This window comes from Chrysoperla carnea, chromosome 4 (assembly GCF_905475395.1).
Source record: "Chrysoperla carnea chromosome 4, inChrCarn1.1, whole genome shotgun sequence".
Classification (NCBI taxonomy): Eukaryota; Metazoa; Arthropoda; class Insecta; order Neuroptera; family Chrysopidae; genus Chrysoperla; species Chrysoperla carnea.
Window position 1 is genome coordinate 19,376,809 of NC_058340.1, and position 144,179 is coordinate 19,520,987.

The window sequence follows — 144,179 nt, forward strand, 5'->3', positions numbered from 1 at the left end:
TATATATATATATATATATATATATATATATATATGTATATATTATAGCTCTTGTGGTATTCTGATGTATGAGCTATATTATTGTGCAGTTTCATCCAAATCAATCCGCTACTTTTTGCGTGAAATAGTAACAAACAAACAAAAAAACAAATATTCTTACTTTCACATTTATAGTATATAAAGATTTGTTCAAGTCACACTTGTATTATGATTTTCTCAGTTTTAACCCGCTACCTAGTGAAGTTGCGGATTTCATTTTACTATTATACTAAATTACTGAAATAATTGTCATAAAATAATGTCTCAAATTAAAGAAAATTAAATTAAAAGTACGCCAACCCGATCGCAATTCTGCACTCTTGTACCCGTTGCTAGTTGCTATAAAACCAGATTAATATATGTGATACAAAAATTAACCCTCTTTTGGTTTATATGCAGTTTAATAACAGGATAAGCAAATTACAAAAGAAACAAAATCAAATGCTATAGTATTATTTTTCTTGCCTGTTTTTTCCTAAACGGTAAACTTTTAGACCGCGAGTCTATTTTTAGCCAACATTCTTGATAAAGAAATAAGATAGATAAAGAAATAATGTATAAGATAAGTATATATCATACACAAAATGTTTCATTTAAGTTTTATCATTTCATATAAAAATTCTTTTTATTTTTAGTCAAGAATATTATATAGGGTTGTGCAATAAGATATTACCACTTGTATGGCGGTACATAATTTTAAATTTTCTATCGACTAATATAGGCCCCCGAATAACTTTGGAAAAGAAAACGAAGGTGTCAATGTTTTCTTTCAATGCTGTTATCTTTCATCTTCTATCCAAAATCAGTCGCACCATATTTAGCTCACAAGAGTAAAAAATTAATAATTGTTTACTACTATATTAGTCCAGTGCACTTACACAAATCGTAGAGGTGTGACCCAAAAGTTTTGACAGTAAATTTTTTTATTTATGCATTCGATAGGGGTTTGTTTAGAGACCTTAAATCTAATTTTGCGTATTCGGGAAATTAACTCTTTCGCCACTATCTTGGAAAACTTTTGACGTTTTGGCCTATATCTTGCATTCTATTCATTCAAATTTGATGATTTTGTGGTCGTTGGACTTGCCTGCGTTTTATCTTCAAACTCTTTTATTGAAAAGTACACGCCACGATTGATAGCGAAAAAGTTATTCGTGTTCAAAATCTAAATTTTTTCGTGAGTTTCTTCTTGTAATAGTTTGTGTTTTTAACCTAATTTGCGCCGCCACGGGTAAAAAGTGATGTTTACGAAAAAATGTTTGAAACAAAAGTTGTTTATTTTTTTGTAAGACACATTTTTCACATTTAAATTTTTGTTCTATCTCCTATCTCTAACCATTCAAAAGGTTCTACGGACTCACGACCCAATAGAGCTATGGTGCTCATTTACGAACTTGACCTCACTTCTTTCGCCCTAAGCACGCTGTAAAAATTTCAGCTTGATATCTCTTGCAAAAGAAGAGGCACTATTAAAAAACTATTTGCTAATACTGTTACAAAAAGAAACTCCCGAAAAAAGTTTTGACTTTGAACACGAATAACTTTTTTGTTATCAATCGTAGCGTGTACTTTGCAATAAAAGAGTTTGAAGATAAAACGCAAGCCAGCACAACGACATCAAAATCATCAAATTTGAATGAATAGAACGCAAAAAATAGGCCGAAACGTAAAAAAAGCCATTTTCCAAGATGGCGGCGAAAGTAATTTCCCGAATACTCAAAATCAGATTTAAGATCTTCAAACAACTCCCTATCGAATGAATAAATAAAAATATATAGTGTCAAAACTCTTGGGTCCATCCGTAAGTGCTGGAGTATATATGAAGTTTTCAGATTTTCGTTTGAAAATTATATATGATTGAAATTTTCGAAAATGAAATTGTTTAATTTTTTTTTTAATAGAATGGAGACCTCAAAGTAATAATTTACGGATCATAATCATAAATTAGTTTCCAAATATTATTACTCTGCATATCTAAAATCAAAACTTTTAGACCATATGTTTATATGAACTTTCTTGATTCTTTTGATGCAAGAACTCTATGATCAAAGTTTGTGTCAATGTATTATTGAATCGACCTGTATATTATGCATTTAAACATAGAACACGTAATGAAATTGAATATCAAGAGAACAAGAGAAAAATCTAAAAATAAAAAATATATGGTTGTATTTATATGTATGCTTTAAAGCAAACCTTTGTTTCTAAGGTGAAATTATAACATAAAAATGTGAAATGCTAGATCAGTTTGCAACAATTTTTCTATTTATGTTTTATAGTTGAATATCTGCAATTATAAAACACAAGAGTTACTCACTGAAAAATGAACACAATAGAGGCGAATAAAGAAAATAAAAAGTGATTGTAACTCTTTCCCATGGTGTGGAACAAGATAATCAAAACGTGGGTAGTGGGATGCATAATTCAAACTTGAGAATTTAACTTATTGTCTTTTTCGGTTCTTGTAACAAATAATAACCTGAAGTAAAATCTAATGTTTGTAGGCCTTGGCTTGGCATCAATGAGGCATCAACTGTTTTTCCCTTTTATTTAGGTTTCTTAATCGTACATGTTAATTAATTAGCTCGTAACATTTCTATTTTGGATAGTAGAATTAAGCGTTGATGTTAGAGCCATAAACGCTGAGCGCCGATGGCAGTTGGATTCATGAAATTTTGAAGTGAAAATATAATACTCTTGGAGCATTTATACAATACAATGAGCCACCGTTATACTTCAATTGCGTAAATTAGCCATAATAATAATTTTTACCAGACTGAGCAAAGGAGAATGTGTATATCAGTCTATGTATGTGTATTAATATATGGCACACTAGAGACCAAACGTGTCGGCCAATTTTGATACTTTGGACGTCCATCGATTTGTCTTAACCCGTTACTGAAGATATGGCTAAAGACCAAACGCGTCAGCTGACTTTGAAGATTCTTACGGAAATTGATTTCTCTTAACCTTGAAAGTGCTACTGAAGATGGCAATAATGAAAATTCAATAGGGCGACCACCATTCGTCATATTGTGAAAAAACAAAACATGCAGGTCGTCGAACTGTGTCAAGCGGGGTATCATTGAATAGCTATTAAATAGCTATTAAAATTGGTTCACGCGTTTGGTTTGAAACATAAATACAGAAGATGAAAATGAAATTCGACAATTTATGGTAAGTATGTGGTATCGTTGAATACGTATTTGAAATTCCTAACCAAAAAGGGAAAAATAAAAAATAAATATTTAAAAAATCATAAAATCTGACTGAGTCAAATATAAACTGAAAGAAAAAAACAAGTCCAGCAGTTTACATAGCGACTTTAACAGTCGGGACCCATTTAAATCTACACCGACTCATATTTTCCCAATAATTAAACAACTATGTAAATTGCTGGACTTGTTTTTTACCTTTCAGTTTATAATTGACTCAGTCGGATTTTATTATTCATTAATTTGATAAACCCATTTGGGTTAATCAACATAATAATTAACAATTAACAATTATTAACCAAAATACATAATATAATTACAGCAAAAAATATATTAGTCGGATTTTTCGATTTAAATAATTTTTTTTATTAGTGGGAATAGATTACAATAGAGTTTATAATCTGCATGTATTAGGTACATATATGTTTGCAATATTTTATTGAGAATATTATTTACGAATTCACAATTTTATAAAATCATAAAATATATTCTATATTATACAATTATAACAAATTTTAATAGAATAACTGATCCCCATTTGATAATACATTTCCGAGAAAAATTTTATATGATAAGGATTAATTATTGTACAATTTTTAGAATTCTTCAAACATTGTAGATATTTACATTGAGTAGGGGTTGTTTTTAACGTCATATCCATCGGGGTAGACTCCTTTATTATAATCCGGTGTTTTAAATAAGTATATCAAAAATTAATAAAATATTGTTTCAAATATAAAATATTTGAAAATAAAGTGTGTCCAGTTGAGGATACTAAGGTAAGGTCTTATATTTACTAAACGTAACTCTACTTTCCATCCAAAAAATCTACATTAATAAATAATTTTAAAATGCACTACGTTAACAAACAAAAATGCGATAATTTATTCGTTAAGAATACACACTTGTTGGAACTTTTAGAACTATCTTCCATATCGCACGATATTTGTTTGCTGGTTGGGAGCTAAAACAAAAAACACGGCAACAGACACCAAAAACCGACATAAAGATTACTTAGAAAACTAAAACTTTTTCAATCGATTCACCTTGCGCCATGAATGAATTTTGAGATAATGCAAAAATCTTTTTATAACTGTCAATTTGTATTTTTTGTCAAAACTTTATGTTTTATCACTTAAAAAAATAGAGTTGTGAAAGTTATCAGAAGTTAAAGAAAACAGAGATATTTTAAAGTAAGTTATTCTATAATAAATATCCCAATCAAATCAAACGTAATGTACTCAGATATTGGATGACTACTCAAGAAGTATGTATTTTTCACTCATACTACAAATATTTCATACAGTAAAAACTAAAAGTAGCTATGAAATTAAATTTTTAAGTACCTTAAATTTTCAGGAAAATATCTTGTAAATATAAAAGTAAGCGCTACATTTATAATGTACCAGGGGTACAAAAGAAATAAAGTTCCTATCGGGTGTGTCCCTCGACATCTATTGATCTAAATTTTACTTTTTGCAAAGCTCTCTGTTTATCCTCCAATTCTATGTATCTTTTAGAGCCGATTTGTTTTGTTAATATATGAGCCATTTTATAAGCGCAATTTACTTTGCCCTGAATGAACTAACTGTATGGATTCTATAATGAAATGGATAACAAATCATGATATCCAAAGTGGATATCATGTCAGTCTATCTTTTATCACAAATACGAGCTTCAGCATATAGCAAATTTTATTTAAAATATTTTTGTCTAACTTACTAACATTATAACACATTTGTCACTCATCATTATCAGATTATTAATAACTTACTGTAATCCAATCTTTTCATACCATGAATAGTTTGTAACGCTTAAAAATATTGATGCTACGCACAAAATTTTGGTATAGATGTTCATAAAATCACCTAATTAGTCCATTTCCGGCTGTCCGCCCGTCTGTGAGCACAATAACTCAAAAACGAAAAAAGATATCAAGCTGAAATTTTTATAGCGTACTCAGGACGTAAAAGATGAAATCGAGTTCGTAAATGAGCAACATAGGTCAATTGGATCTTGGGTCCGCCGGATCCGTCTTGTTAACCTTTGGAGATCAAACAAAAGTTTAAATGTAAAAACTGTTCCTTATCAAAAAATAAACAACTTTTGTTTGACTTATTTTTTCGTAAACATCATAGTTAACCCGTAAGGGCGCAAAATAGGCGTAAATTGTATAGTATGTATTATATAGGAATATCAGTTATGTATGTGTAATGTGATAGACTATTCAACACTGTCTATGCATGGTATTTCAACAATAAACTCAGTCAATTGTTTATTTTCACTTGTTCTCATTAAAATAACTTATATCTGTTACTATGGTAACGATTGTAATATTTTTATAAAAACAAAAAATAAATTTAATTACACACGTATTAAAACACTTCGTTTTTTTATTTTTCTGTTAAATAATTTTCAACAGATAATTTGTCATGGGAATATTTTTTTATGTTATAATCAAGTTATTTTCATCGATTTATCGTCAATAAAATATTAATTCATCATTTATTTCTAATATGAAATATTTTTATCAACATTTTTTATACCTTAATTATTATATTGACAATAATTGTCTTTTATCACACGGCTCATACACTTACTATTCGTATAAAAACAAATTTTTTCTTAATGCATTTTTTTCAAATTAATTAATTATTTATTAAAAAGTAAATGGATTATTGTTTACAACGAAATATTGTTTTTTCTAGTTAAACTTTTTATTAAAATATAGTTTCTAATTTTAGCTATCATCTGATTATATATAGGATGGGCCATTTAACTCAATTATGTAAAGTTAAAAAAAATTACAAAAATATGATTTAAATAAACATTGTGCGGTTAAGTTTGTTGTCGCGATATTTGAATAGCGTCAGAAAATTCTAAATTGTTGTGTACTTACTAAAGACATTATTATACAATTACCCTTAAAATTTGAATCTGATTGACCTTCTAGAATCCGAGATAAATTTAATTAAAAGTTCGATATTTACATGTATGGTATACACTCTTTATACTTTTGCATCAGTTATTAATTTATAAAAACAAACTAACTGTCAGATATTTTCCAAAAACTAACAGTCTATTAATTGATTTGTTTCGATTTAAAAAAAAAATAAAAATTTTTGACCGTCTAGTTATTTTTAAAAAATTGTTTAAATTTCAACAATCTATAAGCAAGTATACATAGAAGCGAGTCAGACAGAAATAAGTAGTAGCGAGTATACACAGTAGCGAGTCAGACAGGAGAATGTTAGGATTGGTGATGGATACGTACACATGAATATTGTATGTGTAACGTCTCCACGAGTACAGGCTTGCTTAAATATTATGGATCACTTAGCTACCAGCTCGTATACTTTTACAGCGCGCATATTCCATAAAATTTATATATATATATATATATATATTGTACTACGACAACTACCTTAAGTAAATAATTTATAATGTTCGATCCCTGCTGAATATATTTTATTTTCAAAAAATGGTTTCGAACAACAAGTTGACTTCGTATGAAGAATAACTTTTCAATTTAAAGTTTTCCTTTATTTCTTATCATCTATGGACAAGACTGGACCTTTTCAAAGATTTTGTAAGTCTTGATTACTTAATTAATATCAAGGTGTCAACTTTAAACATTTTTTTATACACAATTTTTATTATGTAGTATCCTTTTTTTTCGTGTTACAAAAATCGATGTTTCATATTTCAAGTTAAATGGGAGGCAACCTGTATATCGAAGTTTTGAAAAAGGAAAATTAAAACTAATTTTGTAGGGTATCGAATTAATAATAATATCGTTTATCTTCGTTTAATCCAGTGGACTTTTGCCGGTCACATGCAAATTATAAGCTCATGTGGACTTGGATGCTTAGTGCATTTACTTTGATAATCTCTTTTCTAAAAGCAGTTATTTGCTGAACAATTATTGCTAAGCAAGCATTCTCACCTGTAGGCTTATCACTCTACCACGACTGTTACAGAAGCTGGTGTGAGTTCCTCATTGATCCTACTATAAAAATAAAGACAAAGCGTTATCGACAATAACAGTTAAATATCGATTACATTGCGCATTCATCTACAGCATACGACTTCAAGATAAGAAGCTTTAGACGATGCTGCATCTTCTCTTCCAAACAGCCCTACTAAACATCTCCAATTAGTTCAATCAGTTTTTTAAGAGTGTATATGTCTGAAGTCACAAAATTAAAGATAATTATGCATAAATAAATTAATAATACAATTGTACATGTGTAGGTTTGATTAAGGAAAACAACTTTCTAATTGAAGATTTGCACATTCAATTTTTTTTTATCTACCTGGAAAAGGGTTGAAATGATCCTATTATAGATAGATCATGATCAACACTTATAGATAGACGACGAACCTGTTAAACATTTATATATATAAATGAAATAATATATTCTGTTTGGGTATTACGTGAATAAATATTTCACAGTTGTCTTATACTTCTGACAAATCTACCGACATTATTCGAAGATGAAAATATTTTCACGTTCTGCATTTAATACTGTTTATCTTTAAATACACGAAATTGAATATCTTTAATTTCACGTACGAGGTTATTTGTTCGTAAAATTATTTAACACTTTATTTCAAGAAAATTATCTAGAATATTGATTATTGTATAGAAAGTTCGAAATCATTGATCGGTTGTTTATTAAAGGAAATTATTTACTTTTTTTATCATTTTGTGAATATTTTGTTTAACGGCTGATATCAGATTCATAATTATTTAAACCAATCAAAGTTTAACCTAGGATTTTTTCATGTTTTGCGAAAGCTATTCAAAGGAGCTTTTAGAACCGTAAAAGGCATAAAAAATTCAAAACATCTCTAGAATCTCTATCATCCTCACTTTTAGAACTTTTCTAAAGTTCAAAGAAATTTTTTAAAATTTGAATTGATACTGGGATTGAAATCGGATTAGTTCTCGAGGAATAAACGCTAAGGGAAACGGTAGTTATTTTTCAAAAAAAAGGTATAGGTATGTGAAAATATGCTGAGTAGTTAAATATTTAGATGCTGGTGCAATTTTCGATATACACTGAATTTCTTGCATTAGTATACACCGGATACATATATAAATGGTCAGTAATTCAGGCGGATATATAGATATGTGACCTAAGTGTTCTGGATCTTTTCTTTGTCTATCTCATTCAAGTTATCTCTCAAAATATGATGCAGGAACGAAAAACGTTGATTACTTTTCAAATAAAAATGAATTTTTGCATTGGCTTTGCAACATACCCTTTTTCTTCAAGGGTTTACTTTTTTTGTGAGGTATACATCCTTATATCATACACTGGTAGGAATTAAAGAAAAGAAAAGTATTTCCACAATCCGTGCTAGTTTATGAAGTTTTAATTCATTATTAAAAAGTTAAAATAATATTAAGGTTTGAATTGAGCTTGTGTTTGTTTCAAAACAATGGTTAATTGCAACTACTTGTTTATGTTTCTTAAATAACACAGGCCTGCAAAACAAATTTTTAGCTTCATGGGATATATTTTTAAAATTCTTGGAAAACTCATTAAAAAAAATCCAAAAATCGGTAATTCATTAATTTAAAGGGTTAGTTAGGATGATACTAAGCCCCTCTAGTTGGATGATGTTTTACTTTAACCTGAGCTGTCACTTTACCTTAAATATCTTATGAAACAAGTTTACATTAGTCCTTCAGAGATTATCTACTTCTTCTGGAGATTATCTACTTATTCTATTTCGAGCAGGTTTTCGCTTTTCAACTTCTGCCTTTAATTTGTTGGGATATGTCTCTTTCTAGAGTCAAGCCCCCCCCCCCCCCCCATTATACTGAATTTTTTGATTTTTCTATTTATCAGAAGTATTATATATGTTACCCAATATCTGTGGGTAAAACTCTAAAAAAAGAATTAAAAATTTTGTGTACTTTTTAGTTACAGACCTATAGAATTTAGGGCCTTTGAATAAAAATTTTTGGTCATTAAACCGCGATGCTATGAGATTATTTTCGGATCATGCTACCGTTAATATGTTTCGATCGACACCCCACTATGAAACGTAAACATATGTCGATTTCGATTTCAAAAATCGGACCCATTACAATAACTTCCTACACTGCCAGATATTTGGTCTCTACTCCAATAGTATGTACGTATAAGACAATTTTAGAGCAATGGATATTCAATTTATATAAGAGAGAATGCACTTATTGAATAACCTCAAAACCGCAAATAGTTTAAGCATTTAGATACAGCAAATATCTATATGTAATTTATTTACAAGTTGTCGATAATGGGTTTGGTTTTACATAAACTATTATTATACACAAATAATATACGTATCATTAACAATGTACAAGTTCAAATTTTCATTAAATAGTTATATGTATTTATTCATTATTACATTTGAACAATTTATTCATGTATTTTTATTTTTTACGCAGCACATCTCTCAAAACATTTTAGAGCTACTTTACATGAATAAAAAAAACTTTTAACAAAAAAAACCTACTTAAAAAAAAAGAAGATTTTTGGGGATTCTGAAGTACACTAACTTATTTGTCACGTTAAAAGAATCATTGAAATCGGTTGGCGTGATATTGAGTTATTCGTCCATTTGTCGAACTTAATGCAAATTTAAGACTTATATGGTTTTCTCATGAATGGCATTGTCAAAACTGAGGTAGTAAACATAAAAAAATACAGTCGAATTGAGAACCTTCTCCTTTTTTGAAGTCGGTTAAAAGTAAATTATTTTAAAATTTGATGATTATAGCTTCTCTTACAGTCGTCTCTTATGTACAATCAGCAAATATACCGACTTGAATACACTTTTGACACCATATTAAAAAATGCAGACGATAGAGGTGAACAATTTTTCCGAAGTTTTTTTTTTCCCAAAAAAAAATTTTCAAGCTTTTCAAATACCTACCTTAAGAGAATTGCTTATTTCTACCAATATTATCTTTTTGATACATGTACAATTACACAAGATCGATTCACGGGAAAAATAGAAGGAAAATTGCTCACCAGCCACTCGTGTATCGGTTTAAAAATTTGTAAGTTTATTGAGTTGCTAAATTGAACGAAGAATTGAGTTTTTAAGAAAAAAAGTTTTACAATTTTCGGGTTACCCAAGAAACATAGATCAATAGAGTCTTGGTAGGACCCATCTTGTAAACCGCAAGGGATAGAACAAAAGTTTAAATAAGTAAGGTTGAAAAATTTTCTCGTAAATAGATAGATTGTTAAAATTTGTGCGACGTTTCAAATTAATTGTGAATTTATTGATTTTAATTTCATATGAAAGCCATCTTATAATGTTAAAGATATCAAAGGTATCTATTTTTCGGAGGAAATTATTTTTAACTTCCCACCATAGGAAGTTATTATAATGGGTCCGATTTTCTAAACCGGAATTTTCAACATTTCTTTACGATTCATTTTTAGGACAAGGTATTAACACAAATTTAGAGATTATGTACCTCGGTAGACTTTTTTTTGTTCCCGATATCGTGCGAAAAAAAATGATATCGACTTCGTTGAGGTGTTGATCGATGCGTATTAAAAGCAGTATGATCGGAAATAATTTCATATAATATTAGGTCGTTTTACCACTGTCAATACTAACAGTATCAATGTTATGTTTATACATTATATAAACATTTTATTTCAACAATATTTTCTTGCGTTGGGTCAAATTTCGAATATAACTTTTAAAACATAAACAAAAAGTGATAAAAACGAATATTATCTCTCGAATAAAATTGTAGGTGTTATTTTTCATCCCCAAAACATAATACTAACAAGAATATTTTTGATTTGTTGCTACATCTTTTTGATCTCTCATGTTTATTAAATACTTTTCTGTACGTACTCACAAAAAAAAAAACAATTTACTTTGTTGATGTTGTTTTAGTTTATTGTTCTTCTCTCTGCGTAAAATGTGTGGTGTAATATGAAATAATATTACAACAAAAAAACATCATTTTTATTATCATAAAAAATAAGGAAAAAAATCTTTACAAATTTCGTTTTTATTACATTTTATCTAGTACGTTACAGAAACTTTACGCATTATTTTACCGTTTTTTTTTTGTCAAAAATGTATAAAGTTTATGTTTACTGTTTTAATGAGAGACCTGCTAACAAATATGAACTTTCAGGGCAGTAAAAATATATTTGTTATTGGTTCAATTTTAACGAAAAGATATCGAATGTTCCTTGAGATAGTTCTTACGATGAACGTATTATTGAAAATTTTTTGTATGCCTTTACATGATAATATAAAACACAATGTAGAAATTATAATCGTATTCTAAACTGTTCATTTCAATTTTAAATGAAAGAGAAAAATGTTTTTTCACAAAATAAAGTTGTATATAAAGAAATTTTATTTAAAAAATACAATTAAATAAGTGAAAACAAACAATTGACTGAGTTAATTGTTGAAATACCATACATAGACAGTATTGATTACTCCATCTCATTAAACATACATAACGAACATTTTTTACATTTAAACTTTTGTTCTATCTCTAACGGTTTACAAGATGGGTCCTACGGACTCAAGACCCGATTGACCTATGTTGCTGATTTTCGAACTCGACCTCACTTTTTACGTCCTGAGTACGCTGTATTCCAGCTTGATATCTTTTTTCGTTTTTGAGTTATCGTATTCACTGACGAACGGACGGACGGACAACCGGAAATGGTATAATTGGGTGATTTTATGAACACCTACACCAAAATTTTGTGCGTAGCATCAATATTTTTAGGCGTTACAAACTTGGGATTAAATTTAGTATACCTTGCATATTACATATATGCATGGTATAAAAACGTACAACAGGAGTAATTTCGCTAAATACCGATATTTTGATTCTAATGCAATCATCGTCAGTAGCTAAATTTATTCATATAATACATTTTTTACAAAGCTGAAAGTAAATATGTAAAACATTACCAACAAACTACAGAAGATACCTGATTTTAAATCCAGAGAGGTCAATTTTGATTTGAGAGCGAGTATCTTGGTTCAAAAAGCTCCCACTAAAATTTTTTATTCTATAATTTCTAAAATTTTGCATCTAAACTTTGTATTAAATTTAAGGAAAACATTTCTCACTATTCCAATCCTCCTTTCAAAGCGGTAAAGAGTGATAAAAATTTTTGAGCAAAACTTTCACAAAAAAGAACAAGTTTTCAAATGAGCTAATTCAGATCCAAATTCGATGGTTTTTCGACAGCTGTTTGGCATTAACGTAAAATTTTTTAAATATTTGTTTGTGTATATATAAAGTGCGCCGCAATTCTACATTATCATCTTCATCCACTAACAATATAAAAAGAAATAAAAATAATTTTAACTTGTAGATGAAACAAAAATAATAATATTTCTACAAGTCCGTGACATCACGCCCCGTATTTTACAAGAAGAGTATACAGTTAGGATACAAAACTTATTTCACATTAGGTATATTTATATGACTTAAAAATACGTGTTGAATTATTTTTCAAAGAATCCTATTCTAGATAGATATGAAGGCATCTACAAGACAATACCCATTTTCTTTGAAAAAATAATAAAAATAAAAATTTGTATACTTATTTTAGTAGTGTTTTTTTAGAAAAATATGTGTGTAATCATCAGCGTTTATGTATCCGAAAACAAAAGGTAAGGGTATTTAAAATAGGAAAAAATGGATGCACAACAAGAAGAAAAATTAAATGCTGATTACTCAGGAGGTTTCTTCTCATGTAAGTATAATGCATCTATACACTTTTGATAACAATAAGTGAACATATAAAAACTCTTCAATATGTTAACCCATTAACGAGCAGACTTATTGCAGACTATTCAGACCGTTGGTTCTTCAAAGTACTTGTACACGTTGAATAAAATTTCCTACAGTTATAGTAATTTAAAGCAAGCAGTTTGTCTTTGATGGATCTTATTTGTTAATTGTCCTATGAGATTTCGTAACTTTTTTGTAATTTTTCAGAGCTTGCTTGCAATTTTCATGAACTGTAAAATGTTTTATGCATAGACGTTAAGCTATCGACCAAGGAAATAAGTCAGGCTAGGTTATATTGGCTGTCCACGAAGGACACACTTAGAGCACATAGTGATACCATATATGTGCTACCACCTTTTCCGCTGAAAATTTCATTTACCAGCTCCTCAACTTTTCTAGAGGCTGAGCGCTCCTACCTCATGCATGAACCATCCAATTTTCTTAAAACTTTAAAGGGGTACAAAAACTAAGAAACGGTTAAAAAAAAGTTATTTAGTAGAAAAATACCCAATGTGGATGAATAACAGTGTTATAAAATAGAGTTGTATGATGTTTTGACTATCAAAAATACAGAAAGATAAATTTTAATTCTAGGTACTACAACTTCGTCTAAAGTTTCCCACAGTGTATTTTTGGTTCATATAAGTATTTTTGCTTGCATCAAATTATTATTGATTGCATTTCCCTTGATTTCATGTGTACTTTTTGATGTTATAAATAGAATATGTTAGGTAATTCACTATAAAGAGATAACGAATGTTTAAACTGGAGTGCATAGAGAATTAAACAAGTGTACAAATGTCATGAAACTTATCTTTAAGTACACTGCTTATTTATGGCATAGAAAATTTTATGATTAAATACACTCGAGAATTTTGGAACTCTCCAAAGGTTCTTCTTCATTTGTTTGATGTCACATTTACGTTATTTGTACGGTATTGTATTTACAGTTGGATGAATACAGCTGAAAAGTTAATATTTAATGAGCACTTTTTCTTTTTTTTAATTTTTAAACCTGAATACGTTATAGTTTACCTTTTTTGATGTGGGTCAAATTTTTTATTTCGTCCTAATTATTATGTGTAAAAAGGGTGTCTATGAAATAATTCTTGTCATTCATAAAATAATTTAATAGTGGCATTTGGAATAATTTTGAATTCACACAAATAAGATTCAACTACTAGAGTTACTGCAAATTATAGTAGTAGGTATGGCCAAAAGTTCAAGACTTCAAGTTTGAGATTTAATTATCTATTTCAGTCTTGAAGCCATCCATTCTCTAAATCGATACGTTCATTTTTTTCCCCCAAATTATTTTCACAAGATGTTGGTTTTTAGTGTTTGATGCAGTCTTTTTGGTTTTAGCTCCCAACCAGCAAACAACAATCTAATATTTTTCTGAAAAATAGTTCCAATATTTTTGATGAATACATTTTAGTCCACGTTTTCCAAATAGAGTTGATTCATAAATTTTTTTATTTTCTGATTAGTTTTATTTTCTGATTTTGAACTTTTTACATATTTTAAGACAGTTGAATTTATAAATTATACCAGAATTATCAGTATATTTTTTTAATTTATTTATTAATATATTCCAAGAACCCATAGTCTTTAAAACGTTACAATATCATTTTGGCACATTTAACTTACAGATAAAACATGAAATGATTAATTTATCTTGAATACATAGGTAAATTTTTTTTAATAAATACTGCATACATTAATATATGTAAATAATTACAGCGCATTTTGCACTTGGAAAAAAATTATTTATAATAATTTACACATTATATGAAATAGGTTATTATTATGCAGAGAGTTTCTCAAATATTGAAAGTTCAGCAATTATATATGACCTCAAAGATGAACTTGGCGGAAGATAAAAGATTATAAGCCTTGCTAGACGTGATCATTTCTTCCAACATTCGACTAGTTTGCTATCGAAAAACTCGTTTAGAGCGATATACTTATACCTCGTTTAGAGCGATATACGGTATACTTAACCTGTTATTTTATTACAATAGCTTATTACTTAGCTTATACGAACTGATTTAAGTTTATACAAACTTTCCTGGCTCGCTATACTGGCTAATATTTGTTATGGTAAAATTTTGGAATAATTAAATTTTTGTCAAATTATTTTTGAAGTGAAAACTTCTTTCGGCACGTTGAGCACTTTTTAGGTGAGCAAAAATCACGGAACTCGTGTTATCGTCATCGTGTGTGTTTGTAATTGAACTCCCCCTAAACGGATGGCCCCATTTTGATGAAATTTTTTGTGTGTGATAAAGTGGATACGAGGATAGATTAGCTTTCACTATTCGGTCCTCTACAAAATGTTTTTGAGAGCTCCGCACCAATACATTAAAACAAAAAAAAAAAAAACAAAAAAATGGTGGAAACGCAGAGATGTAATATATTACTTACTATTAAAATATATTTATTTGCGCTCCCACCATATTTATCTAGAAATGTGAACAGCTATTTGAATAGTATTTAGGTATTATTTATTATTATTTGGGTTTTGTGAATAGATATTTACTAGAGCTGCATGCGGGAGCAGCGAGTACCACTGCCACATGCCAGGCCAAAGGTTAGTTATTCCAACGTTTTTAGTTTTCACTTCCGTCGAAATCCCCATGATTGACTATCTTTTTTTTTGTGTACCTAATAGTTTTGAAACTGGGATTAAATCATGATTTTGATTGTTTAATGGAAGAACTTCAACTTCAATACTATCCAAACTATTTGTACTAAGTATATAGAGGCATACCGCAGCAGCATTACAATACTTTCAATATTTTGTATATTTTATACCATTTTGTAATCATTAAAGCTTATATGCAGTTTTCGGAAGGAACTATTATTATCTTTATGGTTATAGTTTCATGTTCTCTTTTTTCTCTGCATTTATTTTATATATATTTTTTTGCATATCATTTCATAGTATAGTGTTATTTTTGTGTTCTAACCAATATTGTACTTGTAACCAAATACAAGCTTGTGGTTTTCCATGATATTATTAACTTTATATATTGAAAGAAAGTTAATAATTGCATGCTGAAAATCAAAATTGAAAATCTTATTGGTTTCGAATATAATGTGCGAATGGTTGCATGAAAATTGGGTATAGATTATACAAATTTCTATTGGGTATAGATGATTTGTATGAAACTGAAGACTAACAGCAGGAATTTCTGAGGTTCAGGTTAATATATAAGTAAAATATTACTATTAAATTGAAAAAAAAAGGAACGGTATATAGTACTTAGACGCATGTGTCCTTCGACTATTTTGTAGTTTCTTGTCATTGTTATACCATGTATATGAAATATACCACGGCATACTAAGTTTAGTCCCAAGTTTGTAACGATTAAAAATATTGATACTATGAACAAAATTTTGGTGATTTTATACCTAATTAGTCCTCCATTGTCGGTTGTTTTTGGAGGGATGGGTGGATAGATGCTTGTAACTCAATCACGCCAAAACAGCTTAACGGGTCTGGATATTTGGCATAAAGATAGATTATAGTCTGGAAGAGCACATAGGCTACTCCTATATACCGGTTAAATGTACGGTTCCCGCGGGATAGATTTGTTTTAATTTTTCATAGAGCAAAGAATCGACATGATTTTTTTATACGACATTGGCTATTATGACCTGTATGCTATGGTATAGCATACAGAAACCCTGTTTTTAAAGAGTTTTGTAAAAGTTCCTGATTTTTAGCGCATTTTTATAAAGAAGGCTTGTTTAACTTGCACAGTACCTAACGGTCAAAACTAGATTCAAATTTTTTGAACACCACTCCTTTTTCATCGCAGGTAACAGCGCGGGGCGTAGGTAGTATGTAATATGACTTACCAAAGTTTAGTTCCAAAATTTGAATATTATTTTGGTCCCTAAAAGTCATATCTACGACCTTTAATATCCTAGCTGTATTATCATAAACATTTAAATAAAAAATTCCTAAGTGTGTTCAGTAGTCTTGATCCTAATAGTGTTGAATTAAAATGAATATCGGTACAATATAAAAACATGTACGTACATTTATGGCTGAATATACGAATATAATGTAACAGTGTTTTTATTGAGATAAAAGGAACTTTTTAAACTAATGTTTATTTATTTTTATGCTCGTATGATAAAATTTTGATTTTTACCTGAATACACATAACTATAAAGGTAAAGTTAAGGTATTTTTAGCTCTTAGCCTTCAGGATCGAGTCAAAGATTGGAATACAAGTCTTTGCTTGATTTTTAAAAAAAATGATTTTTCTTTTTAATTGATATCAAAAATGGCCGGTGATTTGAAATAATAACCACATAGCAAATCATTTAGCGTGTCATTTTCTATAGATGCAAAAATAATTACGGTATAGTTTTCGTAGAAACTTCGTTCTTAGTTCACACTGCACTCAATTATCAAACAATATGTTTCAGAGTATAATGCCCTAGGTTTGTAACGTTCGTCTCTTGGACTATAAATATCATTCTCAACTATAAAGATAACTGAAATAGTTTGGGCATTTAAAGTAGTAACAAGGCTGTTATCAAGTTATTATTTAATGTGGGTAATAAATTATTTATTATTTTCCATTCGAATTTATTATGTCGAGTATAATGAAATGCTATCAATTAAATTGTATTTGAAACTTTGTTAGTTGAAACGATATTCTTCATTAATTTTAAAATAATTTATCAAATATTCATAAAAATGTTTCTACTAAATTATTACTGAAATTATCCTTATCCAAGTACTGATGAACACAAAAGTTTTGTTTCATATAGAGTGTTCTTCTAACTTGACGCAAACATTCACGGTGAATTTTTTGCCTATATATTTTAAAAATGAATTGAAAAATCAAAAAACACAGAAACGCGTATCGGGTAATTAAATTATGGTACGCAGTTTTCTATATGGGGACGTCTTGGTCTAATAAGATTCAATCTCGTTTTTTTAAATGGAACCACACATTTTTTTGCATAAGATTCTTTTTGTAAATTTTGATTGTTGGTATCAGATTTGACTTTTTTTAAGGTTAAAAACTGTAATTAAAGGGAAAGTTAATTGTTTTTAATAAAAATTTTGAATTTGTAATAGAAATTTTTAACCTGCAAATAATAATTTCTTAATTAAAATCCAAAAAATATGCCGTTACAAAAAATGAATGGTTTAATATTTTACGCGTTTTTTGATTTCGAAATATAGAGGTAAGAAGTGATGAAAGATATTGAAAAAAAAAATGTATATCCTGTATAAGTAAAATAAAATATAGTTTACATTAACCTTTCCTTTATAAGTAAAACTAGAAGAATTATAAACAGAGTGAATAATGATTTTAAATGTATTGTAAAATTCAAAGCAAAGGCCTCTCTTTTTATGCAATTTTTAAATTAACCAATTTAGCAAATAGCATGCAACCCACGCTTTAAATTTTACATTACCATTAAAACTAATATCCACTTTTTAGCCTGTGTTTTTTTAGTTTCATTAAATTATAATTTATTTTCTTATTTTTAAGTCTCGCTTATTGAATTTGTTTATTTTTACCATACTGACTAAATTTGTTTATTTTAAAGTCCTTATTTGTGGCAAGTGTGGTAATAGTAGAGTGAAATTACGCCTTGTGTATGGATTAAAAGTTCGAGCAACGAAACTTTGGGGTTTTTCTTTTCACATCAAAATAAGTATTTTTTGAAATTTTTTACTTTCCCGGAGTGGTGCAACATGTTTAAAAAACAAAATGGCGTCAAAAATGAAATTTTTTTCAGAAATTTTATCATTTTTATTTTATATTCGCAAAAGGAGACATCGGTGCATATCCAAATTTGGTAGGTTTGTAGTTCATGTTATGAACTACTCCTCATAATTTTTTGGTGGGATTTCGTCCCTTCCCCTCCCAGTTATATATATATGTATACATACATATGGTAAAACAGTTCATTTGACTATAACTTGAAAAATATTCGATTGATTTTAATGAAACTAATATCAATAGTAGGTTTTATTACTTACAACTTTCGGTTAAAATTTTAGCGAAATCCGTTAAATAGTTCGGCCAAAATTTACAATTTAGGAAATTGTTTAAAATGGCTGCCATTTTATGCCATTTTGTCCTACGAGGTTAAATTTTTTTTTAAATTGTAGCATTTTTTATTATCTTTCGATTTTATAATAAGTAGCTTACCCGTAAAATGACTCCTTGATCCATATTTTTGCGAAAAACGGAAAATTTGGCACTTTCTGGAAATAATTGTTTGGGGGGTGTATGGACTGGCTTTGGGGGGTGTTTTTTGCTTTGGCATGAAAAAACTATTTTTAAAAGAGGTCTATATGGTTTAAAGCAAAATTTTTAAGTTTTAACCCCCGCGCTGTAAGGGGGAAGGGGTGTATGAAATAAATGTGTCTTAAAAGATTTTAAAAAGAGGTCAAAATAGTTTAAAATGCTAAAGTAACCCAAAATTTTAGATGCTTTTATTAATATAGCACTTTTTACAACATCCACCCCTTCCCCTCCCGCTTTCATATTTTTTGCAAATTCAAAATTTTTATGACGTTTAAAGAGGTTTTGGGGGTCGCTGATCTCAAACTTTTGGCCCAAATAAGTACACCCCCTAAAAATATTACAATTATTTTTAATAATCTATTGCAAAATTCGAGATCAGCGACCCCAAAAACCCAAAACCTCTTTAAACGTCATAAAAATTTTGAATTTGCAAAAAATATGAAAGCGGGAGGGGAAGGGGTGGATGTTGTAAAAAGTGCTATATTAATAAAAGCATCTAAAATTTTGGGTTACTTTAGCATTTTAAACTATTTTGACCTCTTTTTAAAATCTTTTAAGACACATTTATTTCATACACCCCTTCCCCCTTACAGCGCGGGGGTTAAAACTTAAAAATTTTGCTTTAAACCATATAGACCTCTTTTAAAAATAGTTTTTTCATGCCAAAGCAAAAAACACCCCCCAAAGCCAGTCCATACACCCCCCAAACAATTATTTCCAGAAAGTGCCAAATTTTCCGTTTTTCGCAAAAATATGGATCAAGGAGTCATTTTACGGGTAAGCTACTTATTATAAAATCGAAAGATAATAAAAAATGCTACAATTTAAAAAAAAATTTAACCTCGTAGGACAAAATGGCATAAAATGGCAGCCATTTTAAACAATTTCCTAAATTGTAAATTTTGGCCGAACTATTTAACGGATTTCGCTAAAATTTTAACCGAAAGTTGTAAGTAATAAAACCTACTATTGATATTAGTTTCATTAAAATCAATCGAATATTTTTCAAGTTATAGTCAAATGAACTGTTTTACCATATGTATGTATACATATATATATAACTGGGAGGGGAAGGGACGAAATCCCACCAAAAAATTATGAGGAGTAGTTCATAACATGAACTACAAACCTACCAAATTTGGATATGCACCGATGTCTCCTTTTGCGAATATAAAATAAAAATGATAAAATTTCTGAAAAAAATTTCATTTTTGACGCCATTTTGTTTTTTAAACATGTTGCACCACTCCGGGAAAGTAAAAAATTTCAAAAAATACTTATTTTGATGTGAAAAGAAAAACCCCAAAGTTTCGTTGCTCGAACTTTTAATCCATATAACAGCCTTTTTTTGCTTAGATTTACTCCAGTATAACTGATCACCCCACTAAATTTGATTGGTGCCATCGACATTTTTAGATTAACAGTTATTAAATGAAAGAAGCATATAAATAGTTAAAAGAAAAGTTTAGTCCTTAGAGACTATGCAAGAAAACACAACCATCATCCAGTTTACATAATATACTCTCATATAGAAACACAAACTTCAAATATACCCATAGTACTACCTATGCATAGTATACAGTGTATGAGTAAAGAAAATAACGTAAAGAAAATGACTACTTTGTAAAAAACATATATACTAAACAAACATTTCATTTCAGAATATTTTACACTGTCATATAATGTAAACATACCAGTTGAAACTAGTTGAAAAAACTAGTTTTTACTAAAGAATTTTACATTTCACCCGACAAAATTTTCTTTTTGTTCAATTTAATTGAAAAACTTATAAGCTTTCGAAGGGCCGGTTTCAATACATGAATTTTATGAACTTATATGATTATAAATACCCTGACCGGGATTTTCAGGATTAACGATTTCCATATCTGAAAATATATACATTTATTTGCGCTCCCATCATATTTATACTGAATTTTTGATAATATTTTTGAATTTAAAGAAATTATTTTCTGCGTTTTAGTTCAGCTGGTTACAAAAGCGTGTTTTTTAGTTTTTTATTATTTATTTAAAACTTGTTTTAAAAAAACGGTTTATAATTTGCCAAATAATTTGTGACATGTTTGCAAACCAACAAAATTTTTAGGATATGAACTCTAACGGTGATGTTAAACATATAACAGTGATTAAAAGTACTACATTTTTTATTTGTCAGTTGAGTGTTAATATTTGTTTATATGAATAATCAAATTTTTTTATGTTTCGCTTGATATAAACCGATCTAATAAATTTTAAAAATTTTTTTAGATCTATTAAAAAAGAATTTGAAAGTATTTTTTAATAGTCATTATTGATTTTAGGGTAGTTGGATCTCCTTAAATTCAAAACAAAAAACAGGATTAATTGAAAGAACTGCCAAAAAGTTGACAAACACTAGATGTAGGTGTAGGTATAATAGAGGATCAATGCAAAGCATATTCTAAGATTGCCTTGGTTTCAATTTTATGATCAAACTTTTTTTAAGCCTCGACCAAAAAAACGACATGCTATAAGGTTGACGGCTATGTGTTTGTGTCTGTCGGTTTGTCTGTCTGTGACATCGTTGCGCCTAAACAAATGAACCGATTTTGGAATTTGTTTTTTTAGTTTGATAGGTTATTTAATGGAAAGTGTTCATAGCTATCTTTCAAGTGTGAGTATAAAGTAGAAAAAACAAAAAAATTGGAGATGATCTTCAAAATCCCTTAAGTTTGGAAAAGACTTAAGATAATTTAATGGAGTGTTCTTATGTTTCAAGTGCAAGTTTAGGTTTCTGTACCCGTAAAATTTCGGGTTTTTTTTTAAATTTCACTTGTTTTTTGTCATTTCAATTTATGGAAACTTCATACGATACTTGTAATTTAGCACTGTAATTTTCAAATTCGATCATAGCGGGACTCCTCCTAATTTTGTCAAAATATGCCGGAGAGCGTGTTTAATGAAAACTTAATATTGGCAACGGACATAAACATGAATCCAGTTATCTCCTTGTGCGTCACCGAGAACACAGCGGATGTTAGTGAGATTAAAATGTACATGCGATACACAACGATACAAACACGATGCTGACGCGACGACTAGAATAGTCAACAGTCAGTAGTAAAGTAAAGTCCTTAAGTGTAATGAAAAAGAAAAAAAAAACTGTGTACGTGTTACGTGCATGGAGTTTATTTTTTTATTTTTTTTATTTAAGCATAATATTTTGAATTACTAAAAAGTTTTATAGCAAAGAGTTTGTATATTTATACACTATGAGCATATTTTGTACTATATAAAATGTTTGTTTGCAATATTATACTGTGAACTATATATAAAGAAGTTGTGGTGGGAATAACTATGAAAGCTCAGCTCAATAACTTGATCAAATAAAATATTCTATTAGATGATGAAATATTGAATTTCACTTATCTTAAACATTCTCATTTCACTAATTACTGCAAAATACCAAATGTGTTATAGAATATTAAAATTGTAAGCCATAGCAAAACAAAACAAATTATCTTTAATACGAATCAAGAGAAAATAGCAAATTTTTTTGCGATATAGACTTAGGAAAAAAACAAGCCCGACGATAAATTTAACTAAAATAGTTTTGTTGATAATAAATATTAAACAAGATATTCCAAATATTCTACTTAATTAAAATCTATTTATCTGGAATCTATTATCCGAACAGTTTCTTGATTAAGTTTTCCCTTCCTTGTAATCAGTATTTGCAGTGGATTGCATAAATTTATTGATGCAAATCTTAATTTTGCAATTTTTCTGCATTTTTATTTTGCAATACTTTGGTTCATAATCAGGTTTTGAAAAAGATCGTCCCACTATCCGAAAGTACACAAAAAACATGCAATTTAAAAAAAAGTTAAAGTCCAATGATTTGCCTGAAATGTTGAAATTATTCGTTTATCTTAAAATTGAGTTAATGTATCAGGCTAAAATTTATCAACATTTTTTATGATCATAAGTTACATCTTTTTCCAGAATTTCAACTCAATTCCTCCATTTTTCAAAAAGTTATCACAGAAAGTGGCAAATATGAGATTGCAGCACTTTTCTTGAGATTATGAGGTTATTTTACTAAGTTCAGGGTTCGATAGCATGCAAGATCGCAAGGTCGAGAAATTCTTAATAACAAATTCTTTTTATTCGTCTAAATCCGATCAATAGAAGCTGATATATTGAAGAAAACATGATGAGATAAAACTGCGGTCAGAAGTTTTAGCGGATCGTCCCGGAACCGGTAAACTCCTTTTCTGTATTTTTTTGAACAAAATAAATCTATTAAAAAAAACTAGCCATTTGCAAAAATTTATCGAATTCTTTATCAAAATCGGGTATATTTTTTCAACTAAAATATTTTACAAAATAATATGACACCTAATTAAAGGTATTCAATTTCTCGTTCTGGTTGATGATAATTTTCGAGAAAGTCGTATTAAAATTATTGAAAAATTAAAAATAATTGATAAATTTTCATGACTCATACTAAATTATACCTATATTTTTTTACCTTAAATCACAATTGCAACCCTTTTCACCTCCATGGTACAAAAGAGGTGATTCTAAAAATTTGGAGCTAATTTTTGATACTTTCCCATCCTTTTAGGCAACACTGAAATCTATTTGAGTCCCCTTCAAATCATAAACGAAAAAATGATTCTAGACAATTTTTGCAAAAATTATGTTATGAAGTGATTTTCAGGATGATTACTCCAATTTTCTATCAGACAATAAACAATATTGTTTTAGTACAAAACATATTTTGTGATGTTTTGAAATAATATATTTACTACACCATACTATAAAGCATCGCGTAAAGTTACTTGAAACAAGTGAAGATAATTATTATAATTAGTCTGTAAGCACAAAGTATGTACTTTTAAATAGTATTAATAACGTAATGTAAGGTATGCAATATTATACTGATATTTATTCAGCATATATATGTAAATTATTTTTGAATTGAAATCATAAAGGTTTGTTTTTCAATCGACGAAAAAGCTTTATATATATTTTTTATTTTGAACACCATTCATAAGCGTGTCGCTATGTTCTTATGATTTTAAATCATATTAATATATTAAAAGCCTATTTAACATAAAGATATGGATTATAATTTATGATAATAATAGTAATTCCTGACAAAAAACGGTCATTTAAATTCAATCACTAATAGTATGACTTGTTTGGAATATAAAGGACATTTTTTTCATAGGAATTATTTCTCTCCATTCAAAACAAGTTGTTAAAAAAGTGGGAATATTCGAGTTCATTTTTAAGATTCAGTGCCACGATAGTAAAAAAATACACATTTCATTAGGTCACCAAGCTGATCGTTTTCATAGAATAAAAACATTATAGAACGATTATAGAATGTGTTGATATATTTATTTACTTTGTAGAAATTTTGTGTTTTTAAACCGTGCATATATGTAATATGCAAGGTATCCTAATTTTAGTCCCAAGTTTGTAACGCTTTAAAATTTTGATGCTACGAAAAAAATTTTGGTATATTTGTTCATAAAATCACCTAATTAGTCCATTTTTGATTGTCCGTCCTTCCGTCCGTCTGAGAGCATGATAATCAAAAACGAAATAAGATATCAAGCTGAAATTTACAGCGTACAATCAGGACGTAAAAAGTGAGGCCGAGTTCGTAAATAAGCAACATAGGTCAATCGGGTATTGGGTCCGTAGCATCCATCTTGTAAACCGTTAAAGATAGAAAAAAGTTTAAATGTAAAAACTGTTTACCCGTGAGGGTGCAAATTAGGCGTAAATTGTATAGTATGCATTATATGAAAATATCATTTATGTATGTGTGACATGTATGTATGTGTAGTGTGATAGAGTAATCAACATTGTCTCTGCATGGTATTTCAACAATAAACTCAGTCAATTGTTTGTTTTCACTTGTTAAAAATACTTTGGATATTAATGTTTTGTGTATTCGGATACTGTTTATACAAATTTTGTACTTTATTGTGTTGTGTTTTTCTTATATTGTCCTTGATCATGATGCGTGTTTCTTATAAATTTTCTACTTTTAGTTTCAATGTATTACTATATAATTGATAATCATAATTATGGCGAAGCCGTGCATCTGTATAATATTCTATGCCTATAGAGTGGCCTATAAAAAGGTTTCAATTATAATCGTTACACAGAGTCTTTCTTAGTAGTATTGTCCCATAATGACAAAAAAAAGAAAACACAACAAGGTCTTTATTTGGGCTTGATTTCTTTTTGAACAGACATCCTTTATCGCATGGAACCTAATACGTTCCAAACAGGTCTCCTACGATACCTAATAAACTGTTTTCTTTATTTAAATATGACCAACTACACTTGAATGGAACAAAAATGGCGATAGAAGTCACACATGATGGAAGTAGCACGCTGTACAATATATGATGCAAAATTACAAAATTTTTTAAATTTAATTAAAATGTTCATTTATGTATACAAATTTATTGCATTAAAATATATATTATATGCTCATGTTAATACCTTTATATATATATATATATATATATATATATATATATATATATATATATATATATATATATATATATATCTCTTAATATATATATTTCTTGTGAGCGTGTGTATGTAATTGAACTCCTCCTAGACGGCTGGACCGATTTTGATGAAATTTTTTGTGTGTGTTCGTGGAGATTCGAGAATGGTTTAGATTTACAATTTGGTCCAGTACAACTGTTTTTGAGAGCTCCGTACCAAAAAAATGAAATTTCATTAAATGGTGGGAGCGCATATAAATCATATCACATTATGTATACTATGTGTACTATGTATTTTTAATAGTATTCAGGTATTGTCAATAGGCATTTATTAGAGCCATATGCGAGCGCAGCGAGCTCTACTATCAAAGGTCAGGCCAAAGGTCGAAGGTCAGGCCACTCCAATAAATAGGAGTTAAATTGGGGTTTAGCGGGATGGGTTTAGCGGACAGGCTAAACGTAGTATAAGTATTCATGAATTGGAGTTATGTTTTTACGGGACAACGTCCGTCGGGGCCGCTAGTATATATATATAGATATATATATATATTTGTTATCAAAAAATTAGGTACCTATGTGTTTTTTATAATTATTTTATTACTTTCATTGTACTTTATAAATTAATACTGCCTTTATATACAAAGTTAAACATTAATATCAAAAAATAAAAATAAAATATTGTAACCAACAAAACAAAAATAATATTATTTTTTTTTCGAATTAAATTGCCTACCATTATATAAAATTACAATTATTATTGTGTTACATAGCTCAAGCCGAAACAATACTGATAGGTTATTTTATTTATTTATTTTATTTTTTTTATTTTTTTTTTCATAATATTATAGTATTGCGTGATTATATATTTGATAAATATAATCGAATTAATGTTAAAAGGATTATAATTTATTTATATGTAATGTATAATAAATAAATTGTTTGAACATTAAAATTATAGAAAATTGATAATAGATAAAAATATGGTTAAAGGTTGTGTTCGATTTTTATATGATAATAGGATGGAAAACGTGTTGAAAAATTGAAAAACACTTCTTCGAAAATATATTGTTTTAATCAAATAAAATTTTACAATAATCAATTAAAATAATAAAAAATAATTTTATTGAATTTTAATTTAATCTCTTGAGAATGAACGAAATATTTTTGAGATAAACTAATATAACTTGTCATACACCAATAAGAAAAATATTTTTTATTATTTTAATTATTTATTGTAATATAGTATGTACTACCAAAAACCTAATATAAATTCAATCAATAAAAATATTTTTATACAAATACCTGATAACTAATCAGTTTGTGGAAAACCGAAATATTTGCGACAGAAACAGTGTATCCAATTCAGTCGGCACCATAAGGAAAACTTTTTTATTATTTCTTTTATGAAAAAAAGTTATTTTTGATTTTAAGTTTTGAATGGCCTAGAACACAATATGAAATAATCATATACCATTGAATTCGTATACGAGGTTTGCAAAAAGTGTAAATTAACAGTCAGATATCTAATATTATTCATATACCAAGACAAGACCGATTTTGTTATTTTTACTAATTATTCTCTGTATTAGCATTAATATAATAGTTTATGTCTCCAGACTCAATTAAGAAAGCTGGGACAAGTCATCAATTTCTCTACTCGTCAAATTGTAGACATGCATTATCGATGGTATGCTACACAGGAGAGTTTTTAAAAATAACACAATCTGTTTTATCATGGTTGATGGGCAATATTAGATATCTGACCGTAGTTTTCAATGAAAATCAACTTTTCTCAATAAATCTTGTTTTTTTTTTTTTGTATAAATTAACTTTACTCTTGGTAAAAATTTACATTTTTCGACCCATCTCGTACACGAAAAAATTGACATTTGATTATTTCCTATTGTGTTCTAGGCCATGCAGGACTTTTGTTTTTTCAAGAATACACTTTGTTTTATAAAACAAATAATAAAAAATTTTTTTTATCGTACCGACTTAGGTTGACTTCCTATTTTTTTATCAAAGTGAATCCAGGTGAAAGTAGGATCAATTAAATTTATTATTAGAAACTACCTTCCCAAAAACAAGAGTTATTCTGTATAAAGGAAAAAGTATACAAGGTGTTACATAGAACACCAGTTACGAACGAAGTACCTTGCGATCCATATTTTGTATTAAATAAAAAGGCACAGTGAATTTAATTGTAATTTAATTGTATAGTATGTATGTTATGGCTATATATCAGTTATATATGTGTGACATGTATGTGCGTGTAATGTGACAGAGTAATCAACACTGTTTATACATGGTATTTCAACAATAAACTCAGTCAATTGTTTGTTTTCACTTGTTATTTATAAAATATTATTATTTATAAAATAACAAATACGGTATAAATCTAAAATTATTTTAGTGGGTACAGCTTTTTGCATTTTAATTAAGAAGGCAAAAAACATTGTAAGTTGGACATTCTTGAACATTTGGTATTCGAAATAAATATATTAATTCAAATTATATATTTATTATTGGCAAGTCAATTTAACCTCGTAATGAACAAGTCAATCAAATTGACTGTTTTTATCATTAAATTTATAAACAGATTATATTGATTTTTTATAATTATGTATATTAGAATTGGAATATTTATTAGAAGTAAGAAATATTTACGCATTCTGGTTAATTTTTATATTGAATATATGATATTTTTTAATTTTTTTAGGTTTTTAAAAATTGGCTCTAATAAAATAAATATTTTTATAATCGTTTAGTGAGAAATATTCATTATATAAGCTATTTTCAAATAAATATATAGAGTGTACCATGACTCGATGGGCATAGCTCAAGAACTTCCTAGGACAATGTTAACGCGACAATGTCTTTTTTACTTTTGGCCAAAACCTAATAGTTTTGGAGTTATGTGCACTGTTATATATCCAAAGATAAAAGTCAAGAGATTTAAACTTAATAGTAAATTTAAGAATTTAAAATTAATTTAATCGCCACTTTTACAAACAAAGAATATGCCGATAATTACTTTTTTACGGATATTGTGAAAGAAAAGCAAAGGTCTACGGGAATCTCAGTGGCGGTTCTAATTGAATAATTTCGAATAAACATTAAACTACTTTACTCAACAGTGTTTTCACTTTATTGGTTAAATTTGATAGTGTTCATAACTCCTTAACTATTGCGATTGGGAAAAAAATATCTAAGGCACTTTCGACCTAAAAGTGTTCAAAGAAAACGGTCGTAAGCTATGCGATAAGAGTCAATAACACCTTGTATATCCGAACTTTTCATACCTAGTTTGCAAGTAACATAAACACATACACGATTTTCATATAGTTTTACGAAATCTGTGAACAAATACTTATCCATAAAACATTATCCATCTCACCTTCTCACCTGCAGTAAAGTTTAATATACTGAAAATAAAGTCATAGAATAATAATAATAACAAAGTCAAGTAGTCAGAAAATTCTATACATACTTGAACAGTAGAAGTGCTCGAAAGAGTACTTTATTTCATGCTTGTTTTTTTATCATTTTAATTTTTGATTTTTCATCCATTGATTATCTACACAGAGTAATAGTCGACTTTTGATAACTTGAATTTTATGGATACTGTTAATTTTTCGACTGAGTTGAATACGAAGATATTTGGAAATATGTAAATTTTCACACCAAACTGAAGGAGTATTATGGAGTTTTTTGAATAATATAAAAGTTCTCATAATAGTGGCGTCAGAACAAACATTGATATACACATTTCTCTCGCTTTTAAAAATAGTCATCGACTTCTAATTGCAATAACATTTCGAGGCATAGAATATAATGGATGTTACCGCATGCTCAATTTTTCCCCTAAAATAAGTCTTAATAGAGCCCAAAACAAGTGAAAACAAACAATTGACTGAGTTAATTGTTGAAATAACATGCATAGGCACTGTTGATTACTCTATCCCATTATCCATACATACATGTCACACATACATAACTGATATTCCCATATAATACATACTATACATGGTAAACAATGATGCTTACGAAAAAATGTTTCAAACAAAAGTTGGTTATTTATTTGTAAGGAATATTTAAACTTTTGTTCTATCTCTTACTGTTTTCAAGATGACCCAATTAACCGATGTTGCTCATTTACGAATTCGACCTCACTTTTTCCGTCCTGAGTACGCTGCACAAATTTCATCTTGATATCTTTTTTCGTTTTTGAGTTATCGGAAATGAACTGATTAGGTGATTTTATGAACAGATATAGCAAATTTTGTTCGTAGTATCAATATTTTTAAGCGTTACAAACTTGGGACTAAACCTAGTATACCTTGCATATTACATAAATATGCATGGTATAAAAATCGAGGACAAAAAAGCTACATGCTAAGAAATATCGTGTTTTTTAACGATACAAAAAGTCTCGCGTTTCTTTTAGTGAAGATGCCAAAATGTGCTTCGCTCTTATTTTGTTCCTTACATTATTTTGTTAATTAGTTTGAAAATTCGAAATCAAAGCGGACGGAGAACGGCAGGTAAACACTGGTATTTCAATAACAACTATCGTAGATAATATTATAATTAATATAGTGATAATGGATGCTTCTCTTTATTTTTCATTATTTCAATGAAACAAAATATTATTTTTATTATCATTCCTTCTAGCTATAATTACAGCAAAACGATTAAAATAATCCAAAAATGGAAAATATAAAAAATTAAATAAATGTACTTTTCATGTAATTTATATTATTGAAATAATATTTTACAATTAGTGTAATTATTTTTCTGTTAAATAATTACTCATGTCTATTTAATAATAATGAAAATGAAGACGTAATGAATATGATCGTTAGAAATCAGGTCAAATATGTTGTCACTATGTTGCGTAATTTATCATTAAAATAAATTTTACATTATGACTTGTTTTGTAAATTTTCAATTGCAATAATTCTACTCGAAAAAAATTTTTTACTCACATAAAATTTCAAATTTCTCGAAAGTTGTTGATCTCCTATTTGACTGCAAGTAGCCTAGCAGGAGATGCGCACACATATTTGAATACCAACAATATTGTAAAGATCACTAATTCAGTCAATATGGCAGTCAAAAGCAGGTTTAAATCTTAGTTTTAAATAATAGTAGAATAACTAGTCCATTAAAAGAGTGGGCTACTTTTTATTTGACAATTAATGCGTACATTTGAATAGTATTGTTGTAAATTACTATGGTTTGTTAATATACATCTATTTATTAAGCTCCTGCTAACTTAACTAGAAATTTCATATTTAATATTTAACAAATAAGACAAGAAGGAGGAAAGTTTTTCTGCGATCAAGGATATAAATTTTGTGCTTGAACTTGTCGTGAATTTTATTATGCATAGACATTAGCCTTTGTCGTGAAACTATGCCTAGTTAAAAATAGTTTGGTATAATTTAATTTTTGTAATTTTATAAAAGGAAGTGCAAAATTATCCTTATATATTATAAATGTGAAAGTAGGGATGTTTCTTTTTTTGTTTATGTGTTTGTTTTGGATGAAACCAAAAATTCATTTGAAATTTAACTGCACCATCTAGGAGCACCATTTTGAACCATGAATTAAAGATTTCTGAAAAAATGTCAAAATATAAAAATTGTAAAATTACAATTAACGGCCATCTGAACTGATATACTCAATGAATTATGACTATTGTACATTTAAAAAAAAATTGAAAACTGTACATATATTTTACCTGTATGAAACAAGAACTATTTGGAGTCTTATGGAAGGGGGGCCCTCACAGCCCCCGAGTGATCTTTTTTTAGTTTGACAAATTTTTATTTTTAAACCCACCAAAGCGGATATCGAGCTAGTCAATTATTAATATTTATAATTTATATAAATTTTGTTTGAATATAAAGCAAGTAAAGTTTGACTTCGGTCCTGGGGCCCCTGACCCAGTTCTTTTTTTCAAAACGTGAGTACGTTATTTTTCGAGTGAAAACAATAATTTTTCGAGAAAACAATAACTTTCTATCATAATGTTAATAATGATATACAAATTCACTTACGTAAGTAAGCTTTAATACCAACACTAACTAATACTATCCTCGCCTCCTATATCTCTGAATATCATGATGGCATATGCTGAATAAGCAAGCTTATGGCGACATTTCAATATATATTTGCTGTTCTGCAAGAATATATTATGTGGTTGGTTAATGTGTTTAGTTTCCATATACTACTTATTACTATGTATGTCAAAAATTATTATTTAACAAGGATTCGCAAGAAAAAATAATAGGTTATATCGTTGATGTTTTATCATTTAAATAAAAGCTCATTCGTACAAGAATACAGCAGAGAAAAATTATTTATCGAATAATTTCAAAAACAACCAAGATAAAAACCATTACAGAGAGATCACTTTCAAAAATATATTATTTGATATTCTTTTTTTGAAAATTTTCATCGCACTATAGAACTGAAGCAGTCTCTATAATCTATACAGTAAAAAACTCGAGACAAGTACGTACACAATATCTATTTTAGAAAAACCATCAAATCGAATGAAAATCGGTTTCTCACCTCCACAACTGGGACAATTTCGGACTAATATCTACTATATGAGGGTGATGGGGTGGTACTTATTTTTTCAAGTTTAAAGGGAAACCCCCATTCTTGCATAGGTATTGAGAACATTTGTACCAAAGATGGTGAATTAGTTTTGTTTGAAATATTTGTTTTCCATTCGTATAAGAAAGAACAGCATCTAGTTTATTATTTTCTATTATCCCTACATATATTATAAATGTAAAAACGTAAGGATTTTTGTTTATTGTTTTGTTTGCGATGCTTTCACGCAAAAATTACTGAATGGATTTGAAGGAAACTTTACAATAATATAGCTCATACATCAGACTAACACATGAAAACTATAATTTATAAATAAATTTAAAAAAAATTATTTTAATTCCACTTTGTCATCTATGAGCATCATTTTGAACTATAAATTAATGAATTCTGTGAAAAAAAGTAAACGTTAAAATGCAAAAAATGGTAAAAATACAATTCATGGCCATCTGTTCCTGTGTAAAACAGTAGCTATCCCAATTTCGAGTGTTATGGAAGGGGGATAACTGAGAGCAAGGGAGATGAAAACTGTAACACGGTGGTTTTTAATAGACTTTATTTTTAAACTCAGCCAAGCAGGCGGGTATCAAGCTACCCTTGCGTAATTTCTCCAAACAAAAATCAGTATAGAGTAGAGCTTTTCATTTACAAAATGATTCATTTTTGTTTTCAATCAAGTAAAGACATATCGTATATATTCTATCCTTGTCAAAAACCGCTGCTTGAAAAAGATGAAATATATTTAACTTTCTTAGGTTGAATAGTTTTTTGACAACTGTCCGAAACAAAAATCGATGAAAAGGTCTGTTAACTTATCTGAATCGAATGTTAATTTTTTCAATTTTGTTCGGCTGCTTCACGGTCAACTTAATAACATGTATCCATCCTACGGTAGCAGAGCTACTAATCCCCGTAAATTTCATCCTCGCTCAATTTATCCGATGATTTTTATCTTTGTCAAAAGTCTTGCTCGCAGGTTTTTGATTCTTTCATTTACCCTATGATTGATAACGTGCAGCCATTTTGCTATTTGAGCCCGGGGAATGATCGTTAGGCTTAGTTTTAAGGTAAACGCCCGATACCACTTTATTATGTAGCACAATATAAAAGGATTCCGTACATTCCTTCACGAAAAATCACACGTGATGCGTTATGTCCCAATACTAAATTGATGAATTTCATTTTTCTATAAATACGTCAGCTTTATTTTAAATATATGCATTTTGACATATTCACAGATTGACATTTATATTGATCAAATAACGAATGACATGTTGATTTCAAATATTTATTTCGAAATGGATGTTAATTCATTTAACTAGTTTTATAATATTTAGTGTCGCATGACAATACAACAAAACATAAAAATATTTTAGCTAATAAATCATAAATGATAATGTACGGTGTAAGTAAGACAATCTGTTTACAAACACATTAGAACCGTAATCAAATTGGAATATTTTCTTTGCACGCATATCACATGATAAATAGATCATGGCACCATTTTTTATATTGTTATTTAATATTTTTAGTTAAATCACTTGGAGGTGGTGTTGACCTCCTGTTGTGGATAAATTGTTTACGTCTTATATTTTTCACTTTTTTCATTTACTTTAATAATTGATTTCCATAGGTTTTCTTGGAATTACTAGTTCTTTTATTGTAAAATTCGTAGTGAGAGAAAATTTATATCTCTATGACAATGTTGAGAAGTCTCATAGCTAAAAATTGGCAAAACTTTTGTCCACAAATAACCGTCCTTCTCTCTCAACAAATACTTTCGAAGGCGTTCTTGCAAATTGACATGAATGATCGTAGCATTGTTCAAATTAAAACTGATTTAATATTTCAAATTTAAACCTACATAGGGCGCTGTTTTCAGTACATATGTGCCTGACGAAATGATATTATATCAAATCGTATTGTACCACATATTTTCACAAATAAACCAAGCAATCAATATATTCACAATATTTATTTTAAATTTCTTTAGGAATTATGCTGGTCTGAAATTTTATAAAATATGCTTGTGATTTGTACAAAAACCGGCATTATTCCCTTGCTTTTTTAAAATTTTTAAGTACCGAAAAATTAAATTATTAAATTATAAATAGGTAATTAATAATTAGATCAAATAAGAATCAATTTTAATATTTGGTTTAACATTGAATTTATAAATATCATTAATATTGGACAAAAATTTAATAACATATAAATCCTCGCGAACGTCCGGTATAAGGCTTTAATCCGTCTTTAAATTTTAATAATGTTTTTTAATAAGAACATTAATTACACCATTAAGCAGTAAAAAATAATTATTATGATTTTCTTTTCAATTACTTTTTTAAGAAGAGCAAAAAAGCTTTAAAAATGAAAACTAATAAAGAAAATTGTACAACTTTTTATAATTTGTTTCACAAAAAAAAAAAGAAAAAGATTATGACTTGGAAAGTTTTTCAGATGGAAGGTGCGTAAGCTCAGCGAATTCTCTTTTAACAGGTTTAAAAAGAAAATCGTAAGTCACAAATCAAAATTATGCCCCATTTTAATGTATATACCCATTACATTGTAGCCATAAAATCATATATTTTAATTTTTGCTTATGGTAAATATTTATAATTTTTTTACCACCGGAAAAACGCCCATATCTCTTTATAATTAATTTTAGATTATCACGTAAGAATAATCATGTGCAAAATTTTTGTTAATAAAAGTTCTAATTTTATGAATATTTATTCGACAAATTCTAAAAATTTCTCCCTACTTTCCTTGACCCCTCTATGAGAGTTGTTTTAGAAACTACTTGAGATGGATAATACTTTTTTTCCGAAATTTTCATCGTCAGTACTGAAACAATAGTTTTTCTCTAAAAAGAAAATTTTTCAAAATCGTATACTAATACAATTATCTACTTATTTAATATTACGAACGGTACAAATAAATATTTACATTATATGGTGATATAATTTCTGTACGATTTATAAGAAAAAGTAAAAACTTTCATTTTATAGCTTACCAATGTCAATCCGGTATAATATTTAATGAAAGACTTTTGCCACAAGGAAAATGAAATATAATAATAATAAAGAAAAAAAAATTATTTAAGGTATATTCGATATTCCTTTATGTATTTATTCATCACCAACCTCGTTTGATGGTGTTAGATAAAAGATGAAATTATGTGCGTTTTGATTCATTCATACAGAAAATTCAAACAATTTTAACGGAGGAGCCAGTATTTGTCAAATATTTAAATGTAAAGTTTTGTAGACGAGAAATTAGGATGGATGAAGCAAAAAATCAATATTACATTTTATACGGTGACTATTTCAGCTTCTACGGTGACTATTTACGTTGAGAAGCTGATTGAACCTCTTTTTTTTTATGAAGCATGCACTACACCTGTCTATCACAAGTATTAAAAAAAAATCGTAGCTTAGAGATTGAAATATAACACATTTTTCTTTAAATGGAATATTGCAATTTTTCATTGCGAAAAGTAAGCGTCTAAAGAAAAAATCACGTTCTTTTTTGCCCAAAACTGATCAAAAAATATTTTTTATTTTGAAAAAATTAAAAATTTGGCACTTTGCACACATAAGCAATTCGCCCAATCTTGCAATTTGTCACATGCGCATTTCAACGTTAACAATTAAAATACGAGAATGTATGAACTTAAACTTCTCGTTCTTCTAAAAATCATGTCTCAAATTACCCACGAGGAAGGGATTTTATTGGGGTAGCATTAGCTACTATTTGAACTATTTGGCTGAAATATCAAGGTTAAATAAAATTTTTTTTGATATACCGAGTTCAGGACAGTTTTAAATTTATAAGAAGTATTCTTCCGTCAATATTAAAGAACAATAATTTCTATAAACATTCTATAAATACAGTTGGATTGAATTTATTTACTGTTTATAACAAATAAATCAAATATGCCTACGAAATTGACACCTATGGTGTAATATGAAATTTCTGTATGTATTTTCTTTCATAATAAAAACAGTGACCCCATTCTCTTACTCCATAAAACACATGAACATCATCATCATCATCGCGCGTCTCTTTGACTTGAAATTATCTGAAAATGACACTTTTTATATGAAAACTTTTTTTTGTGGTTCAACGCCATAATTGTAGAAGGAAGAGATGGAATGGTTTTTAGGGTATATATATTAATGTACACGGAGTATATATATTTATAGATCCACTTTTAACTCAACAACATTGCTGAGTGAAACATTTTTACGTAAATCGAATACATTGGTAGTAAATGAGACTGAAAAATCTTTACTGAATTTAATTTATAATTAGCTTTCAAATGGAAAATTAAAGGTAAGAGTTACTTGTGAGGATGAGCTTCGTTATCGTTGAAAACTTTTTGTCGAATTATAAGACAACTCATTTCCTTCGAATATATTCGATTTTCGAAAGAATATTTCTTAAAAAATCGGTTAATGATAATTTTCTAATAAATTCAGCTAAATATGTTTATTGTGGGCCATTTAAACAAAATGCATAATACAGTCCGCAAAATGCTTATCTTCAATTAAAAAATCAATAATTTCTGCTTGCGTCAGTTTTTCAAAACGCTTTTTTTCAGAATATTTGTTGATGTATCGTCTAAAATGGTTCACCTTGTACATATATATGAAAAAGTAAATTATTTTTGTGTGGCTTGGCTAAGGTTTTTGTTGTGCGAGTGAGTGGGGTTTTATGCTTGTATGTATAAAGTGAAATGAGTTAGTTAATATATTATGTATATAAATTTTTCCCTCTTTTTTTTATCATCATTTTAAAAAACGATTTTCTTCTTTAAACAAATTTGATAAAGCGATGTGAAAAAAGTGATAAGTAAATAAATGTGTGTGAAGTTACTTCATTATCATATTTCATTGCATAATATGTACGTTTATTACTTCCTTGTACAAAGTAAAGGAAGTATTGTAATCTTTAAAAATATAGCTATTAATTTCGCAACGCAATTATTCACTTAGAGCATACTCTGTACATAAATCAAAGGTCAACTGCTTGCGCGGGTCCAAAACTTGCACTTTTATCCAATCTTTTGTAAAGAGCAATATTAAAAATTTTCAATATCTCTTAAAAAAAACATTAGTGGCAACTTGTTGGAATGTTATAATTTAGATTGCACCTTCCTTTTGGATATTTTGACAGAGTTATTCTTTTTGACTTTTATTAATCCGCAAGGTCACAAAATCTATAAGCGTACAAGAAAGTCGTTTTTCTGATAAAAATTATTTGCTTGTGTGTCATATATTTATTTTTTAAATTAAATAATGTTCCTTTCAGAAAAAAGTTTAATTTAGTATCCTTGTTTAGTCTTGTTTGAATCATCCGTAATATTACTAAAAATTATTATTAAAAATTGCTTGGCAGGGATATGTAAACATGGAAACTAAAGGACCAAACTAGACCGAAGATATCTTTGTTGAATCAAGGAGATAAAATCATTAATAAATTAAATATTACAGACAACAAGATCCGAAAGCATATTATATTAAAATTAGTCCCTACAAATTTTTTTATGACACAAATTTCCATTAAAATAATGCTAATCGCGGAATTCCGTGTTTTTAATTTTAACCATGACTTTGATCATCTCAAGCGCTCAAAGTTTGTATCAGCCTTGAGATAGTTAGTAGATATGGAGAGAGCAGCTCTTTTTAAATTGTGGTTCCCGCAAATTTTCAATATGTTAACTTTATATTGATGAATATCTGTTTCTGTTTTATTTGAAGGAAATTGATTCTCAGACACAATAAACTTTGGTCAAAAATTCAAAGAAAAACATCGCGTCTTTAGTCTGGGTTATTTTAAATTTTAAAGTGTTGAACTATGGACCTAACGTTTGTTGAACACCGAACAAACTCGTGGTGTCGGAGATTCGATAATACTTCCTATAAGAATAAAAAGCAGAAATTCATAAATTTTAAGTTGGCGGGCTATTAAACATTTTCTGGGCCCATAACTTCGAAAAGACGGCACAGTCAATGTCACCTTTGCATAGTATCTACATAACGAGTTCGAACATACAAATTTTCGATTTGTTACAGATTAGTTCAAATAACCTAAACATAGTATGCTCAGTTCGCAATGCTTTATACTAAGGATGTATCTCTGAAAAAGTTTTTATTCTATTATTGAATTGACTCTTGATCACTGTTAAAACATCCTACGGTAATATGAATATTTTATATTGGAATAGATTTCTAAGAATCTATTATTATTCAATACAAAATCAAATCAATGAAAAATATATGAAAGAAATTTAATTTTATTCCAATGATGATATTAAAATCAGTATGAAGCTATTCTAATCTATTTATATCAGTAATATACAACGCGACGCGACGGTACACTAAAAATGCATTTACTTGATTTTTTTTTAAATGAAATTTGTATGATCATATTGCTTATAATAAATTTTGAGAGATTTTAATAATCACACTATGATCGTAGATTTACTAGGAAAAATAAACAATTGACTGAGTTAATTGTTGAAATACCCTGTACAGAAAATGTTTATATTATTTTTAAAAATTAGAAAATTTTAAAAGACCAACACGATTGTGGCGTCCTTACAACCGCCATTTTTATTTTCATTTTATTTTGAAACTATTTTCTAGAATGTTTTTTTGTTTATTGAGAATCTTCTATAAGAGCATTGAAGCTACCTTCAAACTCCCAATAATTTAAAGATTTGGAGAAAATGGGAAACAAAGTTTCTGTCCTAATTTGCACTTCGCGGGTAAACAATTTTGTTTTCCAAAAAATGTGTCGAACAAAAGTTGATTATTTTTTAAGGAACATTTTTTAACCCCAAACTAAAAAAAAAAAGGTAGTTTTAAGTTTGACCGCTAAGTGTATGTGTCAGTCTGTCTGTGGCATCGTAGCGCCTAGACGGAAAACCGATTTTAATTTTTTGGTTTCGTTTGAAAGGTAATTTAACGGAGAGTGTTCTTAGCTATGTTTCAAGTGCAAGTTTTTGTTTTGTACGTTTAGTCCCAAGTTTGTAACGCTTAAAAATATTGATGCTACGCACAAAATTTTGGTATCATAAAATCACCCAATTAGTCCATTTCCAGTTATCCGTTCGTCGATCTGTGAACACGATACCTCAAAAACGAAAAAAAATATCAAGCTGAAATTACAGCGATTTACAGCGTACTCAGGCCGTAAAAAGTGAGGTCGAGTTCGTAAATGATCAACAAAGGTAAATTGGGCCTTGGTCCGTAGGACCCATCTTGTAAACCGTTATTGATAGAACAAAAGTTTAAATGTAAAAAATGTTTCTTATACAAAAATAAACAACTTTTGTTTGAAACATTTTTTCGTAAAAATCACTGTTTACCCGTGAGGGCGCAAATTAGGCGTAAATTGTATAGTATGTATTATATGGGAATATCAGTTATGTATGTGTAATGTGATACAGTAATCAACACTGTCTATGCATGGTATTTCAATAATTAACTCAGTCAATTGTTTGTTTTCACTTGTCTAAGTTGTATTTCCTCCAAATATTTTAGATTTATATAAAGACAAAAAATGTCTTTTATGAAAACTGTCAGATTTTTATAACAAAAAATTTTTATTAATGTTAAAAACTGCTGGTGTCTGTAATTATGAAATCAGTCCTTAAAACAGTCATTTAGTGTAGCTAAATCATAGACTACTTTTTCCAATTTATACCCGGCAAAGATAAAATTACATAATACGCACTCCTATTTCAAATTCAAAAAATTGTTTGTTACTTTTTTTGTAGTTTGTTACTTTTGTATCATTATTATTTACAATTATATGCATTTTTTATAAATATACATACATGTATGTATATGCATATTTTTCTATTTACTATTATATCATAGATTCATAAGTGTATACAATATATAGATAAGAATGTTATACAATATCATATATCCTTGTTTAAATATTATGACGTTTTGTAAAATATATACAAATCATTTAATTCTTGTTGAAAATTTTCTATGCAAGTAGAGAGGTATTCATAATATGTTCGAGGAGCATATAATAATAATGCAAGTTATATACCTACTAGTGATGGGACGGCGAATAATAATGCGAATGAGAATGTTTATTTCCAATATTCGGGCATGCATATGCGAATGTTAAACTGTGCGTATGTGTGTATGTTAGTTTGGATTCTTTCGCCGCGATTACCTAGTTGAGCCGTTTTTGAATGGTAATAAAAAACTGGAAAAAACTAAATAAAACTTTATTTTGTAGGAAATTTGTTTTTGTTTTGTAGTCACAAGTACAGAGTAGACACAAGTACAGACGGGTCGACCTAGTACAAATTATTCTTCATTAGCGTAAAAGAGTCCGTCGTATCGTCCATTAAAAACAAACCCTATAAGTCTATTAAAAGCAAAATTCAGTTTTTTTTTAATTTGAGATTGGTTATAATTATTGTATTTGCCCAACATTCAACTTCAACAGTGATTAAAAAGTGTTCTAAAAATATAAGTAAAGTACATATTAGTGAAGTTTGGTGTTATTTTGCAACTTATGATACAAAATGATGATTATTTTGGTTAAAAACTTTCCCATCATTTTTTGCGAATGCCAATGTTAAAAAATACGCGAATATTCGCGAATGCTAATGCGAATATTCGTCCCATCACTAATATCTACCATCAGTTAATACATGTATACATTGAAACATATGGAATATAAAGGTATATTATTACTGTTATAGAATTGTAATAAAACTGCATATGATCATATAACGGGTGTTTTTTAACGGGTTTAACGCTAAATTAAATAAACCAAAGGAAATTATTATTAGTTTCAATTACACTGGCTTTATTGTAAAGAAAATTTTATGGCATTAATGCTTGACTATGATTTCGATCATGTGGTCGTCCTGAGAGGCGTATTCATGGCACAACCTGGATGTTCATTTCTCACACTTTTTTCCTAGAAATTGCGGTTCTATTTCCTTAATAACTCACTGAATGTTATAGTCTAAGTGTTCACCCGTCTCTGGTTTATCGACTTGGACTTTACATACCCCTAAATAAAATAATCTATTCGGGTTAAATCGGATGATCTGGGAGGTCCTTTACCTAAAATTGTAACAGTTATATCAAAAATTCAATTCAATTTATTTTGCAAACCAAACTAAGAACGAAGACGATGGAAGAAGCATGTCTCTTTTATTTTCTTGCTTTTTAAAATTTTTTATCGTCTCTTCACGCCTTGTTTCCACGTTGAAAGTTGAAACAGTTAATAACAGTCACAGTTAAAAATTTTCATGAAAAAAATGAGCTAAGTGTATGTCATACATCTAAACATTCATCTGTACTAGTTAATAAAAAACTTCAAGAATTCTTGTTTTTCGAAATTGTAAAAAAGAATTAGAGTTTAATTACGAAAGATGTAAGTTCTCAAAATATTTTATTTGGATAATTTAAATATTTGAAAAGTTTTAAGGGACATTGAACGAAACTTTGATAATTTCTTAGTTAAAATTGTTTAAATTTCGTAAACCTAAAGGTGTATAACTGTTGCTGAATATTTGGATAACTCAAAGAGTTTTCAATTATATCTTGCTATAAATTTCACTGCTGAATATTTTCTTAATTTCTCATGCATTGCTGTAAATAATATATTTATCGAAATATTTGGATAATTTTTTTTTGTAGGTCTTTTCGAACATTCAATATATGTATATGTACATGCACACACATATATTATATACTAAAATATATCTATGTGAACAACATATGACAGATAATATGACACAGTTCATTTAAAGTATGTTATGTCATTCAAAAACTATGTATATTTACATTCATTTTTCATAACTGCTACAGTTGAGGTGTAGAAGGACGTGTATGGTGCATGCAGAGGTTGGTTACTATCTGTTAGTATGTTCATTTTGTAACGATGTACTACACTAACAAAAAAAATAGATAGAAAAGGATTCTATCCTTTTTAATCTACAGTTAGTGCAGAATACCGTGACAAAAAGAACAAGCTTTCAGGGTATGTTCATAATGTACAATCTATATAGCTACATGTATCATTTAAATCAAATATATGTAAACTGTAGGGTATATATTATTATTATCATATTCATAAATATGTTACCTATACCTTACTGTCAATCAATTTATATACAATATATGGGACCAGCAATTGTATGACAAGAGACAACAGCGTGTTTTGCTACTATATTACATCCAAAATATTTATTGTTTATGTACAAAAGTTCAACATGAAATGATATAATAACACGTTTATTAATAGACCAAAGGCCCACGTCTGAAAAACTTACCGATTACAACATCATTGGAATCGGTAGACTATGCATACTTATTTGTTTTTAATGTCTAGGTTGTACTACTTCTTGCATAATAAAAAAACGTTTAAGAAGAAAAAACTTACTTCAAAAAAAACTATTCCAAAACAAATTAATCTGCCTTAAAAAGTAAAAAAAAAATAACGGTAAAGTAACGTAGTTACAGCTACTGTTATTTGTGAAGTCAGTGTCAGAACAGTTTGCTACATTAACTTGGCTGACACCGACTCCAAAAATAACAATACTTGTAACTAACTACATTATGTTATCGTTTTTTTTTTTATTTTTTAGTGCATATTAATTTGTTTTGGAATAGTTTTTTTGAAGTCGGTTATGTTGTTTATTAAAATTTTTATATTTTGTGATTTTTAGTGATTCTGTAGTACACTAAATAATTTGTCACTAAAAAAAGAACCATCGAAGTTTCTTGGCGTTATTAAACTCTGAAAACATGTTCTTGATATCATACTATTTAAAATAATAAAGATTTGTTAATTGTAAGAAATTCAAATTTTATCTCAGCGACTTACAGTTTCTCTAATGGAAAATATCTAAAAATAACCTTCTTTAATATTAATGCATCGATACTGAATAAAAACCGAAGAGATTGTGATTCTTTTAAGCGTCAGAATTATCAAAATTTACTAATTTATTAAGGCAATCCTGAAAACTGTAACAGAAAATAATGAGTGCGATACAAGAACAACATGGATGTTCTTCTTCAACCGATCATACAATGATGCCGGTAAAATACAGGAAGTATTTTGTGTACATCTTCAAACATAGTAATCTTAAACGACAAATTTTTAGAAAGGGTAACTAATGGAAGAAGACAATAGAAGTTTTCTAAATCACTCAGGAGTTCATAAATTAAACCAAATTTTGAAATTTAGAAATACTTAAAGAAAACAAATTGGAGAAGAGCTTATGAGTAATGATATTGCTTAAATCGCTTCAAAATTAAAATTTCTAATGAACTATTTGAATAAAAACTCATTAACTTTGAAAAACATTTTTTGGATTATTGATCAATTTCTGGATAACAGACTTAATTGTTTACATTTTGAAATTGGATACTTTATTAATACAGCTATACCATATTCACTGTCACAATCAATGATTTTATATTGAGAGCTTTGAATAGGTATTAGCAATGTTAGCTTTGCATTATTTACTCAAAATTAATATCGATTCAGCGGTTTTGTTATTAATTTATATATCTGCTGATACAAGTTGATATATAAAATTCATTATTGAAATAAGATCATCCTATTAAATTTTAAATTAATGACAAAATATCAATTTGATAATGATTTGGATCAATAAAGTGTGTATTTATTGTAATCACACAAATATCGGTGTTGAGATTTCAACGGAAATGTATCCATTTAGATCATGCCTGAATCTAGTGTGAAAAGTTTCGATGTGACGTCAGTGTTTATTTATGTAACGTCTTGTACGTAGGACTATTGTAATATAAATTTGTAAACTTTTCTTTTTGTAGTTCCTTTTACGAGTTCCTTGCATTGAATAGTTTATGATCCTGGAAGGATGTTATAAGATGTTCAAATCAGTTGATTGTTAATTTTTCATGGGCAAATAATGAAAGTGTGTAGTAATTTAAAAATCTTCGGACTTTAGGACACCAACATGCAACAACATTATTAACAACAAATATGTTTTTAAAATAACTTCTTTTTTTTTTTATATATTATAAAATTGATAGAATAATAAACGAAAATTTCAAGAACGTTTTCATCAATATTAATTTGCACTCATATAAGGAAATAGTTATACTACCTATCATAAAATCCTGTAGAATTTATTATTTTACTAATTTAAAGTTTTTCTCATATGTTTTTACAGTTCGAATGGTATGATCAAAAAGTATACTCTGTCTTCAGGTGCCATTGTATGTTCAAATAATATTTGGTTTTAATCTTGTTGAAAACTCAGATAAAATTATAAAAACTTTGAGGACATCAATCAATCAATTAAAAAGTTTTTATAAGATTATTTTGATATCTATATGATTTAATATATAAATTATTCAATATAATAAACAGAAAAATCATTCAATAAAGAAAAATAATAGCCAAATATAAGCATGGCCGTTAGAGACCGGACCAATTATTTGCTGGTTAAATTCATTGACAATTCACGACTGTGAAGAACTGAGCTGACCTCTACAGATTTCAATATGAAATGGAGATAATGATGTAAACATTATCTTTGATTAATTAAATGACAAAATAAGGGAGATTATACTTATTTTCCGATGAAGTAAATTGGCATATGACACAAAATATATTTTAAATTTTTTCTATGGTCTTTTGTTTCTTTATACCATGAATAAAGTTGTTTATATCCTCTGCAACCGCCATTAAAGTGTACCAATAGTTTCTTGGTGTCGTGAATTGTGTATTCTACAACTTTGCTTTTAAGAAAGATTTCATGTTTACCTACTTACAGTTGCAAACAGAATTTGGGGCTTCATTTAGGGTAGAAATAAGATAAGTTGTTGTGGCAGTCGTATCTACTAAATTATTTTTTTCTTCTGCAAAAATTATCTTGACCGTGGATTTCTCTTGTTTACTTTAGTTTTAAGAAAGCATCTCCAAACAGAACGATTTTCTTATATTTTTAATTTTGAGTTGTTATATTTTGCAGACAAATATTTTTGAAAATATTAAAAAACTAGAGTGATACCCACCCACTTCGCTGGGTTACAAAGTAAAGATTGCTCTCGGTTATCCCCTTTCTGTAACACTCGAAATAATGGTAAGTATGGTTTTACACAGGTAAAATATATGTATGGTTTTCTATTTTTTTAAATGTATAATAGTTGTGATTATTCATTGAGTATATCAAAAAAAGATGGCCGTGAAATATTTTATATTGACTATTTTTACAGAAATCTGTAATTTATGGTAATGTCAAATGACGACTTTTACAGGAGTCTGTAATTAATGGTTATATTGCTGTACAGTTTCAATTTTATTCGTTAGTTTTAGCGTGAAACCGTAACAAATAAACACACAAACAAACATGCTAACTTTCGATTTATAATATATAGAGATAGAGATAGTGACATAAATACAGTTAATTTTCCTAAACAATATTTACAAACAGTTTTCCCACATTATTTTTAAATATAGTCATTCATTCTATTTTTTTTTTTAGACAATGTATAAAAATTTAAACACAAAACATTATGTTATCATCGCCATGAAGCACGACACACATAATATTACACAACAAAATAAATAGTCCAAGCTCCCAAAACCGATTTTATTCAAGAAAAGTGATGCGAACATCTCAAGTTGATTGAGAAAAAATGGTAGAAAACTAGACATTATTTTTTAAGTTATTTTGAAAATCGTATTTTAAAAAATTTGAAATTCCTTAATTTGTTTAAATTATGATCTAGCAAGAATATTATACTAAACATTTTTAAATGTTTTAAATTACTACTACCTGACAAACCATTGTAGTTCAGTTGGTTCAGACATCCTAACTACCGTACGCGATATTCCTAAGTTAATGGATTAAATTCCCACATCCAAACAAAATTTTTTTAAAACTTAAATAGTTTTGATGGGCTTTTGTAGTGCCATATGAGCGTCTTTTCTTTTGGTATTTTATAATGTAACTGTTACTGCTATAGGACCTTGGGCTATTAGAAAATAACACCCAAAAAAAAAAAATCAATTCAAAATAACAAATTGTTCCAAAGATAAACAACATATTTTACACAATGTATCATATTTCAATTTCATTAAAATTCGTGACGTTCATCCATTTTTGTTGGTCGCTTAAATGTCAGAATCACCATACCGAGACTATATGTAAATATATTGTAAATTTAAACCAAAAATCCACTGAATTGTGAAACATGTTTTTTTTTTCATGTGGTGTTGTTTATGTCCATTATATTACAGAGATGATGGGTAAAATGTATAAAGGAATACACAGGAGACGAAAAAAATGAATCACTTAAAAATCATCAGGAAATTTTCACACAAATAAAAGTCATCATGAAATTTTCACAAATTTTCATTAGTCCTTCTCTATAAAAATACTAATAATAATAATGTGGTCATAGGCTTTATTTTAGATAATTAAATTACCTACCTTGTATAATAATTTTTTTTAAACTAACTGTTTATGACTTATACAACTATGACGATTTACTTTTTAACTATTTGACCGATATCTCTTCTAATATTTGTTTAAACAAGAAAATGATAACAACTTTACTTTTAAATCTACAAATTCCCTAAAACTTTTACTTTAAACTTTTTTTTCTTAAATTAATATTTATGAAGTTATAACGCGCCTAGTTGAAATTGGATCACTTTTCTTTAACAAGAATGTGAATATTACATCATAAATGTTATACAGACCGAATGAAATTTGTAATGGAGTTCCTGTTCCGCAGAACCAACGACGGTTAGTTATTATGATTTGATTGAAAATTAAAATTAAAAATATTTTTTTGTGGAATATGTAGATTAGTGAATGCGTTTTACTTGTCATAATATCAGATGTTTTGCTACATTTCACTTTCATTATTATCCCATATATTGATGGAATATTTTTAACTGACAAAGAAGAAAACATGTTCTCAATTCCATAACATAAATTTTTTAAACAATCATTAATATGTTTCGAAAATTTAATCGATTTATAAAATTTCATAACCCTATATCTAGAATTGATCGCTCTCCTAACTTTAAGTGAATTGAGAAATTGTCCTAATTTAACACTCGTTCACACTCTCACGGGGTATACCCGAGAAAGTAAGCGTGGGTAAGGCCTAACCACCACACTCTCGTCGTACTTCGCAAGTATCTAGTTGCTATGCCTAACATCGAAGTGACAAAATCTACTGTGGTAGTAATGCCTATAAATATTGTTATCTTTATGTTTATTACAATAAAAAAATAAAATAATCCAGTAAGCTTAGAATAATACAAATTTGTGACCTTACTGAACGAAACCCACTGACCGCTGAATGAAACTTTGTCAAAACTTAAAAAAAACAGTTCTACTAGACTTTATCAAAACAAGACTTTTAGGATTATAATTGCCAAAATATGAAAAAAGCCGAAATTTTGGTATTTTTGTAGATTTTTGACAATGTTGCGTTTCACGCTCGAGGTCAAAAACTTGGATTATTCATAAATAAGTCTGCTAAAAATCAGAACTATCTAATTTGACGTAAGCCCAGCATTCAATTTTTACATTCTAAATTTCTATCTAATCATTATTTAAAGTGTGTTTTGATCTATTTTCACTTATGAAGCCTGAAGTGAACCTGTTATTGAACTTGAAAGCCCATGTCAAACTTAATGTCTACCTTTGATGCAATCCTACGAGCTCAACGTTTTTGTTTAAAGCATCTCTTTAAAAAAATTTGTCTTCTTATTTTCAACAATTTTCCATTTAATAAAAAAATTATTTATGTCTTGATATTATTAAAAATGTTATGGATTTTTTGTGTACCATTTTATTAATAAGAGTTTCTCGATATTAAATGAAGTCAAAACAAACACTACAACATTATTGCTAAAATAAATCAAATAAACATTTAACTTATAAAATTGAAAAGCACACATACATAGTTAAATACTGAACATCCTCTGAACATTCCCAATCGATAATCTCGATAATATACATTGAAGCACATAAAAAACATCGATACGTGAGCCATTGCTGAAATACTTAAAATAGATAATTGTACGCACAAATAATCACCTTGCTCTCTACCCCTTTCATCCCTTTTCTGTTGGGAAATACTGTACTAATAAATTGATTGGACTGATGTAATTTGATAAAATATGTACAAAAAGTTGTGTTTATTTTGATTTCAAAACACATAAATACAGAGTGAGTCAAAATTGACGCATAAATTTTTATAGTTTATTAGTTAAGGATCGTGTCATTTACCTAAATGTCTGCATTACCTTAATGTACAAACTTTGAATATTTTCTCTTAAGAGGGGTTTCTTGATATTAAAACCTTGATGTAATTAAAAAGGGGTATATAAGGCACAGCCGATTATTATTTTTATTTTAATTTTTCAAAACCTTGCCAATGCTTGGAATTATTAACAACATTTATTATTTTGTGCCTACTTGTATATCGGCTTTTTTTTTATAGATTTCCTTTACAAAATTGTTTTATGAACGAGTGATTTAAAGCACATTCTAAAATTGATATAAGCACATTCTAGAATTGATTGTATATTTTCAAGAAAGATAAGCTATTAAAAATACTATGTGGCCCGTCAATTTACAACCTTCATTTAAAATGAATATCACGATAGTGAACTAGAAAATTTGTGGGGGCAGATGTCAGTTTTAAAACTTATTAGGAAATTAGTTTTCTCAACTCGTCACTTTGGAATATCAAACGGTCGTTTTATGAATTTTATTAAAAAAACAAGTGAAAACAAACAATTGACTGAGTTAATTGTTGAAATACCATGCATAGACATTTGCCAATTGCGTTTACATTTTACCCAGAATTGCTTTAATCTAAGATCCCACTTTCCCAAATGAAAGCTTACCCTGATAAAAAATAGAAAGAGTATTAAGTCTGTTTGAGTCTTGAATCACTTTTGTAAGATACTTGAACTATGTGAGGCGTGCCATTGAATTACACAAGAAAAATTTAATTAAGATAAAAATCAAAGTATCAAAATATTTGGAATAAATAAGAAAGATATCTAGGACATATCGACAAAGAAACTGAATTTGAAAGAAAACAAATAAAAAAAAAAAGAGTCTAGTAATCAGATTAAAGTAATTATCTTGTAATAAAATTAAAAAATTGTTTAACTGTTGAAAACAATACGTATTACACCGCCAGTATGCCTCTGCCCCGTAGAACAGTCATGCACAATGCCAACGGTGGTCGATCGACGTGCTATGAGTGAAAGTAAATAATTTTGGTTGGTGCCGGCTCAGCTCGACTCGGCTCCTATTTATAAATTCATGTTATTCATAATTACATATTTTGTTTCAAGTATTAAATAATGCCCTTAATTTATTACATGTACTGCAACTCTGCAAGTCATTTTATTTAATATCAAGTATTTTATAACTCAATTTTACTGTAATTACCTGTGAATGACATCGGTAAAGATCGATTTAACACGATCTTAAGAATTCAGTGCAAATTTTCTTGACAATCGAAGATACAAATAAGGTTTTTTATTTCGCATTTTATACTATTTTACGCATATAGGGACTGATTAATCTAGTTGGGAAAAATGTTCTGGGAACATGAATTCTGGATATACAGGGTAGAACATTTTAATCTATTATGGATAAAATAGTTCGTTCAGATTGAATCTAGTTTTTGGGGTTGCTTTATTAATCAATTTTAATCCTAAAATGTAAGAGATAGCATAACACATTAAATTAGGAAATTGGTTGAAAATATTCTTTCGAAAATTGTAAGATTTCGGAGGAAATACGACGAAATACGAAAAATATATCATTGTTGCATTAAATCGAAAGAAAAAAAAAAACGCAAGATACAGAAAAATGCTTAAGCAAAAGTTGTCCAAATGTCAAAATAATAAAATAATATTTGCAACTAATTTAACAGAACTTAGAATCGATATCATAAGCCAATATTTATTTTCTAGTGATCAATTAATAAATTATTAATTTATAAAGAAATAAAAAACACAAATTTTATTACAAATTTTATATTTTCCGGCATTGAAACTTTATGATACCTTCAAATATAATTTATATGAAACAAAATATTGAATCACGAAAACCATTGAATCTTGTTGAGTTGGATAAATGTTGTTTTGGATGACTTATTTACAAGAAACATAAAACAAATACTCACGTGTGCTGTTAAGTCTGTTGTTTGTTTAAATGTTTGTTGATATTATTTATATTCGATGGATATACTTGAAATTTTGGCAGATCGTTGCATTTTTAGCCAAGATTGTCATTTGTAACCCAAAATTCTCACTGTAAAAGAAAATCATTATAAAAGAAATTTGTATCCGTTTCCACACTACCATTGAGGTAGGATACATCAGCGCGTTTTTTTTACGTGGTATCCCCTATAGGCCTAATCCACGATCTTTTCCTTCTATTTAAGTGCATCCGGTTACATTTAAACAGAAGAAAAAGATAAATAATCATCCAATTTGTCGTGACCGGAACATGACAAATTGGATAACATTATCGCAATTAATAAAAAAAAAAAGTCACAATCCCCAAATACTATCAGCCTAAATTTGACATCACTTAAGATAATTACAGGACAGGTATTCCTAAAATATAAGAAAGAGATAAAAAAAACATAAACCTGGAAAAAAATTCAATTATTTTAAAAAGAAAAGGAATAAATAAAAATTGCTTAATTTACAATAACCTTTATGCATAAATATTTCTGAAGGTCCATTTGAATTAACCATATCAACCTAGTTATAAGTAGACTTACCCCAGAATGAAACCAATCCAAAATATCACAGGCTATAACACAGGCGAAAAATCCATGTAATCAAGATCATTTTTTCCGTACATTATCTGTCTAGATATACCTAACTCACTTTAAGCGATGACTGCGCTTTTTTGCATGTTCCGTCTCACCGTCATCATGAGTTGATACAATCCCCTATCGAGGCGCTTGGCTTATAGACAGACATAACGAGAAAAAATTGATTTTTGACTACACAATTTCTCATAGTATTATAACACATGCAACAAATCGAACGAGTTCTTCCTGAGAAACATCATACTAACCTTAGTTAGTCAACGTCGCTTCTCAGAATTTAGGGCAGACCGAATTTACAAATTTAAAATAATATATTTAAAAAAGAAAATAAAAAAAATTTAAAAAGAAAAATTAGGCAATTTTTCAACCCAGTTATAAGTAGACTTACCCCAGAATGAAACCAATCCAAAATATCACAGGCTATAACACAGGCGAAAAATCCATGTAATCAAGATCATTTTTCCGTACATTATCTGTCTAAATATACCTAACTCACTTTAAGCGATGACTGCGCTTTTTTGCATGTTCCGTCTCACCGTCATCATGAGTTGATACAATCCCCTATCGAGGCGCTTGGCTTATAGACAGACATAACGAGAAAAAATTGATTTTTGACTACACAATTTCTCATAGTGTTATAACACATGCAACAAATCGAACGAGTTTTTCCTGAGAAACATCATACTAACCTTAGTTAGTCAACGTCGCTTCTCAGAATTTAGGGCAGACCGAATTTACAAATTTAAAATAATATATTTAAAAAAGAAAATAAAAAAAATTTAAAAAGAAAAATTAGGCAATTTTTCAACCCAGTTATAAGTAGACTTACCCCAGAATGAAACCAATCCAAAATATCACAGGCTATAACACAGGCGAAAAATCCATGTAATCAAGATCATTTTTTCCGTACATTATCTGTCTAGATATACCTAACTCACTTTAAGCGATGACTGCGCTTTTTTGCATGTTCCGTCTCACCGTCATCATGAGTTGATACAATCCCCTATCGAGGCGCTTGGCTTATAGACAGACATAACGAGAAAAAATTGATTTTTGACAACACAATTTCTCATAGTGTTATAACACATGCAACAAATCGAACGAGTTTTTCCTGAGAAACATCATACTAACCTTAGTTAGTCAACGTCGCTTCTCAGGATATAGGGCAGACCGATTTTACAAATTTAAATTAATGAACTGATATTTAGAGTAAAATAAATTGAAAAAAACCAAAAATATCTCTGGGCATAAAAGTTAAAAATTGCTTAATTTGCAATAATATTTATGCATAAACAATTAAAGAAGGTTCTAGGATAGGATATGATAAAAAAAGATAATTCTAGGATAGGATATGAATTTTACAAGTCACAAACACAGAATTATACAAATGACAATGTCGGAGATGAAAAAGCATAAATATCTCTGGAAAAAAATTCAATTATTTTAAAAAGAAAAGGAATAAATAAAAATTGCTTAATTTACAATAACCTTTATGCATAAATATTTCTGAAGGTCCATTTGAATTAACCATATCAACCTAGTTATAAGTAGACTTACCCCAGAATGAAACGACTCCAAAATATCACAGGCTATAACACAGGCGAAAAATCCATGTAATCAAGATCATTTTTCCGTACATTATCTGTCTAAATATACCTAACTCACTTTAAGCGATGACTGCGCTTTTTTGCATGTTCCGTCTCACCGTCATCATGAGTTGATACAATCCCCTATCGAGGCGCTTGGCTTATAGACAGACATAACGAGAAAAAATTGATTTTTGACTACACAATTTCTCATAGTGTTATAACACATGCAACAAATCGAACGAGTTTTTCCTGAGAAACATCATACTAACCTTAGTTAGTCAACGTCGCTTCTCAGAATTTAGGGCAGACCGAATTTACAAATTTAAAATAATATATTTAAAAAAGAAAATAAAAAAAATTTAAAAAGAAAAATTAGGCAATTTTTCAACCCAGTTATAAGTAGACTTACCCCAGAATGAAACCAATCCAAAATATCACAGGCTATAACACAGGCGAAAAATCCATGTAATCAAGATCATTTTTTCCGTACATTATCTGTCTAGATATACCTAACTCACTTTAAGCGATGACTGCGCTTTTTTGCATGTTCCGTCTCACCGTCATCATGAGTTGATACAATCCCCTATCGAGGCGCTTGGCTTATAGACAGACATAACGAGAAAAAATTGATTTTTGACTACACAATTTCTCATAGTGTTATAACACATGCAACAAATCGAACGAGTTTTTCCTGAGAAACATCATACTAACCTTAGTTAGTCAACGTCGCTTCTCAGGATATAGGCCAGACCGATTTTACAAATTTAAATTAATGAACTGATATTTAGAGTAAAATAAATTGAAAAAAACCAAAAATATCTCTGGGCATAAAAGTTAAAAATTGCTTAATTTGCAATAATATTTATGCATAAACAATTAAAGAAAGTTCTAGGATAGGATATGATAAAAAAGGATAATTCTAGGATAGGATATGAATTTTACAAGTCACAAACACAGAATTATACAAATGACAATGTCGGAGATGAAAAAGCATAAATATCTCTGGAAAAAAATTCAATTATTTTAAAAAGAAAAGGAATAAATAAAAATTGCTTAATTTACAATAACCTTTATGCATAAATATTTCTGAAGGTCCATTTGAATTAACCATATCAACCTAGTTATAAGTAGACTTACCCCAGAATGAAACCAATCCAAAATATCACAGGCTATAACACAGGCGAAAAATCCATGTAATCAAGATCATTTTTCCGTACATTATCTGTCTAAATATACCTAACTCACTTTAAGCGATGACTGCGCTTTTTTGCATGTTCCGTCTCACCGTCATCATGAGTTGATACAATCCCCTATCGAGGCGCTTGGCTTATAGACAGACATAACGAGAAAAAATTGATTTTTGACTACACAATTTCTCATAGTGTTATAACACATGGAACAAATCGAACGAGTTTTTCCTGAGAAACATCATACTAACCTTAGTTAGTCAACGTCGCTTCTCAGAATTTAGGGCAGACCGAATTTACAAATTTAAAATAATATATTTAAAAAAGAAAATAAAAAAAATTTAAAAAGAAAAATTAGGCAATTTTTCAACCCAGTTATAAGTAGACTTACCCCAGAATGAAACCAATCCAAAATATCACAGGCTATAACACAGGCGAAAAATCCATGTAATCAAGATCATTTTTTCCGTACATTATCTGTCTAGATATACCTAACTCACTTTAAGCGATGACTGCGCTTTTTTGCATGTTCCGTCTCACCGTCATCATGAGTTGATACAATCCCCTATCGAGGCGCTTGGCTTATAGACAGACATAACGAGAAAAAATTGATTTTTGACTACACAATTTCTCATAGTGTTATAACACATGCAACAAATCGAACGAGTTTTTCCTGAGAAACATCATACTAACCTTAGTTAGTCAACGTCGCTTCTCAGGATATAGGGCAGACCGATTTTACAAATTTAAATTATTGAACTGATATTTAGAGTAAAATAAATTGAAAAAAAACAAAAATATCTCTGGGCATAAAAGTTAAAAATTGCTTAATTTGCAATAATATTTATGCATAAACAATTAAAGATGGCTCATTTAATCTTAATTTACCTTTATTAACATAAACTTACTTAGAAACAAATCCGAAAATGAAATTTAAGATTTGGAATTCAAATGAAGGGAATAGATAAATGTCAAATAAATAAGCTATTCATAGTGAATAGTAAAACACACACTCAAATTAATTATATTACTAAGAATAAATTATCACATGAGATTTAGAAAATAAAAATAAAAATTTTACTTACCTGGATTTTGAACTCCATACCTGTGTAAGAGGAGTAGGACTCGCTATAATCTCTGCCACACGACTTGATGCTTGTTACAATTTAAACGGCCATAATCGGTGGTAAAACTGGACCAACCTAATGAATAAATATATTTTAGTGATAAATAATTAAAATAATTAAAAATAATTTTATTATTAGTGTATGTACAAATATCAGCCAATTGATTCTCTGTAGGTATATGTTCAATTTTTAAATTATCTTTTTTTAATTCTGATCGAATGAAATGGTATTTAATGCCAATATGTTTACTTCTTTTACTTTCCCAATTCTTAACTTATTGAATACTTGATTGATTATCCTCAAAAATTACTGGTTTAACGATAATATTAAAACATTCATTTTACAAACCGCAGCTAGCTAATGCAACAATATTCTGTTTTTTAGATTTTCAAAATATATTATTTCCAAATAATTGACGCGTACATGCGTCAACGATAATAGTAGAGAAATAAAAAACAATATGGTAATGCGATAGTTTAAATGATTTTCTATGATTCAAGACAAGAAAAAAAACCTGTTATCGAATTATTTTCATTGAATTTTAAGTTTAAAAAATTGACTAAAAGTAAGATTTAATATGGGACTAAATGGAAAATATAAATACGATATTTTTCTAAAATTATATCGATACCAATACTTTTTTTTACAAGCTTTTACCAGGTAATAAGTATTTAAACTTTTAATAGAATTTCAAAAGAATTTCTATTAATTTAAAATTCTTTAAAATTTACATACAGGTTTCCTATGAACGCACGTAGCAAAACAGGTTCACGCATGTACGTGAACTTAAATTACATTTCATTCGATCAGAATTTAAAAAAAAATTGATTATATACCTACAAAAAATGAACTGGCTGATATTTGTACCAAAGGTTTATCAATTCACAAATTTGCTAAGTCCATAGGAATCTGTTTTGTTTGAATTGAGCGGAGTGTTGAAATCAATTGAATACAAATTTAGTTTTATTTATTATTTTGATAGAATTTTTTTCGATATTTAGTAACGTAGTTGTTGATTAAAACAATAATATTAAAACATTTCATTAATATTATGAATGTTCAAGTGATTGTAGAAATATTTAGTTATTCATTTAAGGGAGTACATTCATGAGACTTGTAAGTAGACAAATAAAAATAATTATGATGATAAAAAAGTTTAAATGATTTAAGAAAGAAAAAATATACAATTATATAAATTAATCGAAACGTAATTAATGTTAAATTTTAAATTCAAAAAGTGGCAAAAATTAATCTTTAACATAGGTTTAAATGGAAAATATAAATCGATATTTCTCAAAAATTATATCGATAACTATACTTGAAACTTTTATCAGTTAGTAATTATTAAAAATTTTAATAAAATTTCAAAAAAAAATTCAAAATTATTTCAAATTTAAATACTGTTTCCATATAAACGCACATAGCAAAACAGGTTGATGAATGAACGTCTTTAAATAAAAATTATAATTATTAATATTAAAACTGGGTGTTTATTAGTAGACTCTACATCTAAAATAACACTAACGTCAAAAAATTTTATCGAACCATAGTACATATTCATTTTGTTATATTTATTATAAATAAATTTTGTATAAATGAGATTGAATCTCTTGGGAATAAACGCAAGCTCACAAATTTTGAAATCAAATAAAAATACTTGTAGTCAATCACTAATAATAAAACAACTAATTCTAGAATGTGATTTCAATTGGAAAAAATAAACAAATGATTCAAACATAATTTTTTTAAATTAATATTAAAAGTTTTGTGTAAAAAAGTATTTGGACAAAATGTGAAACAAATTAAATATAATATAGAATTTTACAATGTACAAAAAAAGAATTAGAAAAATGTAAATTAAAACAAAAACTTACTCAGAAACAAATTCGAAAATGAAATTTGACGTTTGGAAGTCAAATGAAGGTGAAACACAAAGCACAAATGTAACCAACTAACCACTATGAACGATGAAACACTACTGACCTAATGAATAATTTTGATTAACCACACCCGAAAAAAGCGCGGAAATTTAACACGCATTTAAATTAATGAAATTAATTTGAATAAATCAGAACATGAAATGTAGAGAAAAAATTTAAAATTTTTATTTGCCCGAGCTTTGAACCATAGACCTTCGATCTACGAGTCGCATGCGCTTAACACTGAGCTGCGACACCTCTTATATGATGAAACAATATCAAGAGACATTATCGGTGATAAAGCTGTACAAACCTAATGAAAAACTTTGAGTGACTAAAACACCTGTGGGATTGTTACACAAACTTAAATTAATAACGTAGGAAAAAAAAAAAACTTTTTACCTCAGTGGGATTCGAACCCACGATCTCAGTACTACGAGTCGGACTCGCTCATCACTTCGCCATATGACCCGATATATATACATACAATTTACACAAGCAATATCAGTGAGAAAATTATATTAACCTAATGAATAAATAAATTTAACTTATTCCAAAATAAATGCGTATTCAAATTAATTTAATTGATTTGCAAAAAATACATGAAATACCATGTATAGACAGTGTAAATAACAAAAGATATTCACTTTTAAATACACAACACACACACAACTGATATTACTATATTAATACATACTATAAAATTTGCACCTATTTAACGCCCTCGTGGGTAAACAGTGATGTTTACAAAAAAATGTTTCAAACAAAAGTTTTTTATTTATCTATAAGGGACATTTTTTACATTTAAACTTTTGTTCTATCTCTAACGGTTTACAAGATGGGTCCTACGGACCCAAGACCCAATTGACCTATGATGCTCATTTACGAACTTGACCTCACTTTTTACGTCCTGAGTACGCTGTAATTTCAGCTCGATATCTTTTTTCGTTTTTGAGTTATCGTGTCCACAGACGGACGGTCGGACGGACGGACGGACGGACAACCGGAAATGGATTAATTAGGTGATTCTATGAACACCTATACCAAAATTTTTTTCGTAGCATCAATATTTTTAAGCGTTACAAACTTGGGACGAAACTTAATATACTATGTATATTTCATATATACATGGTATAATTACTGTTGATATCATCACCAGAAAATAGACTTCGATAGTTAAGCTCTATAAATCAAATAATTATCTTCGTTTCTTAAACTGTCTCTAACACATTCTGTATTTATTTAATTTTGTTGTGTTTATCTTATTAGGTTTTTTAATAAAATAGTAGAACAATGTATACTTGAACGTAGAGGCTACTGGCTAATCATAATTATGATACTTATTTAACATGTCGATTCTTTGTTTGTTATTTTGTTTTTTTTTTTTCTTTGTTCTTTAATATTTTTTTGTTCTTTTCTATTTTTATCCTTTCCAATTTCTAACAAAATTATTTTATTCTAACAATTATTTTGTTTAAGACTTTTGCAGGATGATGAACTTAAATTCCAATTTACCGAAATAAAATATAATTAAGTATACGGTAAATTAAGAATAAGATAATTATTTCCTTTAACTTTTTTTAAATAAAAAATTAATAAAAATATTAAAAAAATAACCAAACATACATACGAACTATTGATTCAAAATGGTTTTGAGAAATAAAATTTAATATATTCAAAACAATAATATAATAAATTTGCGATCAGTAAATAAAATTAATATTTTAATATTCAGTTCACAATCTGCTTTATCTAAATGAACGTTAATATTAGTCAATAACCATCGTATTAGCTTATTAACTTGTTTTATCAAATTTATGAATATGAATCAAAACAATTTCAATTATTTGAGATAAAATTAAATTTTAAAAAACTATCAATATTATACCAATATCTCAAATAAGCGGAATCAACTCTGAAATCGCGAAACGTTGATAATACTGAAAATAGCCCGATGTCTACTATATGGGTACTATATTGGTATTTCAAATAAAAACAAAAAAACACATCTTTATTTCTTATTTCGTTTTTTCTTTCAAAAACTCTTTCTTTTTTATTTACATCTATAATCAAAGAGTTTTCGAGATATGTTATTAGAAATTTTTTAGATAAAAATTGAAATAATTATTAATTGCTTTATTTTCAATTTTTAAGTGAATATCAGACATTCCATTTTGAAGATTTATTACGATACCAAAAATGTACTAAAAAAAATTTATAACCGGTAGAAAAAACCTCACATAATTATTTAAATAGGTTCTTCTTAATAAAATAATAATAACCATAAAAAAATTCGAACAATAAAACTGTCATTTCGTTTCAATTTAGTAAATTGGTTCGAGTCGAAAAAAATAGCCTAATAAATAAGCTTTCTTCCAAACTATCTTTTTATATTTAAATATAAAATTTTCTTTTTTAAGTGAAAATATTTAACAGACATATATATTTTTTTCCATTAATAACATTGAATACAATATTTTATTTTTCTACGAAAACCTTTTTTTCCGCACATTCATTTTATGGTTTTCCACTGAATGTGTAGGTAAATTCAAAATAAATTATGAGTAGTCCAAACTTAAAATAAAACTCTTACTCATAAATGGCGTTTATTCTCTTTCAAGAAGCCTGAAAATGCGCCACATGTTTAATTTATTGACGATATTTTAGTATTCGTTTAAGCAAATTTTTAAATGCAAGATTATACTTTTCTTACGTAGGTGACTATCATTACTTACTTTGACATGCGAGTGTTATCCTAAATAATTTTTAACTTATCTTGGCATCATAAGCTGAGTTTGATCTTTGCTCTTTTTTTTATGTGTATACCCTTTTTAACCGGCTTCAAACAAAAAAGGAGGAAGTTATCAATTCGACTGTATTTTTTTTATGTGTGTTACCTCAGAACTTTCAACTGGGTGAACCGATTTTGATGATTCTTTATCTATTTAAAATCTGGTGCTTTCCGTGTGGTCCTATATCATTTTGCTCCAGTTCTGACAACGGCATCCATGAGAAAACCATAAAAGTCTTAAATTTGCATTAAGTATGCACGACAAGAGGGCGAATAACTCAATATCACGCCAACCGATTTCCATTATTCTTTTTTTAGTGATAAATTAGTTAGTGTACTTCAGATTCACTAAAAATCACAAAAAAAAAACTTTTCCAGAACAAATTAATAGGCATTAAAAAGAAAAAAAAATGAGGATATAATTAAGTTAAAATTAATGTTATTTTGGAAGTCGGTTTCATCCAAGCTGATGTAGCAAACTGTTCTGTCAGAGTTATTTTCTTGACTGATACCGACTCCAAAAATAACAATAATTGTAACTACAATATATTGTCGTCATTTTTTTACTTTTTTGTAAATATTAATTTTTTTTTATAAGTTTTTCTTTTGAAGTCGGTTTTCTTTTTGTTAAAAGTTTTTGCGGTATATTAAGCATCCGTTACATATTTCTGCTATACTAAAAAACGAAAATGTAGGAAGGTGATTAGTTTTGAAGAGAGATCGTCAAAGCTAATAGAAGAGATATATAAGTAGAGTCTTTCCTGAACTCGACCAATATCAGAGATATGGAGAAAAATAGAAATCTTTGAGTATTTTACCACCTCACCAACCCTGCTGTACGATATCTTTTACAATGGATGCATACCTTTTGCAATGCTTAAACGATTTTGGCAAAATTATATGAAAGTATTCATTTTCACCTTGTGCTGTAGTGCTATAATGAGACGAAAAGATAAGAATATGTTATCACACACCTGATAACTAAGTGTCGTGAAATATCTAACATTAGTGAAATCATTTACATTATCTACATGGATGATACTGTATTTATATAATATACCAAAAGAAAGTAAAAATTAAGTAAACGTCATTACAAGCTGTGTACATTATAATATTGTTTATATAAATCTTTTAGTTAAAACAATTTTGTTAAATCGTTATTAGTTTAGAGATAAAATGTAATTAATCATCATCAAAAGTAATCATCAGCTGTTTCACAACTGACATTAAAACTAATTATTGAGCTTTTCATTTATTTCGTTTACTTTTATAAATTAAAAAAGAATATGCAAATTATTTTAAGTCTATTTTATTTTAAAAATTGTTTACTTATGCTTACAAAAAAAACTATGTGGAAAATAAAACGTTTTTACATATGTTGTTATAGTTTTTATATCATTTCTCCTATTTTTTGCTAATTGTTGACCTATTATTAATACACGCTTTGTTTTTTAAGAATATAAATAATAAAAAGCTCAATCAATCAAGCATCTCTCTTACCACCTAGTTACAAGATTAACGAATCAATTCATTTGCGTTGTCTGCTCACCTGTACCAAAGGATAAAATATTTGTCATATCATGTACCCAAAACAAATGATCACTGACACAGTAGATGGATTCAAGATACATGATAGAAAATTTACTGAATATTCTATAAAACTTTTTTTAATGTTACTTTTGAAACAAAAATTTTTGTGAAAAATTGTTCAAAATTTGTTAACTGTCTCAAAAACATAAAAATCTAAGCAAGGAAAAATTTTTACCAAAGACTTTGCCATAAACAATATTAATTTCCATAAAAAAAGTAAGTTGGCTTACATATGGTTCTGTAAGTGACCTTCATGCTCAAATATTACGTGAATGAAATGAACGACTCTTTCCACACTTTCCGAAAACTCTGCGCAAAACAATCCCTTTAAGTGTTATGGAAGGGGTTAAGTGAGATCAAGAGAGGTGGAGGCTATAAAGCGGTGGTTTTTACTTTTAAGCCCAGTGAAGCAGGCGGGTATTAAACTAGTATATGTATATTTACAAGTATCAAAAACTTTAAAATTCAAGTGACATATAAAATTCTGTGAAGCATTATTTCGTTAAATAAGTTTTAATGTGTATAACGTAAGTTGCTCATAAATTTACACTTATTACAGTCATATATGTAACATACAGCTCGTTTAAAACAATTCATTCACTCTTTGTTTTACTTCTTTAAATTCACTTATTTGGATGGATAACTGTTAACATTACGTACCTTTAAAAGTTATATATTTAAACTTTGTTAAACCATCATTACCTTCACAAAATATCTTTAAAATTTAGTGGAGATATTATGTGAACGTATTTGTTGTGTGATCATATCCACACACACATAGTCGTTTATTGTATAAAGACAGCAAGAAAAAGCACGTTCAAATTCATGGAGATGGGTAGTTTGAACGGTTTAATTTCTCATTCCTTGGCTGGCTACCCAGATCCTCTGATCCAGAAAAATTTTAAAAACACGTTCTACAAAATCTGCACTAAGAATTTTATCGAGTTTTTCGTTAAGGAATGAAAGTTTGCAGCAAGTTTTGAAGCAAATAAAATTGCACGTATGACAAACCGTGTCAGAATTACTATGGTTAATAAAATTAAAAAGATAAATAAGAGCAAATTTTATTATACCAAAAACAAAACATTTTGATCTCTCACCAATTTAGTGTACGTTTGAAGACTCGATGGGATAGATTGATGGAAAATTTAATCCATAGCCAATATCTATACTTAACCGGCATTCATTACACACATTTTTTCTAATAATGCATGGATTTTATATTTCTTACACGAGGATTCAATTAGTCTTTTTAAAGTTTCCACACTATTTAGACAAATATATTTCGAGAAATAAATGGTAGATTTATTACGAATATGAAATCTTGTATTTGTTTTAGGCGGGGAACAGAAGATAGTTAATTATAACACTGCCATACATTTTTAAAAACGGTTTTTTAATCAACATAAATAGGTTTGGTTTGCTTTGATACACCTTGTAAAACTGTATCGTTTTGACTTTAATCATATTTTATAATCGCAATACAAACCTATTTTTCCGGGTGTTAAATTGAATTCAAGCATTATTTTCTTAGATTTATAAAAGAAGTAAATCAGTTTGTTTCATATGATAGATATACACGTATGGTTTTCAATACTGATTTTTGATAACATCCACAGACCATCAATGAAATTAAATTGATTTTTTTCTGAAGATTTTACTGGCTGAAAGAATTCTGTATTATCTTCTAAGGATAGACCATATATAATAATAAATGGAGAGATACATTATAACATTTTGATTGATTTTTTTTAGTTTAGTTATAATGCATCTGTGTGTGTGAAATTGACTATGTAAGCTGCGTCCCTTGGGAATAAACACATAAGTTGCGTTTCAGATACTTATATAAATTTATAGCTGGTATAATTTTGTAAACATTTCAAGAGTATTTTATTTTATAACTAAACATTCGATTTTTCAGCTGAAAATTATAAAATAAAGTAAATAGAACACTAGAGTAATTTTGCTATTAACTGCTTTTACTAATACTACAATGTGTTACCTTTATTTTTCAAATATTTTGGTCTATTACAAGGTGACCAAAATATCGAAATTTTGTTATCTGACCTAGAGTTGATGTCTTAGACATGCCATCTGCGGGAGTTATAGAGCCGTGTGTGGGACGTAAAACAATTCTCTTGATGGTTTAAAATTTTAGAGGAAAAGCGACAGTGTAAAAAGAGTTAAATGTTTGAGACATCGAATTCGATTTATTGGATACTTTTAGAACTGATATATTTTTATAATTCTAAAAAATGACCAATTCTTATTAATATGACTAATAGAAAGAAAACTTGATTTTACATCGTTAGTTGAACGTGCTAGTATTCATTGTTGAAGAGAGTTCCTTGTCGTACAATCGGTGTGGGGAATCGTTGGTATATTAAGATGTGATTCATGGTAAACCATGATTTTGGACTACCACAAATTGTTGAGATATAAGACATATAATTTTTATTGTTGGTATATAATAGCTTCTCTCTATGATACCAAAATTCGATTGTCATCAGAGTTGCAGTAAAAGGACGGAACTTTCATTCCACCATGTATTGTATACATGACAGACAAACATATTATATGTGGTGAAGTAAATAAAAGAAATACACATAGATGAAAATCTTATGTATTGTTTTCAGCGAAGCTTTCTTTATATACCATCACGATGACTGACAGTAATACATAAAGCCAAATAGTTTTTATAAATGGATTTTTATCAAACAATACTTTACACGTACATATATATAAATTATGTTGTATTCAATGAAATTTTACTTTCCATTAGTGGAAAATCTCGACAGCTTAAACAAAAAAAATAAAAAAAAACAATACATCTATTAATAAAAAACGAAAAATATTAAACAAAAAGTCTAGTGGTCAATGCTTATTAAGTAATTCTATTTATAAAATTTTCACTTTAACATTCAGGCTTAGTTTGAAGTACACATTTGAAGTGGGTACACATACACAGTTAATTTCCTAATCGAACTTCACGGCTTTGCATTGAGACTAAATTAAGAAAAATTACACACTAGCATAAAATGAAATTGATAATGCTAATGTGGCCAGATATGCTTTGCCTATCAACTTTCCTGTTTACGACGTTCTCTTTCCCGAAAATTTTTGTTATTTTAATAGAAAGGTAATTGTTATAAAATATGTAAAAATCATCATTTAATCAAACAATCCATAAATGGAGTTCCCCGTTGTTTGACCCTTTCAAAATATAATTTTCAAAATTTCGCCCAATTGACACCTTGCTATATTCTGTATATATAAAATTCATATCAAAATAAATATAAAACACATATATAATTTTAGTACCATGTTTGCAACGCTTAGAAATATTGATAATACAAACAAAATTATCGTATGTGTGTTCAAAAAATTTCCTTTTGTCCGTCCAGCTACGCGTCTGTGGATAAAATTAATCAAACACGAAAAAAAATTTCAAGAAATTTTTAAAACTTACCGAGGACGGAAAAGGTTAGTTTGAGTTCATAAATGAGCAATGTATAGGTCAACTGGGTTTTGTGTTTAGAGATGCAACAAAATTTTAATATAAGAAAATGTTTCTTATAAGAAAACTTCTGTTTAAAACACTTTTTCGTAAACATCACTGTTTACCTGTGAGGATAAAACTTTTGTGTCCATTTTCTCTAAAACTGTAAAAGATAGGTAGTTGAAAATTTGCAGGTAGCTTCAACTAGTGCGCTTGTGAAAGATTCTAAAAAAGCACGAAAAAAATTAAATAATTAATTTTGAAATATAATGTTGAACTTCCAACTTTCAGCATTATTTCAGAATTTAAAAAAAAAATTTATATCCAGCGCCACGCTTTTCACGCGATGGACGAAGGTTTAAACAAGTTATTTTTATCGTAGGTTATCTCTTTAAACTAGAATAGCATATCCCCGTAATCTGTTAGCTATGTAATGCATTGTTGTTATTGTATAGGATAATTGCTTAACAATATTGCTTAGGTTTCCTATTCGATACACCCAAACGTATACATAAAGTAAAGTGTAGCACCACGGATCATTTGTTCTTTGGATCATTTTTAGTTTCTTGAAAATTATTTCAATATATGAAACCGAGATTATATAGGCCAAAGTAATTAATACAATTCAAGATGCCGGTGGAATGATTGTCCATGTATAATTTGTTTTTAAGAAAAATAGAAACAAAATTTGCGTTTTAAAGTAAATAATTATTAAAAAAGAACTAGAGGTGTCGTGGCACACTTGGTAGGAATTATATTCCTTTCATACATTGGTAGATAGTAAATGAAGCGCTTACTTTTTTTATTCACTTTTTTGAAGTTATTTTTCTGAAAATTTAAGGTTTTAGTTTTAGAAATCAAATATTTGTTTGATTCTTTAAAGAATTTAATTTTATAGCTACTTTTACTTTTTACTGTATTAATAATTTGTTTAATAAAAACATATTTCTGATTTAGTAGTCAACTCATTATGTGCGTACATTACGTTTGGTTCGATCAGGATATTTATTATGTTTAAACATAAAAATGTCATTGTATTTACTTTAAATTATCTCTGTTATTTTTAACTTCTGATAACTTTCACAACGCAATTTTTTTAAATTATTAAATATAATAAAGTTTTAGTTTCCTAGGTAGCCTAGATTCATTTTAAGTGTGCAAGAGTAACATTGCTTTCTGGGGAGACTATTTTCATTGTTCTCCGGTACTGCACTTTACCGTATACTAGTTTTGAATCACATTTTCTATATAAAATTCATCTACCATAATGGTTATTTGAACATATTATACAGTATCCATCCCAACCATCCCAGAGGTACCTTGTGGATATAAAGTATAGCCACAAGGTTAAATTTGACCTATGAATTTCAATACAACGCTTGATTAAATATTAATACCATCATAATCTATACATATAACATGCAAAATTTATTATTATGTATAATAATAATAATAATAACTGTATTTATTTGTTATTACTAAAAAACTATGAAATTATTTTTAATAAAATATAAAAGTACTTTAAACAGAGGAAATTTTCAAATAGAAAAAACACGTGAAAATAAAGAATTGATTAAGTTAGTTGTTGAAATACTCAATACATACAATCTTGAATATCAGTGCTTGTAATTTTTTTATAAATTAGTTTTGAAAGATTAACAGACTGATATAGGAGAAAATAAGCGCCAATTTTTGTTCAAAAGTTTCAACAATTTTCCTTGGATTTTTTTTTTGTTTTTTGATACTTTACGAATTTAAAAAAAAATTTCCCAACGAAAATTAACACCTTGATATTATGATAACTAGAATCAATAAGCACTATTTGAAGTTACCTATAAATTTTAATCTGTCTATTTTAAGTTGGACGGGTGGAAAAAAATACTAACGAAAAAAGTTCCAGGCAAATGCTGTTTTCATAAAACTTGAAATCTCGATGTCTCTATTCATTTTTGAGTTATCATCCTGATCGACTGTTAGAATAATTAGGTAGTTTTATGGAAACCTACACAATTTTGCTCGTATCATCGTTACCAACTTGAGAGTAAAATAAAAAACCTTGAAATGTATTTCATATATACTGTCAACCGTTAAACATGAGAGATTTTTAATAACCTGCCTAATTTAAAACAATTGTTAGCGCAGAAGCAGCGTTAGGAGATTGTAAAAATCACACATTTTTCATAAAATCAAATATTGCATTTATAATTTTTCAATAATTTTTAGTTTTAAGTACTTTTTTGCTTATAACTGATCAAAAAATACAAAAAAAAAATAAATATTTTGTATGTTTATACATCCGTAAAAAAATAATAATAAGTGTTCTTCGTGGTAAAAATAATAATATAATAGAAATTTCTAGCTTTTAAAATAAATATTACAAATATATTTGCATTCAAATAATTTTCTTTTTTTTAAATTATAAAAAACATAATTTTTTACAGTTTTTAACAATTTGTATACCATGCATATATGAAATTTTTATAAAGTGCTTAAGACGTAAAAAGTGAGGTCGAGTTCGTAAATGAGCAACATGGGTCAATTGGGTCTTGGGTCCCGTAGGGCCCATCTTATAAAAAATAAACAACTTTTGCTTGAAACATGTTTTCGCAAACACCACTGTTTACCCGCGAGGGTGCAAATTAGGCGCAAATTGTATAGTATGTATTATATGGTTATATCAGTTATGTATGTGTCGCATGTAGTTATATGTAATTTAACAGTGTAATCAACACTGTCTATACATGATACTTCAACAATTAACTCAGTCAACTGTTTGTTTTAACTTTTTTTTTTCATACTATGATATTTTTGCATATTAACTTTTCCTCATTTTCCTCTTTTTTTCAAAGGATTTTTCAAAAAAACATTATTTTCATGTTAGAACAGCCATGAAAAGAGGTATATGTACTTTTATATGTGTATTATTTTCTAACCAAAATACCTGAATTTTTTATATTATATAGCTGAAAATTTATCGACTGAATTGAACTAATTTAAAAGAAAATTTCAAGAAAAAAAAATGATAGCACAAATAAGCAGAACTAAGATTTAAACAAAAAAGGTAAATTTATGGTTTTTTGACAAAACCGAATTCAAGATATATGTTTTTCTTGCTCTAAAACTGAAAAGTTTTTAGAAACAGTAAACGGAAAAAAGGGGCATTTGGTCACGAAACAATACTTTCAACTTCTTTAACACAAGATTTAACACAAGGCCTTTAACACAATTTTCATCACATAAACATAAGAAACTATACAAAATAGGCTTTGGCCCAAGTAGTTTTAAGACCTTCTATAGCCAAAGTAACAGTTATAGTTAGGGAGATGCTATAAAAAAAAAAGAGATGTATATAATGTCAAAAGCCCTAAAACGACGGAGTGAAATTCTAGTAGAGCTCATTTTTGTTACAATATGTCTCTAGCTGTTATTATGATATTGCCACTTAAACTAAATGTTAAATAATTTATTAAACAAACTGATTTATTTTTAAATCAATTTTCAGAGAAATAACACAGGAAAAATTATAAAAAGTTTCGTAGAAACGTTATTTCATTTTCTCTTCTCAACAATTATATATAATACATCTAATAAAACATGATCGTTTCATGTTCCGTGCTTATATGTTTAGTTCCAATAAAAAGCTATTATAAAATTGTAGAACTTAAATCAATATAAACTTTGATAAAATATATTTGTTAATAGTTTACTTTGTAAAACATTAATTAATAGCAACAAAATCTTTTTTTATTTTAAACTTTGTTTTTAAAAAGCTTTTTTCCTGTTCGATAATATAGAAAAACTTCTTTAGTTATCAATATGTGAGCTTTATTTATTTGCATTTTTAATAATCAATAAGAATATAACGTCTTCCAATGTGTCCAAGTGATACTTTTTGAAATTGGAACCAAAAGAAAATCAATGTATCAAATAAAATAAATTGTACTATATTTTGTGTTTTAGATATTGAAGTAAGGTTACGGACAAAATATAAATGCCCACCGAGCGTTTTTGCAGGCCAAAAATTAAGCGTTAAGATAAAAGTTTCATTTATAATGGGTATAAAAACACTTTTATTGAGACAATTTTATAATGCAATAAAACAAATATTTATTAAATTTTAATAACTTAACAAAATTAATAATTTATTACATTTCTTTTGGGAGTTCGTTTGAACGTTATAAAATTTACTTTACTCTTAAAAAAAGGAATATAAATCTAGTTTAAATTATACATAATATTTACTATATAATATTGTTAGTTTAAATATGTTTACTCAGAATAATGGGTGTGTCAGTGCAGAAAGCATTCTACAAAAAAATTTATTAAATCAATTCAACTAAGAACTTGCCTTTTAAGAAAAACTAAACCTAGACTTTAAAAGAAATTAAATTTTAATGAACTACAAAGCAGAAACTAATTTTTTTCCCTCAAAACACCTGCCTGTTTTAAGAAATAAAAATATGACAATTGTTTTGCATTCTATAATTTAAACTTATTAAATTGCTTATCTTTAACGCAAAGTATCCTTTAAGAGAAACGTTTATTGCAATCAAAGGCTAGGTGAGATAAAGGTTAGGATTGGATGGAGCAGCACGATCTTTTTCGTCGAAGTTGTGGTTTATTTTGCTACTATAACAATCAAAAAACGCATAACCTGTGTTCTAATCTTTTTGCTTGGAGCAAGTTTAGCGCTGTACAAACAAAATTCAGTATAGTTGTCCTGCTTTTTTTCAGATCCTTCAAAAACTACATCACAAGAAGATGGCGAGTTTTCCAACGCACGCGTTTATGTTCCCTTTAACTTCAATGTGTCCGAGAACTTTAAGAGTGTCTTCGTCTACTCTGGTCTATGACAACGTATCCCTAGTACTTATCATCCCCTATAATCTAGTCATTTTGGATGTTACAGCTTTAAATGGCCCGTATCATTTTTGTACACCCTGCGTGTCATATATACCAAACACTTTTGCCAACTTGGTGGTTATGGTATACTTATTTAATACATATATTGTTAATAAATAGAACTATAATTAAATTATAAACTAGATCCTTTAATTTAACTTATAATATGAGCTACTTCTGTTTGCTTTTGTGACAAATTCATTCAAAGTAAAACACATCTTAGCCACAAATGTTTCATTTATACAAGAGAAAACTCATGAATTATTATTATTGTTCATTTTATTTGTTAAAGTAATATCTAAATTGTTGCAAACAAATATTGGAAGCAATGTTGTTAAAATTACCAAAGTCATAACATGCAATTTATTATATTAATTGAGATTAAATTATTGACTAGTTTCTATATTCTAAAATTTGAAACGTTTGATGGACACTTTTAAATATTATATACAGGCTTATTTTTAAAAAAAATTTCAAGCCTAATAGTTCGAAAACATTTTTAAAGCGAATAAAACCACAGTTTTCATTTATTTTTACGCAGAAACGTTTATGAAGTCAACTTGTTTTTTTTTTTTTTTTTTTTTAAATAAAAAATAAAAATCAGAAAACAAGCTTTGTTTGGATAAATTTTTCTCAGGCCTCCATTTTCGGGTCTTAATTAGAGGATTTTAAAGTTTAAAATCTGTTATAAAAGTACAAGAAGCAAAATTTCATTCAGGTCGGATTTAATTTGAGTATATTTTGAACAAATAATGATTTTTTTGAACTTTATGACGTCATCAAGGTCCAAAAAATTTAAGTTTGCTCTATCACATTCAAATTATATTCAATTTTACTAAAGCAAGTATGGAATTATATTAGTTTTTGGTCATTCTTTTCAAATTTGTGGTCATATTTAACCTTTCTATAAAATTTTTGAAGACAGTAGGGCACTGGTATTGATATTTTGCTCAAAAGTGAATGCTAGCTAAACAAGCCGTGGGTAATGTCTGGTTCTACTTAAAACTCGACTGACTCGAATTGTATCGAGCTAATGTCGTGTGATTATTTTCGGATCATAATGCTATTAATACGCTTCGATCGACAATCCAACGAAGTCGATAAATTTTTTGTTTGCGATATCGACAACGAAAGACTGACTACGTAAGTACATACGTACACACACACACACACACACACACACACACACACACACACACACACACATTCTTCTTCTCCAAATTGGTGTAAATGGCTTGTCCTAACCATGAAACGTAAAGGTAAGTTTAAAATTTCGATTTCGAAAATCTAACCCATTGCAAAAACTTCCTTTACTGGGAAGTTAAGCATAATTAAATCATAGATTGATTAAATAATTAAATTAAATATTGTCAATAGTAACAATTTTTAAACATAATTAATTGTAGATAAACACTTCTAAAATTGTTTTCATTAAGATAAATGTAGGTTTGTTATTTTATTTAAGTATTGAATAATTAATAAACATTAAAGGGGTATTATCTATAGAATAAAGTATTATTTCAACAATCCATGCATGTAAACAGTTTTTCATTTAAAATGCTATAACTTTTAACTGAAATTAAACTTGTGTATGATCAAATAAATGTTAAATATTATGATATACCACTTGGAAACCATCACGTTAGTCATTTAAAATACATGAAGTAAAAAGAGTTTCGTGGGCGTTCTTATGTATAAACCAAAGAAGGAATGTGCACTGTATGTGACGTGAGCTGTATTGTATATTTACATTTTCAAGTGATATACTAGTGATGAGAAACATCTACAACTACAGATTAAATGATATGATTACACACGCATCAAACACAGTACACATTCCCTCTTTGTGTTATACATAAGAACGTCCATAAAACGTCTTCATACTTCGTATATTATAAATGGATAACGAGATGGATTCCAAGTATTGCGTTATTCCTGAACATTGCGTTATACCTAATTTATTATTTATGTTTTGTTAACTAGCCTGAATACAATTTATAATGTCAAAACCTTTCGGCTATACAATTGATGATTATTTATGCTACAGTGGCGAATACTATAAAGACAAATTATTTGCCGAGTAATCTTAATTAAAATGAATTGAAACACAATATTTACTTATAGAAGTTAGTTGAGTTTGCTTATAGAGCTCATTGCAAAAAATTTATATTTTTTAATTAGAATGAATGGATAGTTTAAACTTCCGTTGGTATTTTTTAATATTGACAAAACCTACCGGTATCATATACCACACAAATAAAATTTCCATCTGATATCTACGCAACTTGTTTATTTAAATTTGTACTGTTTTAAATGGAACCCCCTAATATCGTAAATGCTTTATAAAATATCATATAACCCCCCATCAACCTGATGAAGGAGGTAGATAGTGGGTTGACTAGTTTTTGAGATCAAAAAGCATTAAAATAGTCATTTGAGAAGGAACTACATCAGCGGTTATGTAATACCTGACTATGTATAGTAATGTTCAAATGGACATGGTTATGTGATGTGCTTGACCATGTAAAATCATCGAACCATGGAAAAACAACTACCTAGTAAAGTATATGGGTTTGTACCTTTACTATATTATGTATATAGGTACAATACTCTTACACGTTTAAAGTTGAGATCGAGTTGAAACAAAATATTAGGGAAAGTTGTCTAGACAGTCTAGGCCATTATACTGCCTTTTTTTTCGTTTCCGTTTTAGCTATTATGTTTATTTTTCTTAAGGGTAACGAAACCTTTTACTTGTTATTACAACTTTTGAAGTTTCAGCTTTGCAATTCAATGTTTATAGCTCCAAAACTTTCCAAACTGACTGGTAAGTTTCAATTTTGATTCGCCAAAAGTCTGTTAACTCCTTAATGAGATCTTTCTCATAAGGTAGGTCAGGTATAGAAAGACGTCTCCAGCAAAACTTGTTCATATGATTTAGGGAGTATCTCTTAAGCACTTTCGATTGGACATTGACCTTCAAGGTCAGTTAACGGTAAATTCGTTTTCATTACTAATAAGAATAAGAAGCCTGCTTTAAATAGAAAAGATGCTCATTAATCAAATAATATTTTTGTATGAAACATTTTTGTGAAATATGAATAAATTTTGATGATTTTTTGTGTGTGTGAATTTTTTGTCAAGGATGATTTAAATTCACAATTCGGTCCACTACAAAATGTTTTTAAAAGTTCGCACCAAAATATTAAAACCCATGAAATAATTCGTGGAAACGTCCTCAAGATCCTTAACCCTTTTATCCTATACTTTCTTCTTTTTTTTTTTTTTTAAATCATTCAAAATCCTTAACGCTTTTATATTATTTTTTCATAATATTTTTAATTTCTTTATTTCTTTATTTTTTTAAGTATCATGAACGTGCGCCCTTAAAGAAAATTTATGGACATAAGTGAATAATTTGGCCTAGCTCGACGGTCTTCCCATACATATAAACGGATATACAGCTTCCAGATTTATAAGTTATAGTTGCTTCCAGTCGTTTTAGTGGGTTTTAGTAAAACTTTGAATTGTTATTGCTTACATACAAAACTTATCGAAATAAATTGTTTTATGTAACAACCACTTATATTTGTATACATAATGTGTAAATATATGACAGGCAATATGCGGTTATTTGTTTTATTTGAATAAGTTTGTTTTAAACATATTTTTTTATGACACATGTGTGTTTTGGTAATGTTTTTCAAACTTCGCTACCAATTTAAGGTAAACACAATTTTTGAAATTTTTTTTAAAGTTACCATATGAAGTAAAAATATCGGAAAATACAACAATGGGTAATTTTGATGCAAAAAACGCAATAATCTATCATTATACGATAAAATTAATATTAATTCTTTACGAAAGCGATCTCCCGGAATCCACCACTCGTCATGTTGTTCTATGGATAGGATTATTGTATTTTAAAGGAACTGGTCCAATACCAATATCCAAAGTTTATTCAATATTCAATATAAAAATTAATTTGAAAAATATGAATCAAATTAGATGTGTTTTCAGAAAGTTATAGTTGCCATTTTCAAAATTTTTAGAAAACTTAACCTCAAAGTTTATTTTTACTGGCAAACATAAATTGTGAACCAATTTTGATTTTCTTGTTTGAAAGGTACTGTGAGCTAAATGGAGAGTTTTTTTAGCTTTATTTCAGGAAAATTGGTTTAGTTTGGACTGAGCTACAAGGAAAAATCGTATTTTTCGGTAGTTTTTTTAGATTTGGTTAAATTTTGCTTGGTTTTTGAAACGATTTGCTAACACATGTCTATCCAATTGTATTTTTAGAAATGACACACATTCAAAAAGTTATCGTAAAATTTTGCAGTAAAAAACAACCAACTCTATTTTATAACTATGTATATAGAGGTCATGATATTTTTCCCGACGTTGAATAAGCAAATTAAAACAGTTTATAATTTTATCTAATTTATCATTTTTTATTTAGCTATTTATAAAATAAATATTGTTTTTAATGTTTTAATTAATCAATAAATAACCTAATAATAATAACAATACAATATTATAAATTTTACCTACGGCTAAATTATTATCATTATAAATTATTAGTATAATATTTTTCACTAATTATAATTAATTAATTATAATTAATAATTAATTAATTACATAATGTAAATCAAAATATTTTTATCTAAATCATTAATCAGGTTTATATACCATTTTATATTCGAATAATTAAGTCCGTATAATTTTTTTCTCGATATTTTCCTGCTATAACATGTCATTTTTTATTTGTTCAATCAATTTAATTTATTAACAGCATTCATATTGGTTCTAAAGATTGCATCAAAGTTAAATAAATTTAAAATCAATACAAGGTCTTTCAGGAAAATCGTTAAACATTTTCTTTCACATTCGAAATCTAATTATCGAAATCTTTTTACAGTTCTCGACAAAAAATTTTATTGTCTCCTAAACTTAAATGTTCAGTTGCATTTTATGAGAAGAAGGCAAAGAAGACTGGAGGAAAAATACATTTTCTCTAACAAACCCATAATCTTTGAATCGCCGTTAGTTGCTTATTATTGGAAATAATGCTCCCAATACTTCTCTTTCTTCACAAATTAAAAATAATTTAATTTTATAAAAATATTTTTGCCAATTTTACAGGCCATTACGAAAATTACCCAATTGTCTTACATTTTTTTTATAAACCATAAAATGGTAAAGCAATTTTATAAGAACATTAAACCATGCACATACATAAATAATTGAAATTAAAAAGGAATACAATCCAGCTATTCAAATAGAATAAAAAAAAGAAAATATTCGATTAAGATTTTACGTGAGACAGAAAAGAAACTTGTAGGCAGAGATGTGATATAACCTTTTTTCTCTGTTATGGGTAACCACAATAAAGCACTTTAATAGTAATGGGCTTTAATATAAATTTATCTTATGACAAAAAAGTAAGTTATATTAAAAAACTTTTATATAAAACCATTTAAAAACTTTCGAGTCGATTTTTTTTACTAAAGCTCAATTTGTTAGTGATATATTAATTAGAAAATACAACTACTTGCAAACAAACATCTTTATTTCTTTATGAATTATAATATATTGGAAATAAGCTTAAAAAGAGCTTAGAACCACTTTTATGAGGTTCAATTGTATATTTGTAGTATTTTACAAACGCAATTCATTCTATAGTAGTACACGAAACATAAAAAACAGGAAATGCTTCTAAACAAAGGCTAAGGGGATTTTTGTTTTCACTTGGAAAACACAATCCGTTTCAGGTTTGCAAGTAACTATTATATTTCTTCCTTCAAACTTCGAACTTTTTTGGGGCCTCATTATTACCATTTTTACCTGCCAAAATTTTTTCTTCTTGAAGATAGTTAGGTTAGAGTCTATTCTAAAGCTTATTGAACAAATGTAAAAAATTTTCAGAACCATTTTCTTTGCTTTCATTATTAATTATTTTCTCATTTACCAAACTAGTTAAATTACTTTTATCGTCTGTGCTAAATTGTTCTAACGATTTCCATACATGTTCAAACAATTTGCACAATGATATATTTTTTGCAACCAGTTAACGGAGCTCATTTAATGGTTTATTGGAATAAATTGTTCTAAATAGTTTGAATAAATAATAGCTGTATTGAAAATTTTGGCGTGATTTGGGAAAAACTTTTTTAACACAATCGGGGATTGTGAAACATGTTCAAACTAATAGTCATTAGAAAATGCAATATATTAAATTTTGTTGCACAACACAGACTTGGCAAAGTCGTCTATAGTATTCTTAATGCAACAGAAACTTCAATCATTTATAAAATTTTTCAAATATTTATACTTCATAAAATTTATGATGATTGTGAATAAAACAAAATGAAAAATAGTGTTTGTTTCATCTTTTGTTGTATAATTTAAATTTAATATAGAATACACGTAAACAAAAAAGGATAAATAAATAAAAACATATGTGAAAAATTTATTTTTCAAAAATAATGTTTCTGTATACTGTTACTATGTCTTGTCATAAAAATGTTTTATGAGGAAAACTTGCTGACATACCAAGAAAAAACACCGAACCGAATAAATATACTAAGAATGAAACGCGATGAGAACAGCCAAATATACACGGCGAAGTGTTGTACCATGAGAATAAATGATGTACATTCAAGATAAAAAAATTACTGGATGTGTTGACTTTACTGTTGATGTGATGATTCCAACAATCTCATTGTCCAATTTTAGAAAAATGTGTTTTGATCGAAGTTTATTTCCAATTGAGACAATAGAGGATCGGACTAAATTTTTTAATCACTTCAGATGAATAATTTTCACTTCACGAATAGAAAAGTGAAGTTGGAGCTAGTATACAAGATATGAACATTTATAAAATAAAGTTCTTAAGAAAACTAAAACTAAAACCCCGACTAAAACATTACTGAATCGCGCTCTTAAAAGTATGAAAACAAGAAAATATTTTTATCTGAAATTTTGTGGTTTTAATTTCGTGATTAAGTATAAAAATATATGTATTTTTGAAAAGTGCTAATTACGCCTTAATTTGATGACAAACACGCTATAATTAAATCGAAAGTTGTTTTTCGATCATAACTTTATTTTCTCTAGAGGGCGGCATTTTCAATTTAATGTGACGCCACTAATAGCCTTTAATCAGCGAGCGATCAAGACGCTTTAAACGATACCTCACTGGGCAAATTATGATAAGTAGTTTAGAAACTAGGTCCGAACAGATGAACATTCATACATATATATCAAACGCACATCCCTCGCCATTGTTAGTCGGGGTAGAAATATCTAGTTAAACAAACAAGATACCCATGAGTGACGTAATACGTGGGTATCGCCATAGACATTCCATATAAAACTTTGTTTTGCTAAAAGGAGATGGATAAAAGGAGATAATTTCACTTTCAAATTTTGTCCTAGTATCAAGTCTAGTTTTACATTTTCATGGGTAACATGGCCAATTTGATATCAAGATTATTCCCTATTGTAACTAAGTAAAAAAAGTGTGAACCAAGTAATTTCATTTACTTGGTTCAAGTACTTTCATATTAATTCCACGACATTAACATTTCCAAATCATCGATACACACAACCAGTAAAGAACTTCCTCCAATATCACTTCGAAACAACCAAGGAATTATTTATTCCGCCGGAGAAATAATTTTTTTTTTTTATTCAATAAAATAACGATTCATATTCGATAATTTTTTAAATACAGTTATACGATAAATTGTGGACGAACTAATGTCAACGAAATAACGTACACACAGATATAAATGTAAAAGTGGTGATAATACAATGTCTTGACTATCAAATATAAAGGTATGTTGTAAATTTTCTATTTTTATTTTCGGACCACTTAAAATATCTCCCCTATATTAGGAAGAAACAATAATTTGATATTTTAGGTACGACACTGTCTCTTTATGTCGTTTTCAGCAAATTTCTTATTCATTATTATTATAAATATTTTATTACATTTTGTTCCAAAAATATATACGAACTGGGTAACTATATCATACATTATATTATATTATACTAACAATTTGTATTTATGTATATATAAGCTGTTGTTATATTTACTTCAGAGTCAATATTTTATATTCAAAAATGACCCAGTCATATGACTGTATATGTCATAAGTAATATTAGTAGAAATGAGAGATATGATCTTGTCACAACACAAAATTCGTTAAAGTTCGGGAAGTTTTATTACATAAATTATGGAAACGTCCTTTACAGGCACAAATTTCTTCCTTTGTATGAATTCAAAAATTGTCATAATGCATTTATAAAATGAAATAGTCAGATAATTAAAAACTGAAACGATGTGATGGAAAATTCAACTTTCTTTTGTAACGCTTCAGCATTTATTAAATTTACATTATATAGAATATATAAAGCATTATGGACCTATCCCTAGGTGAATGTGTGCCATCCATATTAACTTTAATAATATTAACCGTTAAATATCGCCTATCGAAAAAATGGATTCAAACTAGAATCTTCATTTTGCCAAGAATTACGAATCTATCAGAATCAAAAAATATATCATGTAACGTATTTGAAAACCGAAATAGTAATCCGTTATATTCTGTATTCTCTAAAATAATTTATTTAACGATTGATATATTCAATTGATATAAAAATTGTATGAAGTTAACTCGTAGAAAACTGAAAACATTAGTGAGACATATGTTTGCACTTAAACGTATCTCTCTCAATGACAATTTTTTTAAAGATTTTTTTTTTTACATTTCAATATATACGATTGCATAGTGCTTTCTAATACACGTACAAATAATATCTAATATAAATTTTCCGCATCCCAAAAGAGATTATATTTTCCACATATCGTTGTTCTTGTTTATATCTGCTGTTAAGAAAACTATTTGTACATTTTACATACTTATACTGGGGAAAACGTATCCGGGGAATATAATATATGCTTTTAAGATAAGATAATGCAACTCAGTTATTCATGATAAAGAAACCGTCAAACAAACAACTTATTATGCGGGTTGATTTTCCTCCGAAAAGTTTGTTTCTACTTGAAATCCTGTTGAATTGCTTTATTTTTGTAAAATATATATAAAACATAAATAAAATTTTTATATATTTTCAATCTGTCAGTATAATACCTCAAATAATACAAATTTAATGATTTTTATATTGTCTATTTGATATTGTAGTTTATGAATCTTTTATATAACTAGCCTGATACTCGCTCACTGTTCTTAAAAGGAAAAAACACCGCCTTCACCTATCCTGATGTGCACAGGATATAGCCTTCACCTCTCCTGATATGCACAGTTTCCAATTTTTGTTATATGTAAAATAGTCATAATTCATTGAGTATATCAGAAAAGTTGGCTATGAATGGTTTGACATTTACTATTTTAAATTTTTACAGAATACTTTAATTTATAGTTCCAAATGATGATAATATATCTGGTCCATCTATCATCATCATTTTGAACCATAAATTACAGATTTATGTAAAATTTAAAATAATAAATGTCAGATTAAATTTTATTTTTTAATTTTTTATTATTATAAATTATAGCTCATGTGTTGTTTTGAAGTATGAGCTATATTTCTGTACAGTTTCATTAAAAACCATTCGCTAGTTTTAGCGTGAAAGCGTAACAAACAAACAAACAAACATCCTTACTTTCACATTTATAATATATGGAGATAGAGATTTCTCTGGCCTGTTTTCCCTATCCTCGCGAAATCTTCCTTATTACTTGATTAAATTCCATGATTTACCCTTCACTTAAAAAATTATCGTGTTGGCTAGTGACGAAAAATAAACTCGCGGTCTAGATATATACCACTTAGGAAAAACAGGCTAGGGAAAGAATATTGAGATTTAATTCTGTTCATTTAGTAATTTGTTTATCATATCTGTAATAAAATTTCTTATAAATAAAAAGACAGTAAATTACTATTGATATTATATTATAATAATACTAAAAAAAGAGGTTTAACCTCCGTTTCTCTGACATAAATTATAAAGACCATAACAGAGGCCATCCACAACATTATTTGCTTTATTTGTTAAATAACATTCATATATACAATTACATTTATGATGTGAATGGAATTGATTAATTCGCTATTGTCCAAGCGACGACAATGTAATCAATTTTTATGCCTGGATTCGAAACCGCAACCTAAGTCTTAGTAGACAAACGGTTAAAGTTTATCCTAAAACAAAAGGATCTTTTTTATGTGAGAAAAACATCATTATTACCCATGACTAATGATATGTTTATTGCGAAATAAAAGTAAAAAAATAGAATAACCGTTCTCGAATAAAAGTATTGTGCAAAATTATTAACATGCTTCTCAAATATTTAATTCTGTCTAACGAACATCTATCTATTTCGGCATCACTATCTAATATAATAAAGAAAGGCACAGTTGAAAATTTGTTGAAACAATTAAGTTTATAACGGAAGTAAACGCATAACTTTAAAACAACTTTTTTTATTTTGATCGAGTTAATGTTAAAGAAAAGGTGCAACAATTTTCTTAAAAACGAAGAAATTATAACAATATGTAAGTAACATTTCTATTAAAACAAAGATATAAAATTCTATTTCTACAAATTATTCAAAGAATAAAGTTTATATTTGTGAAAAGTTTCAACAAAATTTAAAGTCACGTATTACATTTATTTGGTACAAACAAATGAATGAATATATACGTGTATGATCTTTCACAAGACGTGTAACGAGTTATGACAATAAAAAATGATCATCAAACATCAAATTTCAAATATGGGAATGATAAAAATTTATTATATTTGTATTCTTTGAGATATTACTGACAGATTGAAAATCGATAAAACAAAATTTTTAGTTTTTCTAAAAGAAAGAAAGAAATTCAGTAGAATTTTCTTGCTATGAACAAGAAAAGCAATAAAATGGTATTTTTGAAACTCTCAGATATTATTTATTAGTCCTAGATTATCTTTCAACAAAATAATAAATTATTTGTGTCATTAAAAAGAAGGGGTGTTATAAATTTGACCGCTTTGTTTGTGTGTCTGCCTGTCGCATCGTGGTGCCTAAGCGAATGAACCGATAATTTAATTTTTTTGATATAATAATTCAAAAGCACCAAATTAGCTCAATTATTTCAATTTAAATTAAAATATTTCCAAAAATTTATCTCAAAAATGCATATCTCTCTAAGTGTTCTTTTCATCTCATCTGCTGTCCTTGACCATCACCTTGATATTGATTTAAGAAGGAGTGTCATAAGTTTAAAGTGTTTATCTGTGCGTCTGCGTGTTTTTCAGAGGAATCGTAGCCCCTAAACGGTCGAACCAACTGGATTAAGAACATTTTATAGTTAAGTTTCCAAAAATCGGTTAGAAGGAATAAATCGCAGTTATCAGGGCTCTTTTAAATTTTGAAAATTTCACTTGTTTATTTTGTGCAGATAGTTGTACTTATTTATCAATGGATTACGTAAAAAATAGCAAATAATTTAAATGCAGAATTCAAATTAAATATTCATCAATAACATAATTTATATTTGTTTAAATGCAGAAACTTCTTTAGAGTTTTATTATTATTCTAATTATAAATATAATAGTATCAGAATATACATTTTATTGAAATAAACTTCTATAACTAATTTAATATACGTATATCTATGTTTGTTAATAAAGACTATTTCTTTTTGCAATTTTCCAAGATATATTCTTTAACAAAATGTACATATTACACAATTATACATAAAATAAATAATATTTTATAAAATTATATGATTTATGTATAAATAATATTCCGTGGGTATGCAAAAGTAAAGGATGTACCATCGGGCACTCTTAAATACATTTTAAAGTTTCTCCAGGAGAATTAACAAGTAAGCATTACAACAAAGTAGAACTGAACGAAATTGTATAGAAGAAAGGTTAGTTTTAGATGTAAACATTTTCATGAAGCCTAAATTTTTAATTGGTAACATTTCGATAAATATTTCATTTGGCGCATGTAAAAACTCTGGAGATTAAAACCATAAAAAGATAAATCGATAAGTACTTGGTGATTTTTCAATCCAATGTACTAGTAACCAGAAAGGGTTACGTTAATTATGGATTTTATCATTTAGTGTTTTCTATTGTTTTTAGGAAAATTAAATTTTTTGTAATAAACAGAGTTGTACAAAATAAATTTTCTCAAATGTATAATCTGATCGTTTATAATTTAGTAAATATTTCAGATTATATTAAATTGTTTTACAAGTAAAATTTACAAAATTTAAAAAACCCCCGTAAAATGCGATTTATTCCTTGTAAAACGATTTTTGGAAACTTAGCCATAAAATGTTCTCAATCAAGTTGGTTCGACCATTTCGGGGCTACGATGCCACTGAGAAACACACAAGATCACAGATAAACACTTTAAACTTATAACGGAAAAGGATATTTAGAGAGCTATCCAAGGATATTTAGGGTTAAAAATATGTGTTCTACACCTCTGCTTATTAAAAATGTTTTCTAATATACATAACAATAATAAACAGGACGCTAAAAATTTATAAATTTATTGAACAGATATTTGTAAAAAAAGTACTTTGAGTATTTATAACTTAATGCAACCGGAGGCATACCTGACAGGACATCCTTTCTTTATATTTATATTCGTTTTCTAGTTATTATTGAGAGAGTTAGATATTATCATTAATTTTACTTTGAACTAGTTTCATAACAAATAACTAAATAAAATCTTGTTATTAACATTTTATTTTAAGTATCATCATGTAGTATCTTTTACCCACAGTTTATGTTGGTATAAGTTCAGTATTGTATTTTTTTATTTTCCCTAAAATTTTTATATTCTTTGTGTGCGTAGTCATGGTAGGGACAATAAAATCAATGCCAGCGCTACCAGCGAAAAAATTTTGTTTTAAAGGAGGCTGTTATGACTAATTTGCAATTCTTTACATCTTAATGTTATAGAAAATGTAAAATTATTGACATTACCATAAATTACAGATTTCTGTAAAAGTAGTCATTTTACATTACCATAAATTACAGATTTCTGTAAAAGTAGTCATTTTACATTACCATAAATTACAGATTTCTGTAAAAATAATAAATATAAAATATTTCACGGCCATCTTCTCTGATATACTCAATGAATAATTACTATCGTTAATTTAAAAAAATAGAAACATACATATATTTTACCTGTGTAAAACAATCCTTACCATTATTTTGAGTGTCATAGAAAGGGGATAAGCGAGAGCAATCTTTATCAATCTTTACTTTTAAACACAGCGAAGCATATTTAATCACTCTAGTATTTAATAAATTTTACAACGTAAAAGAGTATATTGGATATAGGAAGTAGGTATATTGGATTTTGCTTTATAGTATTTTTTTGTAGTCAATGAATAATGAATATAATTCTGTCCCTTATTTCCTAGTAAAATACGTCATTTTCAATGAATTTATCAACTCTGCAGGATGACAAATATTTGGTGATTTTTTTTTCTACTATATTTTGGAGAATTTGTTTGCTAGTCTAATATTTATGATGTATGTTACGTAGATACGAAGTTATTTATTGTATGAATAGATATTGTGTAACATTCAAACATATAGTGAGTTAATAATAGATATTTCACCGTATCCTTATTTCCTAGAAGATCATCTACTTCTAGCTATTCTTAGGACTATTCGAATCTCTAGTCCTAATCTATTATTTGTTTTATCTTTGCAAACATAATATTTACATTTATTATACAACATTCAAATTATGTTACACATCTTAACAAATATATACGTAAGTTTAACATATAATAAGGCAAAATTTATTAATAGCAAATTATCAAAAAAGCAGTGAATGCCATTTATAACGTTCATTTAAATATAAGAAATTACAAACAAGAGTGGAGTTAGCTTATTATTCGAGTGTGCAATGGACAACAATCCTTTGATCGATCTTTTTAACCGACTTCTAATAAAAAAGAGAAGGTTATCAATTCGACTGTATTTTTTTTTAATGTTACCTCAGAACTTGTTTTCTTTTAAAAATTGAACTTTTTCAAATTTTTCGACAATTTTTAAGTCAGGTTTGCTATACCTGAACAGAGTTTTTGATTTTCTAACTTTTTCGGATACGACTTTAGTAGGTATATAAAATTTTGTTCTATCGGACTCCTACTGTATAAATTAACTATACCAGGATTAAAATTCAAATCTTATTAGTGTATGGTGTTACCTGTTATCCTTATGGTTGTATAATATGAAGTGTGATAGCTTATCAATATTTGTTTTCTAGAAAATAGTATTAAATAATATCAGAGATATGATATATAATTTCCAATTTTGTTCTTGATCTACCAGTGAGATTACTTTCTGAAGAACATAAATTTTTTGATAAATTTGATAACGAATTTGATATTGTGATATTTATCGTAAATCGTAGTACTGCTTATTTTCAAATATATTTCTTTATGTACAATTAACGTATTTTTTATGAAGAAAACATTTAACTATGTCGAAAATTTTATATAAAAAACAAAAATAAACGGTTTTACAATTAATTTACATGGAGTTACTATGTATTTGCTTAAACTGATAATATTGATTTTTTTGTTGCCTTTATTACAGTACAATCAGAATATTATTGAGTTTTGGGAGAATGCTACAGGAAATATTTATTCTCGCCAGTTGACTGAATTCAATGATTTTAAGATAGTTTTTCAGTTTTCAAATAAGGAGCAATGAACGCTCTTTAGTGACGTTATTTTCTGATTTGACATCAATCCAGTGACTAAATACTTTATCTTTATTTAACGATATATAATTGATCTATAACCTTGATCTATAACGCGAAGTTTAGGTGCAGAAAACGCTTGAAAATTTTAGTTCACTATATCGTTTCACTGTTGAAACTTTTCTGTTCTTGAGCACTTTCCATTACTGTAAAAGCGGCTTCTTTTAAACATGAATCATGGAAAGACAGCTTAAGTGTGTCTCTTCCGAACATCCACTGCAATGTGGATATTCGTATGGAGTGTCCTAACCTAAATCCCTAATGCCCTGAAAACATTATTGAGTTTAAATTACTTATAATTTATGATTTTAATTAAATTGAAACTTTATTTCTTAATTATCACATATTGACCAAAAACTTATTATGAAATGGATCCAAACGATAACTAAACAAATTATCAGGTTACAATGAATATTGTTGGAGCATTGCTATTAATAACAATTTACTCACGGGACTTATCCAAATGTAATAAAATTTGCATTTTATTGTCGATATGAAGAACAAGTATCAAATTGGTATACATTTGTCATATCAATTCGATCAGATATAATCATAACATATCCTTTGCTACTAGAATTTGGGTATATAAAAGGAAGTTGGTTCGTGTACACAACCGTTTAAAAAAATTGCACTAATTCAAAAATCAATATCAATCTATTCGGATCAAATCGTATGATTCATTATGCGCTTAAGTCAAAATTGATATCAGTCAAATGAAACTAGGTATAGTCTAACTAGACTTTTCTTTTGAAATTTCAAAGCTGAAAATTTTCGTTCTGACTTCGCACAATGAAGTGCAAGAAGAGAAGAGTTACAGCTAAATATAATGATTTTGCGCCGGTTTTGCCATATTTGACTAGAGTTACTCCTTAAGAAGTTCGTCAACAATGAGAAAGAGCATTATTGAGAAACTCCCGCGTGTTATGATCAAAGCTGGACAATTTTTTTTTGTTTCATAAGTCTAAAATTGATAATATCTGTTGTTTTTTGGTATTACTAAATTAACAAGTGAAGTTTACAAAATTTAAAAATCCCCGGACAAATTTTTCGGATACGAAACCCTAAACTCGCACTTGAAACATATATAACCTAAAAGTTTAATTCCGTTAAATTCCTAACAATAACATTAAATAAATAAACTCTCCATTAAATAACCTTTTTCCTTTAAACATTTTGAAGATTGTCAAAAACTTTTTTGTATTTTTTGGGTACGGAACTCTTAACTCGTACCTAAAACAAAGCTAAGAACTCTTTCCGTTAAATTACCTTTAAATTAGCTTAATCAAGAAATTAAAATCGGTTCATCCGTTTAGGCGCTACGATGCCACAGATAGACACACACACCCACACACACACACACACATAGCGGTCAAACTTATAGCACCCATTTTTTTTAGTTAAATAGAAGTGCGCTCGATTTAGGAGCGATCACGAAAACTATGATGACATTAGTCCAACACTTGCTTTATCAAGATACTAATCTCAGAACCATAGCGCCTGACGAAATATTGACTAGTTTCCTGCTCATAATAGATGGAATATAAATTTGGGATTGAGTCCATTTTTTATGAAAAACAATCTTCAATCATACAGTGTACCAAACTCACAGTATTAATAATATTCTTCACATATCACACGAATGCACGCCTGTTTTCCTATTCTGTCTATACATCGATGTATTGTAAAACATATATACATATATACATATTATATACCAAGTAGTAGAATGTGCCTTAGGGATATAGAAAGGTTTATCCTGTAACAGTTTGCAAGTACTTTCTATATATGATGTTGTTATACACATACGGCAGAGTATCGTTCCCTGGAATCTTAATTTACATTTATATGAATTTATATAATAATGAAAACAGTCTCTCCTTATGACATCGTTAATACAATGAATCATCTTTTTATAAAAACTTTATATTTTATTATTTTTTGATCCATGATAAAAGGTCATAATGTACAGTGGCTCATACTCTCTTGGGCATATAAAATTTCTGAGCCATTCCAGAGAACAATGTCATGGAACGTTTGCGATTAAAATCCCGGAGACGATGCGATCCGTTGTTGTTCGTATGCTACGTTCACCACTACGAGCATTCTACATTGCTAGACTGCTAGGGAAACCAGATCAATCAAAAGCGTACTCCTGTACAACTCTAAGGGAAGCGAGCAACTACTTCCTGTTGAATGGGCGGTACACTCGATTTTGTGATTACTGCTTTATCCACGTACAAGACCTGCTCGTGGATCGCGACTACCCCCGGGTGCTGTCTTAAGCATCAATAGGCAAGTATGCAGTGTAAAGAGTACTCTTCGCTTTGACCTTGTGGTCCTGGATGAGACTAGTAAGTAAGTTAAAATCATAAACATCTGCATTCTATTTGAGGGTGCCCTAGATGCCTTAGATGTAGCTCGAGAGCAAAAGCTTGGCATATAAAATCAACTTGCTGCTGTGTTATCCTCAAAAGGCTATATGCAATGGATTCAGTTTGGAAAATACTTTAAGGAAAAAGGACTTTAGTTGGAGAATGTTCTTGGGTTTTGTAAATTTCTTGTTAATTAGACATGGAATACCATTGCTTTCTTTTCCTCCATGTAGCAGCTTCCTCATGGCTTGCTATGTACCTAGGTATATTGTCTCTTAGGTACAAAAACTTACCCTTTACGTATTTGTATATGATGCATAGATCTAATGAGTGAAGTACACCCTTGTGAGGTTTCTATAATACAATTGTAATAGTGTAAGAAGAGGTATGTGCTTCAATGCTACAGCTATAAGGATGATGCTGATACGATAATGCTGATGATAGTTAAGGTATCTTATATGTAACAACACTTTAAAGTACCTACCAACGAACAAGTATATGCTGCTGCTTTATGTATGCTTATTATAGATGGATTGACTAAGCTTATTTAAACAAACGTTTTGTTGCTCAAATTCTGCCTTATATTCGAATATACTATCAATATCCGGTGTCACAAAATTAAGAAAAAAATTCAATATCTTACTAAATCTTTGGTAGTTGAAATAACAAATAAATATTACGATACTGGAAATAGAAATATATATTAAAAAATTTCTCACTTCGTTATACATCGTGAATACCGAAATTTATTTATTAGGAAACTAAAACTTTTTCAATCGATTCTGGTTCCCATGAATTTTGAGAAAACGTAAAAATATTTTTATAAAAAAGTAAATAATTTACGCTGTATGTATAATATTAAAAATCATCAATTATAATCGAGAGGCTATGATGTAAATAAATATCGCATACATGATTAAAGGAAACAAAAAGAAAAAGTAATAAATACAATGCAATTTGTATGTTATATAATAATAAAAGTTTTAATCAAACCAAACGTAATGTACTCACATATTGGGTTGACTACTAAATCAGAAGTATGTCTATTTTAACTTAATAGTACAATACTAAAGAATCAAACAAGTATTTGACTTCTAAAATAAATACCTAATTTTTAGAAAAATATCTTTTAAGTAAAAAAATTAGCGCTACATTTCTAATGTACCAAGGTACGAAAGGAATAAAATTTTCCTACAATTTCATGACTGTTTTGGCATTAAAAAAAAAAGAATTTCAACCTTTTATTATTGTTTTTCTATTTTTTTATTTTTAGAACGATTCATTAAATATCCACATATCATTTAAATGAATTAGTTACAAATTTAATTTACCTAAAATAATACCGTAGATATGCTATTGTTGTACAGAGCGGCGGAGTGGTATCTGCTCAGATAGATAAGCTGCTTCGAAAGCTATTTGTAAAACCTTCTCCCATGTCCTCACTAGGAGTAAGAGAATCGGCTGATGAACTGCTTTTGAAGGAACTGCACTACAGTGGCACAGTGCGGAGTCATGTTTGGAAATTTCCAGGCGGACTTCATCTGTCTTAAATAATGTGGTCACTGAATCTATTTATAAAAGAGAAATACACAGCAAGCTGATGGTAAATTAGAAAAATCAGTAATGCCACACCACCTGGCTGATTTCCAATAAACAAGAAAGTTATCAATTTCTCTTGCTTCAAAAGGCATCCATCCCGTGATTGTGATTAGGAGGATGAAGTACTCTCTCATCTTTTGGTGACCTTGTAAAAGAAGATTAAGATATTTAGCTTTCGGTTTTACTTAAATGGTCGGGCTCGAGGGTAAAAATGGATATTTTTTCCTGCTTTTAGTAAAAAAAGACTGGTATTAGTCTCTCTTAGAGAGACTAGAGGAAACGAAACAAGCTTGGTAAAGAGTGGAAATGATTGAGGTGCTAGGTTAGTTTGGTGTCCTAAAAAGCCTAAAGGAACTTATAACCAGGTTGAAGTTTACATTTCACTCCTAATAGCACGGATTGACTCTTCTTCGCAGAAATGTTTGTTAAATTTTGCGAATGCCGATATTGTGCTTATAATGTAATACACAAAATACTTATATACCACTTTCACCTTAATATTTTATGGATACTGAATAATTTTCGTATTTACTTCAATAAAATTATGGTTTATATTCAAAATATGTTTTGTCGTATAATTCTACATCAAATGGAAATACATTCAAATAGTTAAAAGAGCACAGAAAAAACTTTTTACTTATTTTTGCCCTTCAACTCAACATGTTACTAAAAAAACAGTAGCCGATAAAAATCATTAAAACTTTTGGTGACTATTTCTAGATAAACAAACCGCCAAAACACAGTGGTACAGCGCCTGGCTCATTTCTTAACACTTGAATTTCTTATACAAAGCTTGAAACGACTATAAGATGATTTAATGAATAGAGAAAAAACGGTATATGCTTTTTAGAAATAAGATGAAAACATGTAATTGAACGTATCATCAAAATAAGAAATAGTATTCTTTAAAAAAATAATTGATCCATTTACACAACCATATCATCAACCGCACAACTATACCGTTTAAACAAAAATGAGCATTCAGAAATTGTTTACTTAAGAACACAGAAATTTTCGCTTTTGAAATGAAAAAATCCACATGCCTGTCTATGGTAAATTCAAATGTTTGGTGTGGTTTGTCGTATGGAATTGTATTTAGGATTTTGTGTTTGAAAATGAAAATAATCCCTTCTGTCACCTCAGGGACACAATTTTTAAATAATAGACATCAGGATCTTTGTTTACCGACAAACAATTCCCCGATCGTAAAATCATATTCTTTCCACAGTTGATAAATCGCATATTGAATTTGTATTTTCAAATTAACCAGATAATATTTTTTTATTTGAAAAGGCTAGACATTATGTAAATTAAAAATGATAGTTTTATCAACTGCAATTCTCATAAAGTTGTATGGGTTTTCTTGTTTGCATATCGATTATTGAACTTAAATGTATTTCATACGCTAAGAATAGAAAAAAGAAAAAGCTTCAAAATGATTTGAATCTATGTAGTAAAATTATTCATGACATAGTTAAAAAAAAAAAAAATAAACCGTTACATAATATTTATTTTTAAGTGGGATGTATTTCATTGAGTTATTTTAGCTAACTTTATTTTCTAAGAAGATGTAAAGCATCGAGTCTGTCTGCCTATAGTGGGTAGGAGTAAAGATACATAAAGGAGAATAAACACATGATTTGAATAGATAATAATGCAACAAATTTGTATATAATTTACATTTTATGTATAGCATTGACATAAAACAAACAACGGTACTTGGTCTTTTGACTAAACATATTCGTTTATGAACAAAACGCTGCATTGAGGCACATTCGTTGTATTGCAGAGAAAAACTCCTTAACCAAAGAAACAAGTCCTGAAAAATGGGCTTAATGATAAAAATTATTAATTCAATGATAGAATATGTTGTTTATACAAAATGCGCGATTGCTGGCAACATTTTCCAGAACTTATTTTAAAACGACTGCTTTTATATATCATCGCTACCTAGATAAACTAAGGTAAGGATGAAGTAGCTATTAATGCAACTGAAGTTCGGTCAGAAGAATTTGATTCACATTATTTCATTATAAAAGTAAATCATAATAAAATATTATTTTTTTCACTAAAATTTTTGAGATGAATGTGGAGTTTTAGAATTGATTAAACTTTTTTTCAGACTATACTTTGAATTAGAAGTATAGACTGGACCTGTGCCTTTTTATGGTTTATAATACAGGGAAGAGTTAATTTCTCATCATCAATGTATGTATGTATAAAGGAAGCCTTTTTGAGAGTTACTGGATCCCAAATAAAATCTTGAAGTCTTTGAAAGTCAATTGTATTGAATTTATGTGGAAATTAAACATATACGAGAACTGATTGCAATGAAAATTGAGGTTAATTTAAAAAGACGCTCGTAGTTTCAAGTTTTTCATCATCACTTGTCTAAATAAATCTCCCTTTTAACAAGTAAGATTTACTTAGTTAAAAAAATATCCGAAAAATGAGGTTTTTTCATGTAGCTATCTCCAAACTGCACCGATTTACTTGAAATATAGCTAGGTACACTTTCGATAAAACTTATAACATCCCTTTCTTGAGTCGGAGGTTAAAAATTAGTTGAAACTGTGATTGAGTGATTTGAAGCACCCTATATTTATATAAAATTTGCAATTTTGTATCTGATTCAATAACCGATTTTGGATATCATCCAAATAGTTGAAATTATTGAAAATTAAAGTTTGATACAATCTATATTTATTGTGTAAATAAAATTTTTATAAACACCCACTTATATTACATTATAAGTAGAAGGATAATAAAATTCAAGGCTCGTAAACGTCTAGAAAAGTCTTTCCAACTTGTATAAATATAGATGATATTCATTGTTATCTATTATTACGGAAAATATAAAATAATCTTATAAAATTACATGGGGTCACGTATTATTCAGGTATAGAGATATTTTTATACGATCATAATGATTAACTAATAATCTTAATTGATATAATAAAAATTATTTTTATTATCGTTAATATTGTCAATTTACTAAATTATAAAAAAATTCATCAAAAATTGATTTTTAACACCTTTTTATTAGCTTCGTAGGTATGTTAGTATATTAATATGTAATGGAAAAGTTGAACACGATTTTAACCCTCCTTAAAAACCTTGGATTAACTCGAAATTTGACATACATCAAGGAACGAAAACAACAAACAATAATTTATTGAGTTTTTTATTAAGTTTATTCAGGATTAACGATTTCCATAACTGCAAATACATTTACTGAATTTTTGATAAATAAATAAATGCCTAAAAAAAACACAAAGTGAATAGAAGCTTAAAAAAACTAAAAATTACTCTTTTGTAAAGAGCTAAGCAGAGAATAGTTGACAGTAATAAATGACAGAAAATAATTTCTTTAAATTCAAAAAATTTATTTTATCATAAAAAGCGTGGGGTACTTAAAGATATTCTATAATGACTTTACTTTTACCAGAATCTATCTATAAAATATTTACAATAATTGAAATTTGGCACTCCTCGTTTTTTTACGATAAAATGATTTTTTTGAATTTAGAGAAATCATTTTCTACCTTTTAGTTCATCTCTTAATTGATGATGAGAAAATTAGTAATAATACAAGGCGCAGCATTCGTATGGTCTACGGACAATGGGGCAGATAACTGATATAGAATTTGGCACAAAACCCATAAAAATGTTAAATTAGATTTGATATTATAACAATATTGGAAAGTTAAATAAAATTGATTAAAAACCGAAGAAGCTATAAGCATTCGAAGATTGTTATGCCAATATCATTCAATAAAGTTACTAGTCTATATCTTACTATTTCTTTAATCAGGAGTTTTAAACGTGCATTTTTTGCGTACTTCTAAAGATTTTTTAAACCCAACTTCACTTTTTATCCGTGCAGTGAGAATTCTTCACCTGAAGTCCCTTATCCATGTCCTAGAGTCCCTTATGCTTAGATTTTTAAAACTGCGCAACGGATTTTGATGCAATGGATTTTGGTTTAAGAGGAAGGTTTTGATGTATAATACATGTATAATATAGTAGAAAACCTCTGATAATTTTAGAGGTTAGAAAAATTGCGATAAAAAGGAGGGTAAGTGACGGTATATGAAGTGTAGGTTAACACACAATCATCTTTGTTTTGAAAATTGAAGTTGCCCAGCGAAGCGAGTAGTTCACTGCTATTTTATAATATTAGTAACATGAATCCGAAGAAATAAATTTTTTGAGAATGTACCCTCATAGTGTTTTTGAGAAAATCGTTACTTCAGTTAAAAATTTGAGAAATATAACACACATATTCATAAACTTGCTGAAATAAAATGCTTAGCTTTGACTGTAGGCTAAAATAACAGAAACAGAAACAAAAATACTGGTTAAAAAAGGCCGAAAAAAGATGATACAATAAATCCTATTGAGAAACTAACAAAATGCAAACCTTAAATAAAACGTCCTACATAATGATGAAAATAATTCGTTTCTGTGCCGACTTTTACAATCTGACATTAATATATTTATAGTTATTATATTTTATATACAACAAACCGAATGAAATGTAATAAGTAAGCTTAATATAATTCCACAGAAGTAATACGAATTTCCTTTTACTTGTAATATTATAACAAGGTATATTAAAATATTTCAACTATTTATAAGTTGTTTCCATGTTGTTTCCATACTTAGTATATCATCATCCTAGAGGGTGTTCAAAACGAAATGAATTCGAATGAGAAAGTGTATAGATGAACGACGAACGAGATAGTATAGACGTACAGGCTCGTTTCGTTTTGAACGACCTGTATCTCTTATATACAAAAAAAAGTTATTATCTGCTAATATTTCATTATCTCTGTATATCCACATAAATGTATTATTTCAGTCATAAAGAAAAAACAATTATATTAGATACTAAAGTAGTTAAATTATTTCAGTTATTCATTTTAAAGTTTTTTGTATAACCTAGAAAATTAATACTTTAATGTAATTTTCCATATCCAGATCAACTTACAGAAGAAAAGGAATCTCATAATTCATGCCATTTATTTCACATGAAAACTCCACCATTTTGTGCCGTAATATCTCGGAAATCACATGTTTAATTTTATTAAAATACTAGATTGATACCTGCTTCACTGGGCTTAAAAGTAAAAACCACCGCTTTATAGCCTCCACCCTCTTGATATACACAGTTCTCAATTTTGTTAAATGTAAAATAGTCATATACTAAGATTTCTGTAGAAACTTAAAACTCGTAAATGTCAAATTAAATTAAATTTTTTTATTTTTTTAAATATATCTTTATAAATTATAGTTCATGTGTTATAAATTATAACTGATATATCAGCTATATTGCTGTACAGTTTCATTAAAAACTATTCGCAAGTTTTATCGTGAAAGCGTAACAAACAAACAAACAAACATGCTTACTTTCACATTTATAATATATAGGGATTTGACTGATAAATTACAATTACATTTTCGGAGATATAACCCAATAATGTTCCTTTTGTATCAGTGATAGCCCTACTTTTCCCCAATATTATCCCCAAACTTATATATCTTGAGATAAGAAATAAGTAATAAAATAAGCATCATTTGTAAAAGCAAACTATGTACTAATCGACTGGAATATAGCAACAAATTTATACTGTACAAACATTTACATTATTTTGACAAGCAATAAAATTTTATACCAAGTATATTTTTATTGTTACATAAATGTTATTTTGTAAATTATATATAATATGGCGTAGATACCCACAACCAAACGAATGAACGGAATGGAAAAAAAACATTTAGTAAGTAATATTTGTAGTATGTTTGTATATGTATGATATTTTGTAATATTATTATAGCCATTTACTACTTGCTACAGTTAGTAAGTAACTTGTAAGTTTGTAGTAACGAATTAACTCAAATATACAGTATGTTTCCTTGTAAATAGGACTAGTACTTGAGCAATATTTGTACCTGTCTTTTAATTCGGAGTGTCAAAATTTGGTCTACAGAGTCCATTCTCGCCACATATTGTAGCAAATTTAGCCTACTTTAAAAACTTTTGGAAAAGGTTTAATCAAAAAACTAGTCCTTTAGAGTTATAAGCGCCAAAATTCAAAAATTTCACGGATTTTTCGATTTTTGACAAAGTTGCGTTCAGCGCTCGAGGTCACAAACTTGAATTATTTATTAGACAGACATCATAAACAAGTCTGTAAAAAATCGGAACTACCGGATTTGATGCAGACTACTTTCAAACGACAAAGTTAGTCTTTTAATATGAACAAATAATGACAAATAATTCTGTTTAAAAAAAAAAAAAAACCAAATGATCTAATTTTAATGTAGATATACAGAGCATTCCACGGTTTTAATATTGAATTTTTTATCACAATAAAAATAATTTTGTATTTTCAGTTCACAGCATTATTTTGAAGTCCCGAACTGAAAAAAAAAACGGGTCTTACAAGTTTGACTGCTATTGTGCTATTTGATAGGTACTTTAATTCCGTACCCGAAAAATTGGCGATGATCTTCAAAATCGGTTCAGTTTGGAAAAGGCTTTAAAGACAAAGGTAATTAATTTCTTGGAGAGTGTTCTTAGATCTGTTTCAAGTGCTAGTCTAGACCTCCGTAGTTGAAGAATTTGTCGGGAGCTAAATAAATAAAAATGCATGTACCTACACACATTTTTATTAATTACCTTTAAAAACAGAAAGTAAATACAGTATAAACACTATATATAAATATTTTATCGTTTAAATGTTAATAATAACGAAGTACACGTTATGAAAATTAGATAACATTACTCTCTTTTTGATTCTAGTCTTTGAATTTTCTTGTTGAAACAAACATATATAAAACATTTAAAAGTATGATATATGAGCTTTGCGTGAACACAGCATGCAATGATGAACTAGATACTTAACGTACTATGTATGTGTTAGTTATATCAAGTATAATTTTAAGAGTATAATGAGATTTATTTTACCGTATTAATATGATATACATGTTCATCACATACAAATCTATTTGATCCATTTAAAGATATTATTTATTTTGTTTTTGTGTTGTCGAAGATATATTTTTTATGTGATAAATGTCACTATTCAGTAAAATGTTACACATAGAGAATTTATGTTACTTCTTAGAATTATCTTTTATACCATCAATTTTTGAACCAATGACTTTAACGTTTCAATGATCTTCATTTACTACTTTTCCAGGATCGGAATAGCAATAAAATTTTTCTGTTTAAAGGCACTCGTACATCACATATAAAATAAATATTTAATTTATTTTCAAAGAATGCAGCCACATTTTTTATAGAAGGTAGATAGTGTTGTACATTCGAGACAATGTACCTAAAATCAACTTTTGTGGGACACCCGGTAGAAAATATATTCCTTTCGTACCTTGGTACATTATATATGTTGCGATTTCTTTTTTATTTACAAGATATTTTTTTCAAAATTTAAGGTATTAATTTCAGAAGCCAAATACTTGTTTGATTCTTTGAAGAATTTAACATTAAAGCTACTTTTAGTTTTTACTGTATGAAATAATTGTAATATTAGTTTAAAAAAGACAAAATTCTGATTTAGTAGTCAATTCAATATATGCATACATTACTTTTAGTTTGATCAGGATAATTATCATGACAAAACCTAAAAAGCATTGTTCAAACAAACAACATGCGATAAGGTTTTGTATCTTCATTTATCACAACTCATGCTTGAATATTTAGTAATTGTTTAAAACATAATCTGAAATGGCGATGACTAAGGTTTAAAAAGACACTACCGTCATGTTCCTTGGATGAAAAACACATACTGTCTTTGCTATATTCTTGCATGCATAGGGTACGTTGTGCAAGTGGGAAAGTAGGAGTACTTACCACTATGATTCATCAAAAAAGCAGTTGAAGCTGTTACTGGACATTCGGGAAAGAAAATGTCCATAAGAGAAAATTATATTATTTTCAATGTTTAAATCACATAATTTCATGATACACAAAAAGCATATGTGTTAATAATTACTAATGTTATTAATTCCGTTAAGGTTTAACAAATAAACACAATCAATTTGGGGGGATGTTACTTCCACCCTTTTTAATTTTGAGAAAATCAGATACGAAGAAATAAACACATATAAAAAAAGGATTTTGGGTAAAAAAAAGAATTTTGGTAAACATATAATTTTCATTTTCTGTTGTTGGTGTCTTAAAAATTCTAAACGAGTATGTACATAGAATAACAATGATACTAAACATATAACATTATATATCCTTTATTAACAGTTCAATGATGAAATATAATACCAATCTGTATTATGAAAAATTATTTACTCAGCAGAAAAAAATAAATGCGATTACAATACACAGGTTGAATATTAATATTGTTTTGGGATTAAGAAAAGTTAGCACGAAATGCATGTATCTCAATGTCACAAACTTTGTGAAACTGAGTATATTTTGTACACAGAGATATTTTATTTTTAAAGCTAAAAGTACAAAATATCGAGAGATGTCGTGGTACACCCGGTATTTTGCATAACGGATGACTTCTCTCAAAAAGTACATGCACCTAGCAGCTAGAGTAAGACTTGTCTGCCTGTTTGCACGCTATCTCTATTAAAGCACAAATACGTTGAAGCTAAATTTGGATTATGTTGACTCCTCAAAAGCTTTGTTTACATGCCACGTCTTATAGGAGGTAGTTAATACATTACCAACTTTATTAACTTCAAATTAATTCTACTTTGCCGAGTATGGATCAAATTTATTTATGTATTTGTTATTCAATTATTTTCTTTCTTGAATGCCACCCTCAATTACTAATTTCGAGGACCCTGAGAAGTTCCCGGTTATGAAAATTTTCGTTGAAAAAAGAATGGTTACATCTTGATATCAGTCTTTAAAGAACCGTTTCGTTTTCGAAAAAGAAATATTGAAATATTGTATCGTATGTGATGAGACAGAATAAATTAAGGAAACAGAAATATTATGCTAATCTTTAAACATATAATATAGATAAGAAAGTTGATTTATGACGTATTTAAACCTCACTTACACGTAATTGATATGTAATTCTTATCACAAATATCCAAACATACCAATATTATTATTGTTAAACCTTTTCAATCAATAAACACGATATAAGAAGATAGAATAGGATGAACAACTATATGGAAACGTACAAAGTGTTTGGAAAAAAAGTTTTAACTTAACAGATAACAAAGCTTAAAATAAATTGAAGGTACCCACAGGAAGATATTTGAAACCGAACTAGAAAATAGGATATTTCTTCATAATACTGTTTATCTGGACTTGTTATATCTTTGATCGCTATGTGTTTGCGCTATGTATCATCATAGCGCCTAAACTAATAACCGATTTTGATTTTTTTCGTTTCGTTTGAAAGGTAATTTAATGGAAACTGTTCGCTATGTTTTAAGTGCGAGTTTAGCGTTTCGCACCCGGATCAAGTAAAAAATATGCAAAGATCTTCAAAATCGGTTCAGTTCTGAGAAAGGTCTGAGGAAAAAGGTAATTTAATGGATGGTGTTCTTATATATGTTTCAAGTGCGAGTTAAGGGTTCCATACCCAAAAAATTTGTCAGGGGTTTTTTAAATTTTATAAATTTTCTTGTACGAACCCATTTTATCTATATGTAATAGATCTTTACAGTTTATTATCGAATAAATAAATATAGACTACAAAACTTTCGAATAATTTTTCTATTAAAACATTTTTAATTAATTTGAATTTATTTTGAAATTGATCTGATGTGATTAATAATTTTTCCAAAAAGTATCGAACTGGATATTGATTTTTAATTATAGGTAAACGTGGAATCCCATTGGATTAATTTTAGAGTTTTGTACAATTTTGTAAGGATTAAATAAGTTTATTGGCAGATCTATTACGATAGAAAATTGAATTGAAAATATTTAAATTATTTAAGATTTTCGATTTCAATTGATCAATTTTTTAGCTCGCTTTTACCAAACATTCTGTAAGTTTGTTATCTCATTAAAAGATACTTTGTATGCTCAATTGAAATAATCTTGCTAAATCCACTTTCCATCCAAATATTTTATATAATATTTCGAATCGATATTGAATTGCTGGTTATAGAACAATCATACAACGAATTATTTTCTAATTGAAAACATGTACGTGATATAAATATTATTTTACGCATTTGTTTGATAATAGTTTGTTAGTGTTCAAAATTTTTATATATTTTTTCTCATAATTTAATTCTTCCCACAACAAAAAAGTTTGTATTTTGTTTCTGATTTCGATAAGTAATTCTAAGAACTAAATAAATAATTTTGATAAAATTGTACTAAACCCAGCCTACGTAGTTTTATTTTTTATTTTCATACAATTTATTAAAAACAATACCTGAGTATTTTTTATACTTGAATTTTAACAATATTTTTTTTTTCAGAATGTATCCTTTAGGAGAAAAAGTATCCCATTTTATACCATGTATATGAAATCACATTTCATAAACATTATTTTTTAAATGTAAATTATCATAATTATTTATTTAAATTTGTGAGACAATAATATTAAATTTTCAATGTAAGTCATAAATGCAATCTATACAATTATATATGCATCCATACAAGTCTATAATTAAAGTAGTGTATCGTTACCATGGAAACGCCTCCAATAAAACTCACACATGGTGCGAATAGATGAAGTATTTAAATGGACACTAGTATGTACTTGCAATTTGGTCAAATAGCAAAACATGAAACATTTGAGTACAAAATTTTATAGATAAAACACCATTTAGAAGATACTCAATGAATTAATTCATTCAAATTTTCCATTTTTTTTAGATTTGTTATCATATTAGACATTATAATTTCTGTTGTAGTAATATTAAATGAATTTATCGATGAAAGTTTTGAGCTAAATTATACTAATAATAATAATATTAAAATATAACATTTATAATAGTTTCAAATTATCATGCAAATAGTTTTCACGAATAGGTTATAATAATATTCATAATAATTACAAATCAAAATTATGGTAGCCTATTTTATTTTATCAATAGTATTGGTAAAATTCAACGAATACACAGAATTTTCAAATTATTGAGAGTTCTCTTTATTAATTTTGAAAATTGTTTGTACTTTTCGTAAAACTGCCTATCATTTGTTTTTTTTTTTTTTTTTTTTGAAAGCATTTCATAATTCACTATTCTTTATTTTATTTATTTCTTTCGGATGGTTTTATGAATTTATATACTTTATATGAGCGAATTCATGAATAAATAGTTTTCTTTCTTGTTTCTTGATTCTTGTGCTTTTATAATAATAATTTATCATTATCTGAAAAATGATTTTGTACTTTTTTGTTTATATTTTAATAAAAACATGTTTTTTGTAACTCTATACATTTAAAATTTATGAGTTCCATGGCTGACGTCTATATCTCCACCTCCATTTTCTAGTTTCTAGTTTCTATACAGTGTGCCGCATTTAAGATGAAGGCACCCTCATATTTTCATTATTAATAGGAATATTGATTTGAAATTTTGCAGAGTCTTACATTAGGTCACATTTAATAAAATAATTTTAAACTCTGTCTATTAAAAATTGTCAAATTGGGCCGATTCTAAATATTTTGCCTAGCGTCAGAGATGGTTAGAGATATCGGAAAAAACTATAAAATTATCGGTGGGAGGGAACACATACATTTGGTAAGGTTTCAATTTTGCCTATCATTGCTATATCTTTATAGAAACCGAATAATATAATTATGTATACTTCTTATTAATTTATCTTAAAACAATGTTTTCGTTTAAATATTAAATAATATTACTTAATAATTTATATATCATATTCGTTATAGACAGATTGATTTTGTATAAATTTTTCACTCTTATATTTCGGAAATAAAATCGAAATTAAAAAACTCAAAATGTATCGGCTCATTTTTAAGGGGAATGAAATTTAATTTTTTAAGCAGATTCTTGTTCTATGTCGCAAAAAACAACAGTTTTTTTATTTTGTATATCTTCCCCTAGATTTAAATTTTTGGTAGTTTCCCTACTTGATTCTGATATTTTAGGCTAAATCAAGAAATTTTTAATCAACAAATTCTCAAAGTTCTCAATAATTTTTCTTTACAGATTCTTATTTTACATTAAAAAATATAACTTTTGTATACAAAATATTTTATTCTGGCACCATTCTTACAGTTTTTAGCCTTAAAAAAACATAAAATCAAGTACCCAAAATTGAGGCAAAGAAAAAAAATGTTCAAAAAGAAGATTTTTTTCGGCAAAAAACCAACAATTGTTTAAAAAATATGTATAGTTTAATTTAAAAAACATTATTGCTCCCACTTGGCTATTAACTACCTCATACAAAAACTAATTACTATGTTTTCGTTTCCCCCCAGTTAAAATCCATATGTATTTTCGCATTTTTTGATTTCGTTTTCAAAATACAAAAGTGAAACATTAAACAAAGATCACTCTGTATATTCATCATATTATAAATGAATCATATCTATAACAAGTAATATAAGCTATTTTAATATACTTATTAAAATAGAAATATTATTATCAATATTAATAAATTTATTATTATTATTATTTCATGTATGTACCTACAGTAATTATTTTGTATTTATATTAAATGAAATTTATTAATATCAAAATACATGAAATATGTTTTATACAATTACTAGCGGTTACACGTGCACTTTGCACCTCGATATTTCGCCTTTTTTTAAACATAATTTTCAGAAGAAATGAAAATAATTATTGAATTTACAAAACTATACAATTTTCTTCTTCGGTCCTCAATATTCTTATTCACACAAGATACAGTATTGTTCTTCCCCTCTTGGGGCCTTTGTCTCCAAAGCACGCTATTATTTCTACCGAGCATATGTTAAAGAAAAACTTTGTCGCTCCTTTATACCCATTCTATCTCTTGAGTGGTTGATTTTCGCCAAAGAAATGTGACATTTGATCCCCATACCAAATATCAATCAAAATCGTTTTGGTTGTTAAACAGTGAAAGGCAATCGAATAGCCAAACAGACCACCAGAGTTACTATCGCATTTATATATTAGTTAGGATCATTATATTTAGAGATTTTATTACTAAAAATTTATTTTATGTATTATTTAATAGAGAAAATTGTTTCTTTTTGATAGTTATGTAATAATGGTTGTTTTAACAATTTTATGTTTTAGAAGATAATTTAAGGACCATTTTAATTCAATATTTAATAGTTTTTGTTTAATAGTTATCTGATGTGAGAGTTGTTATAGTTGCTTATGAGTAAAAATTTTTACACTGGCTATTAACTATTTTGTTCAGTTTCTGTCTCGAAAGTCATTAAATTATTATCAATAAATGCAACTGACTGCTAAAAATATTTCGAATTCGAAAGGGAACTTTGCCTTTGTAAAAGCTTTGATTTTCCCTCTTTTTCTGCGGGAAAAATTACATGCGTAGACATGGCTATGCCTGCTAATTATTCCAATAATAATAAAATGACAGCCAGCTTATACTCTGGACTCATTTCGTAAATAACAATCATATTTCGATAGGATGGTCAAAAGAAGTTATAGTATTTTGTTGTTTCAATTTTTTCTACAAATTGTGAAGGGGCAGAGAAATTGCATGATAAAATTATAAAATTAACTGGCAAACACATAATTGCATGACATTCATGTATTGAGGTAGAGTATGCGGTGGGCATAAGTGAATAGATCGCAGCGATCCCTGATCAAAATACTGTTAAATCATTCGTTCGTTCACTTTCACATATAAATTAGCCAAATTTTTATCCAATTATAATGTAGAAAGTTCCATGGTTTCTCAAGTATCAATTTACAATATCAGAATAAAGAAAACAAAACACATTGTATTTGATAAAAGTTCATCTTTATTTCTGTAATTATCTTGAAATAACATTACAGTTGCTTGTTCATGAACGATAAATAAAAATCTACATTATTACATTCATTTAAAACAGATTATTTGAACAACTTCCATTTTTTTCAAACAAGGCGTACTTTTGATGACATCTAGACTTTGAGAAGAATTCAGTTTAAAAAGTGATACAACTCACTCTACCGCGCGCCAAACATAAAGTTGTGTCGTTTCTGCGCAGGAAATTTGACTACAAATATCTTCAAAACCACTTTCAAAAATTCTCTATAAAAATTCCCTTAAATATTCGTATTTTTCGTAGGACCTAAGTAAAAGACTTAGACGGTTTACTTAAAGTTTTCAAATATTGTTCATGGTTTTTATAAAAAAGTTCATATCTTTATCACAAAAAATCGCAAGGGAATGAAATATAAATCAAATTCAGTAGGTAAAAACTAGGCTTTCTTATGTAAAATTCAATATTGTATACTTCTTAGTCTAGAAAAATTTACTATTTAGGGTTCCGAATTGAATTTTACGTATAATATATCATGTAGAAAGAAATATTTGAAATAACTAAAAAATAATTGCATTCGACAAAATAAACTTAACTATTTAAATTATAGGCTGAAAAATTTTAATTCTGCTGAAAAATATAGGCTGAAAAATATTTGTTTATAGCAAATAGTTTTGAATTTTTATGCCACTAAAAATATAGATAATAATTGGAACTATGGTTCCTTATCGCACGAGATTTATTTGCTGATTAGTAGTTAAAACCAAAAACCAAAAAAAACTGCAACAGACATCAAAAACCGACCTAGAAAAATAAAACTTTTTCAATCGATTCAGGTTGCCATTAATTTTGAGAAAATGCAAAAATCTTTTTGTAACAGGCAATTTGTTATTTTTTGTCAAAATTTTCTTTTATCATTTGAAAAAATTGTATTGTGAAAGTTATCAGAAGTTAAAGAAAACAGAGATAATTTAAAGTAAGTACAATGCAATGTTTTGGCATCATAAATATCCTAATCAAACCAAACGTAATATTGGGTTGACTACTAAATCAGAAGTATGCCTTTTTTAAACTAATACTACAATTATTTGATACAGTAAAAACTAAAAGTAGCTATAAAATTTAATGCTTTGAGGAATCAAACGAGAATTTGACTTCTTAAATTAATAATATCTTAAAAGCCCAGTTTATAATATACATACCAAGGTACAAAAGAAATATAGTTGTTACCGGGTATTCCACGACATCCCTCGATCTTTTTATTTATATTATTGTGACTAATAATTTACCCTTATTGCAAAAAGTTAGAGGAAACACCTAAGATGATTGAACTAACTGTTTATGTAACACCTTAAGTAATTTAAAAACAAAATATATAAATAAGTTCTTTTATTTGTTGATGATTGAAATTGAACGCAACAAGTTAATCAAGAAAATCTTTTGTAATTATTTTGATTCTTTAACAATAACAACACACAGATTTTATATAACAAATAAAAGTAAATTAAATACTTTTCTGACTTTATGTTACACATTATAAATATTGTATTTTTAGAATCAATGAAATTCGTATTATTTTTCAATGTATGTTTATGATCTTATACAGAATGACAATCTTTCCCAGGGATATTTTATATAAGTAGTGGTAGCGGAGACAACTGAATTGATCAGAGATCTGCCTTATAAAATTTATCGTTTTATAGAAAATTTGATTATTTGAAGAAACAAAAACGCAAGAAGCGGGAAATTTTTACTAATGTATTTTGAAAATCATGCGTCTAATAAAGTTTCTAATTGGGTTTTTGCGACTGTAGGGTTTAAAAGACCTTAAAAATGGTTTTCATCACAATCGAAGAGAAAGAAATTTTCTCGATTTCTCACAAATTTAAAAAAAAAATCCAGAAAACGAAAAAATTTTTTCGTATTGATTTTTGAAGAAAATCATTAGATCATGACCTTAAAAATACCAAAAGATATTTCAAACGGAATTCTGACGTATAGTTTTTAACATACTTGCTTAAGAAGTGGAATTTTTTGTTTTGAAAACCAAACATTTGATTCAATTATTTGGTTTTTCGATTTTTTTAAGTTAGGAAAATAATTATCATCACAGCCAAAAATAAAAAAATTTGCTTGGTTTTTTTGACACTTGATAGATCAATCATGAGTGGATAGATGAAACTACCAGAATGCACTTGAAATAATCATCTGGCATACATTTTTTGAATTACGGACAGTTACAAATAAAAAGAAAAAACTTTCATGATTTTAGAAAAAACTCATCTTAAGGGTAAATGTGAAATAAAAAAATACGAAAGCTTCTGGAATATGATCTTTTCGTATTCAAAAGCATGGTAAGGGCTAGAGTTTCAAGTAGCTAACGTATTTGGATTTAATGACTCCTACCAGATTATAAAACATTCAAGAATCATTTGACACATTGTATGGTATCTATGAAAGATTTCATATACAAAGAGCTTTTGCATTTAACAATGGAATTATTAAACAAAGCATTCTTCGAATAAACGAAGTAACGACATTCTTTGAAATATTTTCACTAGTATCTTAATATAAAAAAAAATCATGAGCAACAAAGCTCCATCACCAAAGTCGTATTTTCCTTCTATTTATTTATTATCTTACTTTTTACCCCAACTATACTATGGCGAGTGTAATCTGTATGTTCATCTGTCCCCTTCTAGCTTCTAAACTACTTATCATAATTTAACAAATGAGGTATAGCTAAAAGCGTCTTTACTGTTCGGTGGGTATAGGCTTTTTGATGTCTTATTAAATTTAATTTGGCACCAGCTAGAGGATATAAAGTTATGGTCGAAAAACAAATATCGATTTAATGATAGCGTATTTGGTATCAAATTAAAGGGCGTAATAAGCACTTTATATATTGTTATACTTAATCACGAAGTTATAACCGCAAAATACTTATATACTTTCGTCTGTTTCCCCCTAGCTTCTAAACTACTTATAATTTGATAAACGAGATATCGTTAAAAGCGTCTTGATCGTCCGCTGGTATAGTAATATATGATAAGGTACGTAGCGTCACATTAAATTGAATATGGCACCTTCTACAGGACATAAACCTATAATCGGAAAATTTATTTCGATTTAATGACAGCATTATTATAGATAGATAATATATATAGAGATGCTAAAATTGGGGAGAGGAAGGAGGTACCAGACATATTCTTGTGTTCAAATTCCTGTGTTGATCTATGATACTGTACAAAAGTCTTAATTTTCGGGAGAAATACGACATAAAAGAAACTTAAAATCATTTGATAATAAACCGTTCGTTTATTTTTGTTCATATTTGAAATTTTTTCTTTCGTGTATAAGATCAATTTATTCCAAGTCAAAGACTTATAAATACTATTAGTTTATAAAAAAGAACTATTCATTTAAAATAAGCTTTTGGAGTTACTTTATCAGATTTTCTTTTCAATATAAGAATAAAAATGATGTGAATATGACCGATACAGCAAAATGTTGCTTTCGATTAATAATGATAAATATGGCATACATTTCTCGTCTTTTTCCGATTTCGTTAATTGATCTAATGGCCTTTAAAACTGCATGTGCAATGGCATATTTCTCTTGTATCACAGCGAAACGTGCCATTTTCAAAATACTAAAAACAATTATCATCAATTTTGCCAAATCTTGTTTCAATCGACTTAATCTATATAAAAGGAATTCGACAATTATTTTTATTTATCTAATTTTTTTTAATTTAACTTTTTTTTAAATACAAATTTTAGTTTTTTTGTTAACTATGGGTCCATATATGAATAAAATATAATCGGTTTCGAAAATTATTCAACATTGTGGTCTGAGCGACGGCATAAGGTCGATCTTCACCCATCTGATAACCAAATGAGACATATTTTTTATAAAATTTTATTGGTTTTTAAAGATGTCTATCCTATTTTTTCTATCGAAAAGCGTTAATGGCTATTTTAAATTTAATTATTTTTAATTAAATTTTTCCTTCAACGGTTTTCTTCTGGCAAGCCTATACTACTAATTTCGCAAATTATCTTTCTTCTCATACCAATTTCGATTAGCTAAAAGATTGGTGAAGTAACCTCATCAAGTATGAACAAATAAGTCAATATAAGTAACTACACCGATCTCTTAACCAATCGAAATTGGTATCAAAAGAAAGATAATTTGATAAGGAAAATAATGGTATAGACTTACCTGAAAAAACCGTTTATGGAAAAAATTAATTAAAATTAATGAAATTAAAAATAGTCATGAACACTTTTCGACAGAAAAAAATATGATAGGTATGTTTAAAAAAATAAAAAAATTTCATAAAAAATATGTCTCAACTGGTTATCAAATGGGTGAAGATCGACCTTATCCCGTTTCTTGTACTATTAGGTAATTTAATACGTTGGTGGTTTAACAGTTCGTACGGAGGCTTCATATACAATAAAACTTTGCATATCAAAATGAATATTTAAAATGAAATAAAAGTAAATATGGGTAAAATATGTTTGCCTTTACGCTGTGTATGTTAAATATGCAAAGAAGAAAGATCAAATATTATGATAATGCCAAGAAAATATAATTATAAAATAAAAAAATTATATAAATAAATTTTATTAACAAGATTGTTACGTCATTATTGAATAACGTGTGTTGTTTTTAAGTTTAGGAATTATGGATACAAATTTTTTTCGGATTTTGATATCAAAAATAAGTTTAAAATCGAAATCAAAACAGTTGAAACAATACGAAATCAAAACAGATTAAACGGCTGAAACAGAACGAAAATAACTGATAAAATGATTTTTAAGAATTAATAATATTACTGAAACGACTCAGGGCGTAGACACAATACTTTCAAACTAACAGAAATTGTCACATATGTAAAATTAATAACAGTTTTCAACTTGGAGTTTTCATCGATGGAGTTTTTTATCGCAGTTGTGAATAATTGAGTTATGTAAACAAGTCTTTTCAAAATAATGACTAAAAAATTAATTTTTTTAAACGGTAATAGCTTGTATCGAAAACGATCTTATTTGGATGATTTCTGTGGGGTTATTTTGAGCGTAAACTCATGATGCCGATAAATACCAGCAGCCTTAATTTTTCATGCCAAATAATATAAGTAAACAAATTTTGTAGATTTCAAAAAGACTCATAAAATTTTAATTTACCATATTCGCTATTGAGAAAAAATTAAAAAAACTAGAATTAATTTTCGATTTATTTTTAAATCAGATAATAATTGAATCATACGCTCACACTCACCATACGAAAATTATAGAGAACACAAATCAATTACTAGAAAATTTATTGTTGTCATATCGTATTTAGATAAAACATCATTAAGGTAAAATTACAAATTTGAAACACACTCATCAAATATCTAACGCGATTCAATAAAAAAAAAATCAAGTATGAATCAAAGCAATTACTATATGGAAATAACGTAGATGAAATTTTGAAAACAAATTTCAAACATTACGCTTTTTGACCATGATAAATGAGTAGTATTAAGACTGTTTTGTTTCTGTATTTTTGTTCATTTATTTTATAGCAAATTGTATTTTTTTTAACGAAGAGTTTAGTGAAAGGACTAATTTAACGGTTCAAAACCTTTGAACTCGTTTTCTACAATATAATATTGTATTGTATTTTAATCAAAATATATTCATCTCTCGCGAGATATACCGGTATATTGTTTAAATGGCAAACTTATAAGGTAAATACGGTATTTGTTATATAAACATTTCTGAGAGAAGTCAACAATATTGTTTGTAAAAGTTTTTCAGTATAGTACTCTAATTATAGATGGCTCTGTCTACCTACAAAACTATATATAATGTAACCATTTCCTTGTTAACATTAAAAATATACAGTGTGCTAATGAAAAGTATTATGGAAAAATAATCTTTTTACAAAATACGAAGATTATCTTTCGTAATATTATGAAATTGAAGAGATTACGTTAAAATCTAAAATCTTGATAACTTTCGTCGTCGTATAAGTTTTTATAAAAGTAAATTGTTATACAGTTACAATCGTTTCATTTGATCAAGCTTGCAACATCTTTTCGTTTTTGATAACCATACAAATGAGCAGATACCTACCCAGATAAATGAACAAAAATAATTTTTATATTTCTAGCCCTTGCAAAGGTGTGCGTTTTTAACTCCGGTATTACTTACATTGGTAACATTTAATTCAACTGTTCCCAATCTCTACGCAATCATCGTATTCAAAATAAGAATGATCAGACGGTTCAATCCTCTTTTACAAGTCTGCATTTAAATAAAGAAATTTCTTACATACCCCAGCTTTTTTGTCTGAGCTTTATTGATATTGATATTGCACTTATTATTCAGACCTTCAATTTTTTCTGCACATCATTAAAAAAAAGTTTGAGGGCCTCACAAAAGACCGCCGATATCACATTCTTTTTGAATTTTAAAACAATATTTTAATCCCGCACATTTTACTCTTTACAAGAAGACAAATCTCGAAATGAATGCATTTCTGTCCCCGGAAAAAATTCGACCATTCAATTTTTCAACATTTTCCTTTAAAATTTAATGTTTTTAAAATGTATAAAATATGTTTCAAGTAAAACAAAGTACCCTGTACACACTTCATTAAAAAGTATAAGGAGGGAAATGGCTTACATTTTAAAGGTGAGTACTTGTTTAAAAGTTAGATGTAAAACTTTTATCTCTTATACTTATATAAATTTTAACTTACTCTTTCTATGGGACTGTTAGTTTTCAAACACTGTTTCAAGGTTCAATGCTTTACTTAAAACCGCAACACCCAATGGAGCTTAGCTGTCACTTTTCTTAACTTGATCTTGTTTTACATTTTACTTGAAAAAATATATAATTATATTGAAATGATATTTTAAGTAATTTTATACATTATTTAATTGTTTATAATTTATACCTCTTAAACTATTCCTTTGAATCTAGCTCACAAATATTTGCTTTTACTTTATTAAATTTTTTTCCCAAGGAAACAACTGACAGAAGAGTTTGCTAAATTAGCTTGACTGACATCGACTCCAAAAATAGCAATAATTGTACTAACTACATTATATTATCGTAATTTGACCTGATTGCGTATTATCGTAAAAATTTGATATGCAATTATTTTTTTACTGTAATGAGCAGATAGATTAATTTGTTTTGAAATGGTTTTATTTTTTTGAAGTCGGTTTTTTTTTTTGTTAAAAGTTTTTTAAATAATATTTAGTTATTAAGAAATAAGTTTATAAACCAATTTCAGGTGTTGCTACCTGATAGTCTATAAATGTACAGGATTATATAACATGAATACACAATCATCTTTAATATTTTGTATGTCTATTTATATGATTAAAATCAAATGTAGGTAAATTAAGATAAAGTATCCCAATAATCCCAAATTCAGTTATTTCTCTTCATTGTACCATATAGTGATATCTAAATATTGTTAGACTTAAAGACACTGGCATAAAATTTCCGGGAAAGTTACGTGCTATAACCACAGTGCTCATCAGGGCGTTATCGTTTTTTTAACAATCATTTTCGAAGAGATATTATTCACGAAAATCATCAGACGATACTTTTCATGGAATTTATCAAAATAACCATCATACCATGCTTAAGCCGACATTTTTAGCTGTCACAAAGAAATATTACGGCTGTTTGAAACCATTGTAAAAGTATGGTGTGATGTTTAATTTTCGTGAATCAAGGAAAGAAAATGATAACAAAAATTGATCTTTAATATATAAAATTATATACCTGTAACATATTCTTTTAACCCTCCTGCGATAACTCTCCGGCGACCAGTAATGTTACCAACATTATACTATTGTAGTAATTCGTGCTCTCAAGGGCTCGAATACTATATGATACCATATGATACTGTTATGAAAAAGGACGAGAGGTGTCGCGGGACACCTGACAGGAACTATGTTTCTTTCATACAAATAACTGTATTAGTAATTAATTATAAATATTAGACTTTTGGTACGTTACTTTGCCTTTTTTGTTTGTAATTCTGAAAATTTAAAGTTTTAATTAAGTCAAATAGGTACATTGTTTAAAGAATTGAATATTGTAGCTACTTAAAGTCTACACTTTATGAATTAATTGTAATATTGGTTTAAAAAAGACATACCTCTGATTTAGTAGTCAATATGTGGGTATATTACCCACAATTTAATTGATCAGGATATGTAATATGACATAACATAAAATTTCCTTCTACTTAGTTTAAATTATCTCTATGATGTTTTACTTCTGATAACTCACAACTCATTTTTATACCATGTATATATGAAATATACATAGTATATTAAGTTTTTATACCATGTATATATGAAATATACATAGTATATTAAGTTTCGTCCCAAGTTTGTAACGCTTAAAAATATTGATGCTACGAACAAAATTTTGGTATGGGTGTTCATAGAATCACCTAATTAATCCATTTCCGGTTGTCCGTCCGTCCGTCCGTCCGTCTGTGGACACGATAACTCAAAAACGAAAAAAGATATCGATCTGAAATTTTTACAGCGTACTCAGGACGTAAAAAGTCAGGTCAAGTTCGTAAATGAGCATCATAGGTCAATTGGGTCTTGGGTCCGTAGGACCCATCTTGTAAACCGTTAGAGATAGAACAAAAGTTTAAATGTAAAAAATGTTGCTTATAAAAAAATAAAAAACTTTTGTTTGAAACATTTTTTTGTAAACATCACTGTTTACCCACGAGGGCGTTAATTAGGTGCAAATTTTATAGTATGTATTAATATAGGAATATCAAAGTGAATATCTTTTGTTATTAACGTGACGTCAAAAAAACCAACGATTGCGCATCAACACTTGCGCATTATATGAGAATATCAGTTCAATGTCAGATATGTACGTATGTGAAATGTTATCAACACTGTCTATACATGGTATTTCAACAATTAACTCAGTCAATTGTTTGTTTTCACTTGTTTTTAATTAAAAAACATTAATTTTGGACAAAAAATACAAATTGACAGATTGTAAAATACTTTTGCATAATCTCAAAATAAATGGTAAGCTGAATGGATTAAAAAAGTTTTAGTTTCCTGTCTTTCCTATTTTGGTGTCTGTGTACTTATTGTGGTTTTACCTCCCAACCATAACATGCGATAAGGAACAAATCATAACGTGCAATAAGGAAGATAGTTCCAATAACTCGGAAATTTCGTAACAGGATCTCCAAGTCTAAGTGCATAATATATTCATTGCACAGCAGTCAGTTGAATGTAATAAACTGTACACTAATTAAGTAATTAAATTAAATGGATGTTGTTTATTATAATAATAAACACAGATTTAATATAGAAAGTGGGTGAACATTTTTTATTTTTTTATTTAAATCATATAAGAGATGCTACTGAAAAAAATAAAAATAATTACATCAATTACAGTGATTAATTAATAAATTAAATGTGGCAATTAATTATTGGTCATGTACAATTAATTAATTGTTGAAAAATTGACTTGTTATAGACCGTATATACAGACTTTTGGATGCAGAATTTTATAAACAATCAGATACTTAAATTATTTGCAAGCACTAATTCCCAGAATCGTTATCGGTATCACCCTCTTTCTTTAAGGTCACTAATAAGATTACGATTAAATAACACATTAAGTTGATTTTTCTTGAACTAGATTTTTGAATTTTGTATTCATCACTACAAGTTTTTCGAAGTTCGGACCATTTACAAGCAACAATTTAATTAAAATTCGTAAGTTTTCTTGAGAAGTTAATATTAGTAAACAGCAAATGGCTAGTGAATATATACCCTGTGAATATTAGATGTTGCGCTTATATTGAAAATCAACACAATTTGAATGTAATTTTCTATAATTTTTGTTAAGCACTACCCATTTGACAAAATTCAATATTCAATTCAATATAATGAAACAAGCGAACAAAGGTACATCAAAAAAATAAAAGTCGTAGCGAAAAGGGTGCGAATTCTCTCAGTGATTTAAAAAATAGCACATTTTTCTTAAAATCGAATATTGCAACTTTTCAAGAATATTTAATTTGAAAATTAAGCGCCTAGATAAAGAAATCATAGGAGTACCTTTTTGCTTAAAACTGATCATCAAATACGAAAATATTTTTTATTTGGAAAAAGTTCAAAATTTGTACTTTGCGCAAACCCAACCCCATGTTTAACTGTCGTTGTTTATTTTCCTCAAGAACGAACTGGACCTTTAAATACCAAATCAGACTTAAATTGCTCATTAATATCTACTGATTACCATTGGCTACCGGTTATCGAATGATAGTCAGTGAATGAACAAATGTATCAATTTTTGTTACACCCGTCTCTCTCATCTCTCAAATTAGGCCTCAGATCCAAATTTATATATATATGTATATATATATATATATATATATATATATATATATATATATATATATATATACATTCATAAATTTCAACGACGGTCATTTTTGACATCTATAAGGTAAGATCGATGAAAATTCGAAGAAATTTTTTCAAAATTCCATCTACAGTGCAAAAGTAATAGTTCTATTTCCTTCGGAAATTCGCTAATAAATGGAATTGAATCTGTGATAAAAAATCAATACTAAATGGATAACAACAAAAGATACAATTAAAACACATTAAGTATTAATTATTTGGAGAAATAAAAGGAAAATAAAGTAAATAATGAGTAAAATGTAAATTAGGAAATAATAAACAAATAAAATTGTGAAAAACTCCATCTTGTATGTTGTAAATAATTTTCTCTTATATTATTTCGTTACTTATACCGTTCGTTATAAGTAGGTACACATGAAAATACTTGTAGTGTAATAATGTTCGGTAATTTATTCGAAGATAAATTGTTTGGTTGTTTATTTAAAACCATAGAGATTTTATTTAGCTCTTCTGTGTTATACTCTTGAAAATAATTTAGAAGACATTTATTACAAATAATTGACTAACAAATGAGAGTACATTTATAAACTCTCTAGTAGATAGGTAGGTATTATTATTATCATAAAAATTAAATATTATGTTTTGGTACAAAAAATTATTTTGTCGTTGGAACAAAAAATATTAAAATATTACATTAATATTACAAGAGAATTTATTTCCTAATTCCATACACAGCCTGGGGCATACAATCAAGTGTTTGTTTGATCGGGAATTTTCTGTAATTGAAAAACAGAGGGGAGTGTGATTTGTTGTTCTTCATTTCTTGACTGAAGTCATTTATTTTTCAATTTCGGGCATGGAGGTGCCATTCGTGATGGCATTAGAATATCGCTTAATCGAGTCTTTTTGTTAGGGAATGGCGACTCGATGACTTTGGTACAGCGGGAATTTCAATTTTAATCATGATAGCAATGTATCTGCCCGAGCCACAATCTTACGTCAGACAATTCCTCTTCAAACAGGATGCTCAATAATTAAAAAAAAGGATATTTTCATTAATGTTATAAAGAATATTAACCCAAGAAAAGATTGTGTCTCAAATGGGAACATTTGATTCGATTGATATTGAATCTCTGACCTAGCTCAATCTTTTACTATTGTACCTTCTCTTCGTCTCTTCGTTTTTTGTCACCCTGTCGTAAAACTAAATCTTGAGCGAGAAAGGAATTATTTCAATTGATATCAAATCTCTGGAAAAACCAAAGTCACTATCTCGCGACTACAAATGAATATATAAATATCCTATTAAAAACTACTTGATCTTCTCACTCACATCCTGTATTATACTTACCCAGTGTCTTTCACCGGTGTCTGATTTCGGAAAAATCGTAAAAATTCTTGCTCATATTACTTGATTAAATCTGTTAGATAACAATTATATATATATATATATATAATTGTATTTCAATTGATATCAAATCTCTGGAAAAACCAAAGTCACTATCTCGCGACTACAAATGAATATATAAATATCCTATTAAAAACTACTTGATCTTCTCACTCACATCCTGTATTATACTTACCCAGTGTCTTTCACCGGTGTCTGATTTCGGAAAAATCGTAAAAATTCTTGCTCATATTACTTGATTAAATCTGTTAGATAACAATTATATATATATATATATAATTGTATTTCAATTGATATCAAATCTCTGGAAAAACCAAAGTCACTATCTCGCGACTACAAATGAATATATAAATATCCTATTAACAACTACTTGATCTTCTCACTCACATCCTGTATTATACTTACCCAGTGTCTTTCACCGGTGTCTGATTTCGGAAAAATCGTAAAAATTCTTGCTCATATTACTTGATTAAATCTGTTAGATAACAATTATATATATATATATATAATTGTATTTCAATTGATATCAAATCTCTGGAAAAACCAAAGTCACTATCTCGCGACTACAAATGAATATATAAATATCCTATTAAAAACTACTTGATCTTCTCACTCACATCCTGTATTATACTTACCCAGTGTCTTTCACCGGTGTCTGATTTCGGAAAAATCGTAAAAATTCTTGCTCATATTACTTGATTAAATCTGTTAGATAACAATTATATATATATATATATAATTGTATTTCAATTGATATCAAATCTCTGGAAAAACCAAAGTCACTATCTCGCGACTACAAATGAATATATAAATATCCTATTAAAAACTACTTGATCTTCTCACTCACATCCTGTATTATACTTACCCAGTGTCTTTCACCGGTGTCTGATTTCGGAAAAATCGTAAAAATTCTTGCTCATATTACTTGATTAAATCTGTTAGATAACAATTATATATATATATATATAATTGTATTTCAATTGATATCAAATCTCTGGAAAAACCAAAGTCACTATCTCGCGACTACAAATGAATATATAAATATCCTATTAAAAACTACTTGATCTTCTCACTCACATCCTGTATTATACTTACCCAGTGTCTTTCACCGGTGTCTGATTTCGGAAAAATCGTAAAAATTCTTGCTCATATTACTTGATTAAATCTGTTAGATAACAATTATATATATATAATTGTTATCTAACAGATTTAATCAAGTAATATGAGCAAGAATTTTTACGATTTTTCCGAAATCAGACACCGGTGAAAGACACTGGGTAAGTATAATACAGGATGTGAGTGAGAAGATCAAGTAGTTTTTAATAGGATATTTATATATTCATTTGTAGTCGCGAGATAGTGACTTTGGTTTTTCCAGAGATTTGATATCAATTGAAATAATTCCTTTCTCGCTCAAGATTTAGTTTTACGACAGGGTGACAAAAAACGAAGAGACGAAGAGAAGGTACAATAGTAAAAGATTGAGCTAGGTCAGAGATTCAATATCAATCGAATCAAATGTTCCCATTTGAGACACAATCTTTTCTTGGGTTAATATTCTTTATAACTATATATATATATATATATATATATGTATTTTTTTTTTCATTCCAAAGCTTATGCTTATACTGCTTCGAATTTGCAAATACCGGAAAGCAATGACGCCGGATTAAGTAACAAACATGAAATACGCATTTTAACGTTTATTAATGTTCCAATAATTTAAAAAAAAATTAACTAGAGACTTTTTAAGAAATCATCCTGTATCCTCATACTTAAGTGTATTTTTTGAACTCGGTTGTACAACATATATTCATCGTACATCATCATCACACATTTTCCTTATTTAAGTTAAAACTTTCCTCAAGTTATATTCCCTAACTAGGTACGTATTTGACATAAACTAAAACGTAAAAGATTTTAAAATTTCATCATCGTTGATGTATTTTGTTACTTTCAAACATATATTGTCTCTCTTTAAAATTGTTGTAAATAATAAATAAATTTTTATTTAGTATAGGTACAAAATTTCATTTCTCTTTATAACACATCCAACCTTGTATGATGGTAAAAGTCCACGCTTTCATGGCGGTAGCATGAATGTCATAAGGGGTCATATATATACCACGTTTTCTGTCATTTTTCAACATGTCCCATTACAATATACATAATAACAGTTATACTTTCTGTTACGTAACTTTTAATCTCATAAATGATTAAATTAGTCGAACGATTAAAATACTTTTAATTAGTATGTTTTGACTGCTCACGTAACGAAGATATTACCAAGGTAAACTATTTTTAGTCCCAAGTTTGTAACGGTTAAAAATAATAGTCCATTTCCTATTGTCTATCCGTCTGTCCGTTCTTCATCACGATAATAATTCACGATAAAAAGAGATATCAAGCTAACTTTTCATAGCGTGCCCAGGGTGTAAAAAGTGAGTTTGGGTTCGTAAATGAGCAACATAGGACAATTGGGTTCTGGCTGCGTAAGACCTACCTTATAAACCGTTAGAGATAGAACAATAGTTTAAGTGTAAAAAATGATTTTTCCAAAAGAAACAAAAACATTTTGTTCTAAATTGGTAAACTTTTGGTAAAAAGCACTGCTAACCCATGAGTGCGAAAAATAAAAGAAAACTTTGATAGCCATTTTCTCCAAAACTATAAAAAATAGGGAGTTGAAAATTTGCAGGTAGTCTTAACTAGTGGTCTTGTGAATTTGAAAATTTGCAGGTAGGTAAAACATTTCGAAAAATAAGAAAAAAAATATCTACAAACGTGTTTCGAAAATCTTGTAAACCCAAATAAATTTCATAATAAAACTATTCCACCGCCATAACTGTATTGGTTTTTTAAATCCTACTAATTTATTAGAAAAATGCGAGCACTGATCAACACTTTCTATACAATGTATTTCAACAATTAACTCCAATTGTTTGTTTTCACTTGTTTTTATATCGGTATTAAAAATTATGCATCCCTTCATGTAACAGCTCATAACATTAGAGCATACCCTTTCACGCATATACTGAGAACTACATACCTTACAGATAGCCTGTAAGGCCGCTTGGTTGAGTACAGCCCTTATAATTCCGAATGTGGAAAACATCTCTAGAAACTATTGTGTGGTTTCTTACTTATGTATAAAATTTTTTTTATCTTACGTGCGGGATGAGATTAAACATGACCAAACATAGATAATATTTACATTCGTGATACGTTTCTTCAACAGAATTTACGGTAGTACTTAATTTAAAATCATTTTAGGACGGAGGTCTAACAACTTTCACTTTCCGAAAAAACATGACGCATTTGCTACTGCCGTGAGTGCTTGAACTAACAAAATATAGAAGCAGTTATAAACGCCATTTCTTTCCCTTTTGTATTAAAATTCTTTCTGTGTAAAATAATTTATGAAGAAAAGTTTTAGTGACTGTGTGTGTTTAATTAATTTGAATTTCTAACGAAAAACGAAACAAGAATATTTACTTTTGTTGTTTTTTTTACCATTTTTGGCAAAAATTTGTTATATTTGATTTTGTGAAATAAACATTAGTACCCGACTAGAAAGTGTCCAAAATTACACGTTGGAACCCAATTGGATACTGGTGGAGCATTCCCAGTTGGCCAACAACAGTTAGAGCATGGATAAAAACCTATTGGAATTACACAATTTAAAAAAAAAAAAAAAAGGCTCGATAATGAACTTGCCCAGTTGAGACATGAATAGGAACCTGTTGCGAACTCTACTTGTCCAACTTTTATTTTAAACCACCATGAGCTTTTCCACATAGGGATTTGGCATTCACTTTTTGCTAGGATCTGACTGGAAACTCATTGAAATCATTGAAATGGATGTAAAGAAACGTAACCATTTGTTATACTATCTGATCTGGCTCTATGAAATTTTCTATGATTATACAATATAAGCTCTACTTATACAATATGAGCACTCTAAAAGTAATTTATAATAACAAGGACCCTTAGTGTAATGGCTAGCAACCTTGGACTCGAAATTAACTTATTTGTAGAATTTGAAGAATAGATCTCAAAATTTCTCAGAAATATAAACGCGAAAAATATTTTTTTCCAAGCCGTTAGACTTAGAGTAAAAATTATAGACGAAACTGTATAAAATTGTCCAAATCTGTAAGATTCTTGGAATCCAGGTGTTCTGCAACGAATATTTAAAAATGCTACACTGGAAAATTTTTAGATAAACCGACACATTTCAATGGAACTTTTAACGCTTTGAGTTTAAAGTGTCAGAATTTAAATTTTTATTTCTTAAAGTTGTAGTAATTGATTGGAAGCAATAATTAAACTTTGATTAAGGAATTTTGGGGTAAAGATATTGTAAAAAAATTAAGCAGAAATCAAAAATTGTAATACCGTCAATTAATACAAATAAATTTCACTGTTGATATCATTTAATTCAAACAAAGTGTAATAAATTTTGTAAGAACAGGAAACATGGAACACTGTATAGTGAAAATCCATTGAACTGAATCGGACGGAATAGGTGGGCATATACGTACCATTTAAAAAATGATTTAGTATGAATTGGTTACCGCCTAGTTAAACAAATCATCATTAAAATAATAGTTTTTCTATGTTTAATGATTATTTAATTTTGTAAATGGTTTTTTAATTTAGTGTATATGTTAACATCAAAAAGATTTTTACTTCTAAATTATTACATATTTACTATTTACTGTATTACATTTATTAAAATAAATTTGATCCCATTCTTTTAAAATTTAATTTTTGCGAATTTCCTTCATAAAAAAATTGAGATTTGGGTTTTTTACCCATTTTTAAATTTACCAATCGGAGTCTGATGTAAATGAAATTTAATAAACAAGCTGCTTGTGGTATTTTATGGCCAAGTTCGTTTATTTGTTATAAACATGTTAAAAGATCCAATAAATTTTTTTCATACTGACTTTCAAATCATTGATCATACTGCAAGGCATTTATATTTGGTCTGAAATAAATTACGTTCGTCAAATATGGTAAGCTATAAAATTCGGAATCATTTCTAGAATTAATCAGGACATCCTTCGTTCACACCGATGCAGTATGGTTCACACCGATATTGACATAGTGATATTTACAAACAATTTTTTACCTTGTATTAGTACGCTTAATGAACGGTCACTGGAAACTCAAATGAGATGGTTTTCTCATGAGGTTAATGATACGCACTTTTTTCCCTTCAGAAAAAATGTCTTCGCAATTTCGAAATCAAATACCCAACATTTCGGATGATAGAAAAGATGAAACCCAAGGTAAAACAACTAAGGTGGAGCTCATTGTGGCCCATTCATAAAGACGTCTTTGCTTATAGCCAAAGAGCTGAAGAAAACAAAGCAGTTGTGCTAGAAGATGGGAAAAGTTACAATCTTATTTTTAATCATACCTAAAAATTTGCTTAGTTTACGCAGCGCCTACGTCATTTATTTTTTTTAGAATAATTGTTTCTAATGATAATAAGAAATAATTATTTAATTATGTTAACAACACAATAAAAATAGTTATCAAACACGCAATGAAAGAACGTTAAATAAATAAAACTATTTTTTGTTTTTTAATTATAACCCAATTTGTTGTATTCATCTTAATTAAAACTTTGAATGGTTATTATGTAATTTCTTCGAATATTTCTTAAACATTCAAAACTAACAGAAAGATGTGTCCATTACAATATATTCACTTTTTTATACCAAAATATTAAATTTTTTTTACGTTGGTTTATTTTTTTGCGTCTACTAACTCCATTAAGGTTAATAGTCTGACTTAACATGTTTAGAAATATTTTTACTTTCTCGCATAGGTACATAAAATAATAAACGACAGGTTTTCCTCTGTAATTAAATTACCTTGATTTCACTGTAATAAGTATATCAGAAACAAACTTCTATCATACAATGTGGTGGTAAAATCAAAAGTCCATAGTAAATTTTGTAAGCCCATGTTATCCCTGGAAAATTGATGCCCCGTAATAGATTAAAATGGTGGTTTAATGTTAACAAAATGCGAATGAATTAATCTGCCGCAGACTATTTTGTGAATTAAAGGGATAATTCCAAGTTGGATACGTAAAAAACCATTGGGCAGGGTGAATATTTAGAATTTGATTAGGCGACAAATGGCTTACGTATCTGTGATTTTACTGTTATAAAACATCATTTAAAAATTGTATACTCACCAAAGCAATCAATTTTTTACTTTAAAACAATAACTTTGAATTAATTAATAAAAAGAATCAATAAAATATTAATTAATCATAGTTGGATACAGTAATTAATATTGACCTAAATTAAATATGTGTATCAACAATATATAATAATTGATTAAAAAAGTACATTTATTTAAAATTAAAATAATTTCAATTGAATTGTAATGGGAAGTTGTCTAGGCTACCCCGCCATCTACATCAGATAACTGGTATTTTTTTTTTAAGTCTATTGAAAAAAATTAATAATGAAAAAAATAAATAACCCGAGTGCGTCAAATAAAATCGAGGCCCATTATTGGAAAGATTTGAGTCGGTGCAGATTTTAATGGGCCCCGACTGTTAAAGACGCTATGTAAACTAGCTGACTTATTTCTTTCTTTTCAGATTTTATTTAACGCAGTTGGGTTTATTTTATTTTTTTTTAAATATTTATTTTATTTTAGACTTTTGAGCCGTGGGGTAAACACTCTGTGAGACAATGTTGATTTTCGACAAGAACCGTTTGTAATTTTATAGTCATATAAAAAGCATATATTTCGCGGGTTTTCAGGATAGCTTTAACCTAGAGAGAAAGAGTCAATCATCATTAAATGTTTTTTGTTTTCGAATGTCTATTTCTTTTTTTTTTCATCCAATTTACTTGATATTCTTCAAATTTTTGGAACAATATGTTTGGATCTACCAAATTCTTTTTAAAACGAACGTTATAGACAAAAGTCAAGTGTATGGCCCAACTTAGCGATCTTCCCATATCTATCTATCTAAGATGATTAAAATCAATACATAGTTTATAAAGAATGGATAACTATTTTTAATCATTTATATATTAGCTATCTCTTCTACTTAAGGTAGTGATGTAACCTAATGCATCGCATTCAAAATTGATTAAAAAGTATAAAATTATACAGAGTGCGTTGTTTAAAATACTAAACATACTCACAATTTGTATTAACATTAGAGCCTTTCACTAAAAGCAATGATAAAGTATTTTTTTTGGAATTCTAAACATATGAAAGTCTCATGAAACTTGCCAATACACTTGCTGCTCTTTTAATACAAATAGGAGAACTGGATATCTTAAGAAATATACGTATGTGGATAAGTAAGTAATAGAATTACACGTTCCGCCACATTATGTGACCGCACTCGCAAGCGTGTATAGTGTATATTGGATTTTCAATTCCGTTTTGGAAACCAATACCGATCTCTAGTACAGTTGAAATTATTAGAACTGTAACAAACCGTATACTGAGTAACGAATACGCCATCTAGTACCGTATACAGAAACGTTACTCGCAAATTTATCTCGTTAGTCGCATTTTTCGTAACTCAAATTTTTTTATTGAGTATAAATACAGTTTAACTTATATGGTTAAACTGTAACGGACATAAAATCTTACCAATTGAAATTTTATTAGGTAATATGTATCAAAAGTAACGAGTAACGCAACGATACGATAGTAACGGGTACTCATTATTTTAATAACGTATATAAACAAGTACTCAATTTCTCGTTATTTTACAGCACTAGAAATTATTCATATACATATTGCGGTTTGCCTGTTCAAATGACCAATATAGTTGAAGGTGAGACAAGACGATTAAGTATCGAATTCACTCTTAGCGTGTCTGGAAAATATGTCTATAAATCCCAGATGCAACGCATTAATACTACCAAAAATAGATGGCAAATATCTTGTAAGTCATCTAAAAATAAACCAGACTTTAAAATAAAAGTGCTTATATAGAGGAACTAAAACATTCGTTTGAATATTTTTATGAATTCCGTTTTCAAGAGGCATTCTATATATTCTTCATTATATTAATTTTTTTAAATCATTCAATTTTTTTTTCATAAATCCACATCAAAAACTATTTAGTTTTTTATATATTTTTTTTTGTTATACGAATTTAATTAAAAAGATTTTAATCTGTCTTGAATAAAATTAAAAATATTTTCGTCAAAATAGTGAAAAAGCAAATTAACTTACACTCATAAAACAGATGCATAGCGAACAGTTTGTTGATGAAAGTCGTCACATTGTCCCCTTGTTTGGTTTTATACCATGTGTGTATGAAATATTCATAGTATATTAAGTTCAGTCACAAGTTTGTAAGGCTTAAAATATTGATGCTACGAAAAAAAAATTTTGGTATAAATCTTCATAGAATCATCTAATTAGTCCATTTTCGGTTGTCCGTCCGTCTGTGAACACGATAATTCAAAAACGAAAAAAGATATCAAGTTGAAATTTTTACAGCGTAATCAGGATGTAAAAAGTTCGGTCAAGTTTGTAAATGACCAACACAGGTCAATTGGGGCTTGGGTCCGTAGGACCCTTCTTTTAAACTGTTAGAGATAGAACCAAAATTTAAATGTACAAAATTTTTCTCATCAAAAAATAAACAACTTTTGATTGAAACATTTTTTCATAAACATCACTGTTTACCCGTGAGATCGCAAATTGTATAGTATGTATTATATTTGAATATTAGTTATGTATGTGTGATATGTATAGGTGTATGAGTAATCAACACTGTCAATACATGGTATTTCAACAATTAACTCAGTCAATTGTTTCATTTCACCTTTTTTTTCAAATTTTTTCAACCCACAAAGAATAATTACCTATTCTATGCATGAAATATGAAGGTTGAAAAATAACTTAAAAATGTACTTTTTTTATGTGTTTATATACAATGAAAAAAATGTCGTTTTTTTATACATTTTTCTGTTAAATTGAAATCGTTTCAGGCGTTACTTTTCAATATTTATTATAGATATAAAGTATTATTAGCTTTAACAATGTTTCAACTCCTATGTTGAACATATAATGCGGTAAACTCTATAAAGTTTAACGTTATATTCATATATTGAATCACTTTCAATCATGAATCGATATAACCGCTATTCTATAATATTTGGTTTACCTATAAACAAATTCTCTGGTATTTTGAAAATTACCTATTTAATGATTTTTTTCAGCACTAGAATAAAGTGAATACGAATTAAGTGCAGTAAATATGTTTTCTTTATTGAATAAATATGTAAGCTTGATATTTTGTGTAATCTAATGTGCTGTTGTTATTCGCACCGTGCGTGAGTTTTATTGGAGGCGTTTCCATGGTAACGATAAACTACTTTAATTATAGAATTGTATAAATGCATATATAATTGTATGGATTGCATATGTGACTTACATTGAAAATTTTATCTTATTGTGTCACAAAATTAAATAAATAATTATGATAATTTACATTGGAAAAATAATATTTGTTCAATTTTAATTAATTAGTGTTTTTCAATAAGTTTAATTTTACATTTTCGATAACATAAACATGTTAAGAATTGCAAATTAGTGATAACAGCCTCCTATAACGTCAAAATTTTTCACTGGAGCGCTGGCATCGATTTTATTGTCCCTACCATTACTACGCACACAACTAATACAAATGTATACTATGATGGATAATCTATCTCAGCCATCTTAGATATCTCTATCTAAGCATGAGATACTAATACAAAGTTTTATGGAGATGGCTCACCAACATAGTTGTTCAAAAAGCGGTCTATAAGAATTTATCACCTCCATGCATTGGTTAACTATCTTTTCCTTATTTCTAAGTACACAATGGGTGCTAAATTTAGAGATTTAGCAATTAATGTACTAGATTTAGATTTCACTTAAAAAAAAAACGAGTATTGGGTAACCACAGCCATTGGTGGATGGCAAAAGACTTCAAGGTCGAAATTATACTAGAAAGACAGAAATTTTTAGAAAATAGAACAAATATATGTAAAATATTAATTAAGAAGAAAATTAGGCTAAATTAGTTCAATCGTTACTTTGATGCTGTTCAAAATATGTTTTATCACTAATTTATAATGAAAGAATCGTCTTTGGCGTTATGATAGTCATATAAAACTGGAAAATCCCTGTAAAAATGGACGAGTATTTGTCAAAAATATTCTAGTGCAACTACTAACACTTTCTGAGATTTTCACTGACAATTCTGTAGCCACGGATTCTGTACCATTATAATTATCACTCAGAGTTATGATACTAGAATGTCTTACTAGATTTCATGCATTGCGTACATCATTATATAGCTCTTCATTTAAAATTTGTCTTAAAATCTTGGACTAATTATCTTAATCAAGGACTCAATAATTTCTAAAATATGTTGTTGTTTCAAGAATTTCAATAATTCATCCAAGCATTACATTTATTCATATGTTAGTTGTTATTAAAATGTAACGAATTAGAAAATTACTTACAGATGTGAAAAGTTCTGAGAAATTGTTTCAATTTTATATATTTTCTAATTAACAATTATTATGCGTACACTTATAATAAATTTGAATTATTAAGTAAGTTTTAATTTTTGAAGACTCTTTAAGAACAAATAATTACTAAATGTTTAGAAAGGATGACCAAAGACAATATGGCTAATTCCAGAGCATTGACAAAAAGTTGATATTCCGGAATTTTAAATATAATTTCGAAGTATTTAGAAAATGGCCAATATAACAGCTGTGTGATATCGTAATAAATGTATCATAATAAATAAGTAGGTAGTATATACACGAATATCAAGATAAGAGATAATATCGAAATAAGCGATGTTATCTTAAAAATAAATTAGTAAAATTAGCATGTATACATCTAAAATAATTCTTATTCATGTTAAATTTGTTATTCTTAATAGTTACAGGCAAAAATTATAAGATGTCAAACAAGTATTTGCCTTATGGTTTACTTAATCTTAGTCAGATTTTAATTGGCTAAAATATAATTTTGCAATTATTATATAGTGTTTTTACGGAGTGTACCAAAATTCGAATTCACGGAAATATTTAATATTTTTATAACTTTTAAATATTTTTTCTCTTGAAAGACATTGGTTTGTGATTAGTAACGGTAAGTGGTTTTTTGAAACTTTGGCACATTCCGATCCGATTTTCAAAATTCGGCAAACAGACTATATATGTCAACCAAATTGATCATCGTCGAATATGGAGCTCATAGTTAATTCTAAATCGAAGGTAATGTGGGAGTTCTAAAAGAAACCCCTTAAATCAAAGAGTATATTGTACGACTAACATTTTTGAAATATTTTCTTATCAAATTTAATGTATATTGATACCTTAATATTACAATTATTCGTAAATTAATAAATATCTCTTTTCTAGTTAAATAATTACCATTAAGATTATGGACTTAATTAAATCTATGAAATAATATATAATATTTTTGTTTATTTGTTTTTCATTAAAAAAAAAAATTCTTTCATGTCAGTAAAAGAGTTAACTGACAGGTAACTAAACTATAATGTAAATCAAATTAGATCAACCCTTCTTATTTTACATTTTAAAATGTTTTATTCACGCATGTTTTGAAAATATAGAAAGATGTTCTTATATACAGAGATTTATGTACACCACATGACGACTTAAAAAAAATTCAATACACGCTTAAAACATATGTGAGTACACTCCGTGATAAAAGTTTTGGATGCTGTTAAAGTTCGTACGTTTTAATGTTACGAATCAAATAATTTGATTTGAAAAATAAAAAAAAAAAATCAAGAGGAATTGTGGGACACCCAATAGGAACTATATTCCTTGAGTACCTTGGTACATTATAAATGTAGCGAACCGTTACTTTTTTTATTAACAAGATGTTTTTCTGAAAATTTAAGTTACTAATTTTAGAAGTTAAATATTTGTTTGATTCTTTAAATAATTATATAGCTACTTTTAGATTTTACTATATGAAGTAATTGTAATATTAGTTTAAAAAAGACATACTTCTGATTTAGTAATCAACCCAAAATGTGCGTACATTACGTTTGGTTTGATTAGGATATTTATTATGACATACCATAAAATTGCATTGTACCTACTTTAAATTATCTCTGTTTTTTTTTACTTCTGATAACTTTCATAACTTAACTTTTTTTAATAAGATTTTGATAAAAAATACAAACTGACCGTTAAAAATAGATTTTTGCATTTTCTCAAAATTCATGGCAACCTATATCGATTGAAAAAGTTTTAGGTAACCTAGATGTCGGTTTTTGGTGTCTGTTTCAGTTTTTTTGGTTTTAACTCTCAACCAGCAAACAAATATCGTGTGATAAGGAACATAGTTCCAATATGTAGAAGAGTTTGAGAGTTTGAAGAGGAATAGTTTGTTGTCGAAAATCGAGTGAATTTCAAAGAAAACCCCTGTAAAAATTTAAAATATGCGCACCACTTTTGACGGCGTTTGTAAACACTGAATATAGATTATTTTGTTATTACTGTATGTACAGTGATTGCCAGCATATTCGTCTCACTTATACAAGTGTATAGTCATAAATTCGCGGATTTATTCTTGAAATAAAGTCGTATTGAAGCGGACATTGAAGCTGACTTAAAAAGACACATTGAAACTGGATTTAGAAGGCTTTTTTTTTTTTGTTTTTTTTTTTTCATTAATGAACCTATGAAATTATAAACACATATTTTGATACACTCTGTATAATTATATAAGTGAAAATAAGATGCTGTGATCGCAGTATATCCTACACACACATAAACATTTCAAACAGTGAATAAATATTATATCGTCAGTGTTTGGAATGTCAATGATTCTCAATAAACGGATTAGTAAAATAAAAGTATTTAAGTTTTTTTTTTCAACCGATTTATGGATTACAAAAATATATATTTTTTCTCTATTTGAAATATATTCGTGTTTGGAGATTTGAGGAACGATCAGCTTATTATCCTTGTATAAGATATACAAATATTTGTATTTTAAGGTCGTTCGACCGTGTGTGACATTGGGTAGATGCCGGCTACTAAATTTGCTATATTCCACACAAAAGATTTATTACTATCATAATCTTGAAAGTAAAATTAAACATAATAATTAAATATAAAAAAAAAACTTCAAAAGAAGAACTTTTCCAAAACAAATATGCACTAAAATGTAACGATAATATAATGTAGTTAAAATTATTGTTATTTTGGATTCGGTGTCAGCCAAAGAAACAACTCTGACAGAGCAGTTTGCTACATTACTTTTATTACTTTTTAGTGAATATTCATTTGTTTTGGAAAAGTTTTTCTTTTGAAGTCGGTTTTCTTTTTGTTATAAGTTTTTTTATTTTGTGAATTTTAGTGAATCTGAAGTACACAAACTAATTTGTCACTGAAAAAAAAAAAATCGAAATCGGTTGGCGTGATATTGAGTTATTCGTCCTCTTGTCGTGCATACTTAATGCAAATTTAAGACTTTTATGGTTTTCTCATGGATGCCGTTGTCAGAACTGGACCAAAATGAAATGGGACCACACGGGAAGGACCAGCTTTCAAATAGTTGTGAGGTTACACATATTTAAAAAAATACAGTCAAATTGATAATCTCCTCCTTTTTTGTTTGAAGTCGGTTAAAAACGAAGAAGCTATAAGCATCAAAAAGATTGTTTACCGTCTCGTTCTTCAAAACGGAGTTTCATATGAAATCTCTATGGCGATTCATACAAATGACATCATTTTTAGTATATCCGCCTTTACTTGTAATTATCCCAAATTTAAATTATACCTCCGTATATACAATTTTAAACAATAAATGGAGGTTACATGGCGTCTCCAAAACTTTTTTTTTAAATTTATTAATTAGCATACATCAATCACACAGTTAAATGATTGACCGTTGAATAAGTATATAAATACAAATAAATAATTATTAATTTATTTATATTCGCAATAAAATCATATGCACTTATTTTAAAATTATAAATTAAAATTTTATTTTAAGTAATTTAAAACGACATTATGTTTTACTGGTAATAACAACAAAAATATTATAATACAAAATTATAATAATATGTTTTATGTATTATGTATGTATTATTATTATATTATGTTAAATGTTATGTATATGCACAAATCAAACTTTATTTAAATCTGTTATTAACCTCGCACGCGACCATTTATATTCACATTAATATTGTTATATACCAATAGTAAATGAAACACTAATTATTATCAAAAACCGATTTTGGTCAAAAACTCAACTTATTAATAGTCAATTGCATGCGTAGCTAGTTAAACGCAAATGGTTACTTGTCTCTCTATATTATAGTATGCAAATAGACAAGTTTCGCACGGAAGAGTGTCTTAGGTATTAAAAAAAAAAGGCGAAATGGTGGATATACATTAATAAAAAAAATAAAAAAACCTATCGAGTAGGATATCAAAATAATGGAAATTAAAAGGGGATTACAAAAATAAAAATACACGTTTAATGTTTAAATTTAATAAGAAATTATAAATTGATTTAAAAAGTTTTAATATATTATAAAAAGAGGGTTTTACTAGTACCGGGACAATAAAAAGTCTAAAATAAAATAAATAATTTAAAAAAATCAAACACCCGCCTGGGTTAATTAAAATCTGAAAAGAAAGAAGCAAATCTTCCCAATAATTGAAAAAATTATGGAGTTGATGAAAGAAACTGATATTGTATTCAAATTTTTTATCTATTTATGAGATGTTATGTGAGAAGTCGGGTTTCAACTTTTAAGAAAATTCATCACATTAAATTATTTAAAGAACTATGAATGAATCAGATTTATATTATAAACGTGCATTTAATATGAGTAAATATAATTTTTTTAAATGTATGTTTTGTTTTGTGTTTAAAAATAACTTACAATATAATTTAAACTAGACGTTGAGTGTGGAGTGTCTCAGAATGGGAAATGAAACTGTATTTTTAATTGACTAAAACTAATGCCCTTCACGCATTAAAAAAAGAACCTCTCAAAGACACAAACATTTCTTGATGCATCATTACTCACCGTTTGATGGATGTGTCTTAAACTTGAAATAACCCAGTAGTGGAGAGTCGTAAGATTTATGCCTCGGGATCCAGGGCCAGTCATTTCAGTTATTTGACGGAAAATACTAGAAACTTCAATCGCTAATAACTCGAAAAGTATTTAATTTTCGAAATATGTTTTAATGACACTTTTTGTTTAGAATGCACCCCTCTATCGTTGTTATTTTAAACATAAATTTTTCCACCCCAGAGAGGGGGTGGCTTCCACCGCTTTGAATATTAAAGTTCATTCATTCTCAGTCAATATTCCACGAACGCTTTAGAATTGTTTAGGAACAGCAAGAGTGTTTGGCTGATTCAAGCAAGTGAATTTGTTCTTTTACAAATGGCTGATTCAAGCAATTCAATTTGTTCATGGCAAGATTTTCATAATCGTTTCCTCTTCTTCATCACCTGAAACAGTCGAGCTGCACTGGGACGCCCTGGCACAGATGCCCTGTCTAAGTAGGCAATCCAAAAATCAAACTAACATTTGACGAAAGTTGCGTCTCATTTGAATCACGGCTAGTAAATAATGTATACCTATTCTCCAAAAGTCTTCAACTTCAAGTATTACATTTTATACTTGTTACATTCTGTACCCCGTATATTGTTATTTTTAATGGAGTACAACATGAATCTGGTTTATTAGAAGGTACAATTGATCAAAAAGTTTCAAGTTGCTTGTATATCAGTCTATTAAGAGTTATTGGCGGGTACTGTTTGTTATTTAATTGTGTTTCACTTGTATATATCAATAATAATATAGTTAGTTTCATGTATGCCAAGCTTTAGTGTTTGTTGTACTTGTTGTTGTTTATTTGTTGTATTGTTGGTTGTTGGTTGTGCTATTTGATATTAAATTTTAGTGTTTTATATAAAACTAGGTAGTAAAAAAACAAATGATTGATTGACAGTTACATTCAAATTTTGTGACAGTATTGTAATCTTTTTTATCAACTTGGATAATAGTATATAAAAGTAATATTGCATATTGGTATAGTTCATGTTGAAGTTTTGAAAATTTTGACTCAAATTTCGTAGTTAAAATTGATTTTACAGTTTTTTTACAAATCTATTTATATTTTTATTACATTTATAAAATCGTTTACTTTTTGAAACAATTTGTACAGTTTGATATATGACCGCTGAATAATATGCAATATTATCAAGCGTTCTAAATTAGCAGTTTTGTAATTTTGTTGGGAGAAAAATTGCTAAAAAGAAAACACACAAATTTTATTCTCTGTCGATTGGCCCAGTTAAATTGCCATTTTTTCAATTATTTTATTACGTTTCCGGTTGAACCGGAAATGAATAGGTGTACCTACCATTCGACTTTTTAGGTAGTTGATTTTTTATATTGTTTAAAATTTTCGTTATAATAACCAAGTAATGTCGACATAGATTACCTACGTGCATTTTGGAGATGTTTTTCATTTTGTCTTATTTCTAATTACATGCAGTCTTCTCAAAGATTTGTTAAGGGCGTCTGAAGTCAAATAAGTGAATATAACTACAATTCAATGGTAATATTTTACAAATACTAGATGATTGTCCAATTATTCAAAATGTGTCCATAAAAGTCAATGACATTATGAACGGCTTTAGCGGAACTTAAATCCAAAAACTCATGCTTGCCGGGTTAGTGCTCCATCATATTTGATTAATCGAGGCGTCAGCACCATTATTGTATTTTGAATTTGCCAAAACGGCATGCTTGAATATTTAATAGAATAAGCTAATGATTGAGCAATAACCTATGAATAACATCTTTTTTTTCATTTTAAACCGACTTCAAACAAAAAATGATACCTCACTGATTTTGATGATATATTTGGAACCTGGAATTTACCGTGTGGTCTCATTTCATTTTCGTCCAGTTCTGACAACGGCATCCATGAGAAAACCATAACAGTCTTATATTTGCATTACGTATGCACAAAGAGGACGAATAACGAATAACGATGATTCTTTTTCTAGTGACAAATTAGTTAGTGTACTTCAATTCACTAAAAGTCACAAAATAAAAATAAAATTTTTAACCAAAAAAAAAAAAACAAACCGGCGTCAAAAGAAGAACTTTTTCAAAACAAATTAATATGCACTAAAAAGTAAAAAAATAACGATAATATAATGTAATTAAAATTGTTGTTATTTTTGGAGTCGGTGGTGTCAGCCAAGCTAATGTTCTGACAAACTGTTCTGTCAGAATTGTTTCCTTGGCTGACAACGACTCCAAAAATAACAATTATTTTAACTACATTATATTATCGTTATTTTTTTACTTTTTAGTGCATATTAATTTGTTTTTAATAAGTTTTTCTTTTGAAGTGCGTTTTTTTTTTTGTTAAAATTTTTTTATTATAAATTTGATTATATTTATAAATTATTTCATTTTTATAAATTCGATTATATTATATGCCTGTTCAATTTATGGAATACATTAATTAATTAAATATATACATGTTCACATTAAAAAAATTCGTTTAATTATTATTTTTATTAGATAAATAAAAAATTATTATATTTGATAAAATTATTAATGCATATAAATATTTTATTTCATTACACTCGTTCATAAACTATAGGAAAATAGTTAGATGTAGCCTATACCTATTTACATGTCGTTATTCCAAATAAATGCACCTCGTCTATTTTTAATACCATTGGAAAAAAAATTGATAATGTGTTGTAGCAATAAAATGCATTTATACAAATGTAAAAAACAAGCCGTGATGGACATGACCCTAAATAGACCAATCACTTTTAAATGAGAAATAAATTATTGTATTCACTGATTAATTGATAAAACTATAGTTTTTCATAATTTTGCTTAGGATGAATATTTTCATTATAGTACAAGCAACGAGAAACTTCACACTTAATGTTTTTGATCGAGAAATTTAAAGTCGTATAAAACATAATTTCCAGATAAATGAATATAATACAAGTTTATTTCTACAATTTTTGTTTTACAAGACCTTGCGCTCACTGGTGTAGCGAAAACATAGCTAAACGCGACTTAAAAAAAAGCGCTTCCACTTTTTTTACATTCAAGTAGAATCCTTCTACATATCTACACGCTGAGAAAAAAAAACTTTGTTTAGTAAAAAACGTTCTTAGATAAATTTAACGACATTGCTAAACGTTTTAAAACATTCTTTTTAAGATGTTCACTCGTTTATTCAGACAATATTTGAAAACAGAACACGAGATGTTTGAACAAAGCCCATAAACTTGTGTCTAATCGATCGTCTTTCAAAAAGGGTTATCAAGCAACTGTTTTATGTTGCGGTGATGAGACCGGGCCAACATTCAAATTACTTGCAAACAGTTCAAGATAAAGAGACTAATTTCTTTCAAGGATATCTATAATACAAATTTTTTTACTACAATATAACTCACACGGTCCTCTTTGGGAAAAAGGTCCTCCTTTGGGGAAACAGAGATATTTATAGTAGGTACGTTTTTTAAATGGTACGCAGGGTCAAGTGGAGTGGATACTGATTCATTTTGAGTTTTTCAAGAAGAATAAATCGGATTTTCAAAAAATTCATTACCACTTTTTACTCGTACTAACGATGATTTATAATGCGCTGGGCTTAATTTATTACGCTTCAATAAAGTCTCATGCACGGAAACTATATGGGGTTAAGAGTCAATAAATTTGGTAAAATTTTTCCTATTTAGACACTTTATAAAGTCTAAAACTATTGAATTGTTAATTTCGATTTGTAGAAGGTACAAATGCAATACCTTTCTGTCAGGTAGTCTAAAAAATACAAATTACTATCGGAAAAAAACACACAGTAATTAAAATGGTTTATTGTAGGGAAATATAATATATTTGAATACATTTGAACTTTTTAATTAAAATTTTTGTTTCAACAAATATGCCATGCCTCAGTTAGGATAAAAATAAATGGTTTTTTTTTATTCTGAAACCATTTCTTAATCCATACTTATTTTTATATTGGATATTGATTTATTTGTTTTTATTTGTATAATCAATATCAGTTAGTTTTATATTTATAAATATCTGTTTAAAGATGTCTACATATGTGGGTGTAGAGTATATGTTGAAACAGAGTACATTTATTCTGGTATTTTATATACAGAGTGATCGTTTTAATCGATCAATGGGAAAATCTGGCAGGGTTAAGAAGATGCAAAAAAATTTTTACGAACAAAACTGTTGAGGTCAAAGGGGGCATATTTTAGGTATCTTTAATTTGACCTTCTGATATCCATTTACATGATAAGAGATAAAACATGATAAGAGATAAAATAATATTTTCAATCAGAAAGTTATAATAAATCAAACATTTTTTAATAGATTAAATAAACAATTGATTAGATAAAAAAGCAAATTAAACATGCAGGTATAATTTTGCCTTGAATTTCTAATACTCGGGAAACATAAGGGGTGAGGCAGGTTGATGACGTTTTTCAAAAAATTAGCAATGTTAATACCTTTTACTTTATAAAAAAATATTTCTATTTTCTCATTTCATTTATTCCGCAAATATTTGGTTCCATAAAATTTTGAAAAAACCAAAACCCTTATGCCCACCGTTTTCCAATGCTGATTGTATCATAAAATTCATTCAGTAAATATGGAAAAGTCAACAAAAACTTGCATGTTACAAAAAATTGAAGACAATTTTTTCGATTCTTCGGGGAAATATGGGCAATTTTTCTGCTACTAGTAAAAACTGAAAAACGGGAAAATGGTGCATCTTGCGTTTTCATTTTATGATATAGTCCAATAAGATTTTTTTGTCCTAAAAACTAAACTAAGTCTTGCTACACTTTAAATAACGAAATGGAATTTCCGTATGGCAATGTGTTCGTCTGCAATGCTGAGTCACAAAAATATACCCCCCTCAACATATCCCACTTGCGTCGGAGGTTAAAAGCACATAAACGAACATAAAGACACAATTCCACTGAGGCAACACTGGGCGACATGTCACTCGATATTTGTTGTCTAGTGTTGCTTATTGTATGTTGCAGGCTACAATCCGCCGATCCATTCATTGTTGGATAGACGAAGAGACGACGACACTGTTCACCTTGTAACATGCGACAATGCCGCATACTACATGTTGCCTCAGTGGAATTGCGCCTTTACATTTATATATATATATATATATAAAAAGATATAGAAGTTGCATGGCGTTACCAAAACAGATTTTTTTAAATTATTTTAGCATCATACTAATTGATTTAATTTATATTAAGTACATACTTATGAATATCTCTGATAAGTACAAATTAATTGAAATATTATTGCCAATAAAATATGTTGCGAAAATATTTCACAATAAATTACACAAGGGAAATACGCACTTAAAAACTATAAATTCGTACGAATTTATTAATCGATTTTTCAACTCTTAAAAAGAGAAATATTTAGGTAATTTAAATAAATTTATTTCTAAATATAAATAACTCTCTTTCTAAGAACTTTCTCTTCAAAGAAAATAAACTATTCATTTTGTACCAATAAAAAAATTTTGGAAACATTTCTTCAAATATCCATCAATTCTATTTTTATTCTACTTTGGTCATTTTAGTGCACCGAAGGCTATGTAATTTACATAACAAAGTCACAGCATATATATTTAGGAAAAAAACGTGACAGTTATGAAAAGTATACAATAATTATAAAAATATATTTGCATACATATGGCCCTGTTTACCGCGCGCAAAAGTACTCAGATTAAATGAATGAAATCATACAATTATGAAACGTAGACAAAATTGAAGGGCAAAATAGAGCTTTCTTAAGAGTAAACAGTTTTCATAAAAGTGGCGTGATATTCACATCAGGACAGATAATGAACCTTTTCTATTTTAAAGTACAAAATATCTCAGAGGTAACAAAGCCTTTTTTTGCAAAGTATACGTTGTGGGATACATTATATTGCAGTTTAACATTTCTTCACCCACGTTTCTTTTACGTGATTCGGGTAGTTTTTAATTTGTCTGCGGATGCCAAGTTCTTGAGCGTGGTACTTAATAAGTGCGTTTATAAATGATGTAAGCACCTGAAGAGAAATTAAATAATAACTCAATGAAGAACGAATGATATACTTTCTTTAATTATTATAGAGCCGGTTTTTTTTTCTATTCACTTGTTTAATATCTTAAGTCTACACTTAATTTAATAACTATAGAAAATAAATATTACTTGAATAAATATTGACAGAAATCAATAAAAGCAATTAATATAACTATTTATTTTATTTACTACACGGGGACGAGCATACCGTTTAAACAACAAGCCCTAACATCTCTTTTTTATTTAAGCTTCTGCAATTTGGTACTTACTGAACAAAAATCAAAAACAATCAATGCAAGTCCTTTAGGCAATACTGAATATTGTACATAATTCATTGTAAAAAGAACCAAATTTTTTAAAAGAAAATAGTATTTATAATTGATGGTCGGATAATCAACGATCTTCTGCAATGTTTATTTATACAAAGAGCAAAAATTGTACATTTCAGAAAATATAATTTCATTGATCGTGAAAAATAAAAAATTTCTCGTCAAAATTTAGTTTATTAGACATACGCAATAAATTTTAAGAAAAAATGTGTTTTCATAGAAAAAATCTCGTTTGTGGATAAATATAAAGACATATTATGGTGTTTGTGTATGGCTAGGTATTCAAGTTTTAATAATTACCTTAACATTTTCAGACAGAGTTATTAAGCAATTAATTCTGGTAATAATAATTCTTGATTTCGTAAGTTATTGTTTCATATTAGCTCTATAATTTGTTATATCCAGTTCGGTGGCAATTACCATTTTAACATGGCATCGTGTAATAATTTTCTACTTTTAAACATCGAGCATCGCACATGGAGCATTCAAAGCAATTATAGCCAGGTGATTACCTATCAAAACTAATAAAGAGATTCACATAGAATCGAGTTGTCCTAAGGTGAATACCAATTATAATTTTTTATAATTTTATACGTTATAAATTTAGTGTGGATTGCATGAAACGTGATTGGCGTGATTTTAAATATAGAGTAACACTTACTCCGTTTCATAATTATCCTCTCAATCTAAAATTTTCAGTACTTATGTGTACTGCGTGCCCGATTTTTGAAATTGTTCTGTTACCCCGGAGTAATAAAACAAGTGGAATTAATTATCAGGATTAGAATTCACCATAATAAGAATGTTTATTAAAATTTATCAACTTTCATTCTTCTTAATCATAGATTTGAAATTATGAAAAAACAAGTGAAAAGAAACAATTGACTGAGTTAATTGTTGAAATACCATGCATAGCCAGTTCTTCATTAGCTTGACTGACACCGACTCCAAAAATAACAATAATTTTAACTACATTATGTTATCGTTATTTTTTACTTTTAAGTGCATAATAATTTGTTTTGAAAAGTTTTTCTTTTGAAGTCGGTTTTCTTTTTGTTAAAAGGTTTTTTTTTATTTTGTTATTTTTAGTGAATTTAGTACACTAACTAATTTGTCCCTAAAAAAAGAATCAATCGGTTGGCGTGACATTGAGTTTTTCGTCCTCTTGTCGTGTATACTTAATGCAAATTTAAGACTTTTGTGGTTTTCTCATGGATGCCGTTGTCAGAACTAGACTAAAATGAAATGGGACCACACGGGAAGCACCAGCTTTCAAATAGATAAAGAATCATCAAAATCGGTTCACCCAGTCGAAAGTTTTGAGGTAACAAACATAAAAAAAAATACAGTCGAATTGATAACCTACCCCGTTTTTGTTTGAAGTCGGTTAAAAATATAGGCAATACTATTACATAAATGTGTGAAACTATTGTATGTTAATAATAAAATGAAAAGTATCAAAATTTGAAAAACTTTCTCGACTTTTTTGATGAAATGTTTAAATTTTGTATCAATGATTTCAACTTTTTTTTCCTTTTCGATATCAAATAAAAATATTTTAGTTTAGAATTTTTAAATAAAATTTAGTCCAGTGCATTATGCTAAAACTATTCGGAAAAATTTGAGAGATATTTTTTTTCGTAGAATTTTAGTAGAGAGTTAGTATCATAAAACCCATCAAATGGGTAAGGGTTATGGCTTCTCCTCTAAAAATTTATAGTTAATATACAGAATTTATCAACATTTAACAAGTGTTTGATCAAATCGTCATAAAAATAAGTTTTTGTCGGATTTGTATGGTTTTGTGAATTACTAACTCCCCCTTGAAATTCTATTAAAAACAATTTCTATTCCGATTTTGTTAGATATCTGCATCGTTTTTTCTTTAAAGTGACTGGTCTAATTTCCACTTCATATGAATGTTTTTACGATTTAAATACAAACTAGTAAAGTACCAGAATAGATCTAAAACAATGATAATACTGATCGCAATAAAATATCGATAGCGATATAACCATTTATAGTTTGTTTTTTGTATTTGTAAAATTGAATAAAATTTCTAGATAGTATAGTCAAAATCGCTTATAACGACTTGATTGCTTATAACAACGAAATTATGATTGCACGGTTAACTTTAAATTTATGAATATTCATTGAAGACGATATTTACAAGAGGAGATACATAATGAAATGAAAATTTAGTACCGGATAAAATAACTTAACCGATTTTTTATTGAATTATTTGAATATCGCCCTGAACAAGTATTCGTATAATTCGCCCTGAATAAGTTAGCCACGCAATTGAACATAGCTCTCTGACTTTCAACATTTCCGTAGATAAAATACTTAGCAAACGAGACCTTGATAACAGCTTTTCAAATTTTTGTCGTTTATAAATTGTATAGTCAAAATTTGTCTATTTTAGTCTTAAACAGCTAGCCGATGTATTTCGTGAAGTGAGCGAGTTTTGACGAAATTTCCACATTAAAAACTGTAGGAGTACATGCTAATCATCTAGTATGTCAAATTATTGATAATTAAACAAATTTGAATAAAAATATATTTTAATTTACCACATTTCAAAACAATCTAAAAAGTTTTAATTTAATATATATATATAATATATTTTTAACATTATATTAAAATTTTAATTTAAAATATAATGTTAAAAAACGTTGGTTGCCATAATATATGTCCCAATAAAATGCAAGAAGAGCACCCTATGCTTTTTAAGATATAATTTTACATTACAATTACAATAATTTAGTTCTTATATACTTTTTAGTCTTTTTTCTCTTCAGCATTGCCGTTTTTTTCCCCATTTTCATGCATTATCATCGAGTTCTTATCTATATTCAAAATTTCAAATATATAACTCATCGGGAAATTCGTATAAAATAAATTACAAAATTTAATCCGGTCAAATCATATTTGGTATTAACAATATTTTTCTCGTATTTAATGGTAACGGGCGTATAATTCCAATCTATGTTCTTGATCCTGGAATAATGTATTTCGGAAAAATTTACATCACCAATAAACTATATCCAATTGTTATAACTATTTCAACTGTGTAGGAAGAATTGTGATTCACTACAGGTATTTAAATATGAGAACAAATCACGATCAAGTACTTACTCTTGAAAACGATGTAATAAAATATACTACACATTTGTGAATTGTAAATCGTATTTTACTTAGAGCTAATATAATTAAATGTCAAAATAACACATTACAGCAAGTTTTATACAAAAAATTATATAAAATTTTTGCAATACTCTCAAATATGCTAATACAAAAAATAAAAGAACGAGAGGTGTCGTGAGCACCCGGTAGGAACTATAATTTTCGTACCTTGGTACATTATAAATGTTGCGCATACCTTTTTTACTTACAAGATATTTTTCTGAAAATTTAAGGTATTATTTTTAGAATTCAAATACTTGTTGGATTCTTTAAAGAAAGTAATTTTATAGCTACTTTTAGTTTTTACTGTATGGAATAAATGTAGTATTAATTTAAAAAAGACAAACTTCTGATTTATTAGTCAACCCAACATGTGAGTTTATTATGTTTGGTTTGATTAAGATATTTATTATGACATAACATAAAAATTGCATTGTACTTACTTTAAATTGTTTTTTTTAAATGATAAAACATAAAATTTTGACAAAAAGTATAAATTGAAAGTACAAATTGATAAAAAGATTTTTGCATTTTCTCATGCTGATTGGATTGAAAAAGTATTAGTTGTCTTGATAACCTAGATGTCAGTTTTTGGAAACAAATATCGTGCGATATCAAAAATAATCAAAAAATAAATTTTAAATGCCGACTTCTGTCAATAATTTCTATGTCAGCAATAACCTACGCTTTGAAGTCGACGCAAAAGGTTCGATTTTTAGTGAAGGATATGGTTAGGATCGACTTACAAAGACTAAACTAAATTATCTCGACTAAAGAGATAATACTTACAAAGAAAGTTTTGGTTGAATTCGGTACTTTATAGTTATGCTTTACTTTTTTGTGCGTTTTTCGCCGGAATCGTAATTGAAATGAAAATTCCTTATTGTCAAACTATCATTTCAAAGCTGGAATAACAAATATATTCATAAATTCGACTAAAATATGCAAAACACAATCAATATGCACATAAATCTTTTTTCGATTTTGACTTGATCACTTTAAAAAAATATTATATTCTAACAGTAAATACAGATCAAAGTTTTAAATAAAATTTGAATGTATGTTTTTAAAAAAAATCTTATTATATTTTTTTTTAAATTTCACGCTTCTAACAACAATAAATTTTAATACTTTGGACGTATAATAAAGAATATGTTATATAAAAATATATTTGCTGATATGTCAAAAGTTATTAAAAGTTTTCAACATATAGTATAATATAGAAAATATATATGCATTCACGTATATCGGAGGTTGATGAATATATACACTATTATCTCCATGTCCAAACAATAATAAACAATGATATTACCTAGCCAGGTGTACAGGGTGATTCAATAACACACTCAAAAATTTCGTGAAGGAATTATTTTTATTTAAGGAAAGTTGTTATTTTTGTGTAAGCAATCATATTTTTATTATTTTTATATTTTTGTGTTAAAACTTCACTCGACTGTATCCCCGAAAATAATAAGGTTTAATCCATAGAAATTTTTACATTTTATTTTATTTTTATGCAAGAAATTCATATACAAAGTTTGCTAGTGCATTATTGAATTACCCAGTACATTCGCATTGAGTGAACAACAAAAATTTAAAGCAACGAGAAAAACATTAATAAATAAAGTGACCTATATACAGGATCGTCCAAGTTTTAACGACAGGGCTTGAATAATGACAATTTCGTAATACACTCATAGCCGGCAAAGTGTCCTTTTCTAGATACTGGATGTTAAAATTTTTAATAAAAAGGATATTTTTATGAATATTGCTAAAACGCCCGCTTAAAAAAAACGGAAAAATCACAGTATGAGCTATTGATTATTTATAATTTAAAGCTTATGGTGATAAATTGCGAAAACCAACGATAAAGGTACGGATTTGTAAATCCCTTGTTTCAACGAAAAATTATCTAGCATCATTACAAAAACAATTTTCAATTTTTCTATGCGGTCATTTTGGTATTCGTCACCCATCATACTGTATATTCTTCCTGCAACAATTAAAACTCCTGAAATAATCAAAGGTGTGATAAAAAGTTCTATTTTTACCATGAGAATACGTTGGATACGAGTCCTGAGCTCGGACATGATAATATTTCAGAAAATAATTTCTGAACTTCTGCTTGTTTTTAGTATTATGGAATTCCAAAAAAAAAGTTTTCTAAACCAGAAACAACTTATTGATCAACGGGTTTGCCAAATTAATTACTTCAAGCGCAAATCCGGGAATTCGAGGGAATTTTTCCCACCAACACGGAAGGAAATCAACTATTTAAGTAATTAGCAAATAACTTTCCTAAAATAACTATATTCCCAAAAATCAAGAATATTTATATCTCTGATTTGGATAATAATCAATTAATTTGATCCCAAAAATGCAAAAATTATCCCTTCAACGATACAAATTGTTTATTTGTTTTGTAATACCGAAGATCGTAAAGGATGGGTGATACCGTAGAACAATTTTTTCAGTTGATACCTCAGAAATATGTGTAAAGAATGAGTCGTAGTCAGAGACTTTGACTAGCTGCTTAACTTTGATCGCTTTGGTTTATAAAAATTTCTGTAATAAATCTCTGAAAATGAACAATGATGTATAGTAGTGTCTCAATAATCGAAACCTTCGATAATCAAGAACGAGCAGTAATCTTAATACTTTTCATTCACCTTTTTCCATAATTCACCCCCTTCATCTGTGAGCGTACATTATATACATGCTTATCCATTTGTGTACACAATCCCATTTATCCAAAAAAATCCCGTAATCCAAAATATCCTGATTTTTAAGAAACAAAATATCGAATGCAAAATATCTGACAACTAACACACATTGTCTTTTTAGGTATTGAACGTACATATTCATTCGCTATCAAATCATACATCGGCTTTTTTGTTTTTATGTGTCTACAACAACCCACTCGCTGTAATACTTACATTTTTTTATCGCAATGATAAAACAATTTTAAAAATTTTTTATAATTTGTGTGGAGTTAGAGATATGCAATTTTTATGACAGGTATATTTATTCATACTTCTGATACTATTATGCACATACTGATTTCATATCTATAGTTTATAAAATGTGATTTTTATTAAATATATTTCTGAAAAATTTCCCAAACAGTTAATTAATATTGTGGTTTTCATTATTTATTTTCGGAAATATTCCGTCTACTATAATTAGCAGTACCCTATACTTCAAAAAAACACCTAATAATAATTGCTGGTATGGGAACATGGATTAAAATTTTATAATTTTATTTAAGTATATTATGGAATTATCTTTTAAACAAAATGCAGTTTTGGAAGACAGCTAAGAGAAACAGTCGATGTTTAAAAGTTTCAGTTATCTCTATTAACGCTATTGACAGTGATGGAAAATTTTCAGAGGCTGATTAAAATGTAGATAAATATAGGTTTATATTAACTCCTGAATCCACCTTTTTTATACAATTCCTCTTATTTTTTTTATGCATATTCATGGTGCTGTAATGGAGTAAGGTTGTATTACTTTGAAAGTTTGTTATTAACTCTTTCGGATCTTATCAAAAACACGCTACTCTTAAGGTGTTTGTTTCCCTACAGTATTGTAAAAAAGTTTTGGTTTATTGCACGGTATATACATATAAACCAAATATATGCTTTGTAGTCAAATAATGTGTTATTTTTAACTTTACAATACCACGCAACTATAAAAATATAATATATTTTGTGCCGGTGCTGCTTATAAATTAGCTAATACAGATCTCTCTCTTCAATCATTAATACTCTAACTATAGTCGTCTCTGCTCGCCAAATAATGAACTCATAATTAAATTAAAATTTTGTTTTAATATCATCGACAACCTTATGTTTTTATGGTAGTACTAAAAACTACAAAATTGTCTAAATATTTTAGATAGTTTTTTATCACACTCTCTAGATTTTTTGATATAGAAATATCCAAGTGAAAAGGAATAATTAATATATGAATCATCATTTTTTCAACCAACTTTGAACAATAAAATAATAATAAAAAGCCCGGTGATCTAGGAATTTGTTGTGATTTTTGGCAACTTTGTTAATCAAATAATGTATTTTAAAGTTTTATTAAAATCCCTAGTATTATTCAATCCTTGCATTACACTTTCTACAAGAATTTCGGTTGAAGAAAAAAAAGTTGCATTTTAACATTCAACTTTTTGATGGTGGAGTACACAAAAATAGCTTTTTTGGTAAGAAATTAAAGTTTAAGGTTAGATCATACAGATAATACCATCGAGCCGTATAGGCATAGGAAACGTAATAAGTGAACTCTTGACTGTAGTGAGCGATGTAGAAAAAAACAGAAATTGTAGACGTGCAAGAGAGACGAACACACAAATACAACTATACTTTATTTGCCTTTCTTCAGCTATATGCGCGCCTACTATGTCTCTCTTTACTGCAATCAACCATTTTGGCGACGACTTTGTAGATGTATAGTATTATCTCTATGGGTTAGACAGTTTTCCAAAATCCATATCTACAGGGTGGAACTGATATAATCTTGTCTTACTTATCCTACATTATAGGAATATTTTTAGGTACTAGAAATCGTTCTGGCAAACAATTCATTTTGTGCTCAATATATTAAGTTATTTTTAAATTAAATTATAAGGTTCCTTTTAAATTAAAAATAAAGATTTTTAATTGTTTTAACTGTTTGTCAATTTTTAATTCAAATAAATTTAATAAATTACAGCAGGGATTGTTATATGTTAGAAATTTTCCCCACTGGTTTTTATTGGCATTACAATTAAAAGTAATTGTTGATACCTTATTACAAAATTTATTTGCTTTTGTATATATGCATACAGCATTTTCACAAAACACTGAAAACTGTCGTCAACCTCAAATGTTTTTTATCCCTTTGCATTATTAAAATATTTACTCTGGGAACCA